The following is a 144179-nucleotide window of genomic DNA, read 5'->3' on the forward strand; positions in this document are numbered from 1 at the left end:
ATAATCAATGTTACAACAGCCACCATTCAGATTGTTGCTGATATTGAATAGAAGTTTTAATGTCGTTTTAAAATATTCAATCACACTCAATGGTATAACTAAAAATCATAAAAATCTTCCTTCGTTAAAAGTTGTCAAAATAAAAGAACAATGTTTGCTGTCTAAATCATTATCAAACAATATTATATTTTTTTTCATTCTCACATTTTTTCAAATTTCCTCAAAATGGCTCATTGTAAACACAATATAAAATGTATTGTCAGGATAAATATAGCTTAACAAACATACTATTTCTTCAGGAAGGAACAATGATATATAACGAACCATTGTTCAAAAGAAAATACATACCTATCTGAAACATTACCAGTGAAAAGTATGAACTATGACTTTATCAAAAATCAATACTTTATAAGTACACATAGTCATACAATTATAAATTATTTATTAATTCAATTAAAACCACTTAATTATGAATACTTCATGTTTTAATTATGAAATTGAAATAAGAACTAAGTAACTTCTGTCTATTTTTGTCACTGAGATACCTCTTAAACAAGATGACGCATACGATAAATGAAAAATGAACAAATATTGCTAAATATATAAATCATCTACATATAGTTTTCCCTAAATTTTACAATTAATATTTTTTTGTATGTGCTTTAATATTACTCAATTATGTTTTAAAGTAAATAATTTACCATAGTTTTATCGTAAAACCATGAACTCATTTCAAGTTCCTATTTCCTTAAAGACGTTTTAGGGGTTATTGTAATTGTTTACAAAGACAAGAAAGGAAACTTTAAACAAGCGCAGACAATTTTCTTTCACTTTTCACGATTAAAGAGAAAATAATAGAAACGAATTGATGAAACTATAAAGGTAACTATGTCACTATCTTACTTTTTGAGTTATCTGCTTTGTATGTTATAGTAAATGTTGTTTATTTATTTATTTTCGTAAAATTATGCCGATGAATTCAATAAAATTTGCTCTGTTTTAAGTCCGGGCATGTCAATACTGTCTGGCATATTACAAATGTGGTCTAGTTGAAAAGCGAAAAGCATTTTATTTCAGAACTAGATTAGGTTAACATTGCGAAATCCCTTTTTTAAACTTATTTGATATCATAAAGAAACAATTTCTGAAACATGGATGAACTCAGTAATTTACTTATATGAATATGATAAGTTGCAAAAAGGGTGTTTTTTACTGGATTACAGTGTGCGCATCACTGGCATTTAAAAGAATCCCCCTTTGCAAGTGTACATTTTAATTGCATGATCTACCAATTAAATAATATTTCTTAGTCGAAAACAGGCATACAGTTGAGGCAGTTTCAATGTTTCAAGTGTCTATTGAAATAAACTGGGTAATTTCGTGATAATTTCTTGGCCTTTTAACCACGTTGGGGATTTTGTCAATGTCCAGATTTTTTCACCAAGCATTAATGTAATACGAGGGCTGTTCGAAAAGAATTGCTTATTGTCCTCTATCTCGTGATTTACGCGGGACACGATAAAATCCAATACATAATTGTACATTTGTATAGGGTAATTCAATACCTACACAACGGTGTATAAATGAACATGTTAGACTAAGTGTAAGACATACAATTTGCCATTTAGATACACGCAGTCATTGACCACCGTAGTAAAAATGGTTGGTAGAAGCGTCGACAAAAAAGATGAAATACGGGCTTACATCAAAGCTCGCTCAAAACTGGGTTGCTCTTTGAAGCAGTTGAAGACTGAACTCTCTACTGCTTATGGGCATTCGTGTGTGTCTTATGACACAGTTAGGCGATGGAAAAAGAAATTTGAGTCTGGTGTAGAGTGCATCAAAAATGCACCAAAATCAGGTAGGCCAAAATCTGCATCTCGTTACGAAATCTTTTCCAAAATAAAGGATTTCATTGAAGAGATGCCAGATTTACAGTTCGTGATATTGCACGAAAGGTATGCATATCACTATCAACGTTTCACTTTATTTTGAAAGTCAGAAAGATTTCTGCTAGATGGGTGCCACATCTGTTGACCGATGAGCAAAAGAGGCAAAGGGTTAAGGTGGCCAAAAAGCTGCTTCAAATGTTTCCAAAATATGACCAAAAATGTCGTCACAGGTGATGAAACTTAGGTCCATTATTTTGAGCCCGTCAGAAAAGTTAGCAACAAAATATGGGCCACTAAACACAACAAACGCCCAATAATTGCCAAACGGTCATTGAGTGCAAAGAAAGTTTTGTATGCAATTTTTTTCTCTGGTGAAGAAGTCGCAATAAAAGTGCCGGTGAAAAAGGGCAAAAATGTCACTGGGAAGTACTACAAAGACGTAGTACTTAAGAAAAAGTATTATCAGAAACGACGCCCTGTCACTGGTTTAAAGCTTATCCGTCTTCTACATGACAATGCCCCCGCTCATACTCGGCGTTTTTGAAAAAGAAGAAAAAGTAACTGTTTTGCCTCACCCCCCCCCCCCCCCGTATTCTCCAGACCTTGCCCAATGTGATTTATTTTTGTTTCCGAAATTGAAATCCTTCCTTGCTGGCGGAAATATAAGTCCCGATAGGAACTTGGATCTGCCATTCATCAGTACCTTATTGCTGTGCCCAAATCAGCGTACCGTCACGCATTCAAGAAGTGGATACATCGGCTGAAACTTTGCATTTCTAGCCACGGGGAGTCCTTCGAGGGCATGAAATGAACACTTTTGAGCTAACTTGAAATTTAAAGTCTTCAGATAGAAATAAGCAAAACATTTAGAACATCCCTCGTAATTAATTACCCCAATGTTTTCATTAAAATCAGGTTAACTTGTGAAAAATTTAAGTCGGTGTGATGTGCTATTTCCACGACAGTTAACATTGCATCTTCATGAAGTGCTGCTCAGGTGTCCCTTCCTGCATCATTTCATTTACGAGCGGGTACCTTAGTATAAAATAATTTATATCTTAAAATATTTTATAAATGTAGCTTTTAATTAATTGTTAACAAACTGCAACTACTTTTGAAGGTATATTTTGCTCCCAGGCGAAGTTGATTTAACGCTGCTTTTACATTTTCATTAAGTCTCTAGTAAAACACTTATTCAACAAAAAAAATTGACCTAGTTCTAAATGAAAATTCGTTGTTTTCGAAGTTTGGTCCAAGATAACGAAACTACCAATAACATCCACGATCCAGGAAACTCATGTGCATAGGGTAGGCAGGGTACTAGAGTGCGTGAGCCCCTAGTAAGATGAAACGGGTTAAACGGCATCACAATCTGCTGGCAACAAGCCTAATCTGACAGGGCTAACCTCCCTCTTTATTGTCACTGGTCACTGTACTTCATCAGTGCTCATTGACCGCTGTACAGTTACCTCAATATTCATTTATTTGGCTAATACTCTGGAAATTGCACGGGGATAAATTATCACTCTTTAACTGATGACATGTTCGAGGTCGGTACTCGACAGCGAAAGATGCATTATATGCCTTAAACGGCGAGTGGGCTTTAATTAAGCACACACACGCACGCAAACACACACACACGCACGCACGCACGCACGCGCGCGCACACACACACACAAACACACACACACACCAACACACACACACACACACACACACACACACATAAATACATACATACATACATACATACATACATACATACATACATACATACATACATACATACATACATACATACATACATACATACATACATACATACATACATACATACATACATACATACATACATACATACATACATACATACATACATACATACATACATACATACATACATACATACATACATGCATGCATACATACATAAATACATACATACATACAAAAAATGTCGTTTATGAGGTAGATATCTTTTTTTAATTTTTGCAATGAAAATAATAATCATACTTAGAATTAATTTTTATGCTATAAATAAATACCTTAAATGGATTTCGTAAGCATGAGGTCTATTAGAAAGTAGCATGAAAGTATCATGAATTAATGAATATTTTGAATGAATGAATGAATGAATGAATGAATGAATCGTATAATAAAGGGATTTATTAATTATTATAATGAGTAAAAATAAGTTTTTGTGACTTAAAAAATGACGCATCTCATCAAAATGTGTGGTCATTTTCAGTCAATCTTTACGTGAAGTAAATCTTGCACAGGGCCAGAAATTTGTTAGCATGCTCCTTTAGATGCTGACTATGAATCCATAAAAATTGATTTAATCGAACACAGTTGGGATATGTATAGATGAATACTTACCTTCCGTCAATTGTGTTTTCTGCGCTGACATGTATATACTGGTACGGCTGTCAACGGCTGAACGGCTGTCTGTCCATTTGATTGTACGATGTGAATACTATTTTAATTTACTTTCTTATAACAGATAAATAAATAAAAAACGGTTTATCAAGGATTTGAACCTGCAACTTCGCGATTGCAATGGCACCCTAGTTATCACTAGACATGCAATAATTGAGAACTCTACTATCATTAAACATTAATTGGTAAATCGTTATAAATTACGGACATTATCGAAAGAAACAGTATCTGGTCAGCATTTCCAAACAACACATATAATCATAATGACAATGTCTTAGTATGGTTAACATATCTGCCTGGTGGTTTCAAATTCCTTCCATCGGCTCAAAGAATACAGAGCGGGCACGAAATTGCTAACTAACAAACAAACAAGCTAACAGGTCCATAACAATAAACGTCGATTTTTTTCGGACTACCACTCGTACTTCTTTATACGGGTGAGAGTGGTTTCGTCGAACTTCCGATAAGGCGAACTGATCCTGCATCAAAAAGAAAAACCAGGTAGTGGTTTCGGGGAACTTAATTTATGTAGTGCAAAAAATATCTCTGGTATAATGGGCATGTCAATTATCGTAGATCTTAATGTTTGGTTTATCACACATTTTCATGCAATTTAAGACAAGCTTTGAAAGCAACTTTTCAACTTGATAAATATTTGTATAAGTTTACACCAATCACACCTAAACATATGTTAAATTTGTATTAGTCACGCCTGTACCTGTAATGAATTATTGTTCTGAAGTATGGGGATTTCACAAAGCTACTCTCATATCGAAAAAGCGCATCTTAGTTTATGCAAAAGATTATTAGGTGTTAAAATAAGTTGTCAAAATGCATTTGATTATGGTGAAACCGGAAGAGTCTCTTATATTACTCATAGATTTTTGTATATAATACGGTACTGGTTAAAGTTATGTCAAAGTGATGATGTTAAATATGCAAAGAAAATGTACAATGTTTTTAAAAAGTGATCTTGAATCACATCCTAATCATATAAGTTGGGTATACAATGTAAAAAGCTTATTATCTATATTAGGATTTTATGATGTTTGGTTAAACCAAGGACTTGGTGATGCCAATATATTTTTGAATATTTTAAAGACACGATTGTACGATATATATCAACAGGACTGGAATGCAAGTTTACAGGAATCATCAAGAGCATTATTTTACAGAACAATTTCTAGTTTTATTTTTTTTTCAGAATTACTTAAATGTTTTAACTGTAGAAAAACATAGAAAATCAATGTTTGGATTGAGAATGTCATCCCATAGGTTAGAAATTGAAACAGGTAGATGGAGAAAACCTTTAAGCACACCAATTGAACAAAGAAAGTGTAAATTTTGCAATGTACTAGAGGATGAATTTCATTTCATTATTGAGTGTACACTTTACGCTGATCTTAGGCGTCAGTATATAAATAGAAATTACTGGGTTCATCCAAATTATATTAAATTTGTAGGGTTGATTAATACCACAAATGTAGTCGACATAAAGAAGTTAGCAGCTTATATTTACTATGCATTTGAAAAAAGAACATTGCTGCTGTCAACAATTTAGTTATATGTTAAAAAAAAATGTTTTGTCTCTCCCTACATGTATGTTAGTATAGAAATGAAATGTAGAAATAAATCTGTCATTGATATATGATTACCTACATGTATATCCAGTACAATATTGTTAACACCTATATAACTATATTTTATTTTCAACATTGAAGGATATATTGCTGCATGTACATGGGCCATAAATGGCTTACTACTTAATAAAAAATATTATATTATTATTTTTTTTTAGTTTACATAAAGGCATAACACAATACAAAAGATCTCATGTAGTGAACAAACAACATCATAGAAAATATATACGTATATTAATAAAACCTGAAAAAAACGAATAATTATTTAAAATTTACACAAATTACAATTCACACATTAAGTGAGACGTGTAAAATATGAAAACATTATTTATATTAATATTTCAAACTATATTTACAAATGGTAAAAGCTGAAAAAGAAGAAACAATGTTTTTAATCGGAAGAAAATCGACATATATACACAGAAAAGTAAAATCTGTAAGAGAAACAAGTAATCTAATTATATACACAAAAAACAAGACAGACAAAACATAAAAAATCCAAAATAAGAGAAATCTGTACAATGATTTTGTATGTAATAATTAAACTAATATAAACAACACATTTTTTAAATACTTTATTCATTTCTATATAAACAATTGACACATGCATATTATTAAAGAGAATACATCATGAATTCTATACATGTAATTAACAACAACAATCTTTTTTTATTCTTTATTCACAACTCTATATAGATATAAAACTTTAATTTAAACGTTTCTATTATTCATTATTTTCCTAAGTATAATAATTATATTTACATTAAAACATTAGACAATACAAAAGATCACATCATAAAAATCTATACACATATATAACATAAGGTCGACGAGAAACCACCATAATTCTCTTTATACTCCATGGAGCAATATACAATAAAGCTTCAAAACAGAATTACTTCCCTTAATTTATTAAGCGCTTCTAAGATTTCATAATCAGTTACGACCATAGGCACTCGGTTCCAAAACCTTCTATGATTTTAATTTATTTAAAAAAAAATTCATATCATGTATATAAAATACTACAAGGTTTCGCAGCCGCCATGTTTTAACGCAACGGAAGTACGTTGACTGGTGTACAATTTAAAAAAAAATACCGGCTCCCGAGTCACATATTAAAGCATATTGTTGTTGCGGGTACCACGGCGAAATAGTCAATAATTGTGGTACCCGTATTAGCCATTAGTCTCTATTCATCGAATCGGGAACTAGTGTTTTTTAATGAAAATTGTACACCAGTCAACGTACTTCCGTTGCGTTAAAACATATACTGTATATATAATATATATACAAGGGGTTGAACTCGCCAAATCGGCCGAATGCCACTAGTCCAGTATAAGTCAAAATTGCAAAGTCATTTTTACGTAAATCATATAAAGCTATATATCAAATTGCAGCTAAATGACATCACTTGACGTTGACAATTACATTATTGTTCCCACTTAAACCGTTTATGAACAACAAACCGATATTTCGGATAGGCTATCGTATTTTTGCTAGGTCGGACACGACCGTGTAACCTGTCCCCACTCGATTTTCTACGAGTAAAAAGGCAATTTCAAACCATGTCATTGTACCAACCCGCAATAAATCGATAAAACAAATTCAAAGAAACAACTTACCGCCGGAAATGGATTTTAAAATGTTTTATTACATCTGTTAACAACACATTTCTGAATGTGAAAATGAAAGTTGAAACCAGCATCCATTTGATATCACGTGACCGATTTGAAACGGATTATTTCATTGGTTGATTTAAATACGAAGCTGACATGGGTCACAGTATCGTCCGATCAAACGGCGTCTTACAACCGGAGCCGATTATGTATCATGGCTTCAAAAAAACGAAAAAAAAACGGAAGAGTAATAAAAAATAACTGAATGTTTGCTATACTTGATTGGATTTGGAACAATTTCCAGCAGTAAGTTGTTTCTTTGATTAATCTTCCATTAATTGATACTTTCATTAAGCCATTAATTGATATTTTCATTAGGCCTTTAAATAATACTTTCATTAAGGTATTAATTGATACTTTCATTAAGCAATTAATTGATACTTTCATTAGGCCTTTAATTAATACTTTCATTAAGTCATTAATTGATACTTTCATTTAACCATGTTCAATGTTATTATGGCGATAAACAAGTAATGAGGACGTTGTATTTATGCAAAAAGAGCATAGTGCAGTTAAATAACAAGGTTGACTAATTACTTTTATTATAATTATTTCAAAATTTGTGAAATTGTTAAGAAATAATCCTACCTTGTCATTACAACGTTTACATAAATATACATGTATTACGTGTTTGTATGACATAAACATATACTCTGTAAGTATGACATAAACATATACTCTGTAATGTAATTTTTTTAGTATGTAAGATTCATTAAGTATTCAAATGTTATGGCTAAAATGATTGGAGGTTGGTTGTCGAATCTTTCCCTCAGAAATGAAGAGTAAAACTTAATGATATATAAAGTCTCGGGGCTATTATTTATTTAGAGGGCCGATGAAAACCTACCGGTAAAACCTGTCATAGCTTGATAGTATAGAAAGAATGTGGCCTATAACAAAAGTAACTGTTTTCTGCAATATAGCATTACAAACGGGCATATTTTTTATAATGTTATTTATATCTTATATCTTCAGCATTGAAATCTAGAAATGATTCTTCCAATGTACCGTGTAGATCCATCTCCAGACTTGTGTCGAAACTTCGCAGCAATTTGGGTGTTTTTCTTGAGTTTATTTAAGGCGATTTATGCAGGTATTTTAATGTGACTGAAATAAAACGCCACTTTATTTTGTTTTGTACTACAGTACTGTTCATTGTAGAAATTTTTATACCATTTATCATATTCAACAAAGAATGAATTTGTTTGCATTTTATTTCTTGTATGTTTTGCTGCATTTTCTACTGCGATTGACAACACTAGTTTGTTTCATCTTGGTCAATACATTAAAATGTAGCGAAAACAATATTATGTATTTTACTGTTATATAGCTTTATGCTTATTTTTTATGTCAGTAAGGGTCGTACAATACATGTTAAGTAACTATTTGTCCTCATGTAGCACACACGATGATAAATTGTTGTTGTTGTTGTTTTTATTTTCAGAAATGATAACTACATAGCTTTTTTTTAAATTTTGACACCGACACTGTAACAAATTACATGCAGCACATATGGCAAAATAAATATATCACTACACAAATCTTCTCAATTTTCACAGATACGCCAATAACTATTACAAGTAGAACATGTGGTGAGACATACGATATGGATATGTACAAGAACACTGATGTGTATTATGACGGCTCAGATGTATTATACGAGAACCCTTGTCAAGTGCAGTTCACTAAAACGTCTTACGAGCAGTTCATCTGCATACGTGGCGACGATATTAGACTAGATTGTGGTACAGAGTTAGAATACCACGAAGATTTTGTTAAAAATTACATCAATCCTGAGGTATTACTCTGTTGTTATAATGTTTTTTTTATCATAAACGAGGTTTTAAAACTATTATGAGGTTATTACAAACCTATATTGTACAGCCGAGTCTGATAAAGGTTTTGCAGCTGTGTACGAGTCCTGCAACGCCTTTATTATTGCCAAAAATGTTTAATTCATTTATACATTTGACAAAACTTTGTATCTTCAAGTACATCAAGGAATTTATATATATAAATTGATGACCCTGAGCATAATAGTGAGGCTAGATGGAGTACGATATGTACTTAGATATTTTAGATTCTGAAAATGAGGCTACATAGGATGTGATTTGCTTTTAATATTTGTGTTTTGGACTCTGGAAATGGAAACAAGGCTAAATTGATAAGATTAAAGACAATAATGATTTGTATTTCAACATCGTGTGGTTCAAACAATGAAAGTTTATTGGTTATGTTTTATAATGTGTGATATTAATAGTAAGTATACACATGGCAGTAAAGTGGCACTTGGCTAGTACTTAATGAGATTGTGTATTTGGTTTTTGTCTGATTAAGGTATTTCGTAAATTGTAAAGTAAAAGTGAAATGTTGTCGAAAAGAAGCTAACACGATTATACTGGCCTTGTATGGTTTTGCAGGTGGAATTTTCATGTTATGATACAAAAAAGGAAGAATGGTGTCCTAGCCAGTACCAAGACAATATTTACGTTGTTATCAGGAAAGATTCGCGTCAAACGACAGATAGAATTAGACTACGAGTTTACCTCAAAGATGGTAAGCTTAAAGTTAGAATCAAACATTCAATGATTTTGTTTTTAAAAAAATATTTTTTTTTATTATGATTATCACAAAGTTGGTGACAACTGGAAGTCTAAATAACTAAACAGCTAAAATTTTAATTCTCATTTAATAATGACAAGACTTAAAAGACTTAATGCAATTATGAAGTGTATGCAAATTAAATATATGTGTTTTATACTTAGTTTTAACTCAATGGCTCAGAACCTAAAGTATTGTTTTTAAATGTGTTTTAGATGAATTAGTGAATTGTCTTAAAAACAAAGAGACTGAAACGTCTGGTTATGTGAAATGGAATTATTACTTCTTGTAAAACATACTGATTAACTCGAACTTATAAAAATATTTACAACCTTATTTATATATACAACGTACAAGTCCCATGCTTATTTCCAATTGCAAAATGATAAAACTATAACAAACATCGTAACGTTGAGCAAATCTATGTTTATAATATTAAATTTCGAACATTTACAACAAGAATATGCATATGAATGCATCTGGAATAATCATTAGATTTGTCGCATGATTATTATCCACATATATCATTTGATCTGATATATCCCATTTGAGTATAACGTAGGTTTATTTTTTGCAAGCTCCTTTGGAAGTAAGTCGAGTTGTTGCTGAATGCTTTTGTTACTGTTTCAGTGCCAGACGACGATTACCCTACAGGAAGTCTATCTGGAATTATCATTTTATATATAGCAATCCCTATCGTATTTGTTGTAATGTGTACATGCTTGGTCTTGATCATCCGCAAAAGACAATCAGCAACACGCCCTCCTGTTACATACCAAACTACATCAGGCGCAATTAATGTACAAGCAGGTGATTCGCTTTCCTTATATTGAAACGAAGTGTATTGTTGTTGTTTCTCACTGCATGATCCATTAGATAACATTTACTGCATCAGGATATTTAAATGAAGACAATGTTTAATTTCCTTTAAAACATTTAATGCTTAAATGATTTATTAAACTTTTAAGAGTCATGTTTTTTCTTACCAGCTTCTTGCTTAATCCTCGTCAACGGTGATGAATAAAATCGCTGCATTGTCAGTCCACCTGGTAGTCCCAAAATTCTGTCTTTGCTATTTCCGAGGAAAAACTTGCTAAAATTATCAAAACTTCAAAGGAAATTTTACTTTGCATGTCGGCATTAAATTAGCTAATGAAGTGTCAACAGGTGATACCCTTTAATGTCTTTGTGATGTTATTCCACAAAGTGAAATTAAAACAGTAACATTTTCAAAACGTTTGCAGCAATTTACACATTTCAAAAGAACACTAAATCAATCATGTTGCATTCATTTATGATTCGTTATCTTATTTTTTCAGAATATTCAAATAGCAAAATTGAATCCAAATATTTATTACATCGGAATAACTTTTAAACCTATACTTTGCCTCGCCGATTGCATACACTAAATGAAACAATTTTGATTTATTAAAAGAGCTTCACTGAGGTACAAATAGACGAAATACATAAAATATTATCTTTGGGGTTTAATAACTATCTGAAACAAGGAATGAATGAGCGAATGATCTAAAATTGTGCATACATGTTATAAGTACTGATCTATATCGAATGGTTAAAAAATCTCGAAAACATATTTCCAGTCCCGTCAGATGGAGTCTCTTTAGTTTTTCATTCCCTCTACACTTCCTCATTTTACAACCCCTTATCAGATGTGCTAAGCACCCATTCCTTGTTTCTAAAGACTTTGAACAACATACACAGATATGTGATCTAAAATGATTCAACAGTATTTTACTTCTTCAACTAGGTCAAATGAACCCAACACAACACAATCCTCTGCCATATCAACCGATACCGATACAGCATAGCGGACTTCAAGGAAATTACAATGTTCATCCAATGCAAAGTGCGTATCCAGTGCAAGCTGCCAGACAGAATCCTTATTCTCATCAGGGAAACACAGGACAAAATTATAGCAGTGGTACAGTTACATATTTTATATTCTCATTTCTTTATGGATAGAGCTTTGCAATTTTTGGTCATGAGATATCGGCTCCACGTCATGTTTCGAGTGAATGCCTAAAATCTTCCTCTCCGCTAACTTAGTCAAGCATGAGGAAGTCAATGAGGTAACATATCCATAAACAGTTATTTTACTTTCGTTTTGCTACAAATTCTTGCACAAAGTGGATAAAAACATGTTTCTTTATTTTCTATTTTAGATAACTCAAAGGCTATGTTTTAAGCAAAAGATCTTTTTAATGTTCTTTAAGTTTTAAAAACTACAGATGGTCCAGCTATCTATCCTATTTCATTTGCAAATAATTATGCTTGTTATGTCGCCTTGAAAATTTATTTCTATTTTGTTATATCTCATAATAATAGTAATACAGCAATGTCTTAACCTTTAGTCGTAGACGATATAGATTGCAATCAATTGCTACTACCACTGCCATGAACAGGCTCAATCAAAACTTTTGCTAAATGGAATCTTTTTTACCATATTTTAAATTTGCAACTTATTTTTACAAGACAGCTGACATTATGTATTAAATTGTCTAATGTTTTACAAACTAATTGCCTACACTTAACCAATGAAACAAGTGTTATAACCTGCAGATTTAAATAAATGTTCTTGTATACGTATCTCGCTTGTTTTTCAGCGCCGCCGATTGACCCTAGTGCCCCACCACCTCCGTATGAAAGTGTTATCAGCCAAAAGCATTGAAGAACTTGACGTTCTAGGTTCAACTCTGTATTATCCTTCCATATACATGTATATGTAAAAGCGTATATTTTGTAAAAGACATGCGTAATCGATGAGAAAATGATAACGATTTTTTGCACAGAACTTAAAAATTGTTTGATGTAAAATGATGCTACTCTATGGTGGCTTTTAAATTAAGTTTTATTATCATTGCAGCAAGTTTATTCGGGATTATTTAGAAAACATTTGGTCGTTTTTTTGTTTTTTAGAATACACAGATGCAAAAAAAAATTTCTATGGAGTTTTCTTGACACAAAAACAATGCACTTAATCAATTATTAGCCTTATTGCCAATCGTGATCAAAATGGGACAGATACTGAAATATTCTAGCAAAACAAAAAAGCAAAACATTCTGATTGTGTCGAATTATTTTGAGTTGCGTGAATTTTACATATTTATCATACATAAGGTGATTCTTTACAAGTGACTTTCCACGCACTTTTGGACAAGCAATGAAGGCATTGTATAACCCTGTAATTAAATAAATAGTTATTAACATTTCACTGAATGCCAGGTAAATATAAACCAGATCTTTCTGATAATCTTATTTTAACAGTTCTAAACTATTGATCACAAGATTTTGGATAACTTAATAGTCATATCTTAGAAAAAGATTTTTTAAAGTTTTTTATTACGTTTTAAGTATTAGAAGAAACTGTTGTAGAAACACACAAAATAATGTTGTACAATGTGAACTAGAGTGAAATTAAGATAACAATTAAGAGCTGTAAATGTTATTAAATAGGTCTACTGGTGTCAAGAAGTACAAATGTGTGTATGACTATGTCTAGAGACCAAATGAAATGTTATGAGGTTTTCAGTAACGCGTTTGTTACAATCTACATATTTCAAAATATGTAAAATATCTTGATAACATTATACATAATAAAACAAAGATAAAGTGATACATAGATACACTAATCTATATACAGAATCAAGAGACTTAATAAAACCACGAAGTTAATTTGGCTTACAATCATACTTGCCAATGACAAATAATTGAACATTTTAGGAAATCTATATCATGTTTCAAAATGACTTCGCATATATTATGGCTTGACATAGTTCAAAGATAGAACCAGGCTGATGACATAAACAGGAATCCACTACTTACCTATAATGAAATAGATTGTAATATTTGTTCTGAATTAGAAAATGCATTTTATGCCTTATTGGAATATCCCATGTAAAATGATTTGTGAAAATAAAATATAAATAAATATTTTTGGAAGAGACCAAATATGCCAAAATTTAATAAATTTAACATCACAAAATGAAAATGTTACATGAGTTATCAAAGTTTATCTGTCTATCTTTAAAATGTTTGAATGAAGAACAAATATTGATGACGCAAAATTTTCATTTAGTACGTAAATATGATGATAATTTATTGATATTAAATGAAATACATGTGATTTCATACCTACTGTTGTGATATTGTTGTTGCTTTTCTTTTTAAATTGGACTTTGTTGTCCATTAAATGTCAGAAATTGATATTTACATTGTAGTCTGAGTCTTTAATGTTAACTTATGAATTATGTTCCGTTGTGTTTTATTTATGATCCTTTGATAAAACAAAATATTATATCCTTTATTTATCCATTTATTTTATTTATCCCGTGTGTTCTTATTTGTTTTATAAGGGTTTTATGTTTTTGTATGTATTTATAGCACATTTTAGTACAAAAATAAAGGTTTACAATACAAGTTACTTTATTTGAATTAGTATTGACTATTAAAGAATAGCAATATTTTCTATGAATGCACAAAAGTGCATAAATATACAAATATCGACTTATATAGTATTTAGCAAAAACGGCATGGCTTTCCGATGTAACCGACAACAATCATACATTAGTGTCAGTACCAGTACTTTCACACTTAATATTCATCATCAATTAATGTGAGTTGCAACTTTTATCCTCTCATTTCGTTCAGATATATTTTGCTATCTTCTGGTCCACGAATTGGCGTAGAGTATCGACCTTTTCAGTTCTCTTTTTCAGTTCGTTGAATTTTCTGGTCCGTCATAATAACTGATTACTATACACACCTTGTGTTACTCTATATGGAATATGAAATAGTGCTGAAAATGATGAAAGGAGACGTGAGATAATCCTGTTGTTTCATTTTCATTCTTTCATTGACGGATCTGATCAAACAGATACTGCAAATCTCCACCTGGTTTAGTTTTGTTTTCATTACTTTAAGAGATGTCCATACATTTTCATATTCTTGACAGAGTTACTAAGATATATGTATCTCGAAACTATTTGTCCCTCATGCTGTGGCTTAGACTCCCGTCAGGAACTTTTGATTCTTTCGTGTGATGAAGCAATCCAGCAAGGTTACGTGACGTTGGTTCTACTCGGGTGCTCGTTTCTGCCTATAGGCATTTGATGTTTTCCTTTAGCAAAATTCGCATTGCTTTGTTTGTAAAATTTGGTGAAAATGTATTTCGGGTGTTAAGCGGGTGTTTGATGTAGGACTTTTGGGACGGTCTCGAACGATTCCATACGAATTATATACGATTTTGACACGATTGGGCGCTCGCAAACTTAAATACCCTATCACTTTTTAACAGAAAAACATTTTTGAAGGTATGGTTTGGAATATTTATTGACAAAATGTTGACGTTTAAGAATCGTATAATAAAAGGATTTATCATGAGAAAATATAAGTTTCTGTGACTTAAAAAAATGCCGCATCTCATCAAAAAGTATGGTCATTTTCAGTCAAAATTCACGTGAAGTAAAGCTTGCACAGGGTCAGAAATTTGTTAACATGCTCCAATGGATGTTGACTATGAATCCATAACTTTGATTTACTCGAACACATTTGGGATATGTTAAAAATAGATGAATACTTACCGTCCGTCAATTGTGTTTTCTGCGCCGACATGAATATACTGGTACGGCTGTCAACGGTTGAACGGATGTCTGCCCATTTAATTGTACGGTGTGAATAAGATTTTAATTTACTTTCTTATAACAGATATAAATGAAAAAAGACGGTTTATCGAGGATTCGAACCTGCAACTTCGCGGCTGCAATGCCATCCTAGTTATCACTAGATATCGGTCGTTAATATGCATATGCAAGAATTGAGAACTCTACTATCATTTAACATTAATGGGTAAATTGTAATGTATTACGGAAACTATCGAAAGAATTAGTATCTGGTCAATATTGCCAAACAACACATATATAATGACAATGTCTTAGTATGGTTAACATAATTATCTGCCTGGTCGTTTCAAATTCCATCCATCGGCTCAAAGGATACAGAGCGGGCACGAAATTGCTAACTAGTCTAACAGACAAATAAGCTAACAGGTCCATAACAATAAACGCCGATTTTTTTCGGATTACCATAATTATACTCCATGGAGCAATATACAATAAAGCTTTAAAACAGGATTACTTCCCTTAGTTTATTAAGCGCTTCTAAGATTTCATAATCAGTTACGACATACTTTACTATCGGATTTGATACGGGAGATATAACTACATTCGCTAATTTTATTATGGTAAATTAGATTTTAGATAAACAATTATCTTGATTAGATGATATAATACGCTTATGATTTGTGTTAACATTTACAATAGCTATATATAGAACATCCTCGGTGGCTCAGGCTATTTACCGTATACCAGTATTAAATGTAGTATATACGGAATGTGTACCGTGGGTTCCGACTGGTTACATGTAAACTTGTCAATTAACAGTTTGATTCATGTTTATTCTTACTTAGACATAAACTGTACCAAGGTGACCTATATCTTGCTCAGTACTCACTTCAGTACTGTAAGTGTTATATTAATATGAAATATATTAATTTTGTTTTTGTTTTTGAAACAGCAGGTGTATATAGGGCCTACTTTGAATATTATTTTTCTATAACAAATTTTGTTCAGAGATTTAATCCCATTGGAAAATTTACACCAAGCGTGTCGATATCGGCATATTAAACCCACTTACTAGTTTTAAAGTTTTAAATGCAAGAATAGATAAACCTTGCGAAGTAATGTCTGGTGAATATGAGCGTAACAAAACAGTATGAATATGTTTATTTGTTTGTAAAATATACTAACATACATTTACCTTTTTTTTTTACTTTTTTCATACGGTGAAGAATATTTCATTTGCCAGTAGTCTACATTGGTTATAACAGCTTTATAAGTGTATTTCATATTCGGTATTGATTTAGAATATTGACAGAAATATCTCCAAGTTTATGTTGCTGTATCGATTGTGTATCTTATGGCCTTTTATGCTACAAAACTTAAATACGGTAAAATAATCTTGTTTCTTTAACCTTTTCACATGTAGACCGTTTTAACAGTTATGTAGGTAAACTGTATAAAATAAAAATGTCCCGGAATAAAATTTTATGCAGGTAGCTTTTAAAAAGACGGATTTAAAACTTAAATAGAAATGATTTTATGCACTCGCTTGTCACTAATTAGGAAATATACCAACATATTTCTTTTAAACATGTATTTTAGAGTGATTCAACTTCATTCAGCTGTCAAGATCTATATGACTTTACACTTTTAAATTGATACTTTCATTTAGCTATTAATTGATACTTTCATTAATCCATGTTCAAGGTTATTATGGCGATAAACAAGTAATGAAGACGATGTATTTATGCAAAAAGAGCATATTGCTGTTAAATAACATGGTTGACTTATTACTTTTATTATAATTATTTCCAAATTTGTGAAATTAAGAAATAATCCTACCTTAACGTTTACATAAATATACATGTATTACGTGTTTGTATGACAGATTAGTTTTTTAAACATATACTCTGCAATGAAATTCCTTAGTATATAAGATGAATAACTATTCCATTTAATGGTTAAGAAATGATCAGTCGTTGGTTGTCGAACGTTCCCTCAAAGATGAAGAGTAAAATTTAATGATATATAAAGTCTCGGGGCCATTATTTATTTAGAGGACTGATTATAACTACCGGTCTAACCTATTGTGTATTAATCTCTTAATAGCTTGATAGTATAGAAAGAACATGGCCTATAATAAAAGTAACTGTTTTCTGTAATATTAAATAACGAACTGGCATATTCTATTTTTTATAATGCTATATATAAATATCTTATATCTTCAGCATTGAAATCTAGAAATGATTCTTCCAATATACCGTGTAGATCCATCTCCAGGCATGTGTCGAATCTTCGCAGCAATTTGGATGTTTTTCTTGTGTATATTTAAGGCGATTAATGCAGGTATTCTAATGTGACTGAAATAAAACGCCTTTTTCATTTGTTTTGTTCTACTTTTCATAGTAGAATTTTTTATACCATTTAACATATTCATCAAAGAATGACATTGTTCGCATTTTATTTCCTGTATGTTTTGCTGCATTTTCTACTGCGATGGACAACACTAGTTTGTTTCATTTCGGTCAATACATTTTAAAATGTAGCGAACACAATATTATGTATTTTATAGCTTCATGCTTATGTTTTAGGTCAGTTAGGGTCGTACAATACTTGTTTAGTAACTATTTGTCCTCATGTAGCACACACGATGATTAATTGTTGTTGTTGTTTTTATTTTCAGAAATGATAACTACATGGTTTTTTTTAAATTTTGACACTGACACTGTAGCAAATTACATGCAGTACATATGGAAAGATAAATATATCACTACACAAATCTTCTCAATTTTCACAGATACGCCAATAACTATTACAAGTAGAACATGTGGTGAGACATACGATATGGATATGTACAAGAACACTGATGTGTATTATGACGGCTCAGATGTATTACACGAGAACCCTTGTCACGTGCAGTTCACTAAAAGTTCTTACGAGCAGTTCATCTGCATACGTGGCGACGATATTAGACTAGATTGTGATACAGAGTTAGAATACCACGAAGCTTTTGTTAAAAATTACATCGATCCTGAGGTATAACTATATGTTGTTATAATGTTTTTTTTATCATAAACGAGGTTTTAAAACTATTAAGATTTTATTACAAACCTATATTGTACAGCCGTGTCTGAGAAATATTTTGCAGCTGTGTAGCAGTCCTGCAAAACATTTATTATTCCAAACAATGTTTAACTCATGTATACATTTGACAAAACTTTGTATCTTCAAGTACATCAAGGAATTTATATATATAAATTGATGACCCTGAGCATGATAGTGAGGCTAGATGGAGTACGATATGTATTTGATATAGATATTTTAGATTCTGAAAATGAGGCTACATAGGATGTGATTTGCTTTTAATATTTGTGTTTTGGACTCTGGAAATGGTAACAAGGCTAAATTGATAAGATTGAAGACGATAATGATTTGTATTTCAACATCGTGTGGTTCAAACGATGAAAGTTTATTGGTTATGTTTTATAATGTGTGATATTAATAGTAAGTGTACACATGGCAGTAAAGTGGCACTTTGCTAGAACTTAATGAGATTGTGTATTTCGTTTTTGTCTGATTAAGGTATTATGTAAATTGTAAAGTAAAAGTAAAATGTTGTCCACAATCATACTGGCCTTGTATGGTTTTGCAGGTGGAAATGTCATGTTATGATACAAAAAAGGAAGAATGGTGTCCTAGCCAGTACCAAGACAATATTTACGTTGTTATCAGGAAAGATTCGCGTCAAACGACAGATAGAATAAGACTACGAGTTTACCTCAAAGATGGTAGGCTTAAGTTAGAATCAAACATTCAAAGATTTATTTAAAAAAACCATATTCTTTTTTATTATGATTATCACAAAGTTGGTGACGACTGGAAGTCTAAATAACTAAACAGCTAAAATTGTAATTCTCATTTAATAATGACAAGACTTAAAAGACTTAATGCAATTATGAAGTGTATGCAAATTAAATATATGTGTTTTATACTTAGTTTTAACTCAATGGCTCAGAACCTAAAGTATTGTTTTTAAATGTGTTCGTGTTTTAGATGAATTAGTTAATTATTGTCTTAAAAACAAAGAGACTGAAACGTCTGGTTATGTGAAATGGAATTATTACTTCTTGTAAAACATACTGATAAACTCGAACTTATAAAAATATTAACAACCTTATTTATATATACAAGTCCCATGCTTATTTCCAATTGCAAAATGATAAAACTATAACAAACATCGTAACGTTGAGCAAATCTATGTTTATAATATTAAATTTCGAACATTTACAAGGAAGAATATGCATATAAATGCATCTGGAATAATCATTAGATTTGTCGCATGATTATTATCCACATATATCATTTGATCTGATATATCCCATTTGAGTATAACGTAGGTTTATTTTTTGCAAGCTCCTTTGGAAGTCGAGTTGTTGCTGAATGCTTTTGTTATTGTTTCAGTGCCGGACGACGATTACCCTACAGGAAGTCTATCTGGAATGATCATTATATATATAGCAATCCCTATCGTATTTGTTGTAATGTGTACATGCTTGGTCTTGATCATCCGCAAAAAACAAAAAGCAACACGCCCTCCTGTTACATACCAAACTACATCAGGCGCAATTAATGTACAAGCAGGTGATACGCTTTCCTTATATTGAAACGAAGTGTATTGTTGTTGTTGTTGTTCAATGCATGAACCATTAGACCATACATTTACTGCATCAGGATATTTAAAGATCATGCCACTCAATTTTTAGAAATATTTAGGTAATTAGAAAAAAAGAATAGTTTCTATAAAGTCAAGATTTCAATAAGAAATGAATGCATATATTTGTATGATTACATATAATGTGGACAAATATTTGCAGTTCATATTTTACATATTCTTTGGTGTTCGAAAATTGTGTGAGAAGCCTAATAATATACATATATACAGATTTTCTCTTAATTGTGGTAAAGCATAGAGGATCTTTAATTGAAGATAATGCTTCATTTCCTTTAAAAACATTTAATGCTTAAATGATTTAATAAACTTTTAAGAGTCATGTTTTTCGTACCAGCTACCTACTTTATCCTCATCAGGTGATGCATATAATCGCTGCATTGTTAGTCCGTCTGGTAGTCCCGAAATTCTGTCTTGGCTATTTCCCAGTATTTTATTTAAATTACTTGCTAAAAATTATTGTCACGGATATACGTGAGTTTTCACTCGGGAGGATAGTGCGTTCAAAGAGGAACCTGTAAATATATTGTTGGTACACAATAAGATAGAAATACGGAGTCAATGAAAAAAACAACAGCTCTCGCTTAAAGTTCTCATTTCTTGTGCTATTGATAATTCCAAGCGAAATACATACACATATCATAGTAATTCATGTTTACAACGTTTATAACATCAAAAAATACTTGTAAGTATATTGTTGGCACACAATAAGATAGAACTACGGAGTCAATGAGAAAAACAACAGCTCTCGCTAAAAGTTCTCATTTCTTGTGCGCATGCGTAAAGGTTAGCGTGACCGAATTCAAAAATGAAGTGAATGAGGCCCGTCAACGTGTTACAGGTCAAATGAAGTTATTAGTATGAAGTTGAATAATGATATGAATGATTGAAAAAGAGACGATAGGGGAATGGTAAAGAGTATGGGTATGTAATACAGAGTATTCTAGTAAAGACAAAATGACCATGTGACATTATCAAACCTTCAAAGGAAACTTTACTTTGCATGTCGGTGTTATATTCCAGCTGATGAAGTTTACGTAGGTGATACCCTTATATGCATTTGTGATGTTTTTCAACAAAGTGAAATTAAAACAGTAACATTTACATAACGTTTGCAGGAATTAACAACTTCCAAAAGAACACTAAATCATTAATGTTGCATTCATTTATGATTCATTGTCTTATTTTTCCGAATATTCAAATAGCAAAATTGAATACAAATATTTATTACATCGATAAAACGTTTAAACTTTTACTTTGCCTAAACTATCTGACACAAGGAATGAATGAGCGAATGATATAAAATTGTGCACACATGTTATAAGTATTGATCTATATCGAATGGTTAATAAATCTCGTAAACATATTTCCAGTCCCGTCAGATGGAGTCTCTTTAGTTTTTCATTCCCTCTACACTTCCTCATTTAACAACTCCTTATCTCATGTGCTAAGCACCCATTGCTTGTTTCTGATAGTTTTTTAACTGTCGTATAGCTGGTTGCACAGGCTAATTAGTCATACATGCTATATTCAAAAAGAATGACAAGTCAACATGTATATACATATATTAGGGTTTTTATTTCTTAATGTGCACTATGGAACATGACATGATTTATGAGTATTATAGTGCAGGAGATGCATACGTACTAGCTTATGTCAAGATGATTTATATATGTAACTCTAAAACGTGTGTATTCATATACATTATAAAATGTCCTTAGGACAAGTTGATATTATATATACTATTCTCAAATGTCAGAGTAGGGGAGTTCAGTTTTGGTATTCAACTCGTTCACATGTGTGTTTGTATTTGTATATTAAAAGTATGTAACATCCGTGAGTTCTTTCTACGTTATACGACAACGGTTGATTTGGCGCCTAAGACCAGCGATGTCGAAGCGACGATTTTGCACAGCGGGACACAACGAAGTACCTGAAATAGAAAATTAAAGGTGAGTGATCGTTTATATACCTGTAGTTTGCTAATTTTGAAGATGTCAGATCAAGATATAGCTACAATTTTTGAAAATTTGTCAGATAAATTGAACAATATTTCAACTATCATAGGTACACAGGGTTTATCAGAAATAGTACAAAATTTTGATGGAAATTCTAAATATTTTAATGACTGGATAAAATCTATAGAAAAATATGCTATTTTAAAAGGTTTGGATGATAATAAAATAAAATTAGTCGCATTTCAATCAAGTAAAGGGACTGTAAGCGATTTTATATGTAGATATTTGCGTGAAAATCCTCGTAATTCGTGGAAACAATTAAAAGGAGAAATAAGTACTAGATTTGGGGAAATTAAAGATTTACATCATGAATTTTATCTTTTGAGAAATTTAAAACAAGATTTGGGAGAAAGTGTTCAAATTTTTGGGGAAAAATTTATTAATTGTGCTGAAACCGCTTATGAAAATTATAAACTAGGAGATAATAGTTTAATTGAACTTCAGTTAGTAGAATTGTTTACGGATAATTTAGCGCATAATTATTTAAAACTTAAACTTATGAGAGAAAAGCCAAAAACTTTACAAGAAGCAATTACTTGCGCAATGAATGAACAGAATTTCAGAGCTAGATTTTCTGCCAGAGTAAAATTTTCTAATTCTCAAAATCACGCAAAATACAATAATTACAGAGCAAATAATTCTAATCATTATTATACAAGAAATTTTTGCGTGTACTGTAAGAGACCAGGTCACCATGTGCGTAATTGTAGATTTAGGAAAAATGAAATATATTCTGTATTTCACCGACAAAATTTTTCACGATTTAGGAAAAATAATAGCAATAATAGTTTGAAATCAAAGATTAAGTGCTGGAAATGTAATAATTTTGGTCATATTATGCGTGAATGTCGTAAACAAAATTTTTACGACAGAAACAAAATAAATTTTCAGGAAAACTAGCAAGTTCCTGTCACAAAGGGGTCATTGACAGGAACGATAAAATACCAAAATTTAGTATAGCATTAGCTGGAAGCCCTAATTCGTGTTTGATTAAAATAGAAAACTATAAATACAGATCGTTAGTAGATTCAGGTGCTGAAGTTTGTCTTCTGCATCGCAGAATATATAGAAAATTGAAGAATCCCCCTCAACTTATAAAACAGAAAATAAATTTATGTTCAGTTGACGGAAATTATTTACATATAGATGGTTATATAAATCTAAATTTTCAAATAGGGAAAACAGAAACAACTCAAAAATTCTATGTTGTTTCTAAAATGAATAGAAATATTATTTTAGGCCGTGATTGGTTAACACAAAATGGTGTTAGATTATATTTTGATTTAGGCTGCTTAAGAGTTAATAATACATATGTACCCCTCGAAGAAGATATTCATATTGCATCAATTGTTAGATTAAAGCAGGATGTTATTCTGAAACCTCAAACGGTTAATGTGTGCACTGCTAAATTAAAACAAAATCCAGGATTGGAAAATGATAAAATATATGAATTAAAAAGTATAGAAACTGGAATGATTGCTTCTGAACCAGGTCTTATGATAACAAATTCTGTTATGAAACTTTCAGCTGATAGAAGATTTCCTATTATGATTGTCAACAATACGCATAAAACTATAAGATTGAAACGAGATTCAGTAGTTGCTAAAGTTTCAGAAGTTGAGAGCATTAACTCGGTCACAGAGGCTCTTCAAACAACTTCCCCTCTTAACAACGATTTCGAACATGATATTCATACACCTTCAGAGCATTTTAATATTGTTAGAGACTTATTAAGAAAAAATAAAAATATTTTCGCAAATAAAGATTCTGAATTATCACAGACAGATACTGTAACCATGAAAATACCAACAGGTAATCATCCTCCAATCAAATTACGCCCATATCGCACACCTTTAAACAATAGAAAATTTATGAGTGACGCAATCGATGAGATGTTAGATGCTAATATTATAAGAAGAAGTCATAGCCCTTATTCATTTCCTGTTGTTATTGTCGGGAAACGTGACGGCAGTAAACGGTTTTGTGTTGATTTTAGACAATTGAATAAAATTACAAAGCCAACATCATATCCTCTCCCATTAATTGACGATATTTTAACACTACTAGGGTCTTCAAAATATTTTACAACACTAGACATGCGATCAGGGTTTTGGCAGATACCCGTGCATGAATCAGACAAGGAAAAAAACGGCTTTTACGACATTCCGAGGCTTGTTTGAGTTCAACCGAACACCTTTTGGCCTAGTTTCTGCCCCTGGAGTTTTCCAAGAACTCATGTCACATGTCTTACAAGGTTTAGAGGCATTTGCTGTCAGTTATCTTGACGACATTCTAAATATTTTCGAAGTCATTAAATGAACATTTATCACATATACAGACAGTATTTTCAAAAGCTTAAAGAGCATAAATTAAAACTTAAACTGAAAAAGTGCAGTTTTATTCAGCAACAAACAAAGTACCTTGGTTTTATAATTGATCATGAAGGTATAAAACCAGACCAGAAAAAGTAAAAGCTATTAGGTCACTTCCGGTACCAAAATGTGTTAAAGATGTCAGATCTTTACTTGGTGCTGCTGGTTTTTATAGAAGATTTTGCCCTAAATATTCTAAAATTGTTGAACCTCTAATTAATCTTACAAGAAAACGTGTTTTGTTTAAATGGACAAAAGAATGTCAAGAAAGTTTTGAACAATTAAAGAAAATGTTAAACACGTATTCCACTTTTAGCATTCCCAGACCCAAATAAGCCTTATATTTTATACACGGACTCCTCAGATTTAGTGGTCGGAGCATGTTTAAGTCAGAAATGTGACAAATCTGGAATTGAAAAACCTATATACTTCTTATCTCATAAATTAAGTGAATCTCAAAGAAAATACAGTACCATAGAAAAAGAAGCATTCAGTATTCATTATGCGTTACAAAAAATTAGATGTTTATTTACATAATGCAGAGTTTACTATATTTACAGACCATAAACCTTTAAAAATATCTTCTAGAAGCACCTATGCAAAACAAAAGAATTCAGCTTTGGGCTTTAAATATTTCTGCCTATAACTGTAAAATTGAATATTTGCCAGGAAAATTAAATTTAATTGCCGATTTCTTTTCTAGACCTCCAGCTGATGATAAAAATGCTAACAAGTCCGATATTGAACTTTATGAGCCTGATATAAATGACAATGCCTTCGAAATAACAGTCTCAAATTCAAGTAATAATTCAAATAATGATAATACACATGCTGTGAAAAACTGATGAAAGCTATGAAGTAAATGCTTTTGATTCTACGCACTTTAATGCCAAAGAAATAGCAAACAAAGAATACCAATTTTCAAGAGCCAATTGTAGAAGATATTAAACAAGTCGAAAAATTAAATATGGCCTCAGAGCAAGATAAAGATCAAACTATTCTTGAACTGAAAATGTTACTACGTCACGGACAGCCAACTAAATCAGTGCAGAGCAAATATTTAGAAATTGACCAAGTTCTTTATTATCTGTCTAATGTAGATGATAATCCTAATCTTAGATTGTTTGTTCCGCAACACTTAAAACACCTTGTCATTACTCAATATCATTTAAATAATGGTCACCCAGGAACACAGAGGTTATTTACAAACAATAAAAACAAAAATATTTTTGGCCAAATATGTTCAAAGAATTGTATGAATATGTTTCTAAATGTGTTGATTGTCAGTCACGTAATCTTACAAAAATAAAAGCACCTATGGGCGAAACAAGAGTACCAATGTATTCATTCCAGACCATGAGTATCGACGTTATAGGGCCATATGAAAAAACAATGAGTGGTAACCGCTACATTATTTGTTTTATTGACCTTTACAATGGTTATCCCGAGTGTTTCCCTACTGCTGACAAAAGTACTGATACAATTATACATTTACTATTAGAAGAAATTTACCCTAGATACGCATGTCCATTACAAATTGTCACTGACAATGGATCAGAATTCACAAAGTAATGCTTTCAAAGAAACACTTAAAGAGTTAAGAATTGATCATACGTGCGTACAACTACCTATCATGCTGCCGGAAACGCTAAAAAATGAACGTTCTCACCATGTCATACATGATATCTTAGCTAAAAGAATCCAAGGAAATCTCAAACAATGGGATATTCATCTTAACATGGACACTAGCCGCACTTAGATTCAATGTCTCTAGGACTTCAAAGCATAGTCCATTTTATTTGCTATATAACCGTGATCCAATCCTCCCGGTGGACCTGTTGCTACAACCAAGGCAACGCTATCATGGCGAAAAATATCACAAAATTGCATTACAAGAAAACAACATAATACTTTTCTATCTGTTTATAAAAACCTTAAAAAAGCAAAACGCGAAACAAGCTAGCTATGCAGATAAGACCGCAAAAGATATCAAATTTGAAAATAGGCGATCCCGTATTCTATAAGAATTTTTCGTAAGAGAAGCAAACTAGATGTGAATTGGAAGCCATTTTAATAGAATTATGGAGAAAAAGGTCACCATTAACTTATATAATAAAAAAATCAATTTGACAATTCAACAGTTAAAGTCCATGCAGAACAAATTAGGCTTGCAAATATTTAATGACTGGTCAATACCAAAAGCAGATAATACTGGCAGACCAAAAGAGAAATGCCACATTTGTAGTTACAACACCTGAAAATAGCGATACTGATGATGCTTCAGAAATACCAGAATCAGTATTACCCCAAGTTGCTAAAAATGTTAGAAAAGAAAGGTCAAATTCTGATAGTGAAGATGATATTCCATTAGCCGAATTACAGAAACATCTTCGACAACAACAACAAATTTCAAAATAATGAAAATGCTCAAAGTAATGCACATTCAGAAGAAATGCAATCGCAGACTGATTCAGAATTATCAGACTCAAATTCCATACAAGTAAATAGCAATCCTCAGTCACAAGCAGCATATAATGCTACTCAGTCAGATTCAATGGCTGATGATAACAATTCAGATAATGAAATGTTTATAAACTCTGTTTCTACTAAAAAGAAAAGTATTGTAAAACCACGATATAAAGTATCTGGTAAGGTAAACACAAAGGTACATAATAATAATAAACGCTTGAAAAACCGAATGTTAAAATGTTTTTACAAGGATTAGCCAGTATGCTATAGAAAGTTATATTCCGTTGTTATGTGCTATACTAATTTTCGGTAAATTGACCTCAGGCATTGTAAATAGTTATTATAGAAAAAAAATTTATATATGTTACAAGAAACGATAATAAAACAAAACAGAAAATTACATTATTTAATCATATATCTTTTTGGTGGTTGTATTCATTTATATCAAGTTTCAACTTGCTTTTATTAGAACTATATATCTTAGATTTTTTTTATATTGCTTAAAATGAATCGTTATTCGCTATATGTTTATTAATAGATCGGTTAATTAAAAATGCATTTCAAAGTAAATGACAGCACTTAATCATGAGTTTCAAATTGATTATTTACTTTATTTCATATTAGAATAACATGTGTATACATACATGTTTCAACTGTCAACGCACAATCATTAAATAAAGTTTAAATTGGGATAAGTCTTATTGTCGAAATAAACTAAAGTTAATAGCTTAGTTAAAAACTAACAAAATATGTCTAGAAAAGTAAAAATTTGTTAAATATCAAGTATTACATAAATAAGATACTTACACTAGAGAACATCTTTCATTGGAATTCTTATCCTATGCATTTTATGACAGTTGTCTTGTTGTTCAAATATCTGAAAAAAACAAAATTATGTTTATTGTATATAATATCTATTAACCGATCTGACAACGGACGAAATGCAAAATATTGGTCTAACGATCACTTGTCGTCCAGCCAAGACAGAGAGGTGCGAGCGAATTCGCCGGTACAGTCAAACACCGCCTGACTAGAAATATTACAGTCAGCTCTACAATGTCAAACTATGTACAACAAAAAACCATGCAAATATAACCATAAACACCTTCTTCGATGCAAAACCATGCAGATATAACCATAAACACCTTCTTCGATGCAAAACCATGCAGATATAACCATAAACACCATCTTCGATGTACAACCATGCAGATATAACCATAAACACCTTCTTCGATGTAAAACCATGCAGATATAACCATAAACACCTTCTTCGATGTAAAACCATGCAGATATAACCATAAAACACCTTCTTCGATGTAAAATTATATGAAATAACCGTCTACGATGTTTTAGATACATAACTATGCTGTTACAGCCGTAAACAACAACAACAACAACAAAATTGTGGAATCAAATAAACTTTTATTCCTGTCTTCAACCAGAGAAGCCGAAAACTTCCGTTTATCAATAGAATGTGTTTTTCTATGTGTTATATAAACTTAAAAACAAAAACCCAGAGAAATACTGATGACAACTTCTTATCAAAATAATAATTTGTGCGCGACAGAGATATCCAAAATAAATATCACATAAACATTTGCGAGAATCGTGCAACAGTAAACTATTAATTTAATTATCTTTTACTCAAAAACGTTTGCTACATAAATGAAGAATTATAGATCTATCATCACTTTGTTGTATTGTTCAATACAAGACATTCTTTTTACAACTACGAAACAAGAACAGCGTTTACAGATGTGCCAATAAATATTCGAATATAACTTTATCAACTTGTGTATAAAGTCTACGTTTACACATATCAAATACATATATATTAATTTAAAAGAATCTTCAAGAACATCAAACATTTATGATGAACAATTATGAGTGTCAATTTAAAATTATTCTTTAGAAAGCTACATACCAACGATTTGAAATTCCCGACACGTCACGAAGACCAAGCCATACTGATGTCAGCAAGTACCTGTTACAAAAAATATACGTGTCACAGGAAGTGTTCAATGCGCATGCACAATACACGTTTTACAGGAAATGAAACACCTGGACATTTTATCAATTATCAATTGTTTTATAATATTTTTTTAACTTTTTCGTATATAAATATCTTTTCTACTCTTATCATACATATAATTCTGTTAAATTTTATACCTTAAAGTTTTTTCTAATTAATATTCTTAAAAATAATTTGTTCTTTGAATATTGTTAACTTATTTGTTTGTTTTTTATGTTTTCTTGATCTCTAGAAATTAACTTTTTTTATTTTTTTTATGATGAAATAAAGGAAATTTAATATTTATTGAAAAACTTATAAAGCTATAATATTTACCTTATGTTACTTTAACATATTATTTTTGTATTTTTTTTGCATAAAGATGTTACTTTAACATATTATTTTTGTATTTTTTTTGCATAAAAATTAATCGAACATTTAACAATAATTATTATTTTACTTATTCAAAACTTTTAAAACTAATATCAAAAGTAAAACTTACCTGTGCTACATTGTATCTATCCAAATTTTTCTATTAAAATGAATTCAAAACAAAAAGGTTACGCACGATATACAATTGACCAATCAGAGATTATATGACTTAAGGTGATTTTTTTCTTTTAAAAATAAACTAATAAAAAGTCATTAGATAACATCTCTGACCGGACATCTCTGACCGGATATTACCTTCGGCGATTTTTCTTTGAGAATAAAGTAACAAAAGGTTAACAAAAGGTTGATGTAAAACATCCTTACCTTAGGGGTAAAAACAGATGTCAAGTTGATTTTTAGATTTTAGATTTTTATAATTTTGTTAGAACGAGTTTGAAAATACGAGTTTTGAAATGTTTGATATTAAATAATAACTTGTTCGATACTTTTTTTTTAAATATTTTTTTTATAAGTAATGGAGGTATTGTCGTATAGCTGGTTGCACAGGCTAATTAGTCATACATGCTATATTCAAAAAGAATGACAAGTCAACATGTATATACATATATTAGGGTTTTTATTTCTTAATGTGCACTATGGAACATGACATGATTATGAGTATTATAGTGCAGGAGAGATGCATACGTACTAGCTTATGTCAAGATGATTTAACCCTAAAGACATGAATAACACAGTTGTGTGATCTAAAAGGATTCAACATTATTTTACTTTTTAACTAGGTCAAATGAATCCAACACAACACAATCCTCTGCCATATCAACCGATACCGATACAGCAAAGCGGACTTCAAGGAAATTACAATGTTCATCCAATGCAAAGTGCGTATCCAGTGCAAGCTGTCAGTCAGAATCCTTATTCTCAAACAGGGGGAAAATAACAAATTTTAACAATTGGGACAATTTTCATATTTTTTATTCTCATTTTTTTTGGATAGGGCTTTTCAATTTTTTGGGCATGAATATCGGGTCCCCTCATGTTTGAGTTTTGCCTTGATCTTTTCCCCTTTGCTAACTTAGTCAAGTATGAGGAGGTCAATTAGGTTGCACATCCATAAACAGTTATTTTACCTTCGTTCTGCTACAAATTCTTGCACAAAATGGACAAATACATTTTTGTTTATTTTCTAATTTTCTATTTTAGAGTACTCAAAGGTAATGTTTTATGCAAAAAAATTTTTTATTGCTCTTTAAATTTTTAAAACTACAGATGATCCAGAAATCTTACTGCAAACTTGATCCTATTTCATTTGCAAATAATTATGCTCGTTCCGTCGCTATGAAAATTGATTTCTATTTTTTTTTTGTCAAATTTTAAAATAATAGTAATACAGCAATGTCTTAACCTTTGGGTCGTGGACGATTGCTTGCAATCAATCGCTACTACCACTGCCGTTCATGAACCAGCTCAATCAATGTTTGCTTAAAGGAATCTTTTTGACCATATTTTAAATTTAGATCTTATTTTATAGGCTCCAGATTTAAATAAATGTTCCTGTACCTCATGTTCAGATACGTATCTCGCTTGTTTTTCAGCGCCGCCGATTGACCCTAGTGCTCCACCACCACCGTATGAAAGGTTATCACCAAAAACATTGAAGAACTTGACCGTTCTAGGTTAACTCGATTATCCCTTCCATTATACATGTAATGTAAAAAGCGTACATATTTTGTTTAAAAGACAGCGTAATCATTGAGAAAATGATACGATTTTTGCACAAGAACTTAAAAATTGTTTGATGTAAAATGATGCTACTCTATGGTGGCTTTTAAATTAAGTTTTATTATCATTTCAAGCAAGTTTATTCGGGATTATTTAGAAAACATTTGATCGTTTTTGTGTCGCCTTGAAAAAGGCGACATTTAGGGGTTACTTTTTTCGGCGGTGTCGGCGTCGGTGTCGGCGTCGTTGTCGGTGTCGGCGTCCCCTTAAGCTTGTCCGGAGCATAAGTCAGTTATTATAAGTCAGATTGACTTCAAACTTGGTATGCATGCTTCTTATTATGACTCGAAGTGCAGTGCACAAGAACCGGTACTCTGTACTTCTTATTTTTTGAGTTATTGCCCTTTGTTAATTTTCATACTTTATTTTTGTCCAGGCCATTTCTCCTAAAGTATAAAAGCTATGGACTTGAAACTTCATAGGATGATAGATCTTATTAAGGAAAAGTGCAGTGCACAAGAACTGGTACTCTGCACTTCTTATTTTTTGAGTTATTGCCCTTTGTTAATTTTCATACTTTATTTTTGTCCAGGCCATTTCTCCTAAAGTATAAAAGCTATGGACTTGAAACTTCATAGGATGATAGATCTTATTAAGAAAAGTGCAGTGCACAAGAACTGTACTCTGCACTTCTTATTTTTTGAGTTATTGCCCTTTGTTAATTTTCATACTTTCTTTTTGTCCAGGCCATTTCTCCTAAAGTATAAAAGCTATGACATGAAACTTCATAGGATGATAGATCTCCTTAAGAAGAAGTGCAGTGTTCAAGAACTGGTACTCTGCTTTTCTTATTTTTTGAGTTATTGCCCTTTGTTAATTTTCATACTTTATTTTTGTCCAGGCCATTTCTCATAAATTATAAAAGCTTAAGACTTGAAACTTAATAGGATGATAGATGTTATTGATAAGAAGTGCACAGAAATTGCTGCTCTGCATTTCTTATTTTTTGAGTTATTGGCCTTTGTTGATTTTCAAATTTCATTTTTGTCCGGCCATTTCTCCTAAAGTATATTGTTCACAAGGCGACACATCTGACTCGCGGAGTTCTAGTTTTTTTTAGAATACACAGATGCTACAATATTTTTCTATGGAGTTTTCTTGACACAAAAACAATGTATTTAATCAATTATTAGCCTTATTCCCAATCGTGATAAAAATTGGACAGATACTGAAATATTCTAGCGTTTTACATATTTATCATACGTAAGGTGATTCTGTTCATGTGACAAGCATTGAAGACATTGTATAAACCTGTAATATATTGTAATATTTGTTCTGAATTAGGAAATGAATTTTATTCCTTTTTGGAATATCCCGTGTAAAATGATTGTGAAAAGAACATATAAATAAATATTATTTGAAGAGACCGAATATGCAAAAATTTCATGAATTTTAACAAATCAAAATGAAACTGTTACATGAGTTATCATTTTTATCTGTTTATCTTTAAAATGTTTGAATAAAGAACAAATGTTGATGATTCAATTTTTTGATTTAGTACGTAAATATAATGATACTTTATTGATATTAAATGAAAAACTTGTGATTGCTTACCTTCTGTTTTGATATTGTTATTGCTTTTCTTTTTAAATTGGACTTCGTTGTCCATTATATGTCAGAAATTGATATTTACATTGTAGTCTGAGTCTTTAATGTTAACTGATGAAAAGTAATGTTTTGTGGTGTTTTATTTATGATCCTTTGATTATATCCTTTATTTATCCTTATTTATCCATTTATTTTATTTATCCTGTGTGTAATTATTAGTTTTATGAGGGTTTTATTTTTTTGTATATATTTATAGCACATTTTTATTACAAAAATAAAGGTTTACAATACAAATTACTTTTTTTGAATTAGTATTGACTATTAAACTATTAAAGAATATCAATATTTTCTAAGAATGCACAAAAGTGCATAAATATACCGTTGGCCTAGTGGTTAAGGCGTCCGCCTTCGGATCGGGAGGTCGAAGGTTCGAGCCCCACGGGGAGCGTTAATTGAAGGATGAATGTTTCTCGTGGGACTCTTTCCGAAATGGCCGCTTCGTGAGCCGCGAGGTAGTTAAATGAATGGTTACCGATTTCTATCCGCCTGGCGCCTGGCATAGTGTTAGGAGTTGGGAGGTACATGGTATGCAAGCAAAAGGTGTCTCATAAGTCAGAAATGGCTGGCCCTTTCAGTAGGGGTGACACTATAATAAACAAGACCTTTACCTTTTATACAAATATCGACTTATATCGTTTTTAGCAACAACAGTATGACTTTTCGATTTCACCGACTACAATCGTACATTAGTGTCAGTACCAGTACTTTCACACTTAATATTCAGCATCAATTAATGTGAGTTGCAACTTTTATCCTCTCATTTCGTTCAGATATATTTTGCTATCTTCTGGTCCACGAATTGGCGTAGAGTATCGACCTTCTCTTTTTCAGTTCGTTGAATTTTCTGGTCCGTCATAATAACTGATTACTATACACACCTTGTGTTACTCTATATGGAATATTAAATAGTGCTGAAAAATGATGAAAGGAGACGTGAGATAATCCTGTTGTTTCATTTTCATTCTTTCATTGACGGATCTGATCAAACAGATACTGCAAATCTCCACCTGGTTTAGTTTTGTTTTCATTACTTTAAGAGGTGTCCATACTTTAACATATTCTCTTTTTTACCTGTTTTGACGGAGGTGTATGTATCTCGAAACTATTTGTCCCTCATGCTGTGGGTTAGACTCTGTCAGGAACTTTTGATTCTTTCGTGTGATGAATCAATCCAGCAAGGTTACGTGACGTTGGTTCTACTCAGGTGCTCGTTTCTGCCTATGGGCATTTTGAGGTTTTTCTTCAGCAAAAATTCGCATTGCTTTGCTGGTAAAACTTGGTGAAAATATTTTTGTAGAGTTTAGTTTTCTTAAAAAAAAGAGTGGGTTTTTTCACGACTGGCGTCACTGTTTGCATTTTTACATTGTTAATGATCCCCTTTCAAAATAAATTGCATTTTAAGTCTGGTGCATTTCTTTTCTCATTTATAGCGTGAGCATGGTTAAATTTTAGAAAATTGTGTCACGAAATGGCATGGACATGTCATATTGAAGCTTCCAAGTTAACCGCCACAAGAAACAAGTCGATTAGAATTGCAGTATTTCAAATGAATCGTAACACACATTTACTTTGGTAGATCGGCTAACTGTTGATCAGTCCAGTAAATCGACTGTTAATAAAATAATTTGAAACACTAAGCATGCAAAAGTTTATTAGTACGTATATACAAAATTAAATTGGTCAGGCCAATTTAATTTTGTAAATACGTACTTAAAAACTTTAACATAAATGTCTCTAGAAATCCACACAGAATGTATGATTGTTAGTCTGCGTATACAGTTGAAATTGATTTTATCTATTTCGAGCCTGTCATGATTCACTGTTCTCAATTTCTTTCGCTTATTTATGAACCATATAAATTATTTTAAAATCTACTCTATGGCACATTTTCTAGTTAAGGATGAATGTTACCGTATGTTGTAAAGGATTAATTACTAGGGACAAATTGTAGCTTTCACAGGTATTTTCATTCTCAATATATGTGTCATATTTTTCTTCTTATATTTGAATTGAATGCTGAGATGATTGTGTTTTGTTGTTCTGATAGATCAATTAGATATGATTGATGGATGTCTTTTGTTTTGACGATAGAAAAGCCTAGTTTTATGTGGGTTTTTATGTATCTTCATACTCTATTTGATGAATTATTTAACCCTGAAAATCGATGCAATGTAAATTAAAAGCAGAGTCTTAACAATCGATAAATAAAGTGAAAATGTATAATTAAGCAATATATAGGAGCACACGAATACGACATTGACACAGCTCTACCGTTATTTCCAATTGATTTCCAATGTTAATCAATAGAATTGCTTAAGCGTTCGGACCGTATAGAAAAATTGTTCAACACTATTTTTCTGCATACCATATTTTAATTTCTACTATAACTTTATTTGTTTTCAATTGTCGCGGAAGTGGCCGGTTGGGCCTTATTAATTATACAGTATAAACATAAATATTGGCTATTAACTTTTTACATGAGTAAATTTGCAAGGTGTCCTAACAAAAATGCTGCAAATGATTTAAAGCTCAAGACAATATCATGCCAGTTTTATTAAGTTTAATCAGTACGGCTAGTTTGTAGGGGAAATTCATGGATGATGAGAAATAAAGTGATACCGTCTCAGAATATTGTACAGGAGGAGTCTACGTTGGAACTACAAAAGTTATGAAAATTTTATTAAGGATAATCAGCTCATAATTCACCAATGATTATTGCTTTCTAACATCGTGTATTTCAAAGTTACATTATTTTACGTAATGTTTGTTTTGCAATTTATCTTCAGTTTTGAAACTCCAATAATGAATCTTTCAACATATTGTATGTGTACAGACATAAGAGCAAACCTTGCGGCTATTTGGATATTCATATCTTATATATTTTCTGCGTTTCAATCAGGTATGTCGATTGTGCTTACTTCAGTTTAACGATTTGTTAGTATCTTATTCTGTAATTTTTACATCAGTTGAAAAAGTGCCTGTCTATATATTACGAGTATAGTATACCTTTTCCGTTCAAATGCAAAAAGATGACTCTTTAAGTGTAATCGTTTCTTCGTCGTATGAAAAGTAATAAAAACAGTTAATTGAATTAGTTTGATGCAGTAAATAACATGTAATATTGTACAGCAGATGCAGCTGTTATTCGCGTTTGTACGGAATTGTGGAAGAGGCCAAATTTACTCTAAGATGTCGAATAGCATGTTTTCGATTTCTTTGTAAACTTATGTCAAATGATTTTGCTTAATCTCACAAATTTAAAAGCCGAGAAAAAATAAGTTGAAAATCAAAGGCTAAGGAATATTTACTTGTTTACAATCTGCAAAGAAAAGACATAGTTTTTGTGTACGTTTGGATTTAATATTTAATAAATAAAAACACTTATCTATATTTGTCTTTGACAGGTTATTCCATAACAATTACATGAAGAACATGCGGGGAGAAATATGACATGGATTACTACAAGAATACAGATGTAATTCATGACGGCTCCTATGAATTAAGCGACAACCCTTGTCACGTGGAGTTCACTAAAACCTCATTTAAGCAGTATCTCTGTATATATGGCGATGACATAAGTTTGGATTGTGGAACATTGCTCGAATACCACGAGGCTTTTGTTAAAAATCATATCCAACCCGAGGTATGACATTTGTTTAATATTTCTTAAGTAATCGCAGGTCAAAATGCTGCCATTTTTTAGCAAACTCGTGTTAAGACATATGATAAGGTCATATATATCATTTTAAACATTACCATATCTATATACCAACACAGAAGTACATAAGTTTAGCACGTATTTCATTATTGGAGAACTATGAGGCACTCAAATACCTGTGAAATCATTCAATAAAATAATTTTCGGGTAGCGTATTCATGTACTGATCTTAATCGAGAGCATCCCGATATTTCAATTATAACAGTTTGTTTTACATGTTTTAACCGAGGAAATTTACATCTTTTTCACCGTGTGGGACTTGAAAACATTGTTCGCTATAGCCGAAAGTTCGTTTTAAGCGAATAATTATAAAGCGATGTGAATTTATATAAAATAAAGAAGGAATTGGCCGGGGATGTCAGATTAATTCGCTATAAACGATAAGTCGTTATAAGCGAGTTCGTTATACATGGAGTCGACTGTAATAACATTAACATAATTTATATAATTATCAAAATTTAAAATGTCCATCCTATATGACAGTGGAAACATACCGAAAAATATAATGAAATCTGAAGTGTTGAAAATTGGGTACAGCTCAAGGCAGTGCTAGGGGGCGTGAGGGATGTTTCACTTTTCCATTATCTCTCATGTACAGACTCAATCAAACCGAGCCTTTAATTTTCATGTCATTCTGTTGTGATAAAAAATGCTTCCGAGGGATTACACGTTTCCAGATTGATTTTTATGCTGTACTAGAGCAGGTGTCAAGTGCCGTGCGGGGGCTGTAAAATGTTGCTCCATACTTTACTTCAGTGTTGTTATATTTTTTTGGTCCTTTGTGATCATTGGTTCCAGATTTTCATAAGCCTTACACTATATACTGACGAGAAGTTGTGTTTGTATGTTTTTTTTTATTTCAGAGAAAAATGTCGTGCAATAACATAACAAAAGAAGAATGGTGTCCTAGCCAGTACCAAGACAAGGTATTTGTTGTTATTAGGAAACCTTCGCGTCACACGTCTGATGTCATAAAATTACGAGTGTACCTAAAAGACGGTTAGTAAAACATTTTTTGATAGGTGCTCTGGTAGTAAAATTCAGTTCTTTAAGATGGATTATGCTAGGATTGATTACCAGTCAACGGTATAATTCCAGTTAAAGTTACCCTCAAAGTTTGATCCGTAGATGACCATAAGAAAGAAACATATTCAACCACAATGTATATATGACACTGTATTTCCTTGTTTATACCAATTTTAGAAAAAATTATATCACAATACAGTAACTTCTGTTTCTATACGTTAGAAATGCAAAAACAAATGATGTAGTGCATGTATAATCAAACTAAAGTAACCTTCAGACTTATATATTAACTTTCATATGTTGATTTGGAATCGTTTGTTAGTTTAAAGATACAGCAAAGAGGATTCAAGACAGCTCGAGGATTGAATATAATATTCTTAAGTGTTACCACTGCTTGTTTGAAATACTGCCTTAGCAAAATTCTTGTCCTATCATTGTTTTCAGTATCGCATTAAAAATTATTTTTTTATTAAATTACTGTCCAAAGAATATTAAAGGACCTCTGTAATGACAGGTACGGTCTTACATGAAGTGGTTGAAAAAAGAGTTCAGTGCCTACTATACCAGATAATTACATACAATAAAAGAGTAACCTTGAAATTCGATGTTTGTTCTTTACGGTTTAGTTTAACTTGTTCGTTATAGAGCCGGAAATAAATTATAACTTTCTTCTTTAGAGGGCAAACATGAATATTAGAATGTTTAAATAATGGTTTAAGAAAATGTTAGATGCTTGTTACCCAAAACAAGTAGCGATAGATGTGAAATAAATTGTCATTTAAGTAGCAAAATGTAAACAAAGAAGTATTTTGACTTCCATACAAAATAAAAATTCACTATAACTGTACTTATTGTCAAAAGCAGCAGATTACTAAGATGGTAATTGGCCACTCAGTAAGTTTTTAGAAACTATAATATTACATCAAAAATAAAGATAGAGCTTTTGAGAAATAAAATAAAAGCATTTCTTTAGCATAAAGGACATTTAACAATATGTTTAGAAAAGTTATTGGTCTGCCATTAATTTAAAATAGGCGCTTGAACTTTTTCTTTTGGTTTACACGTTACTTATCCCTGTCTTACATCCAATAAATATAAGACCAATGTCGAATGAATAAGACCTTTGCAGAAAAATCATCACTACCTGAGCTAATGTTTTTAGTCGTTCTAATGTTATGTAACCCTCGATCCTTTGCATGTAAGCTTTCATTCTGCTATTAATTTTGTTTCGATATAAGATAAAGAAGAATTCCTATTGCAATACAAGAAAATGCAAGTTTGATAGTCCTAATCAATAATATCATTTGCTAATATTTTGTAATAATCTTTGGTTGATTCATTTTATTCGTTCCAGTTCCAGTGCCAGAGACAGTAAATGATGCCCTAGGTGTTTCCCTGACAATCATTTTATGTATTATTTTCATCCCTGTAGCGTTTGTTGTTATGTGTAGCTGCCTGTTTGGCATTGTCCATTTAAAAAGTCGTAAGAATACCTCATCACGGCCTCATGTTGCGTACCAAACGTCTTCAGGGGCAGTTAACATGCAAACAGGTTTGAATTCTTTCCTATCAATACAAGCTAACGTATCACATTAACTAAACTACTTTTTAGTACCGAAGCAACTAAAATGCTTTTAGACTTTTTTACCTGTTGTCTACAAAAGAACAACCCCGACATCTATATAAAAATAAAGTTTACATTTCTAGTATTCTAAGGATATGTTTACCGTTGCAATAAGCAAAATGCTTTATGCTGTTTGAGCAAATTCACATACGAACAACTAATACATTACAAATAATGGTTAAACAAAGATACCGATACAATTCATATACATGTATATATTTTTTTCTGATACTTTTTTTTTATTATTTTTTTTATGCATACATTTCAGCGCCGTCTTTTGACACAAGTGTTCCACCACCATCATATGAAAGCATCATGAGCCAGAAATTAATCGAAAGTTGATATATTTGACATTGTGACTTGGAGAGCATTTTTTGATATATTCATTTGAGCCGCGTCATGACAAACCAACGTAATGCGTTTGCGACCAGCATGGATTCAGACCAGCCTGCGCGTTAGCGCAGTCTGGTCAGGATCCATGCTATTCGCTATCAGTTTCTCTATTTGTAATAGAGTTTGTAAGCGAACAGCATGGATCCTGATCAGACTGCGCGGACGCGCAGGCTGGTCTGGATCCACGCTGGTCGCAATCGCATTACGTTGGTTTTGTGGTGACGCGGCTCATTTGTTAACCATCGTTTGATGGCAATATGGCTGTGATATTTTTGTTTTTTATTCAATATTTTCAATTTATATTGATATCATGTTGTTGTGATTTATTTATTTAGTGTTGTTATTTATTTATTAAGGCATATCTTATTCCTGTTCTCTTTCCAACCTGATGAGAATTGTTCTATTAAATTTGCGATAATCGTGAAAAAAGTCAATGTATCCTAACACAATTTTGTCTCAATATCATTGTGGAACAAAAAGGTGCAGCTTTTATCAGAAAAAGAAAGCAAATATTATTAAAGTAAACTTTATTTTCACTGATATTGCTTTTATGATTTATGCAACCCCGTTTAAATGTGTCGTAAATTTCGGTCGGTTGTTTGATAACTTTCTGGTAACAATAATGTTAACTAGAGACCCATATGTAAAATCCACAGCCAAACAAAACAGTAAATGATCGCCCATTTTTCTTTTACGAGTCTATGAAGCTCCTACAGGTAACGGTTACCTGGAATGTAAATTAAATCGCTCGGAAATCAGAAATCTATATGAGCCGTGTCATGCATATGACAAAACCAACACAATGGGTTTGCGACCAGGTGGATCCAGACCAGCCTGCACATCCATGCAGTCTGTTCAGGATCCATGCTGTTCGCTTACAAATGCTACAACAAGTAAAGAAACTGATAGCGAACAGCATGGATCCTGACCAGACTGCGCGGATGCGCAGGCTTGGGTGGATCCATGCTGGTCGCAAACCCATTATGTTGGTTTTGTCGTGACGCGGTCCATATTTCTTAATATCAATTCATTTGTTATCAAATACAAAGGAAGCATATTGCCCTTATTTAGTTGAAATCCCCTAATGCTTTCAGACTCTTGTGTTTTCAAAATCACAATGAGCAGAAGACGACTTGAATGAAAAATATTCGGGTTCGATTCTAATTGCTGTCGTAACCACCCACGAGATTTATCTAATCTTACCTTGAATAAATATCTCCCCGTTACATACCGAGTCTGTAATTTTCACCATTTTGTAAAAACATTATGTTAAAATTTAGATAACTAATACTTCTCATTCTCCGTTCCCATTTGTTACAATATAAAATACATGTTGTATTGTGTTCAGTACTTGAAATGAACAATATGATCTCCTTTTTGTTTATTTAGCTAGTCATAATTGTATTTTTATATTGTGATATTAGTGATTTTTGACTGTTATTTTTCTGTTTGTTTGTTATAACCAGTTGCATATTATATGCCTTGGTTTAATAAAAACTGAAACTGAAACAATTACGTTTTTTTCTTCTTTTCATTACTCATGAGAAGTCTACCCCCACCCGGGCCACATTTGCCATATACATTGTATCTATATACGTTTGCTGATCTTGGGACTGTTGGACTGTAATGAAGGCGATTTTACCACCGGGAGCAAATACAAGGCCCAATTTCCGATCCAAAATAGCATCTTCTTTCCGATAAAAATATACTAGTCCGAAGTGCTACAAAATAATCATAATAATAAAATACTGTTTCAACTTCTCAAAACAAAATTTAAAAGACTGTTTTCACTAGTTTATTTTAAGAAATGTTTTTACGATCATACACGTGAATGATATTTATAATTTCAATATAGTTTTTCAACTTAAAAAAATCATTACATTTCCAAAAATAGATTGAGAAGGGTTTAAATATATACATATATCGTCCTTGGACACCGGTATACAATATATACAAGAACAAGAGGGCCATGATGGCCCTGAGTCGCTCACCAGAAACAACTGCTTTTCAGTGTTGGAATGTCAATATATTCTAATATTAAATTTGAGCATAGAATATGTTTAATCAATAATTTGAAGAAATGCCATGACCTGAAGTATTTAAGCTTTAGCTTAAACGGGGCAAATCAAATTAATATGAGCAAACTTGATAAAAGACTACCCAAGAATGCTACAAAGTTTGGTGATCATCTACATTCAATTATTTCAGTAGGAAATGATGTTCGACCATTTAACGGTTTTTCTATTTTCAGCTATAGAGACCCCTAAAAGGGGCTAATCAAATTAATATGAGCAAACTTGATAAAAAAACTACCCAAGAATGCTACAGACAAAGTGTGGTGTTCTTCCATTAATTAGTTCTGTAGATATAGACATTTAAAGATATTTCTATTTTTAACTTTTGCGGCCCCTAAAAGGGGCCAATCAAAATAATGTTAGCAAACTTGATAAAAGACTACCCAAGAATGCTACAGACAAAGTTTGGTGATCATCCATCAATTATTTCTCTAGAAATAGACACTGTATTTCTTTTTTTTTAGCTTTAGCGGCCCCTAAAAGGGGCCAATCAAATTAATATGAGCAAACTTGATAAAAGCTAGACTAACCAAGAATGCTACAGACAAAGTTTGGTGATCATGCATCAATTAGTTCTGTAGGAGAAGATGTTAAAAGGTTTTTCTATTTTTAGTCCTAAAGACCCCTAAAAGGGGCCAATCAAAATAATATTAGCAAACTTGATAAAAGACTACCAAAGAATGCTACAGACAAAGTTTGGTGATCATCCATTAATTAGTTCTGCAGAAATAGATGTTTAAAGGTTTTTCTATTTTTAGCTTTGGCGGCCCCTAAAAGGGGCCAATCAAATTAATATGAGCAAACTTGAAAAAACACTACCCAAGAATGCTACCTCTACAGACAAAGTTTGGTGATCATCCATCCATTAGTTCTGAAGAAGAAGATATTTAAAGGTCTTTTTCTATTTTTAGCCCTAGAGACCCCTAAAAGGGGCCAATCAAATTAATATGAGCAAACTTGATAAAAGACTACCCAAGAATGCTACAGACAAAGTTTGGTGATCATCCATCCATTAGTTCTGTAGAAGAAGATGTTTAAAGGTTTTTTCTATTTTAAGCTCTGCTGACCCTTAAAAGGGGCCAATTGGAATAACATGAGCAAATTCAAGTGTGGCTGTCACAAGGATTCTACAGACCAAATTTGAAGTAAATCTGCTAAGTAGTTTCAGAGAAGAAGACAATAATTGTTGACGAATGACGACGGACGCCGGAGCATCCCCCTTTGATACTTGATACTCGGCTCTGGTGAGCTAACAATGCAGCGCATGTTTACCCCCATTTTATCATGGAACGCAACTTATCTACAATTCAACTTCATTACGACACGCTTATATTACAATACAGTTATGAAGCAATTATAAGATCTGTAAGATATGCAGGCCGGTAGCGTCCATTTTAAATCCGCGAGAAATTTTACCATCAGTTTATAAAAAGTCGAGGGCAATCCACAATCCGCGAGATTTTATGTCGAAATTGTATCAAATGTCGCGGCTTATAGCTAATCACGAGTTTTTTCTGTAAAAAGTCGACATTTACTGTCTACAAAGTAGACTAAGCCACACAAACATATCAGACTTAGCAACTTACCAGAAATAAGCCAATCACGTTCACATAAATGAAATGTTCTGTTTTCTAAAGACTAGAATCAAAAAGCCTATTTTTCAAAAGGTTTGCCATTCTTCATTGTTTTTCTGATAAGATATGCCATAATCGCTAATGAAGACCATGAAGGATAGTAAGAAAAGCTGATTTCGCGAACAGATACATACTTAATTACATGCATTAATGTTTTTCTTTTTTACATTATAGAGCACGTATTATCTGATATTTTACACATCTGACATTTAATTTATTCAAGCAAAACTAGCATTTCGTTTTTTTATTCCATATCAAATTTGTGCACATGTGGTCCTTTTTATTTGTTTACACCAATTCTGATTATCATTATGATATAAAAAATTAATGAGTTGTCTAATTCTTGCATACCACTAAGTACTACCAAGTATGTAGAAAAAGCCTTTTCCCGTGAATTGTCTCCCTTTTGTAATATATCGCCATTATTTGCATTTTAATATTAACTTTCGTGTTAAATTTCGAAATAAGTACTAGTAGATGACATCGTTTTGGGGTTTAATTGTGAAATAAATAGATGTCACCGTTTCTAGAATATACACGTCAATTTCCGTGACAGAATGTAGGCTTAACAAGTTTAACAGTGTTTAACTGGATAATTTATGTACAATGTACAAAAATGTATATATAGTTTACGCTCTAGATAACAGGCAGGTTTGAATTTTAGACATATTCATTATTGAATAAGAGCTAGATATGTGCGTAGATAGACATCATTAAGTTATAAATTAAATTTAGTTATTTTCTAGACCAATATTTCTCCCGATAAAAGTACTGTTCATATAAATGCATCTATTGATAGATGGATTTCAAAAATAAAATAAATTTGAGACTTTTCATTTTTTTTAAACCACATTGTCTAAGTCTTGTTTTGATATGGCCGTACTTAAAGAAAGGATATAGAATTGCCCGTCTACGTCTGTCCTCGTTTCCCGCTGTCCCGTTGTCTGACAAAACATTGGAATTTAGGGGCGTCCTTGACCTATGAACACATTTCTAGTTTTCAGTGAATCACTGTAATAATGTTTGCTTCCGATAGGTTTTACTTTATGATGCGATTCAAGATACAGCGACAATAATGTACCTCAAGCGTAACATCAAACAAACTGATTGGAAGTGGATCACCATATTCCTACTATTCTACTTTTTCAAACTGGTTGAATCCTTAAGGGGTAATTTCTATTACATTAATTCATTGTCAACATTATTGAATACTTTTCTCAAGCATACCTGTATACATGTAACGACAATATATTATCTGTTATGACTATACTCCTCATTCTTGTAATATTTTCTAATACAACCATGTTCGTTTCAATGGTAAGGTGTAGACTTACTCTGCTATTTCATCTGAAAACCTTCATTTGTTAATTATCCCCTTCCGTACAGCGTAGGTCGGTGTTCGTCGTCAACAATTTCTGAAACAACTTCGCCTCTGAAACAAGTGACTGGGGATATATTTACAAAAATACACAGGAATGATGACTGGGAAGTCCCAGTTGGATATTTGGCATGAAACATCATGTCACGAATCTCTATCAAGATTGGTCACATTAAGAACATATGGTCAATGTTTGTCCAGCATCGGGGTCATGGGTTTGTGTATGTATTTAGGACTTTCAAAAAAAATCTCTAAAACTGAAAGAGCTAGATATTAGAGTTTGGCATAAAACATCATCTTGTGATCTTCCAAAGTTACTGAGTTTATGGTCATGGAACCAGAATAGCCATGTCAGGGGAACATTAGATTTCCTTATATTTATACAGTAAAACTGTCAAAGATTTTCTTTTTGAAAGTCCAAAGGCTAGCTAAAGCTCAACATATTTGCAATTAAACAGTGTCTAGTTTACCTCTTCCAAAATAATTCAAATAATGGCTTTGTGGAGGTCCAATGGGTCATAGGTTTTCCAATTATGTACATAGAAAATAATTGAATCTCTTTTTCTCTTAAAAATCATGAGCCGTGAAATTCCTGAGGTTTGTGTGTGGAGGGAAGTCATGACTTGCTGATTTCCTCTAGTGATTTTGAGATCAGTCGGTCAAATGTAAGGAATACGATTCCCTTTATCACTTAAACCTTTTCAACCTATAACTTTTTACCCATTAGTTAGAAAATGGCCGTTCTCTGGGCGGGTATAGTTAAATTGTCTGAAAGAACTTCGTCTCAGCCAAGAGTTTAGATAATTGGCATGCAGCATCACTTTAGATTTAGGGCCCTCTAAAAACTTATTTAAATCATGCCCTCGTGTACATTAACATGATATTAAATCAATGACGCTGACATAAAATACAAGAAAAGAAAAAAATGACTCACTCGGAAAAAACATGTCTTCCCTGTTATTACAGATACGCATTTAGCTATCACAAACAGTCAATGTGGAAAAACATACAGTATGTCATGGCGGAAGTCTGCATATCTTGAGTATTATGGGTCTGTAATACTGTCAAGTAGCCCGTGCTCAATAGAATTCACAAATGAGGAGACTACTGATTATATTCTATGTATTTCTACGCTGGAAATTTCCATAAATTGTGGCACTGAACTAGAGTTTCATGAACACTATGTAAAAAGTTATTTCACCCCAGAGGTAAGTAATGTTAAAATATTTGAAGAAAACATAAGCAGAAATTACAAATATACATTTTTCATTATGTCTATACATTACAATAAACGTTTAATATGAAACAAGAATAAGCATTATACAGATAACCATTGTTGTATTTTGTTACGAAATCATCTGCTTAAGCTAGACTTTGCAATTTTAATTGTATTCATTGAAAAATATGTAAGTGATTTTGTTAACTGATTTACTCAAAATGTGTGTTATTGTACGTTAATTAAAGTATTAAAATGGAATTAAGTTTATTTAATTATGGAAAATCAAGCATTTAAACCGTCAGTCCTTTAAAAATGTTTAACTATCTGGTCTTTGATAAATTGTTGACATGTATTACTAAATGATGAGCCTGTCCGTCTTTTGTCTCATTTTACAATAAAAATTTTAAAGGGTGAGAAAAATGTATTTTTATCTGGTAACGATTTATGGCTTTTATACAAATATTACATAATATGATAATATTTACAATGTCCTAAAACACTATTTCCAATCTGTTATAGAAAAGAATACTTTGCCACAATGCAACAGTAAATGAATGGTGCAGCAGCGAATATGTTCAAAATGTTTTCGTGGTAATACGAAAACCTTCTACCGTATCATCTGACTATATTAGATTACGAGTGGTCCGGAAAGAGAGTAAGCTTTTAAAATTTAACATAACATTGAATAAATTGCTTATATTATGTCATACAATTTTATTTATAACATTATTTTGTTTGCTTTCTTTTGTTAAAGGGAGTACTTTTATTATCCCAAGGGGTCCGAGCAGGCAAACATGCTATGGTTTATGCCCTTCATGCCGCCCATAAAGAAGATACCCGCATATCACATTCGGATAAAGTATTCACTTTTACTGACTGATATAATAGGGAATGACACATAAAAAATCATAATCCCAAAATGTTTGTTATTCTGATCTTCCGTCACTTTTAGTTTTAATTTTATTCTCCAGGCTATTCAATTTTTAACCTATGACATATAACTTATGCTTTTACAACTCATTGAGAAGTTCAGTGTGAAAGAAACGATTTTCTACATGTATTTTGCAACATTTTTTGAGTTTTGCTCTTTGAATATTTTTTTCATTGCCTTGGACACTACTCGAGAAGAAAGGAAGATATCATTATAACAACTTCAAGAATTGACTGATCATATCTGGGAGGAAAAAAAGTGGCTAAGAACTTAAGCTTTCAATTTTATATGCCCTTTTTTATTTTACATACAAAATTGTCTGCGGCATTACCAAAGACAGGATATGCTGTATCGGTTTAAAACTTCACCTCTTGGGGGATAAATGCAGTGCATAAGAACAAAAATTCTCTACTACATTACTAGTTTGGAATACTTGCTCTTTGTAAGTCATTCTTGCAACAACAAAAAACAAATAAAGTAAGACAAATCTGACTTAATGTTTTATTCATATGTTACCTTGACCTTTGAATTACCTTAAGCGTCAAAGTCAAATATGAATTCTGAATTGTATTTTGTACCAAAAACAATGTTTTCTAGGAGAAGTCTTTACTACAATATACCTCCTCCGATGTGTTTCACTCAACATATAAGAAAAGGTCGAGCAAATAGCCTGGCTCTTTTTATATTCGATTTCATATTTCTTTTCACAGGGTCTGGTGGTTTCTGGCGCTCGGGTTTAAACATATTTCTCGTTGCGTTAGCCCCTGCTGTGTTAATTTGTATAGTGTCAAGTATTGTTTGTACTTGCTGGCTGAGAAAAAAGAAAAGAGAAAGAAGAGATGGAGTAGTACAATATCAGACGTCGTCTGCAGCTGTCGTACTTCCTAGTAAATGAGTTATTTTCACTTTCTTTCATATGGATAATAAAAAATAATTTTTCACACACAAACCGTTTAATTGTATTTTTGTATTAGGTTTATTCAGTTATATTTTTCTGGTCCTTTGGGATCATTGATGCCATGATAATTGAGTACCGCTCAAGCCGGTGTTGTGGGGCGTGAGGGATGTTGCACTTATTCATTATCCCTCACGTACAGATCTCGACTCAATCAAATCGAGTCTGCTATTTCCGTGTAATTTTGTTGTGGTTTATGCTTCCGCGGGATCACTTTGTTCTGCAGGTTTTAATATAATTGCTTTCTGGCGGATTCATTTGTATAGATATTAAGATGCTTTTTTCTCTAGTTGGATGTTTTTGTTTGTAAACAAGTGTAGAATCCTGCTTATTTATCCTGCGGAAAGCAAAGTCGCCTTTAGAAAATACCTTTTAAGCCGATGCCTTGAATAAGATGCAACGATAAGAATAAGGATTGCTAACTTATGTGGTGATCGTATAAAAAAAATTAGGAAAAAGAGTAATTCACAAATAAAAAACATTGTATATATAGTGTAAGATAGTTTTTGCTTGTTAATTTTAATTGTTGAACACATTCCAGGCACATATTTAAACACATTATACCAGCCTTCATCCGTCAACCAGTCGGATCATCCAGTATCTAGGACCAATCAATTACCAGCAAGTTACCAAATTCATGCTATGCAAATAGCAACACCTATCTACCACGGTAGCCAACAACCTGATAGTAACCAACCTTTGATACAGCCAACAGGTATCTCGTTCTATTATAAAATTAAAGCCATAGACACTTGGGTTATGGAACCCGAAAAGCCTTACACATGTACTTATATATGTAAAAAAAAAATCTTAATATAAGCTGTTTTGAAAAAAAATATCATATTTCAACATATTATAGATGTCGAAATATGATTTTTTTTTCAAAACAGCTTATATAAAGATTTTTCTACAAATATATGATAATAAAAATATATGCTGGGATTGACAAATATACATTTTATTTGGATTTTAAGGCGTTTGTAGCTCCACACCTCATGAGCCTGTGGTAAAAATCTGGTGAAAGTAGTTATGTCATGAGTCGTTACATTTGTTCGTATTGTTTCTTTTCTTTCTATAATAAATGTACAAAATACTCTTATCAAAGTACCAAGCTGCTAAACGAACAGAAGTACATTATAGGTACGTGACTTTTTAAGTTTGCTCAATAAATGTTTACAATTTAAGACGGACCTATTTTCAGAGTGGATAATATATTAATCATTATAATCAACTGACCGTTTCCTTTAATTTACAACTTTATTTACAACGAAAATATTTTTAAAACGGCAATCTCATTTCTTCATGCAACTCACTTTACATATATGTATACCAATGTGCCAACTTTTTTACAGCACCGCCACCTAACGAAGATGCCCCACCGTGTTATGAGAGCCTGATGACAGGGTAAAATATGGTTTTGATGTAGAAAATAACTACACATATGGAAAATTTGGACTGATAAATGTATGAAGAATTCAAATTGTATTTTCCTCATGACTTGTATGAGTCATAATTAAAAAAAGATAATGTAAAAGATTAATTTATTTAAGCTTGATACCAATTTACATAATAAATTGTATATACATGTATATGCTTTGTTAACAAGCTATTATTTTAATTGTATGAGAAATTGAATAGCTATTGTACACCCCGGTTGTCTTTGTTAAATTTTATAAGCTTTTTGTTAATATTGTTAATGTTATATCTAAATAACTTGGACTCTGCAGTGTTTTTGCGTTCTGTCTATATGTGTAGGTTTTGCACAATTTTTTATTTAGTTCTTTCGAGACACGTGCATTTCATGATGGAAATAAAAGGTACCAGCCGGCTATAAAATATTTAGTAATCAATACATGTACAAGCCACTGTCCATGCCTCTGGCACTAGCTTCAGCAGAGTTCGACAGTTGAATATGAAAATGGTGTAACTAAGAACGCAGCAATTACATCTGCATGTATTCGAAGACTCTTTCGGAAATGAATTATATGTTAGTTAAAACTACCATTTGGAATATATATGTCCGTTGTGTTTGGAATTCTGCATTTTTGTCCTGGTCTTAAGTGTCTTACACGAATGCATTGTGATATTTTACTTGTTCCAAAACTATTGTTATTTTATTCCAAGTGTTCTTAATACTAGTAATCGCTTTTTGTATTTAAATGCATTAAAATTTTGTATACTTGTTGTCGAGTATAATTATACCTAAACTGACAAGATATAAACATGTTTTTTTTTGTTACATGTAATCAGTAAATTCTTCTTTATATACTGATTACATATGTATAACGTCAGTTGCCTATGTAAAATTGAGATTAAATATATTAATTTTTCTTTTCAAATTAGTTTTGTTGTGAATCTTTACCTAATGGAATAAGTCTATATATCATTTAACCTGGTTACTTGTGTTGCCTGGGAACATTTATTTGTCTATCTCTGTTGATTGTCGGCTGTCACCTGACGTAGCATTAAATGAACTGGAAACAAGCGAAGCAGAATTGCAAGGGAAGCTTTTAGCGTTAATACACCAGTCATTTGAACATCCGCCCCGGGTCATTTAACATTATTTGCTTACAAAAAAAAGACAAAATATGAATAACTCTGATTTTTTATTATTATTCATACGTTAGTGATTCACCAATATCATATCTGAGACATAATGAGACTTCGTGATAAAACAACCAAACATTAATATATATGACTAAATTTGAGGGTTTTTCTGAGACCCATCTACTGTATAATTGATAAAAACTGGCAAACAGCAGTTTCAAATACATGTATCACTTCTTTTATGATTTTCATTTCTTTTATGATTTTATTTGATTCTGTTTATTATTATTATTCCAAACCAACGACTTTTTCATTTCTTACCACTTTTGTAAGTTTGATAAATATATATAAAAGTATGCAAGTAAATCTGCACTAAAACTGATGAAACCCAATTTAAGTCTTCAATATGTTACAAAGATGGTATTTTTGTTTTATGTATGACAAGAGTGTAAAGTTAGATAGTGTGTAGTAGTATACATGTATACAGAATTTAAAGTAAATGAATCGCAACAAGTGCAATACAACGCTTAATGCATCATAATACATTTAATAGCGTGCATGTATTAATATTGGTTTATCATGTTGATTTTTTTTTCAATAAAAACAGATGACAGACATACATACTATTTTATTCTGTATATTTAAGGGAACTTCGATGAGGTCCAAAAGCTTAAAAAGTAGAATTTAAATTTCTTACATAGATCAACTGAACAGAAAGACATGCAAAAGATAATTAAGAAATATACTCAGAGAAATAAATTAAAAATTGTAATTCTGTGCTATAGTTAAGCCTTTGCTTAGTTTTGGATTTTTTTTTTCAAAATTGGAATTATTATTCTTTAAAAATTTAAGTGAGTTAGCGAAAGATCTGAAAGTGTGCACACAATTTATTGTTCTAGACCTAGGTCAAATGGGTAATCTTGTAAAATTATTTCCAGTCCCGTCATTTAATAAAAAAAAAACCTCAGTGTAATTATTCCCTTTAATATCAAGACAGACACAAATTAAATGCACGTGCCCAATAAATGTATTGGTGCATGTAAAAACAAGTGTTGCAAAATGAAGATGTCAGTGGTAATTATTATAATATTTATTGCGAGGTATGCTCACACTGAGTGTTGACGACAGCCTAGCAGCGTCATGACATGACAATGGAGTAACCTGCACATAGTTTGGAGTGTATTTGCACTCTCTCGACAATTGTTGAAATGGGTGAAGGTCAGTGACGCTGCACCCGTCCATTTACAAGGCGGTTCAGATAATCCACTTTATATTCTATCACATTTAAGTCCGGAGATTTTTATAGTATGTCCATGACGTTGTTTATTTTTTTTCAGAAAAAAAAACTTATCATTCTGGCCGTGTCAGCTAGTGGCCTCCGTTATACATTTACATATATTACTTTAAAAAAAAACAACATCAGTTTGAAGCAATTGGTACCGAAAGGGGACCATATACTGTCAATGAACACAATTTAAATTTTAGCGATATCAGTCTGAGAAAGTTTCTGAACATTCAGGTGCAGTGCCCAGTTAAATAACATGTGACGGGCAAATCTGCCCTGAAAGTATGAACAACGATATGATTGTCACATAGTTCCGTGCAACGGTTATGGTGGCCATAATAATAGTCATAATGATGATGATGATAATTATATAATATATTTCTTTAAAGAAGGTAATACATGAAAATATACCATCATAAAAATACATATTTAATATTAAATGTGGCCTTCTTAACAATATATCAAACAGACAAAGAACAACCTCATCAAACAACAATTCCATTGAGCCAATCTATATTTAAATTAGTATCAGTTTACATAAGTATAATTTCATTGGTTTGACAAACTTTCCTTTTAATTATTTAATTTCATCATACAATTTTATGTACAAATAATTTAACAAATATACATTCATAATAATCAAAACAAAAATACAAAAACATGATGACACAGTCATGAAGAGATTTATGTGATCTGCAAGATATGTTATGATGTCAGAGAATTAGAAGATATAATGGTATTCTATTCCAAATCTTTGCAATGAAACAAAACAGTATTTTACCATGTGTGAGGTGTTTTGTACACAAGCTATTGTTCTAGACCTACATCAAATTATCTTGAAAAATTATTACTGACATCAACAATTTGCAATATTGAGTTTTCGCGCACTAAATTATATGTTAGATATATGTCGTAAACAATCTGATTCATTTCTTAGTATGGTCATTATTTCTATTTTATATGCTAATATACTCGTGTGTTTCATTCTATGATAAAATATATATAAAAAATATTCACATTTAGCGGAAGCAGCACGTGTGAATTTCATTACAAGACATATCTCCCCGGGAAATTTCCCATAGGACCGATCAATATTAATTTAATGTTGAAGGGTTCAGTAAAAAATATGAATTGCATTACTTATTAATGATTTTAATGTCGTGTAATGAAACATATTATATTGAAATGGCATATCGGTCATTAGTTTAAAATGTCTCAACTGAATCCTTTGATACATGTAATATTTAACCGCTTATATTTCATAAAAACTATATTTTTTAACTCTGCGTCGGAATATCGGTATTAATTAACCGAGCATGGACTTCTACTTTTAGTATATCAAATGTCTTTTGTCTCTTTGCATATGAATAATAAATGTGTTTATTATTTGAGCTCGCTAAATGATTTTTTTATCGAATATCAGTTTATTTTTCAGAATGATACAGAAGAGATAATTAAGATATCGAATGTTTTATTAAAGTGATCCGTATTTATCCTGATAATTTATTACTAAATGTTTTGGAAATAGGGGAAACCAATATGCTTAAAACATGCTCTGACAGAAAGTTACATTATTAGGCCAGAGATGTAGATAACATTTAGGAACAAAAATTAATAAATAGTTCTCTTTAAAAATTGATGTATCATTTATTTAAATGGGACCTGCAGCCATAGACAAATGCATAAGCTTTCAGAAAATGTATTATTTTAATGATTTTGATATCTGTTTAAAAAGTTTTACTTGCTACAAGAAGCATGCCTGATATTTTAACTGGCCAGGAAGTTGCCTGTCTCTCTTAGTTGCCTATCTCTCTTATCTGTCTCTGGTGCGAGTTACTTCCCTTTTTTGTAAGTCGCCATTTGTTTGCGAGAAATAGAAAGTGCAAAGTTAATGTTAAACACAAGCGCACATTTGCCATCTGTTGAGGACGTTCATTCTCGAGGTGATTTCAGTATATTCAAGTAAATTTCGTTTGATGTAGATTTTAGAATTTGCAAATTGATTGACAGAATTTGCATTTCTCTACGTTAATCTAATTGATAACGATTCGCCCCATAACGATTCGCCCCACTTCAAAATAATTATTTGAAACTTTCTTTTAGTAATTAGAATTAAGAAATAATAAAATTAAAATATGTCTTGTTGTATTTGTAAAATAAAATGTTTTCGTATCTATCTGTAAAAACAAAAATTGGACACTTTAACTGTTGGGTTATCAATATTAAAAATAATAATGATTTGCCCACTTAAATGAATGTTTAGGTTAGATGTATATTCTATGTATATCCTGAAAAAGATAAGTTTTCCATTTCGTGGTATGCTTTGAAAAATACTATCTTATATACAAACATGCCATGGGGCGTCCATAGCCGAGTGGTTAAGGTTTTTTACTTCAAACCACTTGCCCCTCACGGCTGTGGGCTCCAATCCCGCCAGGGACTTTTGATTCATTCATGTGAGGAAGCTATCCAGCAAGCTTACAGAACATCTCGTGTTTTACTCAGGTGGCCGTTTGTGCCTGAAATATGCAAGGAAGTGCACCTGAGGTCTTCCTCCACCAGTAAAGCTGGAATGTTGCCATATGACCTATACTGTGCCGGTGTGACGTAAAACCCAATCAAACAAACATACATGCCATAATTTTTAGGCTTATTTCCTGGACATTTTTCATTTTGAGGTGGGGGGGGGGGGGCATTGATCAGCAACTAAATTGTTTCTAAAATTTACATAGTGGCATACAACCTATATTATCGGTATTTACAACTAGCAATTTAATCACAACAAAACAAGACAAACTGTTAACAGTTTTTCAATCTTTTTTAAAGTATTAAGGCTTCGTAAATTCAATCAGTCACATAATAGAATAAAGCTATGTTAAGGACAATTAGCCATGTTGTTTGGTCGCAATAGCTGAAACGTTCACAGATTCCTGTAGACTTTATCACCTCATATTTAGCAGTAATTTTCACAGTGTTTGAGCACTTAATGGCGAATGTCAGACATAATCCCCTTCGGACAAAATCCCCTTCGCCTGTCCGGACAAAATCCCCTTCATGGGTGGACATATTCCCCTTCATGTTTTTGCAAGGCTGGACAAAATCCCCTTCACTACCCGGACAAAATCCCCTTGTTTCATAGGTTTCTAATGTATTATTATGCTCCATAAAAATTTATGAATAATGTATTACTATACTCCCTAAAAATTGATGAATAATGAACTTTTGTTTTTTTATTTATAATTATGTATCAATAGTTAACCTTTATTTAGTTTAGAAGTTTTCAGTTATGGTAAATTATCAACTGCATAACACATATTTGATTAGGCAATTTCTTTAATTGTTTTAAATTGATTAGTATGAAAAACATTTTTTTTAGCCAATAATTGTTTCATTGATTGTATAAGTTGATAATTCTAATTGATACATACTATCCATTGTTACAATTTCTATTGATGAATGAGTGATAATTTAATCAAACCAAGATCACTGTACCTACTTGATTGATTGTTATGAAAGCTTTAACAAAGCAATTTTAATGTGATTTTAATATTATTAAAATGTGCTAATTGAATGTGCTTTTCTGCTGAAACAATTTCTACTTATTTATACATTAAGATATTTACCTCACAGCATTATGCAGTATGTCGCTCTCTTACACACTTTATAATCCAAGGGGGATTTTGTCCTAGGTAACAATTTTATGAAGGGGATTTTGTCCACTTCAAAATTTCACACATGAAGGGGATTATGTCCACCCATGGAAGGGATTATGTCCAGATATACAAAAATGCATGAAGGGGATTTTGTCCGAAGGGGATTATGTCCGTACACCCTTAATGGCGATTATAATTGCCTGCAGGCAGATTCAATTTATGCTGGCCAGTTTATGACACCTTCACTCAGGAAGCCACAGGGCCCAGGGGTAAACAATTAATCTTTTAATTGATCTGAATTATTGTCGATAATTGTTAGTTGGAAGGGGCACTATAGGGCACCAATCAACGGATTAGTGTATATTACCATATGGGGATAATAGCATTCTAGAATAGTTAATAATAACTTGACAATAAGATTATATAAAAATGTAAAATTTCTGGCTGCAAAGTAGATTATTTTAGATATTTACACCTCCGGGACAGATACCTTATAAAAAGCATGTCAAATATAAACAAAATTCCTTTACCATACACATTTTTCAATCCACATAATAAAGAAAGGCATTATAAAGTGTGGTGAATTATCATTAAAATGGGACTCTGACATCTTTTGGTGGTGTGCATGTCCCTCAGAGTGCATAGGTCACATTGCTGGTTTGACCTAACAGCCAGTGATTTTTTTTCCAATTTTCAAAACAACCTGTGGCTTTCTGAAGGGGAAAATAGAGTGCGATAAATCAGATAAGAGGGTGACCTGAAATCAAATTCCAACAACTGAAAATGGAATTTACCAACACAGTTTATATATAAATTAATTTCAATTTATTTAAACATGCATGGTACATAGCAGAGCTATCTATAGGGACAGATTTCTGTCTTCTAGATGATTTAAGTCAGATGCTGTTAAGTCATGGTTCTGGTAAGGAAGAGCACGAGGCATTTTAGCGGAAAATATTAGCATTTTTAGGGGAAAATATACCTATTTTAGGCTAGGGGAAACAGCCTTTATTCGGCTGTAAAATACATTGAAAAAAATCACTGACAGCATAGGATGTGACGCTAATAAGAGTCTGCTGCCTCCCGGAAGAGGTGCCTTTTAACAATTGGTCTTCTTTTGTTCTGTGCTACAAGAAATTGGTCCTAGGGAGAAGATGATAGACAACTTGAGAAGACCTCCTTTGCAGCTCCATGTTCAGTGATGTACATGTATAAAGGTGATTAAACTAAGTCCTCTGTTGCGGCTGTATGACCAGCGACGTAACAGAGGTGATAGTCTGGGACATATGGCATAGCCTGCGCCCAGTATAAATAAATTTAAAACACACACACATTTAAATGGGGCGATTAGTTATTGGGCGAATCATCAGTGTGGCAAATCATTATATTACCATTCTTAGCTATTTTTTACACATTTTTGCAATGTAAACACATAATGATTATGCAGCATCTAGTACATAATATGACAGAAAATCAACTGCTAATTATATAAACATTCTTGACGCAATGCTAAATGATCATTATTTTCATTTTTTTCTCATATTTAATATTTTTTCAGCATTTCAGGTTAAGAATGTGTCTATACTCTTCTAGTCTTGTAATCTGTTACTGACCCTTACTATGGCAGTTTTTTTCCCCAGGATTTTGGTACATGACCCATACCCATGGAATTAGGCATTTCAGCGATGTTTTGTCAAAAATTGGGAAAAATGCATGACTTAAACTTTGCAGTGATTAAATGAATGCAAAGAATCACTGTCTAAGATGGCATCTTCTAACATTTAAGCACCATACCAGTGAAAAAGCCCTTGTTTTTAAAGATTTTATAATTTTTTATTCAATATTTTTATTTTGTAACTTTGAATTGTGGTTTGGGAAAATAATATACTATTTTCAATTGGAAATATGACTGAATATCGGCTATGATATAAGCTTAAAAAAATCCCTGTACAGCCTTAGTTCCCAGCCCGTGTACTCACACTTTGTAAACTTATTGATTATTATTTCCCATTTATAACCACATAATGTTAAACAGCCGGAATTCAAATGCCATTACAAAATTGGCATATGCACAATAACAAATGTCATAGATAAAACATGTGATTATTGGTAACTGAATATGTAACCTGTTGGCTTTATGTTTAAATCGACATTTGAATATTCAGGGAGCTTAAACTTATTACTGTCTACTTTACAGAGTGTATTTTATGTATGTTTATAAGCATTAAATTCCATGGGAAATGGTCTTGTTTTTAGAGTTTAGAGGGTTTGATACTTAGAGGATATGTTTCTGATGAATTTATGAAGGAAAGAGACAGGACTTTAAAAATTGTCTGAGTATTCAAATTTTAAGAATGTCTGGTTTCCAGATTCGTTATTTTATTATTATATGCCCGAAAAAAATTTTGCTGTATAATGTTAATGCTATGCACTTAGTCATATCTGTCTCCTAGCAGTAGTTTTCTATCCAGTTTGTTTCTATTAAACTAGTGGAAGGAAATTAAAATTACTTAATTATAACCATATTAAATGAGACAATGCACAGAAACCAGATTTGACCTTCATGTCAAATTCAAGGTCACACTTATTTGTATCAATTTAAAATTTTCCCATCCACTTTGTATCTATTGAAAGAAAGAAATTAAAACATTTTGGCTGAAATGTCACATATTTTGAGATTATGTTTAGAAAACAGGCTTGGGCTTCCAGAGATCAAATTGGTCCGCCCAAGGCCCTGGGAGGCATTTTTTTAGAGAATAAATGTTATTTAAATTAATTGTGTTTTGTTATTTTATTGGTTTTTAGCTCGACTTTTCTATGAAAAGGGGAGCTATCCTACTAGCCCCGGCGTCGGCGTCGGCGTTGGCGTCACACCTTGGTTAAGTTTTTCGTACCACCCCACTTTATTTCAGAAGTATTACAAGTATGGCTTTGAAACTTACCATACTTGTTCACCATCATAACCTCCATCTACAGACAAGAGTACATAACTCTGTCAAGGTTTTTGACAGAATTATGGCCCTTTTTTGACTTAGAAAGTGTATTGAGCTTGGTTAAGTTTTTTGTACCACCTCACTTTATTTCAAAACCATTGGACGGTATTGCTTTTGAAACTGACCATACTTGTTTACCATCACGACCTTCATCAACAGACAGAGGACATAACTCTGTCAAGGTTTTTGACAGAATTATGCCCCTTTTGACTTAGAAAATACATTGAATATGGGTAAAATCCACTTATTGCCTTAACCCTTTGAGATATTGCTTTGAAACTTTTAATGCTATTTCACATCATTACCCCCATCTGTACGCAAGAGAAGGTAACTCTGTCAAGGATTTGTTTTAAAAATTAAGGCCTTTTATTCGACTTAGAATCTTGGTTAAGTTTTTAGTACCAGTCCACTTTTTGACTGAACTGTTTGAGATATTAATTTGAAAGTTGGAATACTTGTTTACAATCATGATTCCCAAACATGTCCAGGAGAAGGTAATTCTGTCAAAGATTTTATTTGAATTATGGCCCTTAACTGTCAATGTTTTGTATTATAGGCAAGCACTAAAAAACTTAAAAAATCTAAAAAAATTCATTCCTATCCACTTGTTCACTTTACCATAAATTATGTCATATAAACATTGCTGTAATATTCAAGGGTATCAAACAACTAGTTCACTTTAAAAATACAGAGATTCTTGTATTGCCTTTTACTGCAAAAACTTTTTTTATTGGCAAGCAATAAAAAAGTCGAGCGCGCTGTCTTACGGACAGCTCTTGTTTGTTGTTATGATAATGTTTTTATTTCAAGTTAAACAGTGTAAGAATTGTTACTTTCTTTGTTTTAAGATGAAGACCTTAAAGTCAGTAAACTTATTAAAGCTACAAAAAGTTTGGAGAAGCACAGCAAGTACTACTGTAGAAAGTGCTGGTTGTTTAAGAACAGAATATGATAAAGCTAAACCTTTTGATGACATACCAGGACCTAAAGGACTACCATATATTGGAACAATGTTGAAATACAGGAGAGGTAAATATAGTTCACTCACCTTCCAATGTTAGGATAATTAACGCAGGAAATTAGTTTTGCTTTATCATAAAAATGAAAAAAACTGTTATATTGACAGTTGACACTTTTTTGAGCATTTAATCTTACATGTATGGCCGCTACGTTTCAAATATGATGAAAAAGCTGTAATTATATTGTTTCTGTTGTTCAGTTTATTTAGTACAATTTATTTAAAAGATAAAATGTACAGTCATTGAAATATTTAGCCTATATGTATTTTTGTTGAAAAATAAAGAGATTGAATAAATGCATAACAAGAAGCATTTGGTTTATTCAGTATTTATTTTTAGTTCAATTGTGTAGGAAGCTATAAGCTTAAAGACACACTTTCAAATTCATTCCTGGAACACTTTCAAATTCATTTCCTTGAACCCAACCAGTCTGAGCAATGAGTGGTAAGTTTTCTTGCTTCAAGGAAACAACAAACATGCCTTCTGACAGGGTTTACCCCATTGGTAGCATTCATTTAGATAAACTATTTTTGATGCAATTAACCCACTCAGCCATGTCGGCCACACAGAAGCATTTGTTAAAATTCCCATCTCTCAATAACACCAAACAAAATAGGTTAAAGGGAAACCCAAAGGACCTGTAATAGGTTTATTTTTGTAGCCCCTTTTAAAGCCTTGATTTCAGGGCCTTTTGGAAAAATCCCAACATGACAGTTTTAATCAAAAATCATTGATGGATTTTGTATAAACATTTTTGGGAAATATTTGTAAGGAGACTTGGGCGGGGAAACAACCTTTTTGAAACTTTTTTTGACCCAGACTAAAATCGGACAGTGTTTAAAACAAAAAGGAAAACCCCACATGAAAAGCCCCTCAAAGGAAACAAACAGTATATAAAATAAAACAAGGTTTTTCTTTTTTGGACTTGGCAACACGTAATTGAATTTTTTACATTTATTTTTTTTCCATTTTCCGGATAACAAAACCAAACCCCATCCCGCAAGTAACAAAACCTAATAAAAACGTAAATCTGAATCAGGGGTGAGAGCCCAAATTTTAAACCATTAGACTAACATTCCAAAAAAGGTTATGAAAAAGAAACCCCCTCACTGTGACACCTTGATTACTTATCCTATGCTCTATTGAACTTAGTTTATTCATATCTTGATATGAATAGCATATTGATTGGACTGTATTTCACAGGTCATCTTTTAACTATTTTCAAATGGAAGGTTATGACTGCCTCAGTCAGAACAGTTGAGGGGTAATTTATTATACAGTATAAACAGATATTAAGTCATTTGAGTTTGGTACCCTACAAGAGTACCTGGATTTCTGGCCCAAAAAGTTTCCTCCAAAAAGCCCTTTTTTGAAAAATTTTGGATTTTTGGGAAAACAGAAAGGGGCAAAAAAAATTTGGGGTTCAAACACAAACATCATTTGGCCCTTTCAAAAAAGAAATTTTTCAAATACTTCCCTGAACATTTGTGAGACCTTGGGATTTATAGTAATTTAAGGGGAGTTGTTATGCTTAAATTTTTGTTAAAAATTCTTTACCTTTTTTTTGGGAAAAAATTTCTGTGCCGGGTGCAAAAGTTTAAAAAACCAAGTAAAAAAAAAGAAAATAAAAATAAAATTTAAAACTTTTAAATTTGGCTCTCCATAAAAAATATACTAATTTTATGTTATTTAAAAGTTTTAAACTAAAAAAAAAGTTTGGTTTTCAGCAAAGGGAAAAAGTAAAAAAATTTTATGGGAGGGGATTATATAAAAGGATCCCTTTTTTTGGAAGTTTTTTTGTGCAAATAATGAGATGCAAACTCAGTTTCCTCTGTTGGGAAGTCCTGGTTGTGTTGTTTCCAAAAAACTAAATCATGTGACAGCACTCTAGATTTCGTAGATCATAAATGCATAAAAATAGACAAGCCACTGTAAATAAAACTGTTGTTTCCATGCTTTATTAGTTTTAAGTTTACTTGTACACTAGTTCATTTTAGTTTGATTGTGTTGTTATTGAAATGCCATTGAATCCATTCTTAGAACCAACCAGTACAAAGCAATGAGTGTAAAGTTTCTGTCTTTATTTCCATGCTTTATTTAGTAACATGTTAGAGAGAAGCAAATGACATTGATGCACCAGGTATGGGTACCATCCATGAGAAAAATACTAATAACTTGCACACTATAACATTTACATTTAATGCTTTTAAATTCTCTACAATTTTATGTTATCAAAAGTTTTAAGCTAAAACAAAGTTTGGTTTTCAGCATGGGACAAGTAATAAATGTATGTAGGGTATGTATATAAATGGATCTTGTTTGGAAGTTGTTTGTGCAAATAATGAAATATGTTATCAAAAGTTTTAAGCTAAAACAAAGTTTGGTTTTCAGCATGGGACAAGTAATAAATGTAAGTTTTATTTACTTACCAGCTTTGGTGTGGTATTTTTATACAATAAAGAAAGTTTCAGTCATTCATCTCTAGATAAATTGTCTTAATTTTTGTTTTGTTATTTTAGTACGGTCTTCTTAGTAACAATGCTTATATACGAAAAAGGTAGTTTAAGAAAAAAGTTAGTTATGCTTACTCTTTGCTCAATTGAAGGAATGGAGATGAATGGTACAAGTTACGTAGTGCTGTCCAGCAGATGATGATGCGACCAAAAGCTGTCACAGTTTATCTCCCATTTGTGACAGAAGTTGCTGATGATTTCATTGAGCGCTTAAAGAATATTAGAGATGATTCTGGCCGTGTTGAAAATCTGAGGAATGAAATTTCAAAATGGAATGTGGAATGTATGATCATTTTAAGTAATCTGTAGTCTGTAATTATTGAATATTCCGGTATAAAATTATTAAATACAAATTTTATTGTATGCATCCCATTCACTTTTGGTTCCCACATAAGACTTCGATATTACATTCCTGATGACAATTTGAATTTAAGTTTTGAAGGTTTTACCAAAGGGTATGCAAGCTTCAATTATTTACTGGTTTCTCAATCTAAAGTTTTGTTTTTGAATTTTCTTAAAATTTTCAGTTTTTAAATTATTTAATCACTACCAAATTTTTTGGGTTTTAAAAAAGCAAATGGTCTACAATATAAAAACAGCATTTTAGAGAAAATTAATGACTTTAACGAATTCATTTAAAATTTTTATATAAAAGGTTACCCAAATTTTTAAAAAAAAAATAAAAATTTTTTGAAATGAAATTACATGTTTTTTTATGAAGCTGTTTTGCAATACGTTTCCCAGAGGCGTTTAAATTGTTTATCTGATGGTCCCGACTCCGAGGTACAGAAAATGATTGATGCTAATATGGACATGTTTACATTGTCAGCTAAAATGAAATTCCAGCTTCCATTATACAAGGTCATGAAGACACCAACTTGGAAGAAACTATGCCAGGCCGAGGAATGTGTTTATAAGTAAGCATGATTAAGTGATAGGATAAGGTTATTATGAGAGGTCACCTTGATCAGGAAGCTGTATTTGAGTTAAGTGGATTTTGCTTAGCCAGGATAGCATAAGGTGCAGAAGCACAAAGTGTCATCATGTCAAATCCATGAAAATCAAAACAAATTTTGGTCAATGTTTTTTGTAATGACCCATTTATTATTAGCCGAAGTGTTATGCACATGGCCATCTGTCCCTTCATTCATCAGTCTGTCGCCAATTTTGTGTCGGCTCTGTAACATTTAAACCAATTGAAGAAAATTAAAACTACTTGGCAAAAATATTAATAGTAATGAGAAAAATGCAAGTGTGAGTTTTCTCGAAGTTTTAGGGTTTAATTTTAGGGTTTAGTGGCCATGCCCCAGAGGTCACAAAGTTTAGTTTACATTTTAGTCCAATGGTGTAAAACAAGAATGCTCAAAGTTAAGATATTTGATATGTAGCCTTGCCTTGTGATTTTGTACATGCACAACAGTAATATGAATAGTGCCCCTGGGGTCAATATTGGTCCCATACCGTGGGGGTGAACTTACTTTACATAAACTTATAGGAGGAAAACACATGAAGTCTTCATGTGTAAAAACTACAATGCCTAGAGTTAAAAATATTTGACATGTATCATCATCAAGTGATCCTCTCTTCTTATTTGCCATTTCAGGACAAGTGAGAAATATTTGAATCAAACAATATCAAGAATTAGTAACCTTGCCAGAAATAATGAACTTGAAGAGGGACAATATAACTTTCTGACATATCTGCTAGGTAAACAAGAACTAGACAATAAAGATGTTACTATAATAGCACTGTCATTGTTTGGGGATGGATTAAGCACAGTAAGTAAATAGACTTGAAATAAGTAAGATTTTGAATTTCATCTCAAAGATTCATAATTTTATATATTCTGAAAGCAATAATGTCAACTGTAATACTGTTAATAATGTGAAGTTTGAAAATGGCATGAATCAATCCCTTTATAAAAAGACTTGGCTGAATCATGCAACAAAGTGTTCTCTGAAATATTAGCTTAAACTTATTGCAGGCTGTCCAGCGTCCCTAAAATTCCTAAAAAATCCTAATTTTTTTCAGTTTGGCTAAAATTCCTAAAAAAATGAAAAATTCAAAGGGAATTCCTAAAAATGCCCTATTTTTTCACTTAAATTCCTATTTTTTTATCCTTTGTGATAAACATATCCAGAAACAACCATGTTTCAATCACAACCTAAATTCAAACGCAGTCAGTGGAGTGATATCAATGTCCTGACTAAATTGCATAAGTCACATGTTGCATATACATCAATTCCTGCAGAAATGCCCATACTTGATGTCAGATATTATCAGAAGAAAAAATAATAAGAAACTGTTTGTTTTAAATGGGAACAATGAAAATTGTACCACTTTGACTATATCAAAATAGTCACTTGTTTAAAATTGTGATAAAAAATTTCCAAGGAAGTCATATTTTTATTGGCTACAGAGTTTTAACCATTTACCTCAGTCTTAGGTGTATTTAAAGCAACTATTTACACAAATCACCACTAAATTTCACCAGACTTTATGCAGGGGTCCTTATTAATAACGTCTTAATTTGTAATCAAGTTATTTTTCAAGTATGACTGTAGACACAGATCTTATGTAAGTGATACCAGCTGGCAGATCTAGACAAGTTTCCATATATTTGCTACGGTAATTATAAAATGGGTAAGGTAAACTGGCAGTAATGATTGAATGCTTTAACCATTTTGCTACCCAATTAAGCATACTAAAAAGTGACACCTTCAGTTGCCCTTTTTGTACACATTACCATATACTGAGCATATGTTATAACATAATTAAAGTGTAATATTAAAATCTGGAAAAAAAACTGTTGAAAGTCATTGAAAAAACTGACACTGTTGTGAAATTTTCTACAATTTTTAGTAGCCTGATTTATCTTGAACAATGAAATTTTCTACAATTTTTAGTAGTCTGATTTATCTTGAACAATGAAATTTTCTACAATTTTTAGTAGCCTGATTTATCTTGAACAAATTCTTCATAGATGTATATCCTGCTGTTTTGAATTTAAGTTTAAATATGCCTGGGAATGACTCTAGTGGGTCATATCATTTTTATTGTTTTTTAAGAAAGATCAAAGACTTGTTTTAAATGTACCCAAATAAGAAATGCATTTATAGCTAAAATAAATTTAAAGCGCATAACTTCCCTCTTCCATTTATTATGGGCTTATTATATCTTTACTTGATTATTGTCAGATGTTATCAGAAAAAATATAAGAAACTGTTAGTTTTAAAATGGAACAATGAAAATTGTACCCACTTTGACTTTATCAAAATAGTCACCTGTTTTAAAATTGTGATAAAAAAGTTTCCAAGGAAGTTGCATTTTTATTGGCTAATCATAGCTTAACTAATTGAAATATTGGTTGTTCCTGGATTCTTTATAACTTTGAAAATGTTTTCATTCTAGTTATGTTTTAATGTAGTTTTTCAGCTCTTTTTAAAGGCTGTTGACCAGTGAATCAATTTATTCACTGGTGACTATGGAACACTGGTAACACCTTTGCTATAACCGAACTAGAGCATTATTTGTGAGTTACTTTTGTGTCAAATATGCAAAATTGAGCCCATATCATGGTCTTTTGAGGCCATAATTTAGTATAAAATTCCAAATTTGAGCCCTAAAATTTCTTTCATTTACCCTAAAATTCCTAAATTTTAGCCCTAAAATTTCTTAAAAATTGCCCTAAAATTTGCCCTAATTTTTTGTCAGAAGGTGCTGGACAGCCTGTTATTGAAATCCCCTAACCTGCTTGGAACAATAGTGATAAGCCTTTGTCACCAGTATAGAGCCAGGCACGGTATGTTTGTGCAGTGCGATTAGGCTCTGTACTAGTGCATGGTAACCTAGTATTTTGATTTTGAAATACTTTATATTTCAATGGACTGTTTCATATCCAAGCTTGGGAGGTTTATAAAAACCAAAACTTAAAGGTTTTAAAGGGTTTAGAAAAGGGTTTGAGTGAGAAAAAAATGTAGTTTGAAGAGGGTTGGGGGTAAATGGGAATCATATAATTTTCAAGTAATAGACAGTAATCGTAATTTAATCAATTACCAGTATCAGCTTAAATTTTGGTGTGATCATTAATTACATTTTGATTACTTTTGAATACTATACTATGAATATAGTTAAATATTAGACATTAACCTGGAAATAGAAACATTTTGTTTTGTTTAAAAAATAAAACAATTATTTAATTAATACAAAAACAAATAATAATGTATAACTTTAACAGCATGCTGTAATTAAGGGGGCAAACTATAATTTATCTAGATTGAAACAGCTGATAAGACTTTGAAAACAGTACTACATAGATGGCTCGCATAATATAAGTTTATTAGACTTGTTCAATAAATTCAATATTGAACTTGCACTCATTCAGTATCTTCTATCTACGGTATTGAAGTAAGCTTTTGGTGATGTATTGAATTTTATTTTTGCAGACTTCTCCAACATTATCCAGCAATTTATACTGTCTAGGTCGTTACCAAGATGCTCAAGAAAAAGTATACCAAGAAATTCAAAGAGTTGTTCCCCCTGGATCACAAATAACTGCAGAAATTATCAACAAAATGTCATATTTAAAGGCTTTTGTAAAAGAGGCTTTCAGGTATTGTTTAAGATATATGAAAGAATTTGTAAGGAAATCTAATTTCAGATTAAACTGATAAAGTGCTTAGTTTAAATGATGCACTGATCCAAATAATCTTTGTTAAAGCTGCTTTTCTCCATATCAGTAAAAAGATATTTGTTTCTTGCATAGCAGACCCGGCGTTTCCTTGCCCTTTTTTCCCAAATACAAACTGGCATAGGGAAAATGGCCCCGATGAGCCCCGTGCCTACAAACGTTTATTTTAGCGCACTTTATGAATGAAACCCCGTTAAAATTATTTTCATTTTAGAAGGGGAAATGGGGTTAGGATAACGTCATTTCGCCGTTGTTATTAAAGTTTGTATTCTTTCACTAATTTTTTAAAAAAAAGTTTTTATATTAAATTTACTTTAATTTTATGAACAAAAAACTTTTAGGTAAAATTTATTTTAGATTGAAAAATAAAATTTGGGAGAATTTTGCGAAAATATTCTGACATTGTTTTTTGGTTTGGGGTCGAAAATCCCTCCTTTTGGAAAACCCAACCAAAGGTTGGGGTCCCCTCCGGACGGATTTTTTCGGAAACCCGAACCGCAAAATATGACAGATTTATTAATATCAAAACTTGAAAATTTCACCACCCTAAATATCTTAAAATGGTCATGTCCATCTTTTAATCATCTTTTGTAGCTATAGTTTCTTGTTAATATTTCATAAAATGGGGTTGTCAATTTCAGATTCTTTCCCATTGGTCTAGACGTAGCAAGAATACCTCAACAAAATCTGTCTATAGGTGGTTATCAGATCCCTGCTGGGGTAAGTTCTTTCATTAAATAACAAGAGAACACCTTGATTATATAGTAATAACTATTTAATTAGGCTTCTTTGTTAATACCTTTTGTCATTCAGGTGGTATAGTGCAATTATCATACTTTGAATGTAGATCAGTCTAGGTAGGGATTTCAGAATGAATGTAATAAAGTTAATCAGACATTTACTTTTGAAGTGGTGTCACTTACAAGATTAAGGCGGGGCGTCCGTGGCCGAGTGGTTAAGGTCGTTGACTTCAAACCACTTGCCCCTCACCGCTGTGGGTTTGAATCCGAAAGGGACTTTGGATTCTTTCATGTGAGGAAGCTATCCAGCTAGCTTACGGAACGTCGGTGGTTCTACTCAGGTGCCCGTTCGTGCCTGAAATAATGCACGGAAGGGCACCTGAGGTCTTCCTCCACCAGTAAAGCTGGAACGTCGCGATATGACCTATGCTGTGTCGATGTGACGTAAAACCAAAAAAAAAAAAACAAACAAACAAGATTAAGTCAACTGATTTGTTGTCATTTTAAGGGTTATTAAAGAAAATTTTTTTTGAGAGTTATAACATGAAAACAAAATATTGAAGAAAATCCTATTTTTGTCATTCCATTTCAATCATAATCCTTGTTGTACATTTCAGACACATGTTGAGTTAAATAATTTTGTGATGTTTAAAGATGAGAAATATTTTGATGAGCCAGATGAGTTTCGGGCAGAGAGATGGCTGAGAGATGGTTCAGCTGAGAATATACACCCATACATCCTTACACCATTTGGACATGGACCAAGAATGTGTGCAGGTATTGTTTTACAACTTTCTTAACCTTTTCCCTTATATAGACGTGTTTTGACGGCTTTTTGTCCCCCCCCCCCTCTTTTTTTGAGGCCTCAAGCAGTGAAAATATGCCCTATTTAGGCACCAAACACTGTTTTTCGTTTGAGAAATGTTGTTGACCAATTTTTCGGCCCCCCAACCCCACCCGCATCAAAATAACATCCGAATTCTATTTTAAAACTGGCGGGGAAAAAAGGAAATGGTATATAAATGAAAGAAGGAATCTGCTGTCTAGTTTGTGGAGGTTTGTGCATTTAAGAGTGTGGGTTAATTAATAACTTTATAATTTCCAGACCATGTTTTTTCTTACAATGTCAGTACTTGGTTGTTCAAGCCTACACATGATTTATATTTAATTTTTAGCTCGACTATTCACAGAATAATTGAGCTAATGCAGTCACCCATTTGTCGGCGTCCCTGTGGTTAAGCTTTTGCGTGCAAGCTGGTATCTAAATAACTACTGAAGGGAATGGATTGAAACTTCACACACTTGTTCTCTGTGATTATCTTACATGATTGGCACAAGTCCCATAACTCTGATTTGCTTTTTTGCATAATTATGCCCCTTTTTCGACTTAGAAATTCTTGCTTAAGTTTTTGCGTGTAAGCTGGTATCTCCATAACTACTGAAGGGAATGGCTTGAAACTTCACACACTTGTTCTCTGTGATTATCTAACATAATTGGCACAAGTCCCATAACTCTGATTTGCTTTTTTGCATAATTATGCCCCTTTTTCGACTTTCAAATTCTTGGTTAAGTTTTTGCGTGCAAGCTGGTATCTCCATATCTACTGAAAGGAATGGCTTGAAACTTCACACACTTGTTCTCTGTGATTACCTAACATGATTGGCACAAGTCGAATAACTCTGATTTGCTTTTTTACATAATTATGCCCCTTTTTCCGCTTAGAAATTCTTGGTTATGTTTTTGCAATCAAGCTGGTATCTCCATAACTACTGAAGGGTATGGCTTGAAACTTCACACGCTTGTTTTCTGTGATTATCTTACATTATTGGAATAAGTCCCATAACTCTGTTTGCTTTTTTGCATAATTATGCCCCTTTTTCCGCTTAGAAATTCTTGGTTAAGTTTTTGCGTGAAAGCTGGTATTTCCATAACTACTGAAGGGAATGGCTTGAAACTTCACACACTTGTTCTCTGTGATTATCTTACATGATTGGCACAAGTCCAATAACTCTGATTTGCTTTTTTGCATAATTATGCCCTTTTTCTACTTAGAAATTCTTGGTTAAGCAAATATCTCCATAACTACTGAAAGGTTTGTGCCTTTTTTTTGAACAATTTTATGCATTTTATAATAATAAAGCAGTGATTAACTCATTAAAAAAAACATCTTAATAACAAGCCTTTGTACCTTTTCGGACAATTTTATGTATTTATATAGGTAAGTATTATTATACTCAATGAAACACACTTGTGACAACTTTTCCAATAGTCCAGCGTTACCGTCCTCCGACAGTTCTTGTTATGAATAAACTAAGATAATTACAAACACTGTATTGTTGTATTTTATATCCAGATAAACATTGTTTTACAACAGGCCCTTTAGATATTATAACTTATGCAGAGCTAGAACATGATCTTTTAAGTGCCTTTCTTTCTGTTTGACAAATATTTTCAAAGTAAAAAGTTGTGACACCTGACACACTATTTGTTTAACATTTATATTCAGGAAGAAGATTTGCAGAGCAAGAGATGTATGTAGTGATAATAAAATTATTGCAAAACTTTCGGCTTGAGTGGAGAAAATCGTCAGATCTTGGACAGAAGTACCAAATTCTGATGGTTCCAGATGCCCCAGTTGATGTGGTACTTCATAACAGAAAATAATATTCCTGATTCCAATATAAAATTTAGTTGGCTATTGAAAATAACCAAACATTTAGCCTAAAAAAAAACATGATTGTCTAATTATAAATCATTGTTAAACATAGTTTCAGTTTTAGTCAGTCAGAAACAGGTTTTCAATTTTAGCCAATCATGAAAATAATTTTAATTTATTCAATCATGCACATGTGTTCAATTTAGAATTTTGTCAATCAGAAACATGTTTTCTTTTCAATTTTAGCCAATCAGAAACATCTTATAAGTTAAGTCAGTCATGAACATGTGTTCAATTTAGAATTGAGTCAAACAGAAACATGTTTTCTTTTCATTTTTAGCCATTTTTAGCCAATCAGAAGCATGTTTTCAGTTTTTTTAAGTCGATCAAATGCTAGCAATGTGAAAACGTTGAAGCACTAGAATCATGTGAATGACTATCTGGCTTTTTACTATAAGCTGTTCAATTTAAGCACTTTGATGTCCAAACTCCTCAAATTAATGATAACAAAGTTGGGCATGTCCATTTTATAAATTTAGCAAGTAAAGAATAATGCCAGTGATTATTAACTATTTAAAGGCTATAAAGCTCTGTATTATAAAAAAATTTTATAAAATTTATCAACAATAAAATTAAATTGGTTCTATAATTTTATGGTTGATTCTCAAAAAGTTGTAACATATAATATCTCTATTGTTTAACACACCTGTATATTGTATGTAAACAGAATAAAATGTTCTGCAATAAAATATTATTCTGCTATTTTAAGTAGGATTTTATCCATTTAGCAATTAAGAAGACCCGCCATTTTTGTGTCGCCTCTACGGAGTAGTGGCGACATATAGGGATCACTTCTCCGTCGTCTGTCTGTCCGTCTGTCTGTCCGTCCGTCCGTCCGTCCGTCCGTCACAAAACTTGTCCGGACTACCCCTCATAAACTACTGGTGCAATTTCATCCAAACTTTACAGGAATGATCAGTTATGGCCCTTTAATAATTTTTAATTTTAAAGTTTGTCCGGACTACTTCTCTTATACCACTAATTTAATTTCAATGAAACTTTACAGGATTGATCTGTAGCTCAAGTCCTTGCGCATATTGCAAGGGTTTTCCGGTTGAATGATTTTTGGCCGAGTTATGGCCCTTTGATAAATAGGTGTTTTTTTCTGTGTGTTGCCAGATACACAATAGCTTGTCCGGACTACTCCTCATAAACTACTGGTGCAATTTCATCCAAACTTTACAGGAATGATCAGTACCAAGTCTAGTTGTGCATATTGTCAGCATTTTCCGGTTCAATGATTTTTGTCAGAGTTATGGCCCTTTAATAATTTTTATTTTTAAAGTTTGTCCGGACTAGTTCGCTTATACCACTTATGCAATTTCAATGAAACTTTACAGGATTGATCTGTAGCTCAAGTCCTTGTGCATATTGCACTGGTTTTCCGGTTGAATGAATTTTGGCTGAGTTATGGCCCTTTGATAAAAAGGTGTTTTTTTCTGTGTGTTGCCAGATACGCAAAAGCTTGTCCGGACTACTCCTCATAAGCTACTGGTGCAATTTTATCCAAACTTTACATGATTGATCAGTACCAAGTCTAGTTGTGCACTGTCCGTCTGTCTGTCCGTCTGTCACAAAATTTGTCCCAACATGAAATTGGCCATTATGAGGCGACACGTGATTACTGATCGCTCTTGTTATTTCATAGAAGCATTTTATGAGTATATATTTTTAAAATTAAAACAATATTCTTTTGTAGCAAAAACATAGCTTTAAACACTTTGAATTATATATAAAATGAAAGTATTATAAGCAAGTGTGATCTTTGTGTTCAATTTTATATATATAAAGAAAATTGTGAAAATGTCATAATAGTGGTGTTGAATGCATTTCATGAATTTGAATGCATTTCATGAATGTTTTTGCTGTCATGGTTAATTAATTTCAACAATCAGACATCTTGTTTTAGGCATTGAACTTTAGTTATATTATATGGCTCTGTAACAGTTTTATTGTGACCACCTTTTACATGTCTATGCTACCATGAGAGAGGGCCAGACCCGTCTTATCTGTTGACTATTCAATAGACATTTTGATATATAAATTCCAAATGCTATGAATGGACTGTTATAAATCCAAAGTTGCACAAGCTTATGTCATAAAGTCTGCTTTTGTATAGTTTAATATATCACAAGTCAGTTAACTGAATGTTAAATTTGTCAACAATTTACACTTATCCTTCTGGTGACAATTCTACCATTGTAACCAATATGGACCAAGATCAGCCAGCACATCTGTACCGTCTGATCATTGTATGCACTGTTTGTTATTCAGTCAGTACATATCGCGAAATTTACCCTAAATATTATTAATAATGATATTATGAATAGTTTTATCCAGATAAGAAGATGGTCAAGTCCATTTAAGATATTTAGTGTGGTAAGGGTTAAAATACTGGTAATGATAAAAGTTATTTATTGGTTGAATAAGCTCTAGGTTTATTTACTCTTTAGATTTATTGATTCACGCATCAGTTCCATATATGTTAATAATAAAATGTCACATTTCATGTTCATGTATGTATTTTATTTGTTTTATGATTTCCTGTATTGATGATTATGTATGTCACAAACCCGAGTTTATATTGATTTCTATTAAAAAATAAAACTATGTAGCAAATGAATGATTTATGTATAACAGTGTTATTTTAATGAATTCTGAGATAAGTTTGTACCATTTGTAATCAAATGTTAAATTATGTGAATAAAATTATATTGAATATTGAATCCCACCAATTCAGAATTTAGTTTTTGCTTGTTTTCGTTAATGAAATGTTGGTTTATAAATATATTTTAGATTTATTTTTTTTATTTCAAAAAGGAATTTGAGTTTTGTATAGGGTTGTTCAAATGAAATATAGAGTAAATTTCTATGTGTATTTCTTATTTATAACATGATTATTTACATTTATTCTATACCTTATTGATTTTGATGATAAAACTAAATGATTTTGTTTAACTTCACAAGTTTAGTTTACTGTAAAATTCTGTATGATTATTGTGTTTTTTCAATGACCTGCTTGTTTATTTAGTTTTTGTTTGTGGTCAAAAACTTCAGCTGTGACTTAAACTTTATCTGTGGATGCATCATGATGAGTTCTGACTCCATGCCCATTTTTGGGTGAAAAATCAAGGATAGGCCTAGGCCTACATACAGTATGCATTTAATGAGTTGTGTTTGTTTTGCTCTTTTCTGGGAAAAAGTCAAGGTTTTTGTGACCTTCAATTCAAATAGTTTCTTTATAAAGAAAACATGCACAGAGAAAAGTGTGCTGCTCCAGGGATAAGTCTCTTGTTTCCTACTATGTACTTCATCTAAAAGTCACCTGGTTTTACTACCTCCATCTGTAGTTCAAACTAGTTCATGTACTTAGTGATTTTATTATATTTCATAACTGGTCATATTTTTTTTTATAAATGTGCTTATTTGTTCTAAAAAAAAAGCTTGTAAGTGTACTTTATCTTTAAATGCTTGACTCTTCAAAGATTTTATGTAAAACAATAGAATAATTTGATACAAGTACATGTTTTTGTTTTCAAAAACATTAAATTGTTTGAGTTATTTTTGCGTAACTTACTCTTTTTTAGCTCACCTGTCACAAAGTGACAGGGTGAGCTTTTGTGATCGCTTTTCGTCCGGCGTCTGTCCGTCGTCCGTCCGTCCATCGTCCGTCCGTAAACTTTTACTTTAAATGACATCTCCTCATAAACCACTAAGCCAATTTCATCCAAACTTCACAGGAATGTTCCTTTGGTGGTCACCTTTAAAAATTGTTCAAAGAATTTAATTCCATGCAGAACTCTGGTCGCCATGGCAACCGAAAGAAAAAACTTTAAATATCTTCTTTTAAAAAACCCTAAGAGCTAGAGCTTAGATATTTGGCATGAAACATCTTCTAGTGAGTGTCTACCAAGTTTGTTCAAATAAAATCCCTGGGGTCAAAATTGGCCCCGCCCCAGGGGGTCATTGATTTTCCCTATATGCATATAGTAAAAACTTAAAAAATCTTCTTTTAAAGAACCCAAAGAGCTAGAGCTAAGATATTCAGCATGAAACATCTTCTAATAAGTGTCTACCAAGTTTGTTCAAATAAAAGCCCTGGGGTCAAAATTGGCCCCACCCCAGGGGATCATTGATTTTCCCTATATGCATATAGTAAAAACTTAAAAAATCTTCTTTTAAAGAGCTCAAAGAGCTAGAGCTAAGATATTCAGCATGAAACATCTTCTAATGGGTGTCTACCAAGTTTGTTCAAATAAAAGCCCTGGGGTCAAAATTGGCCCCGCCCCGGGGGTCATTGATTTTCCTTATATGTGTATAGCAAAAACTTCAATAATCTTCTTTGAAAAAACCCAAATAGCTAGAGTATAGATATTAAGCATGAAACATCTTCTAGTGAGTGTCTACAAAGTTTTTCAAATAATAGCCCTGGGGTCAAAATTGGCCCCGCCCCGGGGCATCATTGATTTTCCCTATATGCATATAGTAAAAACTAAAAAAATCTTCTTTGAAAAAACCCAGATAGCTTGAGTTTAGATATTCAGCATGAAACATCTTCTAGTAAGTGTCTACAAAGTGTGTTCAAATAAAAGCCCTGGGGTCAAAACTGGCCCCGCCCCAGGGGTGTCATTGTTTTTAACTATATGTGTGTAGTAAAAACTTAAAAATCTTCTTTTAAAAAGCCCAATGAGCTTGAGCTTAGATGTTTAGCATGAAATATCTTCTTATGGATATCTACCAAGTTTGTTCAAATAAAAGCCCTTGGGTGAAAATTGGCCCTGCCGGCGGGGAGGGGGGTGAGAGATCATTGTTTTTCATTACGTGTGTGTAGTAAAAACTGGGCCTATATACAGGTGAGCGACCTCAGGGCCATCATGGCCCTCTTGTTTCTATTTAGATCAGGGTTTTTTTTATTAACATTCAGTTTAATGATCTCTAGTCATTACAGAATTGATCAGTCCAGTAAATCAGTTATTGTGTTCATTAAAGCAGAATGCTTGTTTTAACATGTCATATAGATATATTCATGTTCGTTTTAAAAATTTAATGTTTTGTAAAAAAGGACATGTAATTCTTGTCTAGGATAGCTTGTCATTACTTGTATTTCTTACACTGATTTATTACATGATTTATTTTAGCTCGACTTTTTGGAATAAATAAAAAGAGCTATTGCTACAGTCAGGTTATCGTTGACGTTGCTGTCTGAAAACTTTAACATTGGTCATAGTTTTTAGTCAAGGCCTCCAAGTTGACCAGACTGAACTTGACCGTCACTCATAAATTACCTTGACCCCCAAGGTCAAATATTTGAATTTTGCTTGATTTTTGCTATATTTCGAATTTTTTTTAAAAATTGTCTTCATAGTTTGGCACAATTATCATTAGGACAAGACCCTAATAAAGACCTAATTAATTATGACCTTCACTAATCAGTGACCTTGACCTTGAATGTCAATTTTTTCTATAATTTGCTGTAAGTTTGTTATTTATATATGGATTGTCTTCAAACGTGAACACAATAATCCTTTGGACAAGACCATCATTAAGACCAAATTGATTATGACATTCATTAATCAATGACCTTGACCTTGAAAATCAAATTTTTGATTTTTGCTTGATTTTTGCTACAATTTGTTTTGATTTTGGTATGTAAGAATGGAATGTCTTCATACTTGAGCACATCTGCTACAAAGTAAATGAAACCTAGTTTGACTTTGACAGGTGAATGACCTTGACTTTGAAGGTTAATTCATTGTAAATTCAGTTGTTGTTTTTCGGGGTTTTTTTCTTTAACTGGGTATAACGTTACTTTGTAATTGTTAAATGGATTGTCTTGATATGAGGGCACAACAATCTATCAGACAAAACATACAAGAGGATTTGATTGAACTTGACATTGACTTTAAATTGACATTGACACTAAAGGTCATATTAGTGAATTTCGCAACAATTGGCCATATCTTTGTTATTTATTTATGTATTTGTTGCATTATTAAGCAAAAGAATACTTATAACAAAAGCTGACATGTTAATTAGTTCAAATATGACCTTGACTTTATATGACTTTGACTGTCAAGGTCAAATATTGAATTTAGCTAAGATTTTCATAACTTAGTTATGTTTTTACAGATTTGATTTATACATGGAAAACAGGAACTTTATGACAAAATCGACATGTTGAATTACTCTGATATGGCCTTGATGTTAAATTAACCTTGACCATCAAGGTCAAATTATTAAAAAAATGTTGCTCATATTGTCATAACTTTGTTATTAATTTACAGATTTGATTTATACTTGGTCAAAATAACACATATGTCAAATTATTGAAATTTACATAAGTTGTCATAACTTTGGATCATTCTTGGACAAAAGAACCTTTAAGACAAACTGACAATGTGACCTTGACCTTTGAATGACCTGGGCTGGCATGGTCAAATAGGAAATTTGAATTATAATTTGTTCAAGATTGTTGTGTTTTCTAGGAGTATATTTCTGCAATATTCTTTCTTCAATGTTTTAACATTAGAAGTAAGAAAAAGTGTATAGTGGTCCCCGTCTGGCTGTGCCTCTTGTCATGTCAAATATGGGTGTATGTTTACATCCAGGAATTTTCCATACACAGAAATTACCTATAGGATATCAAAATATCCAGAAAATTCTCTTGCACTTTTAGTAACAAGGTTGAATTTTAATAATAAAAATACAGTGTATTAATTTCTGCCATATTTTGCTTATGTATAAGTATTCAAATTTCACCTGGAATGTTCACTTAAACTTTTGATATACATGTATATGTATATTCTTACATTTGTTTAACAAAGATTTGTTTCTTACACCAGGCGGCTTTCGATTTTATTGCATGTATAATTATACAAACCAAAGATATACATCTGTAATGATTTATAAATTTTATGGTTATTAAAGATAATCTGTGATATATAAAAATGTTATTATTGATTTGCACCATACATGTATGTTCATGTGGTGTAATTATACAAATAAATAGGGTATATGAAAGACATCTTTGTTTATTGAGGATCCAATGCAGCTTTTTCTGTCGAGTATGGACCCTGGACAAGTCACCTGTCATACCATTAAATGCTTAATTTTGAGCGCAAAATCTTAATGATTTACCTCTGAGTATTAGCCAGATATGAACTTTGAGTCAAAACTAGGTCACTCTACAGCAGTCAGTGAGCACCTAGGTAGTACAGTAACCTATGACAATAATGAAAGAGGTTAGCCCTAATAAGGACTATATATGTCAATTGAATGGCCTGCCTTCTAGTCGTCACTGTGAACCAGGGGCTCACACACCCAAGTTTTCTTCTTACTCAATAGGGCAACCACTCCGGCTTCAGTCTGATTCGTAGACTGCGAGAGTAGCTAAACTCCCAAACAGCGCTCAGATCTAAAGCTGTCAGCGTGTCCTTGGTGACGCAAAGTACAGCCAAGCTCTTATTGTACTTTGACACCAAATGTATTTGACTGTTAAACTTACTGCCTGTTGGCATTTAACAAAATGATTTATACAGAAAGATCTGTATGCAGCCGGCTAATATTACTCTAAACACAACTGAACAGAAAATGTCTGCTGTCTACTAGTTTGGAAACTCTTTATCGGCATATTGCTATTATGATATAGACTATATGGATCTCTTTCTGTGTCAACTATTCAATTGAATGTGTGACCTTATTTTGTTTTCTTTACAAGGATTATAGAAAAATTCATATTAGTAGGATATGTTTGAAATCACATTTTTTTTGTTTGGTTTTATGCAACACCACGTAAAGTGGCGATTTTTCAGTATAGCTGGTCCAGGAATATCTCAGATGCCCCTCCGCGCATCGTTTCATCCCCCTCCATGCATTGTTCCATGTACAAACGGACAAGAGTATACTGGTGTCAATCTTTAGCATAAAATTCATTGATCGAGATATCCATTAAGCTGAAGATATATCTATGGATATTTTTAAAGATCAGTGTTAATACCTTCATGTTGACTTTTTTTAAAATAAATGTGATAATATTCCTTACATTTGTCGAAAATAAGTTAGCACTCATCATTCTTGATGTATTTTATTATCATACACAAAAGTCCATTGCGGTGAAAATATTTTCTTTTACTTTTTATACTTTGACAAACATTTTTAAGAAAGAACAGTAAAGTTGTCGAATCAAATTTTTATTTGGTATATGTTTTCATTTAGTCGGCTTTAACGAGATGCCCAGTGAAAAGTGAATATCCCCCTCCCTTGGCCTGAACGGTCATTCCAGACCCTATGTAGTCTTGGTGTTGAACCCACACGTCATCTCCTGCGTCAAGATGTACATTTACAATATTCGTGCCGACTGCATAATATTGATAATCACCCGTCCTTACGCGCCCAATAGGGGAACCATTCCGTACTAGCTCCACTGCAATATACATTCGACTGGTTCCTTGCAAAACAGAAAAGGAAAATTTGTACGTGCCGGATACTGGTGCGCGAAATGCACCGTGGCGATTGTCATAAGCCCCACCCACGTTTGTGATGATTTTGTCGTAGATAATTGGCTGATCGGTCCCAAAGCTGCTAATGTCGTGGGTTAGAGTAGCTGAAAATGCTACAGCTTTACTGGCTGGACACTGGCATTGTGCTGAAAAGGAAATAAAAAGGCTAGTAAGTAACGCGCCATACTGGTATCAACTTCATTCGGTGAAAGTTATTGCCTTCATGAAAATACAAGTACATTTATTACGTGAATATCAAAATACGTTCTTGACAAATTCCATTTTGTCTTCTTAGACATATCGATTAATATATTAATTTACTTTGGTAATCATGGATAAAAATGTATAACGATTTTGGCGGTCTGAACAATTTACATAATATTATATCAACAATAGCCAAGGATGCAAATGTGCTGTAACGAGGTATCGTTGTTTGACAGCATGTCTACAAAAATGCATGCATTTGCAATTTTAAAGTATTTAAAGCATTTTACTTATTTTTGTTTCAACACTTTAGGAAGTGCTTCTTAGAGAACTCCTGTCTCTCGACTTATTATCAAAAGAATTAATCTAAAGAAATTATCTTGTATCGTTCGATATAATTATTATAAGAATTGGCAAACTTGTAGTCCAGATGTTTGTGTGCGAAAAACACCCTGACCCAAAACAAGAAAAATCTTAGAATCCAGCTCAAACTTTTACATTTTTTGGATGGTATGTCACCATGCACTTGGTCGAGATGTGCATTTCAATTTTGAAATTATTGTTGTAATAAAAGATCATAGTTTTCATTAATTCAGAATCTTTTTTTACATGCAGCTAATTCAAAAGACATATACTGATAATAATCGCTGTGAACAAAATGTTTACTGAAAATGTTACGTGTAATAGGCTTAAAGAAACAAGAAACTACTTACACGACTGGTGTTTACTATTTGCTTTCGCTATATCACCGCGTAAGCTTACAATAGCAGATTCAAGCTGGCCTCTTGCTTCTTTCTCGGTCTGTAATAAAGCCAGGAGATTGGTGACCGAGTCATCATCGAGCAAGAATGCATTACAGTTGATGCCAAGTAACATTAAAATTAGATATTGCAACGAAAACATGTCTGAAACCTGTACAAAAGTATACACTTTACTATATTATCTATTTGTTCATGTAGATGTCTTATCAGTAGATAGTAGAGTTTATATGTGTCATGAAATACATGTAAGTTCTTGTTGATAATGATAAAGCTGAAGTAAAATATCATTCTATACGGGAACGTCATATTCAGACGCGCTTGAAATGATTAAACATGTAAATAGGAAAATGATATGATATGTTAACATAAAAACTTATTATACATTGAATTAAAGTTGAATAAATCTCAGCAGATGCTCGCTCGTGGTTGTGACGATGTTTTCAAATTGATCCTAGAATACATGTATATGCTTTAATGAATAGAATTTTCATTGGATAAGAATATGTGTAAATACTATTATTTTGATTGGGATTCGAATGTATAGAATATATATTTTCCTTTTTTTACCTCCAAACTATTTAGACTATTCAGTATACGCACATGTTTAAAAAACAAATATTGTGATATGCATTAATAAAAAGCATGCATCATTACATTTTCAACGCTCGTCACTTTTTTTCAGTACACCAAACTATCTTCTCATTTCAAGAGGGAAAGAAATACATCTCAGAAATAAGAACGCGTCATTTTAAACTGAGACAGAGTTTAATTTAGCGTGTGTAGTTAATATAGTACCTGTTTTCTTCATTTGTTGTGTGTTATTTTAATGTATATTCTCAGTGTTGATATATTTAACTGTTCATGCGGGATCATCAGTTAATAATATTGCCAGAAAAATTATCGTAGCGCTGCCATACACTATACAGATCCAATTGAACAGAGTGCACAACAGTTACTGTAGTTGACGAGATTTGTAAAGAGAATATTCCAGCCTAATTAGTAGATATAGACTTTGGCCTGAAGCCAGGGTTGAATCCGCCACTGGGACATATACAATGAAATATTTTTAAACTAAACACATTACTGGGATCCTACATATTACCGGACAAAATATGATGTTTTATCGTTGTAACTTTTATTTGAAATAATAGAAAAGAATGGAATTTTACCCAAATAAATGTGGGTTCTTAATATACGTAAACATTCCTTTATCAAACATAAAATTAAATTTTTGACCATAGAAATGTGTCTTTAAAGTAGGGCATTAAAAGAGGAAAAAAATCGTGCAGACAACTCAATTTACCGGACACTGTGTTTCAAAATATTTTGAAGTGTTAAATTGAAATTTAGCAAGGAAACTACGACTATTGAATGGCAATGTTAAGATACTGGAAAAAACCAGTATGTCACTAAAATAGACACGGCAGCCATGTTTGTTACGAAGAGGCCAATAAAGGGGTGTAATTGAAATAAACAATATTAACTCAATTAACGTATTATTTCTTCATGATCCTTAAAAGTATGACATATTTTGATATTCAAATGGAATTCTGTTCTTTCTCATACAGTTTCCTTTTGATCATCATGTAGCATGTTGCAAAAGCCATAAAGTCTATTTTTTGTACATTTCATGTAGAGTTTCCTCCCATGTGCGTAACCGGTTTCCTTATATGTTTTTTAATTTGCATTTCTTTGTAAAAGACAACAACAAGACATTGTTTGAACGAAATTTAAAATCATTTTTTATCCTTAAAATATTTTACGAATGTCTCCTGAGTTAACATTGTGAAGAATTAAAAGTAAAATCTATCTGAATAAGTTAAATAACCCATTAAGGGCCTCAATATTCGGGAATGCGCAGAACAGATTATTTCCCCGCATTACCAGGTCATGGAATAACTAGTAAACTAAAGGATATGTTAGTAAATAAAACACTGAATCAACAATATTTGCCTGAGAGTGGTTTTGTTGTTATTTACTTTGCAGTAGAAAGTGTGTGTACGATTCAGACCGGATGATTTTTGAATTGAAGCAAAAAATAAAGCCTTATTTGACAGGAATAGATTTTGTCCGGTAAACTGATTGAATCTGAATCTGAATCTGAATGTGTACACTGCAGAACCTTCCGGTATGTACGCAGCGGCAGAGAGGAGCTAAGTAATTTAGTAGCACTGTTGGAGAGCTGTTTTAAAGCTCTGTACTGTCACTGCGCACACAACGGCACTGTCTAAGTTATTCCAATCACTAATAGTCTTAGGAAAGAATGAATGTTCAAATTGGTCACTTTTTGAGATAATAGGTTTATAGCACTTATGATGGTTTATAGCCTGTTTTTCTACAATGTTTTTAGTTATGCAATTGTCTAGTTTCTTAGGTTTAATTAGGCGTTTACCACGAATAGGGGTCAGATAGGTATCGGTGGGCATGGCTGGCACCAGCCCCTCAGCCACCTTGAAGAAGAATGTCAATCGTGCCATTTTCCTTCTGTCTTGTAATGGAGATAGCTCAAGTTGCTTCAACATCCTAGTAACGCAGCCTTGATCTCTTGATTTGTAATCCCCAGAAATAAATCTAGCAGCCTTCCGTTGGATCGACTCAAGCTTGTCTATATCTTTCTGTAGGAATGGGTCCCATACAATTGAGCTGTATTCAAGAGTGGATCTAACAAGGGATAAGTAGGCTGTTTTCCTGCAGAGTAGTGGGCAGTGTTTAAGGTTTCTCTTGAGGAATCCGAGTGTAGAGCTGGCTTTGTTGGTAATCTTCGTGATGTGGGTTCCAAATTTTAGATTGTCTGTAAAAGTGACACCAAGGTATGGATTTTCATCAACTTGTTGTAGGATATGATTGTCTAGTTGGTAAAAGTTAGTGGATCTGTTGTTGATACTCATAACAACATTTTTTGGCATTGAATTTCATACCCCAAGTAGATGCCCAAGTTTCCAGTGATTTCAGGTCTGTTTGTAGTTGGAGATGGTCTTTTCTGGTTGTCCGGTAAACATGTAGGATCCCAGTACATATTGGTTGATAATTGGCCCCCGTGACGCTACATGGCACTGAATGTTTAGCTAGTGTACGTACACGAGATCCCACCATTTATTCCAAACTTGAGACTTTGAACAAAAAACAACTATATTCACAGAATTTTTCTGAGACTGTTATTTTCTATCCGCTCATACATTTTAAGAAGTATGGAAACGAGTCTTAAATACCCTATAATATATCCAGCGAAAGGAAAAAGTCTACAGAAAAGTAATAAAACTTTCCTTATTTGAGTGGGCCCTTATAATATACAGTAAAGTTATCAAAACAAGATAATAATATTTTTGTAGAAATCAATTTTAGTTTAGATTTGTGTCATCACAACTGCAATCTGTTATCTTAATACGGTGCGGATTTGAGTAACTGGTTAAGAACTATCCTTTCATTTTCCGATATGACTATCCTCTTTGTCGAGATCGGCGGAGGAAAATGGCGTCTTTATTTTCATTTTTAGAAATGAAACGAATGTTTTCATTGGCTATTCGGCTAAAGTCAAAATTATAAGTTAATCCACAAATATGTAATTATTTGGTCATTCCCATCTTTCTAATAACATTTGTATTTTCAAAATATAATCTGCATTCATACACTTTGATAGTTTATTATCATTTGTGATTAGAAACAATCGATTTCGTCCAAAATCAGATTGTCGTTGCTGGAGCGTAAGCCAATGAGAATTGATGTACTAACTGACATTGGGAAACAATTTTTTTTTAGAAGGAAAGCAAAATTACAGATAATTTCAATCAAAATGTTGTACCTTGAAGACTATTTAGAGAGTGAGTAGCGATTTTTAAATGTATAATTGCTTATTGCCAGTAAATAAAAGAAACATTTCGAAAACAACATTTTGATTGTTGCCATTTTTCCTTTTCAGTGATTGAAAATCTCCCAATGGAGATGAGAGAACGTCTTACAGAAATGAGAGAAATGGATCTTCAGGTTCAGAGTAAGTATAGCACAGACACAAGTAGGTAAAGACGTGTAGTTTTGTTAAATTGTGCCAGTAAACACTTTAAAGCATTATTGATTACCTCCCTTCTAGTGTAGGTAGTTGTTTGCTGAAGTTCTCTCCCTTTCATGTTTCACATAAAATTGCAATCTCCAGGATTAGAACCCTCTGTATATTTCAGGAGTAAAAAATGCATATAATGAAGTAAAGAAAATGGAAAACATTAAGACCCGTTTAAAAAATGCATATAATGAAGTAAAGAAAATGGAAAACATTGAGACCCGGTTGTATTCCAGGATATAGCCTATAATCTTAAATATATATACTAGTTATAATATTCCAAATGAGCTTGCAGCTTGTTATTTATGAAATAGATCTCAATTCTGAGTGCACTGTTGTAGAATAATGCACAGTTTGAGTTCAAATGCATGGTAATATAATAACGATAGGCCTGATTGATCAATTACAAAGCATTTGAACGAAAAACGTGCATTATTATACAATAATGCACGAAGAATTAATATCTATTTCCATTCTAACACGTCAAGAAAAAATATAATTATTATAATAAAGTTGGACTTTATGTTTGGTGGTTAAATTTGTTTTGGCATCAGAGTTTCCAATAGAAACGTTCTTTAAAGGCTGTTCCAGTGGGTTGAAAAAAAAACTGTCGTTAAATCTACCTTGTTTAGAAACATTAGAGAATAACGAATTTTGAAAATGTTGATAAAACTTTGTTTGTTTATTTTATTTCACTATAATTTTCAAGCGAAATACAAATTATTAAAAGTGAAAAATAAATGAGAAATTTAACTCCTTTGCAACATTGAAATAGCGTACTTGATTTGATTGTGTTTGCATGTGCTGCTTCGCCCTATATTGTGATGTCACGTAAACAACACTTTAAACGTCTGTACAGTGTTAACGACTGAATTAATGATATTGGTGTTCGGATTCATTTTCTTAGACCATTTTCTTTCATTCTAGATTTTCACAACAAAATTCGACAAAAAATTATTTTTTATTTATCAGATTTTTCAAGCAAAATGGCACCCTCAATGTTAAAATACACAGGGAGATAATAAGAAAGGCAATTGCATTGTTGTAGAATAATGCACGCTTCGGGCCTTCTTTGTTTATATAGAAAAATTTCCGATAGTGTTAGAATAAATGTTTACAGTACTGGTACACTTGTAAACTAGTGCAATAATTTAAAATTTGATACTAAAATTGTAATTTGTTTTGTCATTTATTTTTCTGATACAAACATTTTATGTCACTGACACATTTTTAAGGAAAAACTGTGTGACAATGCTTATAATAAAGCAATAGACAGAATTAAATGACGCCAGATACTTTTAGATTATATATGATATTATCATATGAATGTCACAGTAGAAAAATTTGTAGGGTTCTAGCTAGTCTATTTGCACTGATAGCATGTGATATACCTTCAGGCATTTATTAACACAGGTATCTCCTGTGGGATTGGGAGCTGGGTTAATAGCGGACAAATTTTCTCAAAGGGATATAAATAATTTCAAACTGCAGCTTTACGGTTTGGTAATGACTATTGTTCCCCATAGCACCCACACTGTCCAGGGAATGTAGCTGCAATATTCAAAGTATACAGTACAACTGTACATGTATGAAAGATTTTTCATTATTTGTATGCAAAAAGTTGCATATAATTTTCAAAAAAACTTGTGCCTTTTTGCTTAGAAAAGTATAGTGTGATTAATCAGAAAAAAGGAAAAAGTGAAATCAATATATTAAGAACTGAGAATGCACTATACTATAGCCACACATTTAATCAAATTTTCAATTTAATTGTAGTTTTACATGCAAGGTTCATTGCAGATGATAATAAATGGGGACAGTGGGACGAAAGAGAAAATATAACATTTTTACAGGAAAGATAGCTTTTTGCATAAGCAGAAACTGCATATATTTGGCTATAAAATACACAACAATAGCTGTAATGGAGTATTGTGGGAATGTCAGACTTGGTGTAATTTTAAATGTTCACTAAGGATTCCAGTCAGTAGTTAATTTGGAATTACACACTGATTGTGACTTTATCTATGATATAAAGTTATATAATAAGTAAAGTTTTTGATTGTATGTTACTTTGTATTAACAGATTCATTGGATGGTTTAGATGAGAGAGTAACTTCATTTTTCAAAAAATGTACACAGCCAAATGTTAAAACTGATTGGAAAGAGGAACAATTTGGAAAAATTAAAAAGGTGAGGCCTAGAAGATTTTTTTTCATAGAATGATGATAGATTATAGCTTTGCAGAGCACAAAGTGCTCAGAAGAGAGCTTTTTCAATAGATATATGTCCAGTATCTTCTACATTCTCTTGCAACCTCAAAGCTACTGAACACAAAACTGACTCTGATAGTCCTTTTCAGAAGGTATATAAATGGCTGCTGGTCCTATCAGTAGGTCATTCAATGGGGCTAAAAATAAATTTCAAAAGTAAACTGTCAAAAACTGCAGGGCCCAGAACTTATTTATTTTAAATATAATAGTTACATAGCTTATGCCCTGAGGGTAATGATTGGCACAGTCTTTGGGAATGACTAATGTTGCAAAGACCCATTTGTAAAAAAAAAAAATCTCACTTATATTTTCTTATTTCAAATTTCATGGCCCAGAGCTTAGAAAATTGGCATTGTTAAGCTAAATAGGGAAAGACAGGTACACAACAGCATATTTTTCTATGTGATTCTTTTGGTTGATCATGTTAATAATTTCTTATTTGTAGGAATATTATAAGACATTAGAAGATGCTGATGAAAAAGTGCAGCTTGCAAACCACATTTATGACCTGGTGAGAATGATTTTTTAATTCTTTCAGAGCCAGCTGTAAAGTAACTGGTCAAGGCTGCCAGGAAAGCTCTAGGTTATCCAGCATATATGTGCAGCCTGACCTTGCTTTATACTGTTTGCTGCATATTTTGAAGTCCTTTCAAATAATTCAAGGAATATTTTGATGACTTTTAGTCCAATATATGTTTTGTCTTTTATCATATTCATTGAAGCTCCTCATTTGGAGACTGCCTCCGTGGGTCGATGACTTCTAATCCAGTTAGCTCTCTGGCGTGGGTTCGATCCCCGGGAGATGTTTTGGTAGTTTAGCATGGAGGAAGGTAGTCTAGTACTGGTGTAACTCTCCAAGAACGATGGTTAGGAAACTACCCGAATATATGACTGAAATACTGTTGGGAAAAGGCGTAAAATGAAAGAAACAAACAAATAAACTGCTCATTCCGCATTTTACATGATAAAATTTCTTGTTTTACAATTTTGTGAATGCAGTGTACGTTATGATAACCCTTTCAGGTAAGAAGGCTTTTAAGTAAGCTTACACTTGGTTGGAGGTTCTACATGGATATACAATTGTACCTGAACTAATTCACGATTGGGTACCTGAGGTCTATCTGCTTTAGTATAAAGCTGGAAAAGTTGCCATGTGACCTTTACAAAAAAAAACTTGTGTAAAAAGCAAGTTAATTAAGATATGGTTTTCAGTGTGGTAGATACATGTCTTGATACAGAAGCTGTGCAAAAGGGAGATAGTTTCCTTAAAGCTTATGGAAATAAAATTAGAGTAATTCCTGCAATGCTTTAGAACTTTATAAACATACACCAGGTTATAATTGTGATATATCATAACTTATGATTAACAACAGAACATACTGAAAACTTTGTGTTGAAAATTAATGTGAAACTTTATTCATATAGTGTAATATAGCTATCATATCTTTTCACTTTATTTTTAACAATTTTTTTTTAAATTTTAATACTGATATTTTAATTGAGTACATGAAATGTTTAAAATTATGGACTTCATTAAAGATTATCCTTGTTAAAGTAAAAAAAATCAGTTGTTAAAGTAAAAAAATCAGCATTTGGTATTTTGTTGCTGAAATAGTGCTTCAGACGAGTACTTTATGACTGTTATTTCTTGAAGAAACCTGTATTATTCTTTTTATACTTATTTGAAAATGCGTTAAATATAATTGCAGGTTGACAGACATTTACGAAAACTTGATCAAGAATTGTCAAAATTTAAGATGGAGCTAGAAGCAGATAATGCAGGGATTACAGAAGTTTTAGAAAAAAGTTTGTACATTATTTCAGGGAGTGTATTTAAGATATGATCCTAGTCATTCTGTTTAAACTGAACTGTCAGGAGAAAGTGCATATCATGAAATGGTCTTGAACTTTTAAATTTGACATTAGACAGTCAGGGCTTCCATTAAGTTTCAAAATTTATAATTCAACATATGAGCCGTGTCATGACAAAACCAACATAATGGGTTTGCGACCAGCATAGATCCAGACCAGCCTGCGCATCCGCGCAGTCTGATCAGGATCCATGCTGTTCGCGATCAGGTTCTCTACTTGTAATAGAGTTGGTAAGCGAACAGCATGGATCCTGAGCAGACTGCGCGGATGTGCAGGCTGGTCTGGATCCATGCTGGTCGCAAACGCATTATGTTGGTTTATCTCATGACGCGGCTCATATACCTTCCCATGAGGCTTGAAGAATGTTTTTGTTGAAGCGAATGGTACAAAAATCAATAGAGTCAAGTATTAATTATCATCATACTATTTGCTGAAATGAAATTAAAAAAGACTGCTTCTATTTTTCCATGGCAACATAAACATAGTCATAGGTTTTAGTTTTTCTAAGGCATATGTTTATCACTTTATATTATTTGAAAATGGTTTTGGTTTAAATACAAATTATACATCCATTGAATATATATTTGTTGTATCAGTTAAGTATAACTGACTGTTATCTAAATATTGGTAAAGGCAATTTAAAGAAAACTTGATTAAATAACATTCACAAATTTTAAAGGATGTTAAAATACTATGCACATATATAAGTCCTTATGTAATTTTTCATGTGACCACCCTTGGCATTAATAAATTTTCTTATAAAGCCCCAGACATTGATATTTGTCTGAATATGGTGAATATTTGTGAAGGGATTGCACAGTACTGGTGGCTTTTTATTAATTTTTACATAAAACTTGAGCTTTTCATTTGATAAAAATGTTCAAGTCTTAATAGACTTACTCTGAAATAAAGAATATGTGGGGTTTTCTTGATACCCATGCAGTTTTCTTTTTTTTTACCCTTTTTTGCCATTTTTTTGAATTCCCCTTTCCCAGTTTTTCGGCCCCTTTTCCCTTTGTATTTAAAATATATGAGTTTGTTTAATAATGATCGACTGACCCCAAAAAAATATTTCCTTTTAAAAGAAATTATTCCCCAATTAAATGATAATGTTTAATTTAGGGTATTGAATTTTCCCTTTCCATTGATAGTTTCCCAAATTTTTGTACTTTTGGGTTTCATTACAGGATTTTTAGGATGGAAAAAACCCTTTTATTTCCCAAAAATAAATAGACCCAGAAAGAAAGAATGTTATTAAAAACCGGGGTATTTTTTTTCCCTTATTTTTAAATTTTTTGTTTGAAAATTTTTGCAAGTTTATTTCCATTTGCTACTGAAGACTGTTGGCTTATGGTTGACTTCATAGTTAAAAAATGTACATTTTTGTAACTAGAAAAATTTTGTAAGTAAGTTACGAAACAACTTGCAAAACAAGAAGTTCACTTGCAAAATTTAATTCACAGGTGTTTAAATTTTGCCAGCATCATCCATGAAGTTGTTTGCATAATACTGGAAGTTAGAATTTTTTAACAGACAAGCTTGAACATCGCACGCTGTGCTCGTGTTTGTCTTAATGACTTGTTGTATGATCCGAACAATAATTTGAAAATTATAATTTCTATAACCCCACTAAATGAAAAAGCTGTTATAGCATATAAGTAAAGGAACAGATATATACTTTGCTATTTCTTAAAAAAAATATCTGCATGGAATACACTTATCTACTGTTTTGATGGAACAAAAATTGTAAAGTCTGTTTGGAGTGATGTCTAGTCCAATCAATTTATATTGTATTCAATTGGATAACTCATTAACTGTATTGTAATTTCTTCTTTTTTTTTCAGAACGGAAACTTCCTTCATCTACTTTACCTACACAAAATGAAAAGAAGATGACTACAGAAAAAGTGCTGTCAACCTTAGCGAATGAAATTGCACGAGACTCGTTTGGTGGTGTACGGAAAAGTCAATCAGCATCTAACTCACCAAATATATCAATGTTTAATTCAGCGCCTGCTTCTACCACTCTTACATATAAACTAGGTAGGTACATTTAATACACAAATTCATTTGCCAAAGATGAAGACTAGATATTATACTCTCTTGGGTGAATCTGAAAATTATGTATGTAAGCAGGTCATGTGTGAACATTTATGTATTTAAACAGGTCATGTACCAACGTGATCTATGTAAACAGGTTGTGTTAGAACATTTATTTATGTAAACAGGTCATGTAAGAACATTATCTATGTTAACAGGTCATGTACCAATATTATCTATGTAAATAGGTCATGTTTTAACGTTATTTATATGTTATTTATATAAACAGGTAATGTAAGAAAATTGTGTATATAACAGGTTATATAAGAACTTGATGTATACATTTATATACAGGTCAAATTCAAACATTATATATATATAAAGGTCATGTACGAACATTATGTATATAAACTGGTCATGTACGAACATTATGTTTATGAACTGGTCATGTACGAACTTTATATATAAACAGGTCATGTACGAACATTATATATATAAACAGGTCATGTATCAATATTATGTATATAAACAGGTCATGTACGAACATTATGTATATAAACAGGCTATGTACAAACATTATATATAAACAGGTCATGTACGAACATTATATATATATGCAAGTCATGTACGAACATAATGTATATAAACAGGTCATGTACGAACATAATGTATATAAACAGGTCATGTACGAACGTTATGTATATAAACAGGTCATGTACGAACATAATGTATATAAACAGGTCATGTATGAACATAATGTATATAAACAGGTCATGTACCAATATTATATATATAAACAGGTCATGTATGAACATAATGTATATAAACAGGTCATGTACCAATATTATATATATAAACAGGTCATGTTTGAACATTATGTATATAAACAGGTCATGTTGGAGCTGGTAGTAATGCAGCTATAGCAGCAGCAGCTTCACAAGCAATAGCAGCAACACAACAAGTGGTATGTATCTAACTTGCACATCTTTAGACTTCTACTGGGATCCTACATGTTTACCAGACAATCAGTTTACCGGACAAAAGCTATTCCTGCTGAATAGTGCTTTTATTTTTGCTTTGATTCAAAAATCATCCGGTCTTAATGGTACACAGACTTTCTATTTCAAAGTAAATAACAACAAAAAGCACTCTCAGGTAAATATTGTTGATTCAGTTCTTTATTTAATAACATACCCTTTTGTTTACAAGTTATTTCCTGACCTGGTCATATGGGGGAATAATCTGTTCTGCGCATGTCCGAATAAAGAGGCCCTTAATTGGTTATTATTATAGATAGGTTTTACTTTTAATTCTTCTCCACCTTATCTCAGGAGACTATCGTAACATATTTTAATGATAAAAAGTATATTTAAATTTAGTCCAAAAAGTATCTCGTTGTTGTCTTTTACAAAGAAATGCACATTAAAAAACATACAAGGAAACGGAATGTAAATGAAATGTAAATGAAATAGATTTTATGGCTTTTGTAACATGCTACATGATGATCAAAAGGAAACAGCATGACAAAGATCAGAATTCCATATAAATATCAAAATGTTTCATACGTTTAAGATTCATTAAGAATCAATACGTTAATTCACTTAATTGATTTAATAGTGTTAATTTGAATTACACCACCTATATTGGCCTCTTCGTAACAAGCATGGCTGTAGTGTCTTGTTTTAGTGACATTCTATTTTTTTTTCAATATCTTAACCTTGCCTTTCAATAGTTGTAGTTTCCTAGCTGATTATTATTTAAAGATTAATTTCAATTCAGGATTAAAAAAAAAATTGAAACGCAATGTCCGGTAAATTGAGCTGTCTACACGATTTTTTCTCACTTATAATGCCCTACTTTTAAGACACATTTCTACGGTCAAATGTTTAATGTCATGTTTGTTAAAGTAATGTTTACTTGTATTAAGAACCCAAAATTAGTTGGGTAAAAATTTGTTTGCTGTTGATCATGTTGTTGTTGATGTTGCTGTTGCCATCTGAAAATGTTAGTCATATTCTTTTAATTTCCCAATGGATTGCCTTCATACATTGACACAACAACCCTTTTGACAAGACCCTCAGATTATTCAGACTATACTTGACCTTCACTGTTAAATGACCTTGATATTCAAGGAGTTCATACACCATGCATATCCAGTAACGCAGGAATGTGAAATTAACATAAAAATAACACAGAAACTGTGCAACGCTATTGGCAAAACGAATAATACAGTAAATGAACCAAAATTTTTTATTCCAAATCAAATTTTAAGAAAGAAATTAGTGCATATGGCTGCTGTGACATTATACTTTAACCAGCATTACATTATTTATCTGGAATATGTTAATGTTTTTAGATCATTTGTGAGAAAGACAACATAATTACCATCTTGAAGGTGACCTCTGTGTTTCTTCAAATAGATATGTAACATTTAACACATTTAAAACTATAGTTTGTCATATTATGTATACCTAAGACATTTGTGGAACTACAAGTGTCGTAAACCAATATGAAGGAAGCTGGTGAATAGGATTAAACTAGTTTTAAAGAGATAACCGCTGTTGCTTTAGTGCTTCATTCACGAATTCGGGGTTACCTCGTAAAAATGGTCTCAATTACATTTTATCTGCTAAATTAAGTGTAATATGACATGAGTAGATTGGAAAATATCTCGGGGTACACTGAATTTAAAAAATCATAAAGTAGTATGTACGTTATTGTATTTAAAGATATCAACAAAACTAAAAATCGCTATCAATATGCTAGTCAGGTCGTCATTTTCAGGTTTAAAGTATAATGTCTCAGCAACCTTATGCGCAAACTCATTTATTCCAATTTGGTTTACAATAAAGAATATTGGACCATTTACTAATCACAGTGCTAGTTTTAGCCACTAAATTGCACAATTTTGCGTTACTTTTGCACAATTCCTGCATTATTTGCACATTCCTGCGTTACTGGATATACACGGTTTCATAGCAGTTGATCAAAACAATGCGTCATGCAAAATTAATTTGTAAATTACATTAATTTGTTTTTGTAAAATGATTTTAATACCTCTGAAAAAACATGTGCTTAAATTTTAACCTTGTGTTTATTTTCAAGTCATGCATTAGTATCCAGTTTCTATTCTAGGACTCACATATTAATTTTATGATTCAAGGTGATAAATGCACGTGTTAACTTGTTTATATAAGTACAAAGTATATAAAAACACTTCAAATACAAAGTATTGTTTGCATTAGTTTATTTTCCTTTAGAAGCAAATTTACCTTAAATACTGTTTTAACAAAAATGTAAAGCTTCAAACCAAAAATTGGCAACATTTCTCTAGGGAAAATTCAAATTTTGTGAATACCCATCTTTGTACTTTATTTTTGTTTGTTCAAAGAAAAAATTTTTTTATTTTCTTTATTACAAAAAAGACATTATTTGTTTTAAAATTTTTTCTATGAAAGAAACACACCAAATAGGTTATTAAAACCAAAACCCCCAATTTTTCAATATTTTGCAATTTCAACCGCATATTCATTCAATAACTAAAAACCATGCAGAATTGTTTTGCCAAAATTTTTTTTTAGTAAAAATTATCCTTTCGCAAATGAAACCAGTTCTACAGTGTTTGATTGTGCTGTCTCCTTTCAATAGCCCTTGTTTTCACTTATCTTGTACCTGATTACAAGTCTTAAACCCAAAGTATATGATGACAGCAGTTGATCAAAACAATATGTCATGCAAAATAAATTTGTAAATAACCTTAAATTGTTATTGTGAAATGATTTTAGTATGTCTGGAGTGTTTCCTGTTTTTGTTTTCAAGTCCTACATTAGTAATTAGTTTTTTTTCTAAGATTCACATACTTTCATCCTGTTTTTGTTTTCAAGACATTTATACATGTACGTAATCAGTTTCTATTCTAAGATTTGGTTTACAAAACATGCCATCTATGTGAAGTGTGGATATTTTGTTTACTGACATGTTTATTCACTCATATTGATTTTTTGTATGGCCACAACAATTTGAATGGTTTGTTGACTCAATAACTTTGAAATGAACAATTGGTAATGGTGTATAATAAATGATGTACTGTTTGTTAAGGATGTTTCACTTTTTTAATTGACTGTTTTTGTCATATTTGTTAAGAAAAGTGAATTGTTTAATTTGTTATAAATTTTTGAAATAACAATTCTCATTAAATTTCAGATGCAGTGTCAGGGACGACGTACACCAAGTATGAAAGCCAGTTATGTTGCAATGACGAAAGGGAGTAGTACTGAATTAACCAAAGAAATTATAAAACAAGAGTACACCTCATATTCACAGCCTTCTACTCCAGCTGTCACCACAGATGGTGGGGCTGGAAGGTCCCAAAGACAAAAAAAGTATGCACTTCTATCACATACCCTTTCATCATCAACAGTTTTAAGGTTTTTTGTTTTGTTTTGTTTTTGTCATTTGAGCCATTGATAGGTAATACCTTGGTGTGTGTAGAATGTTGTACTTTACCTTTATAGTAAGCCCACTATACATGATATTTCAGGGGTTGTTTGAGGACAAGTGGTTAAGTTTGTTGACTTCAAACAACTTGCTTTTCATTGCTTTGGGTTAAAATTTTGCCAGGGACTTTGGATTCTTTCAGGTTAAGATGATGTTAAGCTATCTTTAGGAATGTTTGTGATTCTAGTCTAATGCAGTTTGTGCCTGAAATAATACATAGAGTGGCACCTGAGGTCTCCCCCTCCTGTTTAATTTGGAAAGTCCCTATATGCCTTTGAAAGTGTTGGTGCGACTTAAAACCCAACCAAAACGGACAGAACAACATGACATTTGGGTTAAATAACTTAGTAACTCTTCCTTGCCTACTCATTAGGAGTTATTCCCCTTTATCAGATTTGCTTTACTTTATTCCTTCTTTTTACAGTTGTCAAATGAGAAAAATATCAGACCTATAATGATAATAAATTAATATGTTTTGCAAACCGTCTATTCTCTTCTTTTTCTAATTTTTTTTCCCCACTTACTTGTTAACTGTACTCATCATGATTATAACTTTGTAAGCTTTTTTTCTCACCAAGTAAAACATAGGAAAGTATAACCTATAGGTAGCCTCTTCTTGGCAGGGAGATTTAACAGTGTGTAAACATGGCTCTTGTAAATACTGCCATTCAGCTCTATAATGCAATTTTGTTAGCGCACAATACCAGCCCGCTAGTTCCTCTTGTTGAAATGAATTTTTATGGAGCTGGGTTTTTTTTTTTTTAAAAGATTTATACTGATGAATCATTCTTGGTGTTTATGAATTCATTTTTTATTTTTTTTTTCACAGACAAACATCAAAAGCTGCAGCGTTATTGCAAGCCCAACAGGCACAGGAACAAGCCCAGAGACAAAAACAACAAGCAGTTATGTTCAGCATTATCGCAGCAGCTTACTGGTGGTGTTGAAATAACAAACAACACCAGAACCCAGCAACGAGCTTCAAATAGTTGACGAGCATGGTGAACCCGTAAATTGGCAGGATGATCCAAACGAGCCGAGATATTGTTTATGTAACCAAGTATCATACGGTGAAATGGTCGGATGTGATAATGATGATGTAAGTTCAAATGTATTGATTTATATCTTATGTAAGGTTTGGAACTAACATGTTTGTAATATAGATGCAAGGGTCAAGGTCATATGTTATTGATATTTAATTATTAGATTTAAGTTTTAATGTTCTTTGAAATATGATTGAAAATGTTGAAAGTAACTAAATGAGTATCCTGACTTCTTTGTGTCAGTGTTATCCTTGATATTTTGAACAAAGTAATGTTTTAATTTTAAGCTGATTGTCCACATAGTCATTTACACACTGGTTATATTTCAAATATCTTTTTCATCATTCTGTCAGTCAATGAATTTAAGATTTTGAATTTACTGCCCCGAATTCCAGTTTTGAATTTATTCTACTATATATTTAAAATTTACACTGGCCATGGGCCACCAGGGCCAGTGTTAAATTCGATGACTGTTCTGTGAATACCTTTTGATAAGCTGACACTTTTACTTAGATGAATTTTATTAAAACAAAAGAATTACATATAATAAATATGGTCTTTCCCTTTAGAAAGATTGAATCTAAATACATGTATAATATTTCTAGAAATTAGAGGTTGGATTGGAAAAAAAAACAAATTTTGCATTTTTTGTCCGAAATGGTTTTTCTTCATATTCATGTTCATGAATTCACATCTTCATCATATTCAAATTCCAAAGCAATTTCGAACATGGCTATTGATACTCTCTAGTTAACAGTCAGTTCTGCCAATATTTTAGTAGATAATTATGCTATGGTGGACCTGTAATAGACAAAACAGAATAAACCATTCGTATGATGCGAGATACTAATTATGTGTTCATATTTTTATATCTCACTGGGAAATATTTAAGGTGTTTAAATACACTACTCATTCAGGGTATTTCACACTTACATTTAGCCCATACAGTTGAGATCATCAACCGTTTAATCCTACCTGGGGGCTTTCTCTGTTAATTGGGAAGAGGCCTTAAGTAGCTCTTTGATTTTGGGAAGAATTCTCGCTAAAATTGCTGATTTGGGAAAGTAAAAAGCTAGTTTATGTTTGAATTTCTAGGGAAAACTGCAAATTTCAAAGAAATATATATTTGGAAGAGACTTTTATAGGCCTCTGACTGTTATATATAGTGTAAAACCCCTGCACCTTCATGTCCTTTTGAATTTGAAAGATATAATTATACATGGAAGATACACTAGTGAGTACACATGTCTGTAATGAAATAAACTGTTTCAATTATTTTATTTCAGTGTCCAATAGAATGGTTTCACTATGGTTGTGTTGGACTGTCACAGGCACCAAAAGGTAAATGGTACTGTCCACAGTGTACTGCTGCAATGAAAAGAAGAGGACGCAGATAGCATATTAAGGGAATATAAAGAAAGAACTCATAAAGAACAAAATAACTGCATTTATAGTTTAACTTTAATATAATGACATTCTATAAGTTAAAGTGATGGAGTCTTCAGAATGTCTTTGCTAATAAATATTGAAAAATAAGTTTAGAGTTAACTTCTATTTCTATGCCCTCCCATAATTGGGAGTCATATAGGTGTTGTAGCGTCTCTCCGTCCTTCCAACCAAACATTGTCAAGGCCATATCTTCTTCATTTATGGATGGATTTTAAAATAATTTTGTATAAATGTGTTGCAATTTAGGGCAAAGTCTTATTGCAAGATCTAGGATTTGAAAAATATTATGTATAGATATGTTGGACAATGTGTCATTACAAGAATTGGGTCTCTTCCTCACATGTCAAGATCACACTTGTAGATCAAATGTTATGATATGAATTTTTGTAAAAGTACACTGGTGCTTATGTTGAGTCAACTCCGTCATTCCTTGATGTATTTAAAACTCACCATGCATAAATGTGTTTGACATGATAAAAATGTGTTATGCACAAGAATTGGGGTTTTTACCTCAAAAAGGGAATTTTTAAACTTGTAGATCAAAAAATTGGAAAAAGGATCCCAAGGAACATTTAAAAACAAAATTCACAAAATTTAAAATTTCATACTCGTTTTTATTTAGTCTGTACATGAGGGATAATGAAAAAGTGCAACATCCCTCACGCTCCCTAGCACGGGCTTGAGCGGTACTAAATTCTCGACACTTAAAAGGGTTGGACTCTTATGATCCTTAAGAACGAGAAAAATATAACAACACTGAAGTGAAGTACGGGGCAGCTTTTTACTGTTGCCACACACCATTTGACACCTGCTGTTGTGATGTATGAATATCTGGAAAAAAGTGATCCTTAAACAGCAAAATTACATGAAAATTGCAGACTGTTTGATTGAGTCAGTACATGACAAGTCATGATATAAATATTTATAAAAATACACTGATGTTTGTGTCTGGTCAACAAGTCTATCAATCCTGGATGAATAGATATGTCTCGCTTCTAAATCGCTGCGCGTTTTGCTAAATGAACTTGCGAAGGAGTCGATTAGATGTTGGAGTGTACATAGAGATAAAGGAAAGGTCTTATGTTATAGGACTAGATCTTCCTAAGAATAAAAATACTAATACAAGTACCTTATAATCACAGATCTAGAGCCTACGCATAGGTGACTATGAATGGTATTTCAATATTCATCCGCCAAGCAACGCTTATATTTATACATCACTCTGGCTGTCGATCTTTTTTCATACCATAGGGTCAGATATAATGAAATCTGCTTTCATGAAGTTCTCCTTAAATCAAATGGTCCTGGTTAATTGCATGCCTATTACTAATATTGCCAAATACTAGAATTTTAAGTGATAATTAGGAGGAAATTTCAGAAAGTGATTGCTTAAAGCCTAGATATTCCGTAAAAATTATGTCTAGTGGACCTGTCTCGAGTTTCATCAGATAATGGCCTTGGGGTCAAAATTTACTCCTGAATGGCCCCTGTATTAAACATCTGCTCACGCAGAAGCCATTTTGATTTTTTGTTGTCAGAAACCCAAAGAACTTTAGATGATCAATTTCAATACAGCATAATGGTCCCATTCTAAGTTTAGTTACTAGTAGTACTTTGGTCAAAATCGGCCTTGCCATATGATAAACTTGCTTTTACAGAGTTTGTTTTTGCACTAGATGGGTTTTAAGAAACCCACTTCATAAGTGAGAGGATACAGTGATGATGTTGGACGTACTTTGGTTTGTCTGTACGTACTTGCAAACAAATCGACATATTTTCCTTTTTGAAAAGAAATAATGCAGGATTTATGTAACCAGGGCTGGGAATCAAAACTGCGTCGTATCCTACAAAATGTAAACAAACGCCGCCATCTTGGAACGAAAAACGTATGTTTTTGTTTATAACTTTTTTTGTTGGAAATGACTGAAAACCAGATATATCTATTAACACGCTACACTACTTTCCGCTTCGTTCGGTATATGTTGCTTGCACAACTATTTTGTAAAACAAAAGTTATAGCGAACTTGCATCTCGAAGCGGAGCAGAATTTTTATGAAAATGTGTGGATACGACGCAGTTCATATTGCTTTATCTATCGTTTTTTCCTTCAAATCAATTATTTATTTGTTTCAGAGTTCACCATAAACTTCGAAATATAATTTTGCATCATTTACTAAAATTTCATTAAAAAGAGATGTTTATTAGTCCCCTACCGGTTTACCGGAGAGGACTTTAGGTTTACCCTCTGTCCGTCCGTCCGTCTGTCCGTCCGTCTGTCAGTCCGTCCGTCCACAAAACTGGATCCCGCGATAACTTGAAAAGTACTGAAAATATTTTTATGAAACTTGGTATATGGATAGATGGCAGTATGTAGATTATGCACGTCTTTTTCTTTTCTTCCTATGTTGAAAATTCTGGTTGCTATGGCAACAAATAGGCTGAAAATATGGCAAATTTTACACACATAAACTGGATCCAGTGATAACGCAAAAAGTATTGGAAATATTTTATGAAACTTGACATATGGGTAGATGGCAGTCTTGAGATTATGCACGTCTTTTTCTTTTCTTCCTATGTTGAAAATTCTGGTTGCTATGGCAAACAAATAGGCTGAAAATATGGCAAATTTTACACATAAACTGGATCCAGTGATAAAGCAAAAAGTACTGGAAATATTTTATGAAACTTGACATATGGGTAGATGGCAGTCTTGAGATTATGCACGTCTTTTTCTTTTCTTCCTATGTTGAAAATTCTGGTTGCTATGGCAACACATAGACTGAAAATATGGCAAATTTTACACATAAACTGAATCCAGTGATAACTCAAAAAGTACTGGAAATATTTTCATGAAATTTGACTTATGGGTAGATGGCAGTCTTGAGATTATGCATGTCTTATCTGTTCTTCCTATTTTGAAAAAATATCAGTTGCCTTGGCAACAAATAGGCTTGAAACATGGCAAATATAACAATATTTGTGATTAGTCAAAAAGAGCTGAAATTTTTTATGAAATTGCATCTTTAATTCAAGAGTTATCTCCTGTTTAAGAATTTTGCTTTTAAAATGTTGTATTTTGGTAACAGGGATGTTTCAAATATTAACTTTAGAGTGTCCTTCAGTACCGTCTGTCTGTATGTTCATAAAAAACTGTTTCATGTGATCACTTTTAAAGAACTTTTCCAACAAATTTACTTAAAATAGAGAAAAATTGAAACATTTGTGAATGGCCCTTCAGAATGTTGATGGGGTTCTAACCGGTAGGGGACTTATGGATTGCTTGCAATACTATGATAATTGCTTGTTTTCTTAGAAAATAATGATTTTTACGAAATGATACGACGCTGTTGAAAATAAAATATGATACGACGCAGTTGTATTTTTGGCAGTCTTTTCAACAGGGATAATTTTGGCAATATATTTCTATTTTATGGAATAATCACTTGCGCTAGATAAAAACCCCCAGATCATTTGCGGTGTACAGCAATGTTCTGTTGCTTTTGATTATTTAGAATAAATTGTGTCATTTCCAATATAACATTTAATTTGAAAGTTTACAATTGCTACTTTTCAGTTAAACATGAACATGTTACCTAATTGATCATAATATCTGAAATAATTTCTTATATTTTCCGGTATGTTCAATATTATCCCTAATTCTTTTTCGCAAAAAAAATATAGAAATCTATTAACTTGAATTCATGTTGGCTAGCTACGCTCTAAGTTAACTGTGGTTCTGCATGTTCTGGGTAATGACTGCTTTTTTTGGTTTGTTTTTTCAAACTTTCACTCTATACATTAGCTTTACTAGGGCGAGGACCTCAGGTGCTCCTTTGTGCATTGTTTCAGGCAAAATGTTGCGTCTGCAGAGAACCTCCTTTGTGCATTGATTCAGGCAAAAAGTTGCACCTGCAGAGAACCATCGACATTTTGAAACTAGCTTGATAGGTTTTTCCACACGAAAAGAATAAAAAGTCCCTGGTAGTTTTCGAATTCATAGCAGGTCAATTCAAGTGATTTGAATTCAGTAAACATAAACAGCTCGGCCACGGTCGGACACACATGTCGGATTTGTTTTTTCAACAAATTTTTTTACAAATAAGCAGCTTTTTTATTAACTTCTGGCGTGAAGTTTTAAGATTATAAATATTTGAATTAAATATAAAGAGAATAACAATTTAAATTTCTTATTTCGGCATGACTAGTAGAGAAATTTTCAATGTAAACAGGGGTAATCCTCTGTAAAGTCATTTTCTGAAAACCTTTGTTTAAAGTTTTCTCAAATAAAAATCACACTTTAGTATGAAGGTATGTTAGAATGCCATGTCTCTAGTCTATGAAAATTCGATGCGATAATCTGACCTAAATTTCTGTTCAATATTGTGAAAACTTTCAATACTGTTGAAAGATCATGTCTGCCTATATCTGTATCAAATTTATCGGCGTAAAATACCTTTGCCAAAACGGACACCTTCTTTACAAAATAATCTGTAGTTTGTATCATAATTATGTAACTCGATTTTGAAAATTTAAGGTTTTTAATGGAGAAGAATGATACAAATATAGAAAATACATTCCGTAGACCTTTCCTTCATCGGCGATAAAGAAATGCAATACGACAAAATTAGAGGTAAAGTTCCGCGGCGCTGAACATAAAAATGACTAAACGGAACGCATAACCTACTTGTAAAAATATTTTGTAGCTTAACCCATTTATAATATAATTTTAAAAAATTCAATGTTCAGTTTCAAATAATAAAGCTCATCTGTTCTCACCGATTTATTATAAAAAAATGAATACAATAAAATCGGCACGTAAAAGACATAAGTAATAACGGAATTGACGAAAATTATTGCTAATTACAAGTAACAAAGGTAGGCATGCAATTTGCGCATAGCTCTCTTCCGATAGCAATTGACCTTTTTCAAAATTTGTAATTCTTTCTCTTTTTAAAAAAAACAAAAACAAGGTCATTCCTGATTAATACTAGTACAGCGTCCAGGAGAGGTTACACTGGAATATTGATTTTGTATCAAAAATAGTAATCACTCCCCATTTCGAACTCACGGGAACAATTTTAGAAGCATGCTAAGGCAACACTGGAACACGTTGACATATGGGAGTGCGATCACGTGTTTCAATGTTTTATTGCATTTGATACAGCTTTTCGGAATTTGTAGATGCTTATGATGGGTACTTAAATGCGACGGGAAAAACGCAGCCTTAATAGAATTGTATTACATTTCATTTTTATGGAAACCAATGAGTGACCTCTGCTTTTGAATTAAGTTGTAAACAAAAAATGTTTTTGGAACGTTATTAACATACCTAGCAATAATAAAAACAGTTTAAACCAAATATGCAGCCTGCAATGAAAATACAACTGCGTCGTATCATATTTTTTTTTTCAACTGCGTCGTATCATTTTCGTAAAATCATTATTTTCTTGGAAAATAAACACCTCTTTTTAATGAAAATTTAGTAAATGATGCAAAATCATGTTTTGAAGTTTATGTGTGAACTCTGAAAACGAGTATATAATTTATTTGAAGGAGAAACGATAGATAAAGCAATATGAACTGCGTCGTATCCACACAATTTCATAAAAATTCTGACTCCGCTTCGAGTTGCAAGTTCGCTATAACTTTTGTTTTACAAAATAGTTGTCTAAAGCAACATATACCGAACGAAGCGGAAAATAGTGTAGCGTGTTAATAGATATATCTGGTTTTCAGTCATTTCCAACAAAAAAGTTATAAACAAAAACATACATTTTTCTGTTCCAAGATGGCGGCGTTTGTTTACATTTTAGGATACGACCAGTTTTGATTCCAGCCCTGGTAACTAGGTAGGGACATTGGCATTACTTTAGATTACCCCCGGCAACGTCACAATTGCCATGGCCACTTAAAGTTTATCGGCTCTTTAGCCTATTCCAAGACTTGGATGAGGTTGTTTCTTGACTAGTTGATGACCCGTATTGGTTTTGAGGTCAATAATTAATGGTCACGGTGACCACTAAAAAGCATCTCCGACCAATAACTAATGACCATTTTGACCCGAAATCCTCTTAACATTATGTTTGGAGGTGGTCCGTGACTTTTTTAGGTAACACCTTTTGAACACAATGTCTGTATGTCAAAGGTCTTCATTAAAAGTTTTTAAACAACCAAAGGGCTTACATTCCTAAGATTTGGTTAAGAAATTAGTCATTACTTGATCCCTGATGATTTTGAGGTCATTTAAGGTACACTAAGTCTCAGAAATGAATATTCTTTTTTTTTAACTGTTGAAAGAACAGTGTGTTTCATAATGTCCCAATATAAGCTAAAAGCAACACGTCCCATTTTAAATTAATGCATTCCGGTTTAAAGTATGTACTTGCAGAAAATAGCGCTCAGTGTGCAATAATTGTCCATTTTACAAATCCGGTGTGCAGTCCCAAGTAAGCAACTACCGTCCTATATCTCATTGGCACCGTCTATTATAATAATGTTTGTGAAAGAATTGTCTACAAAATAACAAATATACGTCCAATGTCAACGTAACATATTTACACTATTATCTTGGTGGTTTACTTGTTCAATTTTACAGGATATCAACAAAAGTTCAGAAGGATTGATCTTGACTAACCATTTTTCTGTCCATATAATGATAATGTACAAGGTATAATTCCTTCAAGTGATCTTCGCAAGTAGTCATATCTAGATTACATGTAAAGCCACAGAAAAAGGATAAATACACATACATGTATTTTTAGGGAAAAAAACAATTTAACTTTATATGCCCTGTTATTAGAGACTTTAACGCTCTAACGAGTCAAAATATATTTACATGTCAAGAGCTATAATCTACCCGGTGCAAGTTATTTCTAATTTCATAATGTTGAGTTCGTGACACCGTGAACTAAAGGGTTAGCCACATGTATACCAGATGACTTTCTGTTTCTTATTCAAACTAATTTCACTTGCTCTTGATGTCGATGAATATAATGTGGTGAAAAATTACTTAAAACTATTACTGGGCATGCACGTAGCTCCTGAATATATCAGAACTGCATTTCCTTGAGATGTTTCTTCATGGATTGATATATGGCAAAAAAAGAAGAGAACAACGACAACAAACAAACGTAACCAAGCCTGGAGAATACAGATTGTATACATGATATTATTTTATAGATATTTCGTAAGTTTTGTTTATCGTAAGTGTGTAATACATGTAATACGAAACTTTAATATCACTTACAAATAAGTATTAGCAGCAAATGTTCAACACTGTCAACTGGTTATATAAGTTGACTACATCAATAAAAATTATAGTTTAACCAGAAACAAATATCAAGTATGAAATACGATATATTAGAGTTAAATTTGACATCAATATTTAAAATTGTCTACGTCTATCGGTATCCGATATATGATGGCATAACGCACATACGTCTTTCTGATCATCAGTGTCTGTGCAGCAAATCACAAATTTACGTCACCTATGTCACGTCATAATTTGCCTTTCTACTATGGCCCAGATAGGCCGTCAGAAAACTTAAGATTTGAATAACCTTTACCTCATAAAGACGTGTTTTGATGGCTGTTCGCCATTTTTTTTATTTTAATACTCATATTTTAATTGAGTTCATGAAATGGTTAAAATTATAGACTTCATTAAAGATTTTCCTTGTTAAAGTAAAAAAAAATCAGCAGTTGGTATTTTGTTGCTGAAAATAGTGTTACAGATGAGTACTCTATGACTGTTATTTCTTGATACCTTTTTATACTCGAAAATTTGTTAATATAATTGCAGGTTGACAGACATTTACGAAAACTTGATCAAGAATTGTCAAAATTTAAGATGGAGTTAGAAGCAGATAATGCAGGGATTACAGAAGTTTTAGAAAAAAGTTTGTACATTATTTCAGGGAGTGTATTTAAGATATGATCCTAGTTACTCTGTTTAAACTGAAATATCAAGAGAAAGTGAATATTATCTATTGGTCTTGAACTTTTAAATTTGAGATAAGACTGTCAGGGCTTCCATTAAGTTTCAAAATTTATAATAATCCAACATATACCTTCCCATGAGTCTTGATGAAGCGAATGGTACAAAAATCAATAGAGTCAAAAGTTTTAATTATCATCATACTATTTGCTGAAATGAAATTAAAAAAAGACTGCTACTATTTTTCCATGGCAACATAAACATATTCATAGGTTTTAGTTTTTCATAGGCATATGTAAATATATACTGTACCCCATGAACACCTTTATATTACATTGAATAAATACAAAGTATACATCCATTGAATAGATATCTGTTGCATCAGTAAATTATAACTGACTGTAACCTAAATATTGGTAATTAAAAAGTAATTTAAAAAAACTTGATTACATAACATTTACCAATTTTAAATGATGTTAAAATATAATGCACCTAACATAATTTTTATGTTACCACACCTCTGACATTGATATTTATCTGAATATGGTGAATAATTGTGGCCTTCAAAATATCAATGTAGCCCATTCCATTCAGTATTGCAGTTCCCTTGTAGGACTTGCTAGTCTATTGTGACCCGAAGTGCACCATGAATTTATAAGGGTAAAAGTTTGTACCAGGGAATTAGCCTGGAAAAACATACTTTTGTAGAGTTTCGTATAACAACTATTGATACCCATGCCCTTTTCATTTATTTAATGATTTTTTGGGTCATATTTTTGAATTACCTTTCAGTGTGGCTCTTTCTTGTATATAAAATACTATGAGATTGATTTTAAAGATTGACTGGCCCATTAAAAATATTTTTTATGCCCCCGGGCATATAGTAATTGAACTGTCCGCCCGTCCATCTGTCCGTACGAGGTTAACCTAGAACGGCAAGTTGGATTTTTTTAAGTTCTACCTTTACCAATGGCTTCATAATTTACACACTTACTAAGCCATACAAAGTATATGATCTGGGCAAGTAACATAACTATGGCTTCCATTTGCACCAAGTTATGGCCCTTTTCAGCACTTAGAAAATGAATAATGGTTAACCTAAACCGGCAAGTTGGAAATATCTTATGTTCTATCTGAACTAATGGCTTAATAATTTTCAAACTTACTTATCAATACAATGTACATGATATTGCCAAGTTATATAAATTTGCCATCCATTTTCCCAGCAATTTTCCTTTTTATCACTTTCAAAATAGGGCCTTGTATGGTTAACCCTTTTCCGCCAAGTTGGATTTATCAAAAAATTTCACCTAATTACTTAATTTATTTAATGATATCTTTCATAATTGGTAGGTGGATACCTTTAACGGTCCTCTAGTTTTTTGTGGCGTTAGGCGTCTCTAGGTCAATCAAGGTCACTTGTGTAAAAAGATAAATCTAAACATTTCTGCTAATACAGCCTTTATTGTCTTTCATGTTTATAATAGTCATACCAAGGGAGGTCCTCTTCCTTTTCCTCTAGTAAGGGGTCATTTGGGTCAAGGTCACAAATGTCAAAAATAGATTTTTTACACTTTTACAGGTGTATTAACCTTATTCTATCGACAGATGTCTGGTATATTTTGTAGGAACATAAAATTGAGGTATTCTCATTTGGATGGAGGTAGGGGTCTGTTGGGTCAAGGTCACCAGTGCTAAAAATAGAGTTTTACACTTTTGCTCATACAGCCTTTATTTATTGACAGATTTGTATTATAATTGGTAGGAAGATAACTTACATGGTATTCTTCCTTTGGATGGAGTTAGGGGTCAGTTGTGTCAAGGTCAACAGTGCTGAAAATAGATTTTTACACTTTTGCCAATACAGCCTTTATATTTTGACAGATTTATTTCATATTTGGTAGGAAAATAAGTTGCATGATATTCTTCCTTTGGATGGAGTTAGGGGTTAGTTGGGTCAAGGTCACCATCAGTGCTTAAAATAGATTGTATACACTTTTGCCCATACAGCCTTTATTTTAAATATTGTTACTGACAAGAATCTGAGCCGGGGGCATTTGTGTTTAACAAACACGTTCTTGTTTATTACAAATCCATTGAGTAATGATAACATGATATTGAATCTTTCACCCCATTGATAGCGTTGAATTTTGCTAATGTTGTTTCATTTCAGGATCTTTAGAGATGGATAAACCTTTAGTACAGAGTCATAGAGCAGAAAGTAAGAAGTTTTTATAATCTAGTATCTTACTACTTATTTTGTTAATGTTGTTGCAAGTTAATTTCCATTTGCAACTGAAGAGTGTTGGCTTGTCATTGATTTCACAATTAAAATATGCACATTTTTTTAACTAAAAAACTTTTGTAAGTAAGTTACTAAACAACTTGCAAAACAAGAAGTTAACTTCCAAAATTGAATTCACAGGTGTTTAAATTTGGCCAGCATCATCCATGAAGTTGTTTGCATAACATCATATGCTATGCTCGTGTTTGTCTGAGTGAGTTGTTGTATGATCAGGACAATAATTTGAAAATCATAATTTCGATAACCTCCCTAAATGAAACAGCTGTTATAATTATATAGCATATAAGTAAAGAAACAGAAACACACTTTTTGCTATTTAGTAATAAAATGTCTGCATGGAATACAATAATACAGTAAATCTACTGTATTGATGGAACAAACATTGTAAATTTCTGTTTGTAATGATGTCTAGTCCAATCAATTTATATTGCATTCAATTGGATAACTGTATTGTAATTTCTTTCTTTTTTTTTCAGAACGGAAACTTCCTTCATCTACTTTACCTACACAAAATGAAAGTAAAATGACTACGGAAAAAGTGCAGTCAGCCTTAGCTAACGAAATTGCACGAGACTCGTTTGGTGGTGTACGGAAAAGTCAGTCAGCATCTAACTCACCAAATATATCAATGTTTAATTTTTCGCCAGCTTCAACCACTCTTACATATAAACTAGGTAGGTACATTTAATACACAAATTCATTTGTCATAGATGAAGACTTGATATATTATACTCTCTTGGAAGATATTTACATGTAAGTATGGCATTGGAAAAGTCATAAGTGATGGTAACCTTATTGTCATATGATGAATTTTAGCTCTACTTTTCAAAGCACTGAGAAGAATGTGGAGTGAACTGTCCGTGGACAGGTCTATCTTTAAAGATATGATGATAGAAAAAATATGAGCGAAGTGGTCAGTAAACACATAAAAATTATCTTCATCTTTTAAGATAGAAGGTCATTGGTTTGAAACTTGACTGATTTTTTGTTTTCATTATTTACTTACAACAAAAGTGAAAGATTTTGATAAAAGGTGAATATTCAAGTTATTTAACAAGTCTACTTAATAGCACTGAGAAAAGTGTCCAGTGACAGGTTTTGTTATAGTTAATGAATCAACATGATGTAAGATGCTGTGATGAATCTGAAAATCATGAATGTAAACAGGTCATGTTTGAACAAAATGTGTCTAAACAAGTCATGTGTGAACATTTATGTATTTAAACAGGTCATACACCAATGTGATCTTTGTAAACAGGTCATGAAAGATCACTATCTATGTGAACAGGTCATGTTTGAACATTTATTTATATTAACAGGTCATGTAAGAACATTATCTATGTAAACAGGTCATGTTAAAACGTTATTTATATGTTATTTATATAAACATGTAATGTTAGAAAATTATGTATATTAACAGGTTATATAAGAACATTATGTATATATACAGGTCATGTTTGAACATAATGTATATAAACAGGTCATGTAAAAACATTATGTATATAAACAGGTCATGTACGAACATTATATATAAACAGGTCATGTTAAAACGTTATTTATATGTTATTTATATAAACAGGTAATGTTAGAAAATTATGTATATTAACAGGTTATATAAGAACATTATGTATATATACAGGTCATGTTTGAACATAATGTATATGAACAGGTCATGTACAAACATTATGTATATAAACAGGTCATGTACGAACGTTATATATTAACAGGTCATGTACGAACATTATGTATATAAACAGGCTATGTACGAACGTTATATATAAACAGGTCATGTACGAACATTATGTATATAAACAGGTCATGTTGGTGTTGGTAGTAATGCAGCTATAGCAGCAGCAGCTTCACAAGCAATAGCAGCAACACAACAAGTGGTATTGTTTTAAATTGCACATCTTTAGACTTCTATAAACATTTAGGAAATCATGCAAACCTTATAAACTTATTTGCCACTTCAGACTTAAATTTTTGGACATGGTTAGAAATTAGGTAGATATATGTATCTGTCAGACACATGTACATTATACAATATATAGATTCAATTTTAACTTGACTTTTCAAAAGAAAAAAAAAGGTTCTGCTGTTCATCATGTTGTTGATGATGTTGCTGTCTGAAAATGTTAGTCATATTCTTTTTATTTCTCAATGGGTTGCCTTCACACTTGGACACAAAAATTGTTTGAACAAGATCTTCCGATTGTCCACACTATATTTGATATGCACTTTTATGACCTTGATATTCAAGGAGTTCTTAGCAGTTGGTCAAAACAATGCCTTATGCAAAATTCATTTGTAAATAACTTTAATTTGTTTTTGTTAAATGATTTTAATACCTCTGAATAAACATGTGCTTAAATTTTAACCTTGTGTTTATTTTCAAGTCATGCATTGGTCTTCAGTTTCTATTCTAGGACTCACATGTAAATTGTATGATTCAAGGTGATAAATGCACGTGTTAACTTGTTTATATAAGTACAAAGTATATAATAACACTTCAAATACAAAGTTCTTTTTGCATTATTTTATTTTCCTTAACAAGCAAATTTACCTTAAATACTGTTTTAACAAAAGTGTAAAGCTTCAAACCAAAAATTGGCTACATTTGTCTTTGTTAATTTGAATTTGTGAATACCATCATTGTACCCTATGCAGTTCAAAATGTTCAAAGCAAGATGTTTTTATTTTCTATTTACTTACAAAGAAGCACATTATTATGTTCATTGAAATAATTTTTCTTATGACGAAATAACACAGCTGGTCATCATATGATTAGAAATAACCAAATACCAATTTTGCAATTTCAGGCTAACATATTCACAATAACTACAAACTCACGCAGAAATTGCTTTCTGAATGTTTGTGAAAACTATCCTTTCGCAAATGAAACCAGTTCTGCAGCGTTTGATTGTGCTGTCTCCTTTCAATAGCCCTTGTTTTCACTTATCTTGTACCTGATTACAAGTTTTAAAACCTGAGTATATGATAATAGCAGTTGATCAAAACAATACGTCATGAAAAATAAATTTGTAAATTACCTTAATTTGTTTTTGTGAAAAGATATTAGTACCTCTGGATAAACATGAGTTTTACCTGTTTTTGTTTTCAAGTCATGCATGAGAAATTAGTTTTTGTTCTGAGATTCACATACTTTCATCTTGTTTTTGTTTTCAAGACATTAATACATGTACATAATCAGTTTCTATTCTAAGATTTGGTTTAAAAACATGCCATCTATGTAAAATGTGGATAATTTGATTACTGACATGTTTATTCACTCATATTGATTTTTTGTATTGCCACAAAAATTTGAATGGTTTGTTGACTAAAAAACTTTGAAATGAACAATTGGTAATGGTGTATAATGATGTACTGTTTGTTAAGGATGTTCCACTTTTTTAATTGACTGTTTTTGTCATATTTGTTAAGAAAAATGAATTGTTTAATTTGTTATAAATTTTTGAAATACAATTTCTCATTTAATTTTAGATGCAGTGTCAGGGACGACGTACACCAAGTTTGAAAGCCAGTTATGTTGCAATGACGAAAGGGAGTAGTACTGAATTAACCAAAGAAATTATAAAACAAGAGTACACCTCATATTCCCAGCCTTCTACTCCGGCTGTTACCACAGATAGTGGGGCTGGAAGGTCCCAAAGCCAAAAAAGTATGCACTTTTATCCCATACCCTTTCATCTTCGACAGTTTTTGTCATTTGAGCCATTGATAGGTCATACCTTAGTGTGTGTAGTATGTTGTGCTTTACCTTCATAGAAAGCCCACTATACATGATATTTCAGGATTTTTTTTGAGTTAAGTTTGTTGACTTCTCACAACTTGCTTTTCATTGCTTTAGGTTAAAATTTTGCCAGGGACTTTGGATTCTTTCAGGTTAAGATGATGTTAAGCTATCTTTAGGAATGTCTGTGATTCTAGTCTAATGCAGTTTGTGCCTTAAATAATACTTAGAGTGACACCTGAGGTCTCCCCCTCCTGTTTAATTTGGAAAGTCCCTATATGCCTTTGAAAGTGTTGGTGCGACTTAAAACCCAACCAAAACGGACAGAACAACATGACATTTTGGTTGAATAAGTTAGTAACTCTTCCTTGCCTACTTATTAGAAGTTATTCCCCTTTATCAGATTTGCTTTACTTTATTCCTTCTTTTTACAGTTGTCAAATGAGAAAAATATCAGACCTATAATGATAATAAATTAATATGTTTTGCAAACCGTCTATTCTCTTCTTTTTCTAATTTTTTTTCCCCACTTACTTGTTAACTGTACTCATCATGATTATAACTTTGTAAGCTTTTTTTCTCACCAAGTAAAACATAGGAAAGTATAACCTATAGGTAGCCTCTTCTTGGCAGGGAGATTAACAGTGTGTAACATGGCTCTTGTAAATACTGCCATTCAGCTCTATAATGCAATTTTGTTAGCGCACAATACCAGCCCGCTAGTTCCTCTTGTTGAAATGAATTTTTATGGAGCTGGGTTTTTTTTTTTAAAGATTTATACTGATGAATTATTCTTGGTGTTTATGAATTCATTTTTTTATTTTTTTTTCACAGACAAACATCAAAAGCTGCAGCATTATTGCAAGCCCAACAGGCACAGGAACAAGCCCAGAGACAAAAACAACAAGCAGTTATGTCAGCATTATCGCAGCAGCTTACTGGTGGTGTTGAAATAACAACAACACCAGAACCCAGCAACGAGCTTCAAATAGTTGACGAGCATGGTGAACCCGTAAATTGGCAGGATGATCCAAACGAGCCGAGATATTGTTTATGTAACCAAGTATCATACGGTGAAATGGTCGGATGTGATAATGATGATGTAAGTTCAAATGTATTGATTTATATCTTATGTAAGGTTTGGAACTAACATGTTTGTTAATATAGATGCAAGGGTCAAGGTCATATGTTATTGATATTTAATTATTAGATTTAAGTTTTAATGTTCTTTGAAATATGATTGAAAATGTTGAAAGTAACTAAATGAGTATCCTGACTTCTTGTGTCAGTGTAATATCCTTGATATTTTGAACAAAGTAATGTTTAATTTTAAGCTGATTGTCCACATAGTCATTTACACACTGGTTATATTTCAAATATCTTTTTCATCATTCTGTCAGTCAATGAATTTAAGATTTTGAATTTACTGCCCCGAATTCCAGTTTTGAATTTATTCTACTATATATTTAAAATTTACACTGGCCATGGGCCACCAGGGCCAGTGTTAAATTCGATGACTGTTCTGTGAATACCTTTTGATAAGCTGACACTTTTACTTAGATGAATTTTATTAAAACAAAAGAATTACATAAAATAAATATGATCTCTCCCTTTAGAAAGATTGAATCTAAATATAATATTTCTAGAAATTAGAGATTGGATTGGAAAAAAAAAACAAAAAAAACCCAAAACCTTTCCAAATATTGCAGTTTTTGTCCAAAATGGTTTTTCTTCATATTCATGTTCATGAATTCACATCTTCATCATAATCAAATTCCAAAGCAATTTCGAACATGACTGTTTACAATCAGTTTTGCTGATATTTTAGTAGATAATTATGCTATGGTGGATCTGTAATAGATAAAACAAAATAAACCATTGGTATGAATAATGCGAGATACTAAATATGTGTTCATATTTTAATATCTCACTTGGAAATATTTTAAGTGTTTAAATGCACTACTGATCCAGGGTATTGCACACTTACATGTTGCCCATACAGCTGAAGTTATCAATCGTTTAATCCTACCTGGGCGTTTTCTCTTTTAATTGGGAAGAGGCCTTATGTAGCTCTTTGATTTTGGGAAGAATTCTGGCTAAATTTGCTGATTTGGGAAAGTAAAAAGCTGGTTTATGTTTGAATTCCTGGTTGAAACTGCATATTGCAAAGAAATTTATATTTGGAAGAGACTTTTATAGGCCTCTGACTGTTATATATAGTGTAAAACCCCAGCACCGCCATGTCCTTTTGAATTTGAAAGATATAATAATACATGGAAGATACACTACTGAGTACACATGTCTGTAATGAAATAAACCGTTTCAATTATTTTATTTCAGTGTCCAATAGAATGGTTTCACTACGGATGTGTTGGACTGTCACAAGCACCAAAATGTAAATGGTATTGTCCACAGTGTTATGCTGCAATGAAAAGAAGAGGACGCAGATAGCATTGAGGCAATATAAAGAAAGAAACTCATAAAGATCAAAATAATTGCATTTATAGTTTAACATTAAAATGTATGACATTCTATAAGTTAAAGTGATGGAGTCTTTAGAAAGTTAAAGTGATGGAGTCTTTAGAATGTCTTTGCTAATAAATATTGAAAAATTAGTTTAGAGTTAACTTCTATTTCTATGCCCTCCCATATTGGGGAGTCATATAGGTGTTGTAGCGTCTCTCCGTCCTTCCAATCAAACTTTGTCAAGGCCATATCCTCGTCATTTATGGATGAATTTAAAGATAATTTTGTATAAATGTGTTGCAATTTGGGGCAAAGTTCTATTATGTATAGATATGTTGGACACTGTGTCACATACAAGAATTGGGTCTCTTCCACAAACGTCAAGACCACACTTGTAGGTATTAATTTTTGTAAAAGTACACTGATGCTCTATGTTGAGTCAACTCCGTCGTTCATTGATGTATTTAAAAATCACCATGCATAAATGTGTTTGACAGGATAAAAATGTGTTATGCACAAGAATTTAGGTTCTTACCTCAAAGGTCAATGTCAAACTTGTAGATCAAAATATCTGGAAAAAAGTGATCCCTCGGAAGCATTAAAACAATTACTTGAAAAAGGCAGACTCCTGTACATGAGGGATAATGAAAAAGTGCAACATCCCTCACGCTCCCTATCATCGGCTTGTTCGGTACTCAATTCTCGACACTTAAAAGTGCTGGCATCAATGATCCTGAAGAACCAGAAAAATATAACAAAACTGAAGTGATTTACGGGGCATTTTTTTATGGCTGTCACACACCAATTGACATCTGCTGTTGTGATGTATAAATATCTGGAAAAAAGGGATCCAGCATTAAAACAGCAAAATTACATGAAAATTGCAGACTCGGTTTGATTGAGTCAGTACATGACAAAAGTCGTGATAAAAATACACTGATGTTTTTGACTGGTCAACAAGTCTATCAATCCTGGATGAATTTAAAAAGAGTGTAGGACAAAAGCTCTCCCGGACAAAAGCCCTCCCATCAAAAAGTGACCAGGCGGACAAAAGCCCTCCCGTGAAAATGACAAGGCGGACAAAAGCCCTCCCGTGAAAATGGCTGGGCTGATAAAAGCCCTCCCGTGAAAATAATAAAGCGGACAAAAGCCCTACCACAGCAAATACATATATGTACGTTGAATAGTTTATATTTTCTTTCAATGCACTCAACATATTAAAATTGTAATCATGAATATTTTTGTTATTCATTGGCATAAGCATGTTTGTGTGAGCTTGAGCACATTCCTGAGAGGCATCTGAATAATAAGTGCTAAAATCTTAAGTGCATATATATTTACGTAGATATGAAGGATTACTCCTGTGTGAAGTTAAGATTTATAGAGTAATAAATGATGAAAAGAAGTTAAAATTACCTAACTTAAAAAGTAAAGGTATTTATAATGTGCCCTGTAATGAGTCAATTTGATTTAAAAGTGACTTTGTTTTTAACGACATTCGTGTAAAAAGTAACCTCGTTAAACATTTCCGGAAGGTATATTCAGAATAAGGTGGTTCTGGCTCATACACATACTGACGTCAATTGAAAACAACAAGAACGATTTGTAACAATTTCAATGTTGTGTGCATTGAAAAACACAGGTATTCAACATACATATTAATTTTTGTTACGGGAGGGCTTTTGTCCGCCTTGTTTACTTTTGTCCGCCAAGTCAATTTCATGGGAGGGCTTTTGTCCGCCCTGTTATTTTCACGGGAGGACTTTTGTCTGCCCTGTCATTTTCACGGGAGGGCTTTTGTCCGCCATGTTATTTTTTGACGGGAGGGTTTTTGTCCGGGACGGCTTTTGTCCGTTTCCCATTTAAAAATTATGAAGAAATTATGAAGTCATTAGAAGTTGGAGTGTACATAGTGCTAAAGGAAAGGTGTGGAGATCTTCCTAAGAATAAAAAAAAACTAATACAAGTACCTAAAAATTACAGATCTAGAGCCCACCAATAGGTGACTATGAAAGGTATTTCAATATTCATCCGCCAAGCACTGTTATATTTATATATCACTCCGGCTGTCGATCTTGTATTTCATTCCATAGGGTCAGATATAATGAAATCTGCTTTCATGGAGTTCTACTTAAATCAAATGGTCCTGGTGAATGCCTAATACTAGTATTTTAAGTGATAATTTGGAGGAAATTCAGAAAGTGATTGCTTAAAGCCTAGATATTCCGTAATAATTATGTCTAGTGGACCTGTCTCGAGTTTCATTAGATCATGACCTCGGGTCAAAATTAACTCCTGAATGGCCCTTGTTCACACAGGAGACATTTATAATTTTTGTTGTCAGAAACCTGAAGGACTTTAGATAATCAATTTTAATGCAGCATAGTGGTCCCATTCCAAGTTTAGTTACTAGTAGTACTTTGGTCAAAATCGGCCTTGCCGTGTTGGGTAAACTTGCTTTTATAGAGTTTGTTTTTGCAATAGATGGGTTAGATAGAAGTGAGAGGATACAGTGATGATGTTGGACGTACGTTGGTTTGTCTGTAAGTACTTGCAAAAAAACCCGACATCTTTTCCCTTTTGGATCAATAACCTTTTAATAGAAGAAATAATGCAGGATTTAAGTAACTTGGTAGGGACATTGCGCATTACCTGTAGATTACCCCGGTCAACGCCACAATGACCATGGCCACGAAAAGCTTATCGGCTCAATAAAGAACACATTAGCCATCAGTCCTAAGACTTGAAGTGGAAGTTGTTCATGACTAGATTTGAATCAATAACCTCAAGTGTTATTTTTGATATTTTACGAGGTCATGGGCTCAAGGCGGAACTTCATGATTTCACGGATTTTCCGCCGGTCTTACAGCTAGAAACACTGGTAACATCGCACTGTGAACGTTATTTTTTTTTAAATCGCAACATTCAGATGAAGTCAAACTTTGACCTAATGTGGCTTCGTTTTTCGTTTTCTTACGTGTATTTCTTCTTTAATTCATAAAGTCATGTGTATCAGAACATGTGTCATCTGCTTTCGCCGCAACCTGTGGCTGTTACAAATTTTGAGTAGTACGTATGCAGCGATATCTTTAAATAAATGTTATGTTATATCAAAATGCTGACTATATGTATCTTTGCTTAGGGACGGCAACCATTGCTGCTTGAAATAAACGAGATCAATCAATTAAATAATACTATTTTCTTAAAAATGTAATACTGATTATTATATATGTAATAGGGCTGCATTTTAGTAAACGTTCTCAGTTTTTATTGCCCTTTTCGCTTATTTTCCGTACCTTATTTGTTAGAGTTAATTTGATTGGTGCTTTCGGTTTAATTCTATATTTTTTCATTGGTCGACTTGATTGAAATCATTCGATTAGTTCAGAACTTGTTATGAGTAATTTTGACCAATCAATCTTATAGTTAAGCATTGTCATGACTACTAAAAGTGTAGAAATACCGGGTGAATTTCTATATTTCTTGTCTTGGGAACTGGCTGACAGGTCAGTTCACTTCAAAGCTTTAGAGCTTTGGCACTCTTTCAAAACTTAATAGTTTTGACTCTGTTTTAAATCTATATGATTTGAGATTTTAGGCTATTCTTATTAATAAATACTTAGAAATTCTTTTTAAATAAATAACTCGTTGTTGGTAGATTCTGCTTAAATATATAGTTTTATTCATACTTTTGATAAATAAATTATATGATTGTCGTTTAAATAAGTCTATGATTATCGTTTGAATAAATCTCGTAGTGTTAAATTTATAAAATCTTGTGTTATACTTTCTTAATAAGAGTAATTTGAAGGTAGCGTCCTACACCACCATCCTAGCCACTGGTTGGCAATTAAGAGTTCAGAGAACCTGGGTTAAGTGCCGTTTAAAGATATATTTGTGATCACGTGTCGTCCGCATAGTAATTAGGCCATTTATGATATAAGTCTGTCAAGAGCGCCACTGAGTGTTGGGCTCGAATCAGCTTGAACCACTGATAATAAACCGGCACTCTTACATATAGATTCATAATCATCAAATTTGATAAAAGTTCTTCTACGTACTAGTACTTAATTATTTCACGCAGAAACATTGGAAGTATGTTATATAGAAATATTTTGTAGGTAAATACGTTTGTTTGGTTTTAACCTTAATCACACCAAGGTCTTTTGTCTAAATTGGACTTGTCCAGCTTTCATTTTTGGAACTGCCCGTTTCAAATGTTGGAGAAATATTTTAAGTTAGTCGGCCAACAGTACTAGTGTAGAAGGAAAATAAAGGCTAGCCTAATTTACCATCCTATTTCGTACCGTATAAGTTAACAGTTGTATACAAAAACCTTGTCAGATGTGATAATAAAAGTGGTAATTTTATCATTAACGAGATGTGTTAAGTTTGACTATCACCTCTATTTGAAAGACCCCGACTGAACTTAATCCGTCGTTCATACAACGATATTTTTTCTGCTTGAGTCAAGGCTAATCAGATTCGCTTACATCAGCATTCAGGTTAATTAAGTTTTTTATTTTAGTCTGGTTTGGTTTTACTCGCACTAATACAATTTAGGTCATATGGCGCCGAAACAGGAAATGTGATTTTGGTTAAACTCGGGTGTTACGAACTTAAAGCAACACAAGGAGTCAAAACCGCCTCACCTGCCTAAGAGATACATAACTTCCAGTAGTTCGATTCCATTTACTCACCTCTTACGACAACGTAGCGATAAAACGTGGCTGCAATTCTGATGCCTTTACGCATAAAGACAATTCCTTAGTAATTTGTTATTGAAGGGGTATTCATTAAGTTTAACAGAGCATGAATGCTCGATCAATAATATAAGCACCATCCTTTCCCATGCCGGAACTTTGCAGTGGTACACACACACACAAAAAATCGTGATCTGGGAATATGAAAGTGGTAATTTTTTATTAACAAGATGTATCAAGTTTGACTTTCCCATTGTTTCTTGTTAATTAATTGGTCATGTTTCAGGATCCTAAAATGTGGGACATTTTGTGTTTGAAAGAAGGAAAAGAAATTGTGATTACTTGGAAATAAAAAAAGTCGAGATACATTTTCATGAACTTATGTTGAAATTACCATGTAATTATGTATGTGCTTAAAATTTGTAGGTGAATGATACTTTCATGCAAAACGTTAACTAACATTATTATTATTACCCAAACTTCAAAATGTTTTACTGGGTATTTACGCTAAATGAAATGCAAACCCTTCAATTGCATTTTCACAATGTCTTTAATATACACGTTGTTTTATTTCACTTTAATGAAAGTAAGCTGTCCTTTTACTCATTTTGTTCCAGCTCCAAGAATTCCTGATGGTCACTTAGGCATTTTCTTCACAAATTTCCTAAAAAGAATCAATATACTTGCATTAGCTTTATCAGCACATTAACTTCATTAAAGACATGATATAATAGCTTTGTCTGCGCTATTACCTAAATAGAGACATGATACATAAGTTTTTTCTGTCAAGAAACCTAAATATAAATATCACTTAAAAACTATATCTTTGTCTGCCCATTAATCTTGAAAGGTGCATCGCCATCACTTTAGCTTTGTCTAAACCTAACCTAAATAAAATATCATCATTAGCTTTGTCAACCCAGTAACTTAAAAGAGACACAAGAGATAGTACATTACCTTTCTCTGTCAAATTATCTTAAAATGAAAACTTAAGCTCTGTTTGACCAATAACTTTCATAAAGGCATAAAGATCACATAACTTTTGTCAGCCCCAAAACTTATAACGTGAAACGACGAGCCTGTCTGTCAAAAGCGAGGCATTGCGATCATATTGGCTTGTCCGCACGATGATCTTAAGTAAAACATAATTATGACAGTAGCTTTCTCTATCTGCCCAATGACAGTAGCTTTCTCTATCTGCCCAATAACAAAAATAAAAACGTTATGATTACTTCAGCTTTGTCTTCTATAACACCATGATGTCGATGGTTCCGTCTGTCCGATAGTCCCTGAGAGTAAAGTTGCAACGGCCCTAAGGTCCACTTTGTTTATATCGACTTGCATAGTAAGCATATCTTAAAACTCTTCTCTTCCAAACCTATCATGCACGGAGCTTCGATATTTGGCATGTTACATCACCTTGTAATGACCCTTAACAAAATTATGTAGCTCATGGTCCTAGGGTCAAAATTGACCAGGCCCTGGGATCCATTACTTTTATAAACAAGGAATACACTTAAACTTTTTTGTTGAAATAATGCAATGTCCAGAGCTTAGAGATGTGTCATGTAGCATTCCCTAGTGGATCTGTATAACATGTGCATAACATACATCTCTTTCCAAAAATTGCCTCTTACTCCGGGCCGCTTTGTTTACATACATGTAGACGACATGTTTAAATATTATACTCCTCCTTAACTGTACTTCCTAGAGCTTGTAATGTAGCATCACCTTGTATTCTTCTACAAAAGTTATATAAATCAAACCCCTTAGGTATACTTTGAACTGGCCCCGCGGTTCACCTAATTTATATACATGTAAATAATTAAGAAAATGCATTTAATCTTCTTATGGTAGGTGATAATAGCCAGAGCTTATATATGTAGCAAATATGGTCTACAAAATTACATAGAACATACCCATGTGGTCGAAGCATATTTATTCAGATCAGCATTGATTTGCATATTGGCGCGACCGGGCCACATTTGGCACGATTCACTCTCGCTTATATTTTAAAATGTACTTTTCCTTTCCAAAGGTACACATCTTTTGATTCTTACCATTTTTAAAAGTGTTTATCTTTAGATTTATAAAGGGCTAAGCAGTGGACAACAAAGAAGTTCTGTTTCAAAATCTGCCATGAATCTAATAAACTCTTCATGCAGAAAAACAGCTGGCAGTTTAAAGGTCTATTAATTTTACTTCGGGTCCTCGATGTGCATGTGAGTTTTGAATCATTTTACACAGTCACTTACCTTTTATCATCTTGTATAGTAGTTCTTATACAAACAACAAATCGTCTGAAACAGTTACGTTTTCATATGAATTCGTGCTCGTTGTAAACACAAAACAGACTGAGACTCTTTTATTTGAGGCGGCTTATTGTAGATTACAGATATATACAGTACGTTACAGTAGTAGTCAGTTTGATTAAGCAGAATTAGAGATGTACAGTTAGAATATATCACCTAAAATGGAAGTACTTGTATTTTAAAGAGTGAGTTCATCGCAACAACTTGACTTTCTCTGAAAGAAAGACTTATTCAAGTCTCCCACGGTTCTCCTATGGTAGAGTTACTAAAAATTATAAAATATTTTCTGTATATGGAAATTCTTTAGACATCCTATTTGACTTTAGCCTTTTTAAGGTAAACAGAATACGAAAGGTCATATTATGGAAATATAACATCATTCAGATAGAAAAATGTCCAAGATTGAATGTTATTACTGGATATAAAAGTTTGAGACCAACGTGTCCTTATATGAAAACTGATTTGTACAAAACCTTGAAACTTTCATTTGCACCAGACTATCCCAAAGAAATACAAAAACAGGTCAGCTCATTATTTGACTTATTCCATTGGATAACAAATTAACAATCGTATAAATGTCAAGCCTGTATGCGAAAACTGTGCCGTTCCTTTTTAAAAATCAATATGTTAAACAGTTCATAAAGGTTTGAGCCATTCCTGTTTGTCAAACCGCCATAAGTGTTAATCACTCATATTTGTTTGTCGATAAATAATAACTCAGCCAGAAAAATAGATAAAACATATATAGATAAACATTGCCTTGAAAATAAAAGAGCGCCACCCGTCATGTTCCTCTACCGACAGTTTCATGAATATCAAATTAACAACTTTAAATGTTTACATTATATTATCCCAAAGGACCAGACTATAAAATAATGCCGACCTCATTATCAGCAAACAATGATCGAAGAATGATTTTTACTTCAAAATTTTGATTGATCAGTATGAAATAACAAAATATTTACAATGATTAAGACAGTTTAGTATTATCAAAATCATCATCTTCTACATACCAGTAACTGATGAATGTCAGATTAAATTTGATCTGCCACTCATGACGATCCGTGCAACAAAAGTGGTATTTACATATCTATAAGTAAGCTATTCTGTTATTTACACATGTAATGACACCGAGCTAGCATGCAAAATAAATGACGTAAACGAAAAAGGGAAACAAAATACGATAACAAACCCTTTGTCAATTGGCTGCAATGAAATAATATATAAAATAAAATGACACATGCTTTGTTTTACATGCTGTTTCTTATAAAAGACTCTTTCATCGAAAGAGAAACACTATTTTTTGTTACTAGATGTGATATCTGATTTTGGATTTGAATTCTGCATGTAGAAGACTATGAAGGACTTTAACGTTTGCTTAGAACCAATTTATTTTTTACATTTAAAGACAAGCTGTGTGCTTACATGTTTAGGATTCACTACATTTCATTTCAGATTAAATAAAGCCGTACGACAGTTAGAATTGCAATTCTAAACCGCTTATTAAATCTATGAAATTCTGTGTAAATCAAAACCTGCAAGTGTTTGCAGTAACAAACACAACACAGGTATATTATAAACGAAAAATCCCAAGAATAAACGTTAATATATTTACATGTACATGTATATACAAGCATCGCACTGTACATGAATGCGTTCAAACAAGTGCCAGTTGTTTTTTAATTCAAACTTTATCCCAGTTTAGTTTACTTTGTTCAGGTTGATTAAATGTATAGATAAATAATAAATGCTGAAATTATTAAATATTGTTTGCGTATGTAAAATGATCGATATCAATTACGGCCAATTCAGAAATAACATTAATATTTCAAGTTTTCGATTAATAAAAACTGCACTGATTAAGTGTCATTTTAAGTCAAACAAGATACGTACATCTATTAAAGTTATACTCACATTATCATTGTTATAAGACAACGTAAGAGAGAACCCGTATTTTCCATGTACTATATGAGTGAGAATCTATCAAATCATCAACTTTTTTTCAAGCTAGGTGAGTAGTATTTTTCTCAATTGACTTGAGGGTAGCGAGAGCATCGAGTCCGTAAGTACACTGCAAAAGACACTTAGTTTTTATGTTATGTAAAGCGAGAAAAACCAGCAATAGAAACATGTCGAATAAATGTATTTCTTCCAGTTTTTCTTTCTTAAATGAAAATGTCATGGGGGCTTTTTATCGAAAAGTGAATTTGTTGATCTTTTTCCTTCTTTATGTAAAATTTCCCGCTGTTGCATTGTGCACTTTGAAGTTAATAAGTCATACATATTTAATATAATTCAAATGAATGAGAACACAGTTTTACGATATACTTGTATTTACTTCATAATTTAAAAACATTGAACATGACATTATTTATATATGTTATTTGACAAAAATAGATGCAAACTGTATTGGGTGGTAAAATATGTCAAGGATAATTGATAACAGTTCTACATATCACTCCAAATGCGTGCATGTATATAAATTATGAAGTAAATGTATATTTATGATGTTGACATTTTAGGCGGATAGTTGTCAATATATATACTGGTCTGAAAGCCCAGTCAGGGAGTTCGAATTTGAGACTTGCACAAGTTGTACACGCATGTAGAATTAAAATGTAAAAGTTTTAGTTGCGTTATCTCTCCCGACTATACGACACCCCCTGCCTCTGAAAAAATAAGGGGGGTATTCTCCTGTTATACCTCAGAATTACTTCTTAAGAAAAGTCAAACATGAATTTTATAACTTTTAAATAATGGGTTTTAGAGCATGTTAGATGCCTTTTACCTGAAGAAAATAGTGCTTAATGTAAAATAATATGTCATAAAAGGAGCTTAATGTAAACAAAGTAGTATTTTGACTTCCATTCAAAATACAAAATCACTGTAATTGTAGTTTGTTATGTACTAATTGACAAAAAGCAACAGAAGAAAAATACAGCACAGGTACCAGTAGTTTGTCAATGAGTAACTTGTCGGAAACTATAAAAGAATACCAAAAATAAAAAAGATTATAAGAAATAAAAATGAAAGCATTTCTGGGGCATAATGGGCCTTTAACATTTGATAATCCATTAATATATTATCTTTATAGCCAGGAAAATATATCTGAAAAATAGCATATATTGTTCAGAAGCCGGAACAGATACACAGATTTACAAGTTTTACATTTTCATATATTTTTGTTGCATCTGTAGATTTTCAAATTGTCATTTTAAATGACATATACATAAATATTTGGTGTCATTTTTTGTTGTCATCAGAAATTCCTGTTTGCTCACATGAGTTCTGTCATACACGTTCTGAAAAAAATATAACATTGTTAAGATAATAAATAATTATGCTTTCTATAGGGCCTGAATATTATTTTACGGTCAGAAAATAAAAATATAGGGAAAATTTCAAAGGCAAATAGAGCAGCGAATATCGCAAAATCTACTTTTATAAGTTGGTTTGTTTAGATTTGTTTAAATGTCATGATGCTTAAACTGCACAGACTTACATGATTTGTTTTACAGCGGAATTCTTTCCAAAACTCAGAATTATTGATTTATTTGATTTATAAAATTTCAAATAATTGTTTCTATCCAACAACACTTGTTAGATTAGAGTACCACCAGCTTGTATATAATTAAATGAACATGTTTCAAACTCGCAATAAGGTAAACTAGTGAAAAATAACAACAACAATAAATGTACATCATCTTCTAAGAAATACTTATCAGAATGGTTTAATTACTTTTTGCACAAATGCATGGTCCAAAGGTAGAATAACAGTCTCCATGATGATTCCACAGCCAATTTGCATTAACTAAGTAATCAACACAGCCTGAAGTACCGATTGGTTGACCAGGTCTCCATCCATTAAATGTCATTTCAGTGCCATCAACCCATCGGTATTCGCCGGCTGTACTGTTAAACCGGGCACCAATCCAGAAATAGTCTTTATTCTGTCCTAAAGAACAATAATAATTCTAAAGTGAAGATAATTAATGGAACATAAAATGGTTTGCTTAAGTATGCAACAATGCTTTAATTTTCTAAATGTAATATCAAACATAGCTCTATGTTCAAGACATATGATATTTAATTGACGACTATACAAGTAATCGTATAGTAAGAATATATATAAGGACACTATATAACCAGGTTCATAGAATTCTAGTAGTACAAATCAACATGTGCAAAACCTTTGACTAGAAAGGTGGTGTTTTGGACTCTACCTAAATATAGAGTATAAATCAGAGGACTTTTATACTATGATAGCAGAGATTTATTTTAGATATTATGTAAGTTTAATTGAAACTAGCGTCAAAACTATTTTAGTTCTGAGGAATGTCAATGGGTCTGCAGCCTTGAAGCCAGTTCTCTTGAGAAGAAATTTTCACATTTTATCGTAAAATAGAAACGAAGCATATGAAATTGATTGCAATCAAGTTTTGAACTAATCAAACAGATCAAGAAACATTTCAGTTCAAACCTAAAGAACCAATCAAATCTGTTTTAACAAACAAAGTTAGGGAAGGAAGCCAAAAATGGATGACAATTTGAATATCTAACATTTAATAAAATTAAGCCCTATGACACTTCTCACAAAATTAATATACATGCATATGTTTAAGAAAACGTAGTAAATGGTTGATTGCCATTTTCGCAATTAGATATAACAACATAAAATAACAGTAATATGATAAGAGTCTGGTGGCAATCTGCAATGATAAATGGAACAAAACATTGAGCGTTATAAGTATCCATAGTCCGGAAGGATGTGATATACCATGCATGTTTTAGAAGGATAACTGAGCATTGAATAGCTGCTTATACAATACATTATAAAACTGTTTGAAGTGTTTATTTATCATTTGAATACAGATTTGACGTAAGGAATTTAAATAATTCGAACGAATTATTCAAAGTCTTGCTTGTTGCAACTTAAAATTATAATGTTTTAAATAAATGTTGTCAAGGTCTGTAAAACAATGACCATTATTTAAGATATGTTATAAATGTCTGCATGTAACAGATTTATCTGTTTATATTTCATTAACTGATCAAGACAATGAGCTAGAGAAGCACGAGACCGGACTACCAGTGGATCGCACAACCGCTCTCATACACTTACCTGAAAGTGTTTGTCTTATAAACTGGTGTTCTGCTTCATTGGTAACAATAGCCAGATGTGCTCCCAGCGATTCACAGTATGTCTAAAATGATTTATCACAACACATTATTTACTGAGAAGCAAAGTGATTAAAACTTATGAAGCTTGTGATTAATATAGCCAGCGCTTGGTTTTATCAATGATAAGTTAAGAATGAATATTGTTGCTTGATGTGAAACAGTGTATATTGACATCACATTCAATCAGTAGTCATATAGACTAGGACGTGTAGTTTATACTTTACAATTTTTGTGAAGAACATTATACATATATAATACTGGGTAACATTCGATGCGTACATACTTCAATTCTTTATATAAAACGTAAGAAAAAAAGGATAAAGGTTTTTCAACTGCTAACGAACGGATTATCATTCGTGTTTTATACTTCATATTGCCATCGAAATTGTTGTCTGACTGTGCATCCAATATATCAATTTTTTCATATAACGAATGACTGCACTTAAATGAAAATTAATAGCTTATCGATATTTCTTTCAAAGCTGAAACAATTCACTGATAATGATACATTAAAATATTCAACTCTGGTATTCTATTCTTATTGATAATCAATTATAATCAATTATTCATACTATTGCATTAAAAACTGACCTTCATCAGCGAGATCATATGAAAAATTTGTAATCTATTGGCTAGAAAACAAGAGGGAAAAAGAAATAATAGAATATAAAGTCAAAAACAGAAGAATTGAAAATGTTGCAGGCTTTGTTTGATTGAGCCTTATATCGTCGGTACTGGAATGTGTAAGTTACCGTTCACGTCCCCAAGCACATAGCATTATTAGCTAAGTTTTCTGTTATTTTAACTATAAAGCGAATTTCAGTTGGCCTAACGAATTACTACCTTAAATAATCAAAGCACTGGAGGACTGATAGGAGAGACTATGTTCAGAAATGTCGACAAAATGTTTTTGTTTTTTGACAGAATTATAGTTTCTTTACTTTTTGCTTAAAATAAACTGTAATTTTAAATGACAATACTGGAAGATCTCTCCATTTATTTTGCCATGTTAATCATTACTATTGTTTATATCCATTACCAACTACTGCTCATATGGTTAATATGGTTGACTTATCATCTTGTTAATGTTTTAGAACCTTTCGTTGTTTCATCTGGACTGTTAATCATGCAAATTTTGAAGACAAAAACTGTGAATTTTAAAGGACATGCCAACAAGTTCACTATCCAAGGTATGACGACTGTTCATTATAAGATAACAATATCATTTTGTAACTGACTGTTCCTTATGATGATATTGAAGGACTGTTCATGCAAGCATAAATACTCGTACTTTACGTTATATATCATATTGAATGATATTAACAACTGCAAGTTATGCAACATTTTTATTCAACATAAACATATTTACATATAACATAATTTAGATCAATAAAAATACTTGTGAAGAGTATCAATACTTATGCTCTAGTACAGAAAGTTGTTTTCTCTCGGAGCAAACCTTGAATGAAATCACGGGATATTTTTCATATTTCAAAAGAAAAAATCTTCCCATTTAAAGTGTACTTTACTTGCTTGATGTTACTGGGAAATAGGAAATTTTACTTTAATATCACACATAATCATTTATATGAAATTGGACTTCCTACCAGTTATCCTGGTGAGATATCACCAATCTTTTTTTGTAAAGGGATACATACGTCAAGACAAAAGTCAGTCAAATTCTGAATCCAGTAGGAAATGTTCACATTTTTATTAAAACCCAGAAATGCACACATTTGACATTGCTATTTTAAAAAATTCATATCAGTATTACTATCTACACTGAAAAAACTGTAACTAATTTATACTAAAACTTAAGAATTGCAAGTTATGAAAATTGCCTGATTTAGACAGTTGTGCACCAAAAAAATCTCCAACCAGAATTGCCTGGTGTTATATTGCCAATTTACCGACAACTTACTGAACTACTTAATTCTTTATATCCTGCAAGTGCAGAAATTCCAAGATAGTTTCAAAACAATGATGTGATGTCCATATAATTTTTAAGAAACAAATCAATTCACAACAATTTTTTTAAGGAGGCATATACGATAGTCGCCCTTCGCGCACGTGTAACCTACAAACCCACTTATGAACAAAAAACAATTTGTGTGTGTGTGTGTGTGTGCGTGCGTGTGTGTGTGTGTGTGTGTGTGTGTGTGTGTGTGTGTGTGTGTGTGTGTGTGTGTGTGTGTGTGTGTGTGTGTGTGTGTGTGTGTGTGTGTGTGTGTGTGTGTGTGTGTGTGTGTGTGCCGGCGATCAGAAATCTAGTTGCTAACTTTGATGGCTTAAAATATTTATTTAAACTCAATATTTTTTTTTATAAAAAAAATGTACATGCAAAGCTTATTCAAAATGATTTAAGTTTAGTGAAAATTGATCAGAAAGTTTCATGGGTTTCATGGGTTTTATGCATCATATTTTAAACCGATTGCAAACCGATTTTCAACGGCAAGAGGGTAGTATGGATCTTACTGGTTTTCGTAGTTAAATAGTATTAGTTTTCGACGACAAGGGTTCAAGCAAATAATGTTAAACTATATGTTCATCACCATTAGTGAATTCATAATTAAATGTATGCAAAATAATTAAATGTATGCAAAATATTTACAAACATCTATACGGTATAGCGGGTTTGTATGCGTTTTCCACGTACAGCCACCTGGGGTGTTTGTTTTCATTAGTTATCACATTTACACAAATACATGTAAGCGACAGTTTACCAGATAATTTAAATTAATATTTGTCATTTTTTAGAATATTTTAAGGACTATTAATGATTTATAGAAACAAATGAACATGACTCTGTGAAAATATTCATATTGAGACCACGTGAATCAAAATGGCGAAGGTCGCGTTGGTCGGGAAAAATATTCTAAAATTAAAAAAAAACTTGTATAACGATATGTTGCCACATTATTCAAGAATTCATGAGTACTTTACACTTAATATTATTTGTTTTTAATTTCTCGATAAAGTAGTTAAGTTATCAACCGATATATGACCAATTTAACGCCGCAGTAATTAAAAGCGTAGATCTATGTGGTTATTTCATATTTGAAGAAACGGTTAAACCAAGCGTTTATCTGAGAATTATGAACTTTACAAATATGTTGTTTCAGAATAAAAGCATTATGTAAATGTCGGTGATATGTGGTGAACCGCTTCAAAAATAACGGTACTGCTAACTGCCGCAGTAAGCCTTGATGGACGGTATTTACATTGAGGAAACATAGCCTAGCCTCCCCACTCCAAAAAAAAAAAAAAAAAAAAAAAAAAAAAAAAAAGTCAGTGAGAGATTTTCCATGACCTTACAAACCTTTGAGCGAAATATTAGATATTGTTAACATAAATAAGACCATTAAAGAAAGATTTTATTTAACGATATTAACATGTACTTAAATCATAATTTTAAACAGGTCTCTTTCGTGACACTTAACATTTTACTAAATAAAAGAAACATTACAAACCTTCGAATTAACCCAGCTTGTGTGAGTTTTCGAGAATTGATAGCAGGACTCTCCAAATTTAAGCCACCCTTCTTCGCAATCTAAATTTTAAGCAATTATTTCAAACAAGACTATAACATAATAACATATCTTAAGATATATGTAATATATAACATATATAATATATTTGTCAACATTCTGAAACGCTTTCCTACATGTTTGTGAAAATAGATTTAAGTTTTATTTTGCGGAATTAGCCATTTGAGCGACAAGTTGCGATTACTGTTCATGTAAATACAAATGTATGCTCAAAATCGTTTTCATTGAAGTTTTATTTTGAGACAAAGAAAATTGATAAAAGTTGATATTGAGAAGGTTCCTAATAATGGCTAACGACATTTCTTACCTTTAACATACAATACACTTCCGATAGATGCACTACTTTCTGGTGCAGCGGTCAATGGGTCATTGTCATAAAGTTTACATATTCTTGTTGCTGCTGTAAAACCAAAAGAACAACATAGATCTTCACTTAAACAGTATCTTCCACATTGTAATTCACTTGAACTGTTCAAAACTGATATTGTGTCTTGCATTTTCATATCATTTACCGCATAAAAAGTTTGATTTTTGATGATAACTCCGTCAATTATATCAATACAAACGAACCAAATAATAAAAGTATGAACAGTTTTAGTAAATATCTCCATTTAGAACATTTGCGTACGTTTTCCCTTATAAAGAATAATCAAGTTTACGTCCTTTTTGAATATTGTTCAAATTATATTAACCAAAGTGACTAAATTCTTTATACAGCCTACAGCGTGCGATACTTTAATTATTTATAAGTTTCAAAGCGGAGCGTTTCTATAGTTTCCACACTGATGATTAACCACTGGACGCATGATCATATCTGCGATATTATTTATCATTTGTATTTCTCAACAGATGAGTTGACAAGAAAAACTACATTGTATTTGCTTGTCAATGAAGTAGGAATTATCATTACATCCATATGTTTGTTTAATATAGTTTGTCTATTTTTTGTCAACTTTGCTCTCTTTTGGTGTACAAACTAGTATGTTTTCAAAATGTGCAAATTATGGCTTATGCTAAATAGATTAAATTCAGACAGAATCTGATGTGTAATACATGTATATATAAACAAAAAAGAAAGAAGAAAAAAATCAAAAACAAAACAGAAAAACAAACAACCCCCCTCCCGCAAAAAATAAAAAAATACCTTCATACTTATCAATGTGAATCAAGTTTGTCCTTAAAGAAAGTCATTATTATCTTCCTCTATTTCGTATTTAGCATTTAAACAACATTCATTCCCATAACATGAAATGTTCTCAAAGTTATCTAGTAAACAGATTTAACATCTAAGAAACAGATATAAAAACTCAATATAACTTACATGATCTTATATATCTGACTTAGGAAACATGGCTACTTTTATTTGCTATCTTTAAATATTTTTCAAGACGTTAACTTTACATATTTTTTTCACCACTATTAAATACAAATGTAAGAATTATAAAAATTGACCATAATTGTCCTAAATACTGATATACATGCATGTTATTTTTAGTTACAGGGGTATTTGTTCTGTTGTTTATATTCGAACGATTTTCGTAGAGATTTATCTTAAATAATTTCTTCAAAATTGTATCATAATCAAACCAACATTTCTGATCGGATACTCTGCAAGAAATGTGTTTGCCAATAACAAAATGGAGAGGAATTCATCCAGATATCTACGATTGTTTTCGTAAAAAATGATCAGTTTGGAGTTAATGTAAAAATAAAAATAAAGATAGATTGTGAATATTTACAGAATAGAGATAATAGGAATTCAGAAAGTCAAAAAAGGCCAAAGTGAAACTGTTGCAGGCGCGATTCATATGACTTTCATTACTTATTTCAAAAGTTTTAAGTCCTTTTGGGTACGCAAAACTGATTGACTGTACATCATTAAATAAGTAACAGTGACAGTTTAAAAGAAGTTTTCCAGTTTTTAACTTCACAACTCATTTATTTTTTTCTTTTCAAGATAAACCATTTATCATTTTCATATAATTTCTTAGAAAACCATGAAAACGTTTTTCATACCGTTAATAGCACAACTTCTAATGATACAATCACATCAGCAACATCAACAACAACAATTATTTGTTATTATAACAAATTCAAGCAATATTTTTTGTAGTATAAAGTCAATTAGCGTGTGGGGGATTATTTTTGCTTAACTCTAGTAGAAAGATCACCATTTGCCCTTCAATTACTTCTTATGTCTTTAACATTGTTGGTAAATTGAGTCCAATTTAGCAGGACCTTAATTGTCTCTTAATGAACGAATTTCCCGTGTTAGGTTTGACCCAAAGATGATATTAGAAGCTTATTAGATGAACAAACTTCATTACATTACTGATGCATAATTAGCTTTTTATCCAGAGACAGAGCAACTTTTAATATTCCATTGTGATAACTGTACTAGATTTTTCATGGTGAGAAACAGTTGAGGACGGGGCGATTCACCTAACTAACTAACTAACTAACTAACTAACTAACTAACTAACTAACTAACTAACTAACTAACTAACTAACTAACTAACTAACTAACTAACTAACTAACTAACTAACTAACTAACTAACTAACTAACTAACCAACTAACTAACTAACTAACTTACTTACTAACTAACTTACTAACTAACTAACTTACTAACTAACTAACTAACTTACTCACTAACTAACAAACTATTTAACAAACTAAGGTAAACTATAACGAACAAACGAACGATCACAAGAACCAACCAACCAACCAATTAACCAACTAACTTACTAACAACAACAAGAAACCCATCCAAAATGTAAACAAACAAATAAATTTAACATTTCAGTGGGCCTGTCGATTTTTTTGTTTGTTAACTCGTTACACAGTTATTAAATATAGCTTTTAAATAAAGATTTGATTTTCTATGCAGAGACGAAATTTCAAATAAGACCTATCAAATATACATCATACATGTGTTCTGCTAACTGTGGTAACTGTATGAAAGTGGGTCCGACAACATGCTTCAGTAATCTGCTGAACATTCAAATAAATTAAGCTGGCTGTGACATTTATTTTATTCCCGCTCTAGAAAAGTAATAAAACGACAGAACATTCAAGTACAAAAGAATGTTCAATTAAAATCAATGGATCAATCAATAGAGGATAGTGAATGAGTGTGAGTTCCATACTGAATTTATTGCACGAGTTGAATATATTATGCGAGCCTCTGGCGAGCATAATATTATTTTATTTAACGAGTGCAATAAATTCAGTTATGAACTTACACGATTTTAATATTCTATTTATCACATACCAAAAATAAAGACCGTTAAAAATGAAACAAGAGTCATTTTTCATTGACGCGCCTATTTAACGCTAAAATTTAGCGCGTCTTTACACTAATATTGTATAACGCTAATGACGTCACGTCAAAATATATGCACTGCCGTGCAATACCATATTTACGGAGTCGCAAAATCGGCACGAGTGTGTGATAAACTGTTTTATTATATTCGAATTCTAAAGTCGAGGTAAGTTTGACATCAGACATAACCCTCATGCATTTTATGAGTGTATTATTGATCTCCAGTTGTGAATCTATGGTTTCATTTCTATATTCACCACATTTACCTTATACACCAATGTTGTTTGCTTTTTACAAATTGAATACTAATTAAGGTTATATAAGTATTTTGTATGGCATTATGCAGCAGATCATTAAAACAATCAGTCATCTGAAAACAGAAATTGCTGCTTGCTTCTTTGCATATATCATGCTTTAATTTGTTAGTCAATTTCTCTATCTTTACAAATACCATCCAATGGTGTGTAATAAGAAATAAAGTTATAAAAGCAAGCATTCGAGACTGTTTCTATTAACTTATAGCTTCCAACACAAACAAACTAAAATAAATTATGTATAAACTTTAATAAAACCAAAATAACCAAAACAACTGATTTTAACATAGATAACAGGACGAAAATGCCGTACTTTGTTATACTTCAATGGACGAATGGTTACTTTTTAAAACTTATTTAACATTAATAAGCCAATCTAAATTAAAATTGATTGAACGCTACATTGCCGTTACTTAAAAATAACGACTGTAGGGAATACATGCTATGACATTTCAATGTTCCAGTTAATCATTACTTAGATAAGGGGTGAATATGGAATGAATAGTCACGCGTTTATATATTTGAAACTTTTTGGCGGTACACTATAACGTGCAGAAAAATATGATACATTATAAATGATCAAACATATTTCTCTTTGTATATACTTGGATATATATGTTTTCAAATAAATGTATTAAATATATTTTATTCTTAGTTGCAACGCTGACTATACAGATTTCAACAACTAGACAGTTTTATTTGTACATTTCATAATTGATATGAATTTATTTAGATTTGGCCATGACCAATAATATATAAGTATTTTCCTCAAATTATGTCATATGGACATACTAGTAGAAATGATAAGTAGATTTGTTTCATATTTGAGCCGCGTCATGACAAAACCAACATAATGGGTTTGCGACTAGCATGGATTCAGACCAGCTTCCGCATCCGCGCAGTCTGGTCAGGATCTAGGCTGTTCGCTATCAGATTCTCTACTTGTAATATAGTTGGTAAGCGAACAGCATGGATCCTGATCAGACTGCGCGGAAGAGCAGGCTGGTCTGGATCCATGCTGGTCGCAAACCCATTATGTTGGTTTTGTCGTGACGCGGCTCATTTCATTTTATACATAACCGTTTATGACGCTTGTTACGATGTAGTCATTGAATATATACATATGAACAAGGCTATGAAATTGGATGCAACAATGGCAAAATCTAAAGTAATTTTAACTTAAAAAACATAAAAAGTGTGGTCTCCTAGTTGACTATGTTACAGTATCCATCATTCGAATAATTTCATAACAATTTATTTTACATTAATTGCTTCAATGGTTGATAACTCGCGTCTTAAGAAGGATGATGGAAATGTTTCACCATTTGTGTTTTGATAAAAAAAAACATCGATTGTAGATTTGGTCGATATATGGTTGCGTTATTAAAACTAATGTTGTTTACATGAGACGCCAACATTGACATTCCTATTTGATGTTTATTGATCATTTTGACTCATGTTATGAGATGAAAGTGCAGGTGTACTTTTAGAACGATAGATATGATTAACCATTATTGGAACAACCAGGACAGCCAAATTTTCTGAAATTATCTGCCGTATCAGTCGTGTTAAAGTGTTTTTAAATGACACAAAATATTTCAGGAAAATCAAAGTGAGAAAAATTTACTTAGATTTCGTTGAAAAAAAAGATACAAGATTCAAGCAATTATTTACATGTTTTGTAAGATAAATGGTCGATTTTGCCGTATTTATCACAATATTTCTACCTTTTTGCATATTTTGACCTCTTTTTGGTAATAAACGTGGATTGTTAGTGCCGTTTGCAATGTATAAATTATTTTCCTTGTCTATTTCACATATTTTTACTTTTTTATAAATTCTAAGATTTTCATTAAAATAAGCCCTAATCTGGAGGCATGTTGCTTTAATAGATATGGAATACAAAATGAACATAGGCAAATGAAAATATTGATAACTTGTATGAAAACAATGCTTTCAATATTTGCTTTGTTTTAGTTATAAAACTGTCTTGATAGCAGGAGACTTTTATAATTAGCACATCTCAAGCAGAATATATAACATCGCTGCTACTTGGCAGAAACACAGTCTCAATAAGCAAACGAAGATGGAAGGATCAAGACCAAGACGTAATACTTTTTCCACATCATCTTTTAAAAAGGATTTGTTTGTCGAATTTAAACGACGAAGCTCTTTGGAAGCCAATGCTCCTGTTTTTCAAGGCTGGTTAAGAGGCGTTGCGGACTCATTTGATAGTGTGATTACAGAGGCAAAATCTTCCGCGCTAACATTATTTGATAGCATAAAGTCTGTCAATTCTTTGAATGGCATACATTCGTTATTTGTAGATAAAGACTCATGCAACACCATTAAATTAAATGGAAAACTTGAAAATGAGAATACTGGTACGCTCAATCAATTGAAAACAGCAGAAGATACAGGTTTATGTCCACAGACAAACATTGAGAGATGTTGTTCAATGCTTTCCAACTCCGGACATTGTATATGCGACAAGCAACCTTCTTTAACATACAACAGACGAAAATGTGTGGATTGGATGTCACAAATTCCAGAGGAAGTAACACCAAAAGTTATTCGAAAATCTTTATCGGAGGCAATATTTACCTTTCATCCGTTAGAAAGACGAGATAATCTATATCCAAGGAGTCCAAATGATCAAAGAAAGACTTTCCGCAAATCAAACTCCGATTTGAAGGGTCTGTTGTCAAGCCAAAAGAGATTTACCCTCGAGTCTGAGGAAGAAATAAATAAAATGATTTGTAACAAGAAAGAGGCATGTGAAAGGGTATCCTCAAAATTAGACTCAACCACCAAACAATTCATATACAATGCACTGAATGAGTTGGATGATGAAGAACTTGTATGTATGAAGCAGCATTTTAAATCAGATGAGACATTCAATCGCCCGAGACCAAATGACGTGAACATTCTGAATACAAAACCAGCATGCAAAGAGTCACCTGAAGGATCCTCATTTAACTTAGCTACAAAAGAAGAAGCAGATTTAAAGAATTATAAAAACAATGGAGCTGAAAGACTTACTATAGAGTCAATAAAAGATTTAAGGAATTATGTGGGAGAAATTAAAATTTCCATTCAATATTTGCTTGTTACAGAGAGACTTAAAGTTACTGTACAAAATGTGTCTGCTTTGAAACAAGTGGGCAATTGTAACATATTTGTAAGCGTTTCTCTTATTTCACAAAGCGGGAAGTCAAAAAGGACAAAAACGAAAAAACATCGAGACATCATTAATTTTGATTGCGACATATTCTTCAAAAACACAGCAGCTGACAGCGTTCAGTACCTGTATATAAAGGTTTATAGGAAATCAGCATTATTTTCGACAAGGAAAAATACATGCTTGGGAGAATGTACTGTAAATTTAGATAAACTGGACTTAATAAGTAAGGCTAGTATATCAGAAAAGCTTTTACCGTGTTAAAAAGTATTTGGATGAAATAATCGGATCGACGCTTAATATATATAGTAAAATAAATAAATCAATGAGGACGCTGAATGCTTGAGTCACATTTATAACCAAACAAAATGTTGCTTTTTTTGTTGTTGTTTTTTTTCATCAAATCATTTCCTTTATTAATCACACTTGACTTATATCTAACTGACTTGATAAATAGGTAACATGTAATATTCTCATCATTGTGTTAATACCATGTACAATGCTTATATGATTTGTGTGTTCCTTTTAAATAAACTTACTATGTTTTAAATGGTTGTTTATTTTATTAAAATGTGTGAGTTACCAAGTTTTGATGCATCTATCCGGTTTTCTTTCTGAATAATAGCCATGACTGGTAAATGGTTTTGAGGCAAGTAGTCTTAATCTCCTATAACTAGAGAAACGCTTTGGCTTGCAGTACTAATACTTGGGTTGAAGATGGACCTTTTCATTTTTTATAGTTTTTTATGCAAATTGGCTGACTGGCTTACTTAATGCTACTTTTTAGGATCGAGCTTTACTTTGCACCAACACATTAAAACTCACCAGCCGATTGTGCAGCTTTAATGATAGAGGAATACCTCAGATGCCACTGCATGCATTAATTCAGCTACAAACGTGCACCCTATTAGAACCACCGACATTCCGTTAGCTTATTTAATAGCCTTTGTACATACAAGAATCCAAGTTTCCCTGAAGGATTCTGAACCCATAGCGGTGTGCAGGGAGTAGTTAGAAGTCAGAAATCACTTAGTTCATTATGTATATTTTCTATACAGATAGACAGTTAATTAAACAAAAGGTCAAAACCAGTAAGTTTATACAGTAGAATATTCTTATACAATACATGAAAATCAATAAGCCAATGGTGGCTGTTCAAACTTCAAATACTATTACAATTAATCAATATATACATGTATGCAAATGATAAAGAAAATAAACAAACAGATGAAAGACAGTCCATAACTGAAAAATTGGAAATGTTGCAGGCTCGGTTTGATTGAGCATGTTCATGGACGGTACTGTCAAGTGCAAACTACCGTCCATGTATAAATTATATAAACAGAAAGTTTCCATTCGGAAAATGTTTTGGAAAGCTGTCCTCAAAAATACGTACATTTCCTGGAAAATATTATTGTTAAGTGAGAGTTTGCATTAGCGCAGTCATAAGTTTTGGTAATATTGTTATTATTAACACTGTCTGCAAGTCTTTAGCGTAAAGTGTGAATTCTGGTCCTGGCGTGTATTTGTACTATTCTGTTAATGTTCATTATATACAGAACATGATTTTGCTAGTTTGAACATTGTCCATTATCTAAGTATTTATATCACAAAAATTGTTTTATGATAATTTTATTCCTCGTTAAGGAGAAGTTAATGGAACTTATCATGATAAACCTGTACATTTCACAACAAACTGTATTACCGGCCGTTTTTGCGTGGATAAACTTTTCTTGTTACTGTTCTAAAAATACATCATTTGTTGCCGTTAGACAAACACTGAACTCGTTCTCTCTAGCATATGGGTATTTTACAGAAATATGATCAACAGTTCAAACTTCTGCTATCATTTAAAAAGATGCATGTAACCGGAAATGAATGAGATGAGAGATGGGGCGTCAGCGTGGCTTTGCAACCTGTGCTACCACAGGTGACTATAAAATCTCCCATTATATGAATTTTCTAACAATTTCAGAATAACTTATTAATAACATATTGTTTCAATAATTAAGTTTCATAAATCTAAATTACAAAAAGGTTAAAAACAAAATAATTAAAATTTAATACCTTGATTCTCCTCAATTATCCTTGGACCCAAGATTCAACAGTTTTTTTATGTCCCACGTGTCAAATGATTCGGCGGGTATATTGTTTTTGTCCGTCTGTCATTCATCGATTATACTGTCTGTCCAAAGTCTTAAATAATCTTGCTTATGATATTAATACGTTTCTACAAAATAGCCTTCAGAGTTCATGTACATATACCGTAAGAATTGATGTCAATATTACAAAGGTAACTCTAACCTTTTTCTAAAACTTTAACCCTACCTATCAATACGAAATATTATTTTGTAATTACGAAATATTAATTCGATTTTATGAAATATTAATTCGTTTTTACGAATGGTCTCAAGTTATTGTATTTGAGTGAACAGATTTTTTGAGTGAGAAGTCATTCTAGATCCAAAAATTCCTCTCTTTTCCAATTTTCAAATACATATTCCCAACAGCTGGCAAAAATGTTTAAATTTTTTAGACATTTTATCTTTTCTGACATGTTTCTTTAAAAAAAGAAAACAAACTTTATTATTTCTTTCTTTTATCATAAACATAAGTAAAATTTAAAAATCATAACACGAAACAGAAAAAAATGAGATAGCTCTATGGTTATGTACAAAGTATTAAAATTTAAATCTTAACATGTATTGTTAAGTTAAGTTCTTAATTTAAGAACTTATCTTAAAAATACAGTCATTATAAGTTTTAATTTTTGTACAGAACTTACAAAACATAAACATGGTAAATATTCATCCGTTTTACTGCATATCAAGGGACGAGCAGTTTTGCTAATGTGTCGGGTACACCGAATATCAAAATCCATATAATTAATAGATACGATATTGTATTTTAAGATACGACGAAACTCAAAAGTCAGATCAAAATTATCACGTATAATTTTGAGAAATAAACATTGCCATGGAAATATTTTTGATGAGGTTGTTCAAGTATAATGTCTCATCAACCGTATGCACTAATTTACTTCTCCAATTAAGATATTGGTTTAGTTACTTTCCGTGGAACTCATTTAGGCCGCTAAATTGCACAATTCTGCGTTACTTTTGCACAATGCATGCAAACTGTGTCACTTGATATTGAAAAAAAGAAATGTAGCTTTCTGAATAGCTGGAAACAATGAAGATACTAGTACACTAGCTAAAATGAAAACAAGCTTGACATTTAAAATAGAGAGCAAGATCTTCTCAGACTTATCTTTAAATCAATTACAGCAAAAGCTCAACGTATACTTGAAGTCACAACTGTTGCATTTTTATTTCTTTTCTCATGTTAACGGTTACTATGTGACGCTTCAAACTCTTAGGCATACTAATTTGATACATACTGTGTCCCTGTTAGGTAATTGTGTGTGTACATTTGAATTGTGAAGTCACATTTGTACAGCCTACTGCTCATCCTGAAGTTGGGATAAAAGTAAGATCACTTCGTGAATGATGTAGCAGAAATAAATGATAATATAAAACAAATATTGTCAAAAGTTGATATCTTTCTTCATAATGATACCCGTTGTACCAATATCCTATAGATCTTTTTCACCCAAAGCTTTTTACATTATTTGCCCATATCTTGAAATTATAGAACTAACTCATTGACGACATGACTTCCTCTTTCACGACAGAGCTGTCTCGCAGAATAAAAATCCTATATTTTCTTTGCTAATAAATGTTTGTACTGATTTCAATTTTATATGCTTCCTATACCATTTATCTACTCGAAATGTTTTTGTTTTTTAATCTGAATCGCTGTTTAGATGAAATTTAGAGAAAAAATATTTTGTTCTATGATGAAGCTGTCCATTTCAACGTTAAATTCGCTTACTGGGAAAAGCCGCCACAACTTTATTTCAAACACAAGTTATTCGATTTTACGTTTCCTTGAAACTTTAATCAAATCTACATGGTCTAGCATTCTCCGAATTTCGATATATGGTGTAGAATTTTTATATATATATATGACAACCCTTTTCCTTTGTTAACACCAAATTTCAAATTTTAGCGACATGCAATAGCTCGGAATAAGCGATAGAGCGATTTATCGTATTCTTCCGAAAGAGGTAGCTCTATTGTTAAACAGGCGTGCTATCAATCCGAAATAAATAGTACTTGGCTTCTTTTATTCCGATTGTAAAAGGGTAAGTAGTCGTGATGTTTATTTATATTTTGTTGTCAGAGTTGTTTCCCTGTACCTTCCACAATACGTGTTCAGTAGAATAGCCTGACGACAACACTGAAAATGTTGCAGGCTCGGCTTGATTGATTCTGTTCATGGACGGTACTGAAAAGTGTAGGTTACCGTTCATGCCCCTAGCACCGGCTTCAGCAGAATTCAACATTTAGACACGAAAACGGTGAAATGTTGGATTTAGAAACATCCGCAGATGTGTTCATACGGCGGTTATCATGGAACCTTAAATGCGACACAGTAGTGCCAATCCATTAAAAGCGGCGTATTGTCCCCAAGTAATAGAATGCATGTGCTCTTAACAAGAAAACAATAGGCGGAACTATTTAAAATGGAATTTTGAACTATGAAGCTTGCATTTCACAGATAAGACGTCAAAAGACAAATTAAAAAAAAAACAGGCAACATATCCTAAGGGTGATTATACAGTATTCACGTAGAAATACAGGAGCCACCTAAGTTGAAATAGGCCAAAAAGAAGAAACTAAAAGTACCACATAACAAAAAAAAATGTCATGTAAGACCCATGTTTTTGCAATGAGAGCAGCATTTCAAGAAGGAGAAGTTGACAGTAACTTGATGAACAGAACAGAAAAGTGTTGGTATTGAACCCAGTAACGAAAGAAATATTTAATCTTTAACCATGTTTTTCAAAAAAGTATAGACTTTGCCAAAATAACAGCAAATATATTATTAAAACAAAAACGACCAACATGAAAACAATCCTAGCTTCAATAGTGTAGAAAAAACACGAACCTTCGCGGTCTCGATCTAACAGCACATAGGACATTTAGAAGTTTACCATTGTGTGCTTTTACGCTTAGTTCAACTATTTCATACAAACAAATTAAATTCAATCACATTTTACTTCGTTCATGTCACAAAAATTACTGAATACGTATCGGAGATTAATATAGTCTGTGCATTCACCGAACAATCAGTATGCAATGGACATGTTAATGAAGTCAAACAATGTAATCACAGTATATATAACTAAGTTGCGTTTTTAAAGTTGTTATAGTGAAGGTTTTATAGTGTTAGTTTATTATTTTCAACACCGTTTTGGCAGAGGGGAATAAATAAACGTTTATATCAGGAATATAGTTGACAATAATCGATCAATATAGAAGAAGGTCTTTCAAAACTGGTGACCGTTGATGACCGGAGAAGGTCGAACATAAAACAATTATTTCTTTTTAAGAAAATGATTAAATAGGCCTACCATATTATGAATAATTAAAAGCAAAAAAAAAAATAAAGTAAACACACAAGTTTACGCAGAAAATATCTCTATTTATTATGGCAGATGCCACTACGAATATTTTAATTTTGTAGATTTTCAGTATAAACAATTTATTGTTTGTAAAATTTGAGATACATATATTAAAGAAACAATGATAATTTTCAAATAAATCATTCAAGTTTTTCCACCTTAAACGGTAAAATAATTATAGAAAATTAGAAATATCACGTAATAGGTTTTTGTTCTTAATTAGGTTTAATTCTGACTAATTCCTTAGAGGTAATTCCGTAAAGTAACGACAAACGGTATTTAGCCAGGTTATCGAAAAGGTCAATTAACCAATCGTGTACGGTTTACAGATCACATGCTCCTCCATGCACCGAAAACTGGTCACGTGCTCCTCCATGCCTCAAAAGTAAAACGCGTACCAATACCCTGCGGTCTCCGGACCGCAGGGAATAACACTTTCCGTTTTTTATATATATACATGACTTTTATATAATTTTGCAAAACATTGTACACTCATATTGATTAAAACCTAATTATAAATTAGTATTCCTATTACGATTTATAAAGGATTGTGAGTTTTGTTTCGCCCATTTGCCTCAGAAATTATTTGAAAAGGCAACTACGTGTTTAGTAATTGATTTATTAGATATTTAATAACTGAAGAGATTTATAAGCGCTGAACATTCAATTAAAGACAGTAGAATTTAATGAAAGTAGTATTTTGACTTCCATACAAAATACCAAAACAGTATGATTATACCAACTGCCAAAGAGCAAACGTTTATCTATGGTCAATTGTTAACTTTTGAAAATTGTAACAAGATACCAGAAGTAAAAAGGTTATAAGAAATAAAAATGATAGCATATTGGTGACTTCATGTTTTTGTATCGCGATCGGTTATATATATGGCAACTGCTGAAGGAAGGTTTCATTTGACACTATACACTGGTTTCTGTAACAATCAGAAATTTACATGTAACTAGGTACATTATATCTATGACCATGAATTTTTGTTTCTCATGTTAAACTTTGAATAATTAAGTCATAATAAATCAATCAGGACAAGCTATTATGCATATACGAAGTGGAGGCTCTCTCTCTCTCTCTCTCTCTCTCCCTCCCCCTCTCTCCCTCTCTCTCTCTCTCTCTCTCCCTCAGTTTTATTAAAGTTTCTCATTTTTTCCGCACTATGTTAATAAAGCTGTAATACGAGTATTAAGTTTTTTTCGGTAATGATTAGCTAGAAAACATTATTTACATGGAGAAAAAAATTAGTTTGAAATTTTACTGATAAAAATGCATCATTGTTGGTAATCCATGCATCATTTCAGGATTGAGTAGAACCACCAACCAGCTGTTATCTCCAAAAAATTTTTTTATTAACAATATTTATAGTAAATTTAAACTCATGACCATCTTAAATCAATCTGAAATCAATAAACTATATTCTGTTTCACATATTTCATTTACAATAACAAACAATATTATACCTTACATGTTCCTTCTTTTCTATCCAAAGAGATTTTAATTTATAGAATGACGTCATTGCTCCAACAAAAAAAGTTAAAATGACCTACTGAACAGGCACTATTATCTTTTTATTGAATCATTAAAATAAGTAGTTTGCAACCATTATGATGTTTTAAACAACGTGCATTATGCGTGGTAATGAACTGCTGAATGTTTTCAGAAAATTTTACATTAAATAGACTTTAAACCATTTTGATATATAGTAAAGTGCAAATAGAACACAACCCCAAACCTCAGCATTATAATGGATTAACAGTCAGCTGTACCTAAGTCTCCAACGTTGATATATTAAACGTTTCAGGTTGACTGTTTAGTAACTATAATGCTAGGAGGACCTCAGCTCAATGTACTATTTCTTAAAAGTATTTACAATATTTCTTATACGGAAAAAAGCACTGGAGGTAACAAATACTTTATTTCCGGAAATGTATTTTAGAGTTAATTTCCCTTATGCAAATAAGTTTTTTTTTTATTTATTTAAGTTCTTGTGTAGAAAATTATTATTAATCCTGAACACAAAAGGGCCATGATGGCCATAAATTGCTGATCTGAGTATGATTGCTTTTAATAAAAAGGTTTCTCCAGATGATCCGTATTTAAAGTTGAGCTAAAATTAACTGAAATGATCTTTCTGACAATATTTGGACACATAATGTTACCTCGAGTGTTAACAAATTTTCCATTTTGGGTTATGTGACCTAGTTTTTCACCCAAGATGACCCATGTTGGGCTCAAGCTGAGCTAGAAATTATCAAAATCGTTTTGACAATTTTCCAGGATATTTGGCGTTGACAAGTGCCTGACGTGTGGCCTAGTTTTCCACCCCAGATGATCAGAAAACAAGTACATTCATATCTATTACATACTTTTCAGAAGATAGTGAAATTACCAATTTATGATTTTCACAGTGGTCGGTGCGGATGAAATAATATATCTTAGATATTCCTGAAATTTAAAAGAACTATTTTTCATCGAGAACAATCTGTTGTCATGATAACATGATGTTATGTACGCGACAAAACAAGTATTAAAATTGAATTAAAACGACTAAAAAAGCGTGA

General features: G+C 32.1%; 9 protein-coding genes and 1 long non-coding RNA gene across 11 annotated transcripts; 7 read left to right on the top strand and 3 right to left on the bottom strand.

Annotated features, from left to right (window-relative positions):
- Positions 1-8597: 8597 nt before the first annotated feature.
- Positions 8598-14412, top strand: LOC132752062 (uncharacterized). Its single transcript, XM_060742329.1, has 6 exons — positions 8598-8740; positions 9207-9445; positions 10068-10203; positions 10879-11058; positions 12017-12190; positions 12873-14412. Exons 1-6 carry the CDS (start codon positions 8638-8640, stop codon positions 12935-12937), a joined length of 897 nt encoding a protein of 298 aa, XP_060598312.1. The 5' UTR covers positions 8598-8637; the 3' UTR covers positions 12938-14412.
- Positions 14413-16371: 1959 nt separating this feature from the next.
- On the top strand, positions 16372-30813 carry LOC132752057 (uncharacterized). Its single transcript, XM_060742326.1, has 6 exons — positions 16372-16507; positions 18113-18230; positions 18682-18920; positions 19537-19672; positions 20346-20525; positions 30656-30813. The coding sequence occupies exons 2-6, from the start codon at positions 18128-18130 to the stop codon at positions 30811-30813; spliced, it is 816 nt and encodes a 271-aa protein (XP_060598309.1). The 5' UTR covers positions 16372-16507; positions 18113-18127.
- LOC132752061 (uncharacterized) lies at positions 22173-29577 on the bottom strand. Its single transcript, XR_009628762.1, has 3 exons — positions 29397-29577; positions 28280-28349; positions 22173-22546 (listed from the first exon to the last, which is right to left on the bottom strand). It is a non-coding gene; the product is annotated as an uncharacterized LOC132752061 (long non-coding RNA).
- A 4228-nt stretch (positions 30814-35041) lies between the features above and the next one.
- Positions 35042-40564, top strand: LOC132752063 (uncharacterized). 2 transcript variants are annotated; one of them, XM_060742330.1, is made up of 6 exons: positions 35043-35223; positions 36050-36162; positions 36668-36906; positions 37845-37980; positions 39362-39559; positions 39900-40564. In XM_060742330.1, exons 3-6 carry the CDS (start codon positions 36715-36717, stop codon positions 39971-39973), a joined length of 600 nt encoding a protein of 199 aa, XP_060598313.1. In that variant the 5' UTR covers positions 35043-35223; positions 36050-36162; positions 36668-36714; the 3' UTR covers positions 39974-40564. The 2 variants fall into 2 exon arrangements, with proteins under 2 accessions (XP_060598315.1, XP_060598313.1); XM_060742332.1 differs by lacking the exon at positions 36050-36162 and having other exon boundaries at positions 35042-35223.
- Positions 40565-44751: 4187 nt separating this feature from the next.
- On the top strand, positions 44752-50400 carry LOC132752064 (uncharacterized). Its single transcript, XM_060742333.1, has 6 exons — positions 44752-44902; positions 46078-46319; positions 46850-46985; positions 47972-48148; positions 48758-48931; positions 49569-50400. Exons 1-6 carry the CDS (start codon positions 44809-44811, stop codon positions 49622-49624), a joined length of 879 nt encoding a protein of 292 aa, XP_060598316.1. The 5' UTR covers positions 44752-44808; the 3' UTR covers positions 49625-50400.
- A 3389-nt stretch (positions 50401-53789) lies between these two features.
- On the top strand, positions 53790-71124 carry LOC132752058 (probable cytochrome P450 CYP44). The gene is made up of 11 exons (XM_060742327.1): positions 53790-53991; positions 59543-59723; positions 60266-60353; positions 60622-60648; positions 62319-62509; positions 62948-63143; positions 63830-64004; positions 66672-66838; positions 67558-67636; positions 68274-68433; positions 70164-71124. The coding sequence occupies exons 2-11, from the start codon at positions 59543-59545 to the stop codon at positions 70319-70321; spliced, it is 1422 nt and encodes a 473-aa protein (XP_060598310.1). The 5' UTR covers positions 53790-53991; the 3' UTR covers positions 70322-71124.
- A 7316-nt stretch (positions 71125-78440) lies between these two features.
- Positions 78441-80040, bottom strand: LOC132752065 (C1q-related factor-like). The gene is made up of 2 exons (XM_060742334.1): positions 79789-80040; positions 78441-79017 (listed from the first exon to the last, which is right to left on the bottom strand). Exons 1-2 carry the CDS (start codon positions 79976-79978, stop codon positions 78584-78586), a joined length of 624 nt encoding a protein of 207 aa, XP_060598317.1. The 5' UTR covers positions 79979-80040; the 3' UTR covers positions 78441-78583.
- A 3417-nt stretch (positions 80041-83457) lies between these two features.
- Positions 83458-113599, top strand: LOC132752067 (inhibitor of growth protein 3-like). The gene is given in 12 exon segments (XM_060742336.1): positions 83458-83654; positions 83753-83824; positions 85971-86077; positions 86603-86668; positions 87867-87963; positions 107167-107214; positions 107775-107972; positions 109114-109187; positions 110800-110955; positions 110958-110977; positions 111884-112151; positions 113390-113599. Coding segments are annotated over 12 exon segments (1326 nt in total). The 5' UTR covers positions 83458-83545; the 3' UTR covers positions 113501-113599.
- LOC132752066 (inhibitor of growth protein 3-like) lies at positions 89850-95650 on the top strand. The gene is made up of 4 exons (XM_060742335.1): positions 89850-90071; positions 90959-91032; positions 94272-94450; positions 95395-95650. The coding sequence occupies exons 1-4, from the start codon at positions 89921-89923 to the stop codon at positions 95510-95512; spliced, it is 522 nt and encodes a 173-aa protein (XP_060598318.1). The 5' UTR covers positions 89850-89920; the 3' UTR covers positions 95513-95650.
- A 9251-nt stretch (positions 113600-122850) lies between the features above and the next one.
- On the bottom strand, positions 122851-130038 carry LOC132752068 (C-type lectin domain family 4 member G-like). The gene is made up of 5 exons (XM_060742337.1): positions 129567-130038; positions 129182-129261; positions 125653-125734; positions 124270-124485; positions 122851-123832 (listed from the first exon to the last, which is right to left on the bottom strand). Exons 1-5 carry the CDS (start codon positions 129868-129870, stop codon positions 123822-123824), a joined length of 693 nt encoding a protein of 230 aa, XP_060598320.1. The 5' UTR covers positions 129871-130038; the 3' UTR covers positions 122851-123821.
- Between the last annotated feature and the right edge of the window lie 14141 nt (positions 130039-144179).

This window comes from Ruditapes philippinarum, unplaced genomic scaffold, assembly GCF_026571515.1.
Source record: "Ruditapes philippinarum isolate M1 unplaced genomic scaffold, ASM2657151v2 ctg1620_1_1_1_1, whole genome shotgun sequence".
In the NCBI taxonomy this organism is placed as follows: Eukaryota; Metazoa; Mollusca; class Bivalvia; order Venerida; family Veneridae; genus Ruditapes; species Ruditapes philippinarum.

Coding starts and splice junctions, on each gene's coding strand:
- LOC132752058 (XM_060742327.1), top strand. CDS start 59,543: ATGAAGACCTTAAAGTCAGTAAACTTATTAAAGCTACAAAAAGTTTGG. Junction 64,005..66,671: donor TTGGGGATGGATTAAGCACA/GTAAGTAAATAG, acceptor TTATTTTTGCAG/ACTTCTCCAACATTATCCAG. Junction 66,839..67,557: donor TTTGTAAAAGAGGCTTTCAG/GTATTGTTTAAG, acceptor TGTCAATTTCAG/ATTCTTTCCCATTGGTCTAG.
- LOC132752065 (XM_060742334.1), bottom strand. CDS start 79,978: ATGTTTTCGTTGCAATATCTAATTTTAATGTTACTTGGCATCAACTGT. Junction 79,018..79,788: donor AAATAGTAAACACCAGTCGT/GTAAGTAGTTTC, acceptor TTTCCTTTTCAG/CACAATGCCAGTGTCCAGCC.
- LOC132752063 (XM_060742332.1), top strand. CDS start 36,715: ATGGATTACTACAAGAATACAGATGTAATTCATGACGGCTCCTATGAA. Junction 36,907..37,844: donor AAAATCATATCCAACCCGAG/GTATGACATTTG, acceptor TTTTTATTTCAG/AGAAAAATGTCGTGCAATAA. Junction 39,560..39,899: donor GGCAGTTAACATGCAAACAG/GTTTGAATTCTT, acceptor CATACATTTCAG/CGCCGTCTTTTGACACAAGT.
- LOC132752066 (XM_060742335.1), top strand. CDS start 89,921: ATGACTACAGAAAAAGTGCTGTCAACCTTAGCGAATGAAATTGCACGA. Junction 90,072..90,958: donor CACTCTTACATATAAACTAG/GTAGGTACATTT, acceptor GTATATAAACAG/GTCATGTTGGAGCTGGTAGT. Junction 91,033..94,271: donor TAGCAGCAACACAACAAGTG/GTATGTATCTAA, acceptor ATTAAATTTCAG/ATGCAGTGTCAGGGACGACG.
- LOC132752064 (XM_060742333.1), top strand. CDS start 44,809: ATGTACCTCAAGCGTAACATCAAACAAACTGATTGGAAGTGGATCACC. Junction 46,986..47,971: donor ACGAGTGGTCCGGAAAGAGA/GTAAGCTTTTAA, acceptor TTCTTTTCACAG/GGTCTGGTGGTTTCTGGCGC. Junction 48,149..48,757: donor TGCAGCTGTCGTACTTCCTA/GTAAATGAGTTA, acceptor AACACATTCCAG/GCACATATTTAAACACATTA.
- LOC132752068 (XM_060742337.1), bottom strand. CDS start 129,870: ATGGAGATATTTACTAAAACTGTTCATACTTTTATTATTTGGTTCGTT. Junction 129,262..129,566: donor AAGTGTATTGTATGTTAAAG/GTAAGAAATGTC, acceptor CTTAAAATTTAG/ATTGCGAAGAAGGGTGGCTT. Junction 125,735..129,181: donor CAAGCTGGGTTAATTCGAAG/GTTTGTAATGTT, acceptor AAATCATTTTAG/ACATACTGTGAATCGCTGGG.
- LOC132752062 (XM_060742329.1), top strand. CDS start 8,638: ATGATTCTTCCAATGTACCGTGTAGATCCATCTCCAGACTTGTGTCGA. Junction 9,446..10,067: donor AAAATTACATCAATCCTGAG/GTATTACTCTGT, acceptor ATGGTTTTGCAG/GTGGAATTTTCATGTTATGA. Junction 10,204..10,878: donor ACGAGTTTACCTCAAAGATG/GTAAGCTTAAAG, acceptor TTACTGTTTCAG/TGCCAGACGACGATTACCCT.
- LOC132752057 (XM_060742326.1), top strand. CDS start 18,128: ATGATTCTTCCAATATACCGTGTAGATCCATCTCCAGGCATGTGTCGA. Junction 18,231..18,681: donor ATTTAAGGCGATTAATGCAG/GTATTCTAATGT, acceptor CAATTTTCACAG/ATACGCCAATAACTATTACA. Junction 20,526..30,655: donor CGCAATTAATGTACAAGCAG/GTGATACGCTTT, acceptor CTTTTTAACTAG/GTCAAATGAATCCAACACAA.